Consider the following 143,171-nt stretch of genomic DNA (forward strand, 5'->3'; position numbering starts at 1 on the left):
TGATTGGCTGAGTCTAGGGTGGGGTGATCGTCTTGCTATCTGCAGCTTTTCCAAGAACTGGCCTGTGCTTAAGATGGAGTCTTATACCTAAGATGGAGTCACTTTGGTTGTTCATTTGTAGGCGAGGAGGCTTCCAGGAATTACTGTCAATTCCTGCCCCATAACAAGGCACCTTGCTGAGGACTCAACTACCAGCTATGTGGGATGGGGTAGCTCGAGGCCTTGTGGTTAGATTCAAGGACAACAATGAATGAAGAATAAAAAAAGAGCTGAAAGAAAATTTTGCTATGTCTATGTCTATCTTGTCTTTCTAAGCACAAAGAAAAATACTGTTTTTTTCTACATCAAATTTTATAAGTTCTATATGTGTGTTGCGGGAAGCAACACCCGATGGAGGAAATTGCACTCTCATACAACTTTGTTACAGGAAGGAGAATTTATTAGCCAGCAGAGCATATGGGGCTTAACAGCACTAAAGCAGAGCTCACCTCGATTAGATTTCTTGCAGCTTATATACCTTTGCAGTGTCCATGCAAGGGGTGTGTGTGTGATTCCTTTATCTGAGGTTTTACGTGCACCTCATGACTCAGGATGGGCAGGGGGAGTTTCAGGTGGGGGCTGTAAGGGGGAAGGAATTCCCAGACCACTGGTCCTATCTATTTACAGATTGTTTTATCTTGTAGGTGTTGCAAGAGTTTCCAGAAGGCCATTTAGAGATCTACAGGGTATGGTTCATCTATAACCCACTGAGTCAGTCATTTCTGCAAGTCTTTCCCTTTTGCATTTTTCAGATGCCTCCTCTCCTCTCTTAGTAAAAACATACATAACCAAAGATAAAACAGAGGCATCCGTAGCTTGTACTTAGCAGATAAAAGGCCAACACTCCTTCTATACAAAAACTTCTTTAAAATTATTAGGAGAAAGATGAATACCTCAATAGTGAAAATGAATGAAGACTATGTATGCTGAGTTCTCAGAAGAAACACAGAAGCCTTGTAAATATTTAAAAAGACAATCAATTTTAAACAATGGGATATACCATTTTCATGTAATGTATTGACTAACACTAGAAAGGCCAATGATACCTGGCAATGGTGAATGTATGAGAAACATGCCCTCTAAACCATTCTTGGTGGATGGAGATTTGTATAACTTTCTGGGGGCGCTTTGGCACTACATATCAAAAGTATTTTAAAATGTACAGATGCCTTTTCCCCTTGCTACTCCTTGAAGGTAGACTAGTACCCAAAAATACAGAGTCAAGGATATTTGTAAATCATTTTTTTATAATAAAGAAAATTGAAAATGATCAATGGAGGATCAGATAAATTGTAGTTATAGCAGACAGTGTAATATTGGACAGCTATTGACAGTAATTGTGTAGATATATGTTTTGATGTAGAAAAATGGCCACAATATATCACATAAAAATGTAGCAGAAAAAAAATGTTCTTTAGAATTTGATTGTGTAGGGAAGAGGCAAGAGAATTAAAAATATTAATAAAGCCACAATCAGAGACTGCGAGGTGCTGATCAGCCCTGCAGCCAGGCCAGGAGGACACCTTCAGAAAAGAGGAAGATTTCTGCTGGCATTGCTAACAACCCATGCCCCACACCTGTGCAGGGGAAACAGGAACCAAAAGTCATTGCCTATGGCAAAAAGCATGGGGAACCTCAGGGTCAAAGGCTGGGAACTGCCAGCAGGACTTTCACTCTGCTTTTTCTTACCTTTCCAGGATACATACTCTTTTCCTTCTTCACTGTATGTCCATATCAACGGAAATGAGAATTAAAGAATGACAGAAACTGAATTCTCCTGTTGTAGCTGCCAGCCCCCCGAAAGACACTCGGACCACCAGAACTCAGTGAGTTATAGGAAACACACTCTTTATTCAGCCAGCTGGGTCTGCCAGGGGTACGCAGACCCCAAATTAAGCAGTCCCAAAATGTAGAAGTACAGGATTTTTAAGCCCAAAACTCCATTTTTCATTCTGTCTGAACACAAAGGGCTATCTTTCTTCTATTCACTACCTGTCAGCTCACAGGTCAGGTGCGCGGAGGTACAGAAGCAGAAAGCTTGTTTAGAATGTTATGTTCCTGTAATCAAAGGCCTACGTGCCGATAGTGATAGTCAAACAGTAATTTCCAGTAAGAGTCAATTTTTCAGCCACCACACTCCCGACACACATTGTCTTTCTCTGTGCTTTTACTCTTGTCTCTCATTGCCTCTCTCACTGTCCCTCTCACTCTCTGCCTCTGAAAGACCACACTCTGTGGAGTGTTATCCCTCTTCTAATAAATTTTCTTTTTGACTCTAAATTTGGTGTGTGAGTTGAATTCTTTCTATGCTCTCTGCCAAAGGACTCTCTTCTTCTCTGGGTGCAGGGCTTGGTGTTTCCCCACCACCTTGGGGAAATTTTCCCTGTCCTGCATCATATACATACACACATTCATGTATGTATACGTATATATAGAATAGAAGTGGTTGAAAGAGGTTCTTTAGTGGAGGTAGGTTTGCTGGTATTGAATGTTTTATCATATGTATTTTCTAACTTATTTATTAAAATCAGAGCCAGCTTCTCCCATTACTCAGATGGGAAAACTGAGGCTCAAGGTAGACAAGAGGCTTGCTGCGACCAGGCTTCCTATCCCTGGGCTGAGTTTGCCGTCTTGGGGGGCTGCTTTCAGCTTCTTAGGGCTTCGCTGTGCGGCCTTAGGTAAACCCCTTTTCCTCTTTGGGGTGCTCTGGTAAGGAAGGGGCTGAGTTTTCTAGCCCACTAGGGAGAGCCCAGCCTCTGAGCTCAGCATCCCTGGCCCTCTCAAAGTCCCCCATGACCAAGAAAGTTGAACTAAACAGCAAGGCTGAGCCAAATCTTATCCAGGGTGACCAGACTTTTCAAAAGTGCCAGAAATTTCATCACATCAGGCAGAGGGATGGGCTAGGGGTGAGTCACAAATGTGCTGGGCCATGGAGGTAGGCGCTAACCATTCCCAGATGGGAGAATCGGGCCTGGCAGCTTTCCTGGAATAAGCAGTGTCAATGTAAGAAAGTCAAAACCTGTAGAGAATTTTTTGTAAAACTTTGAGCTCAAAAGAGGATACACCTGGAAGCAAGATCTCAAAGACTAAGATCTCAAAGTTCTCAGAGAATAACAGTTTGTAGTTTCTTTCATGCATTTGAAATTAAGGAATGAACAAAAGGAAGATTACATGGAGGTGGAAGAAAGCAAGATAGGAATTGGATTATAGGATAGTTAACAAGGTTATAAGCTCTCTTGAGGGTGGTTAAGGTTTATTTCATAGGTATGTTAACTTAGATGCACAGAAACAATGGACAGGTCTTACTTAAGGCAAAGATAAACCTTTAACTTAAAGTTATAGGTTTAAGTTAACCAAGACCAGTTAGGAATTTTTGATCAGATCACCTTGTTAAGTTACTTGCATAGAACCCCTTTGTTTCATCCACAGCAGACAGCTTGGGAAAGTGTAGAGGAATAGAGAAATCCCAGCCTGGAAAACAAAACAAAATAAAACAAAACAAAAACCTACTGGGTTCCCCTAACACCTCTCTCTACACACCCCATTCCATGTACTTTAGCCCCTCCAACCATCTGCCAAGGGGTCACCCACTGCCTGCTCATATATCCTGGGGATGGGGAACCCATGGCTCCTATGACGTGCTCTGCTCCTTCCTCTGCAAGGGCAGAGAAAAGCATGCACACCCTGTAGTTGGGCTGCTCTGAGCTGGGGCCCTCACTATGCTACTGAATCTCAGTTTCTTTGTCTGTAAAATGGGGTAATATCTAGCACCTACAGGATTGTTTAGAGGATTAAATTAATTAATTTGAGGTGCCCTGTGTATGGTTAACAGATAGGAGTTTACTCCCCCCCCCCACCCCCCATATCATCTCCTTTATTTAAGGCAAAGCACCCTTTGGGGAGAGTCTGGGCATCACAAAGTACTGATCCCTATTGGCTAACCCCAGTATCCAACAGGGCCTGGGGAGTACAGGCTCCAGACTTAGTAGGTAATGTTGCATCAATGAAAGAAATTCTATTAGCAAAGACTCTTGGGTGTGAGTAATACAACTTCAACTCAAATTGGCTGAAGCCCCAAAGGGAATTTATTGGCTCTTGTAACTGAAAAATCCAAGGGTAGGATGGCTTCTAGCAGAGCCACAGTTGGATGCTTAAATGTTATGTCATCAGAAAGGTCTCCCTCTCTTTTCTTCTTCCTTCCCTCCTTTTAGCCCTGCTTTCCTCTGAGCTGGCTTCATATTCAGCAGGTTTCTTTAAGAGGTGGCCTCCATGCTACAGGCTGAGTAACACAGCAGGGAGAATGAGCTTTAAATAAAGAGGCCCCCTCCCTTGAGTCACAAATCCTTCCCTGGATGAAATACGGCCAGCAGGCCACTTAGGCCAGGTGCATACCCAGGAGGGGAGGATAAACTCTATCTGAATGAACTACATGGACCCAGAATGGAGAGAAGAGGGGGCTCAGGGTCTGGTAGCTGCAGCAGAGGACGGGGGTGGGCGGAAGTCACAGATATCAACTGCATCAGTCTTCTTGAGGGCTATGAACCATGAGCTCCTGTGATAGATGGGCATACACAGTATGCTATGGCTTCTTAGTAGTACATTTGAGCTACTACTGAAGTGGTTGGTGGTTAGTAGGTAGGCATAATTTGGGCTGCTATAACAAAGAGACCCAAAAAAACTGTAGCTTAATGCATCTATTTTTCTTTCATGTGAAGGCCCAGGCCCGGTACGATGGCTCCACAATGCTCAGGGACTCCTTCTGCCCAAGTGTGACATCTACCTGGTATACAAGATGGCTGATCCAGCTCCATTTCCACAACTAGGTCCTCACTTCAGCCAGTGGGAAGGGGAAAGGGAAGGAGGAGACCACATCACTTCTGTTCCCATTCAATGGCCTTAAACTTTCACTGTCATACCTGGCTGCCAGGGAGGCTGGGAATATTTAGCCAGGTAGCCATGGGCTTATGTAAGCTCTCTATAGTTATAGTGCTGATATGAAGACTCAGGTGAGACTAGTAGTTTCTGCTCCAGGTGGAAGAGTATTCATGGTGGGTAGAAAGGCAGGGAAGTGAGATAGTTCCTGGTATATAATCAACTGCTCATTGAATTGAAGGTTAAGGTGCTGGTGGGTAAGGACAGGAGTGTGTGTGGGTGAAGAGGCTGGAGAGGTGGTGGTGTAGTCTACTCCTGGAGGGAGGGATGAGGGTGAAGAGCCCACATAGACCCTGGGACTCAGGGCAGTTTGAGCAGTGTCAATGTTAAGAAATATTCAAAGCTATTAAGAATTTTTAAGAGTTTATTTGAGCCCCAAGATCTCAAATGCTCTCTAGAATGACATTTTGCAGTTTCTTTTATATATCTGCAGTGAAGGAGGGAATGTAAGGAAGATTACATAAGGTTGGGAGAAAGCAAGGCGGGAATTAGATTATAGGATAGTTAAGGTTATGTGCTCCCTTGAGGGTGGTTACACTTCTGAGGGGTCTGAAAAAGGAGGCATTCCAAAGTTTTGTTAACCTAAGTGCACAAACACAATGGGCAGGGTTGGCTTAAGGCAAAGATAAACCTTTTACTAAAGAAGTTATAGGCCTGGAGTATGACTGCTTAGTTAGGAATTTATGATCAGATTACCCTGCAAGGTTGCTTTTGGGCACTGGACTTGCCAGATTTATTATAGAGCCCCCCCCCCCCCCGCCCCTTTTATTTCACTACAGGGAATTTCAGGAACTGGCATGAGGCATCATGGGCTCCAGCTGGTCACATCTCCTTGGTCTCACAAAGGGACACAGCTGGAAGAAGGGCAAAAGGGGAAACTCCAAGCAGGGTTTTCTAAAATTGGCAGCATCTTATAGTCAATTGGGGCTAAAAAAATATTGATGCCTGGTTACACCCTCTGGAGACTCAGATGTAATTGTTCTGGAGTACAGTATAAGCATTGATATTTTTAAAAGAAGTCCCAGGTGATTCCAAAGGATTTCCATGTTTGAAAGCTCAAGTCTGGGCAGTGCTGCCAGGGTCTTTGTTGGGTAGCTGGATGGCAGGTAGTGCCACATCCTGAGTAAGAAGGGCCAATATCTGAAAATCACTGCCCATCATCTTGAAATATCTTTCCCATGTTTGTGAAATATTCCAGATTCTTGCTGGGCCCAGACAGTCACTTTCTTAGCCTCTTTTGCAGCCAAGGACAGACAGCTGCCCCATACTGCCTAGTCATTGTGTCTGCAACAGATGCTGAATGGGAGGCAAGAACTATGATAAAACAGGCCCAGTGCAGAGCCTATTCTTGGAGGAAGGGGTATTAAATCAGTCCTCAAAGGCAGCAGCAGAAGTTCTGGTGGGGAGTCTGGGCCTACCATTCAAGGGGTGGGCAGTCCCCAGGCTATCTGAACCCAGGTGTGCAGGGAGATTTGGGGCACTGTTGCTGGCTCAAGTCATCTTAGTACGTGTTCAGCTAATGACAACAATAAACATTTAATTGAGGGCTTATCACATGTCAGACTCTGCTCTAAGGATCTTTAAAACAATTCTATGAGACAGGAACTATTTTATAGGTGAGGTCAGTGAGGCCAGAGGACTGACACCATCTGCTAAATGTCACTCAGGAGGGATGTGACTTTAAACCAGGCCATCTGGCTACAGAGCCCATGCTTGCGAACCCCACATTATTGTTGTATGGGGTTATTATTATTGTTACTCTAATTTCTCAGATGGCAGGGGGGTACAGTGACCTCCCCGAGGCTACCCAGCGAGGATATAGACCCAGGAAACCCAATGAGCCTTCTTTTCCCTATCCAGGCTGCTAGGTGGTACAAGTGAGCCCTATACCTGCCAATGCCCTGGCGTCACAATGCCCACGGGGCTGGTGAGATTGTCATTGATGTGAATAACTTTGTTGCCCACTTTGAGCATTCTGACTCAGCCTTATCAGCCTGGAACTTCCGGCAAACGGTGTCTCAGCCAGACCTGGGCCCCAAATTCCTGGTGGGTGATGTGTGCTCTGTCTTCAATAACAGCACTGGCAGGGCTCCCGGAGGTTGGCTGCCTTGGCTGCATCTCCAGCTCAGATAACAGAGCACAGGAGAAGTGTCTCCACTTTATCTCCTGGAAAGCTGGCTTGGCTTTGGGCTCTCAGCAGGCTGCAAGGTGAGACCAAATCTCCACCTATTGCTTATGCTCCAGGTTCCAGGAGCCTGCTACAGGGAAAGGATCTATATCAGAGAATGGGAAGTTGCCCAGGTGAGTGAGGCAGGTATCTTCTATCGCCCCATGCTGCCTGCCTACTGATAGAAGGAAGGAGTCAATCTGTCACTCAATTACTCTTCAGATTTTTACTGACACTCCTCTTGGGCCAAGCTCTGTTCAAAGTATTTGAATTCATTTAATTTTCCCGGCAACACCTAAGATAGGCCCAGATGTCATTTTGTTAATTTTACAGCTGAGGAAATCAAGGCCCAGAAATAAGGTGCCCAAGGTCACACAGCTGGTGTGTAGTAGAATTCTTAACCCCAGGCTATCCTACCTATAGTTCATTTACAAATAAATAAAAAAGTCAGCTCATGAAAAACACTTTGAGGAGTAGAGAAGGTAGAGGAGTGGCAAAGGTGGTGACTTTTTGGCCTTATCTCAATGCAAGGAGGAGGCAGCCTTGGAAATCTAGGGGTAGGGCTTTTCAGACAGAGTGAACAGCAAATGCAAAGGTCCTGAGAGAAAACAAGTCCAGTAGGGAAAACAGCCTAGAGAGCAAAGGGCCTGCCCAGGGTTAGACTGAAAGCTGGGCCAACTGGATCCAGTTCTCTGGCCCCCATAACCCCTCCTGGCTCCTCTGTGGTCAGCCCTGTCTGAGCCCCCGGATACTTCCAGGCCGTAGCTCCTTCCAGCTATGTGACCCTGGGAAGGGGGCTTCCCTTCTCTGTGCCTATCCTCTGGACTGCCTCACCCCTGTCCTGGGGCTATAGTGAGGCCCCTGGAATGGAGATGGGGTGGGGGGCACTCTGGGCCCCTGGCTGCGACCCAGATATGAGGTGGCAAAGACTGGGCTATGTGTCATTTAGCAGAGAGGGGAGTTGGTTCTGGAGGTCCTGAAGTCCCATGGGGCTTAGTTCCTAGAGAATGTAGCCCCAGGACTGAGAAACCAAGAGAGAGATTCAGAGGGCGATAGAGACGAAGAAGGACAGAGTAAGATGGAGAGACAGACTGACCTGAAAAATGAAAGAGAGGAATGGAAAGCAAGAGACAGGATGGGTGAAGAGTGAGAAATTCTGAGAGAGAGAGAGAGACAGAGAGAGAGACAGAGAGAGAGACAGAGAGAGAGGCACTAAGAGCAGACATGAGAGAAAATTGTGAATGTTCTAAATGCCACTGAATTATACACTTTAAGATGGTTAAAATGGTGAATTGCATGCTATGTGACTTTTACTACAATAAAAAAAGACAGGGATAGACACAGACAGAAGATGGTCAACAGAGAGAGACGGAGATAGAAGGACAGAATCCCAGGATCCTGACTCTCTTTGTGCCTGACTGGATTCTGGGCCCCTTTAAATTGATGGTAAGGAAGGGATTGGGATCCCTGTTCCAGAGTCCAGGTCTGCAGGGCCCCGTGGGTTTGGGCTAGTCTTCCTTTTACTTGGGCTGCTCAGGTGCCAGAATGTTTGCCCTGGTCTAGCGGTGCTGGATTCTGCTTGTGTGGATTTTGGGGGTGGAGTTTTGAGACCCTGGTCATGGGAAAGGGCCTGAGGTAGTCTCTTGCCAATTGCCTGCTCTTCACAGAGCCTCTTACAGGCCTAGGCTCCTACTCTTTTGAATCTGGTGAGTGGGTACCAGATCATGGGGTGCGTACCCTGCTGGATTATGGAGATCAGAGTCACAGTAATTAATGTTTTGAACTTACAATTTGCAGGGTGTTCATCACTTGTTGGGTCCTGTGCTGAGGGCACAACATGGGGTTCTCTATGTCTCCCCATCAATGTTAACCTTTTCAAGAGATGAGGTGGCTGGGCTCAGAGAGGTCAAGGCATTGGTTGAGGTCACACAGTGGTCACAGGCAGCTGTGTGACCTCAACCAAAATGACAAACTTGGACGGCCCTGAAGTTAGGGGCTGGAAACTATGTGCCCAGAGACCTGTAGTAGCAGTGCCAAATGCCACCTGGCAGGGTGGAGAGTGGGAGCCCCCAGGGTAGGAAGTAAGGCAGATGGAATGCTGGGAACAAGATGAGTCTGCTCTCTGACCCTTTCATACCGGCCTGCCTCTTGTCAGTATTGTACCCAGGGCCCTCAGACCCTCCCAAGTTTCTGGGCCCAATTCTAGGTGGGGACACTGATGCTCAGGGTGGATGAGGTGGCAGGCCGAAGACCCCAACTCAGAGTTTATCCTGAATGGCGGGGGGGAGGAGACAGGGGCGATGAAGAGGCTGGGGGTGTCGGGAAGGGGTCGAGGTGCTCAGCGAACGCGTGGCGCCGCCAACCCCGGGCCGGCTCTGCTCCGAGTGAGTGGCGCCAGGCTGCTCACCCCCACCCCTCACCCAGGCCCTGACGAGACCCCGCCCCGGAGGCGGAGACAGGGGAAGGGGCCCGGAGCTGCCTCGGGCCCGCCCCTCCGCGCCTCGGTTCCGCCCTGCGCCGCGCACAGCCCTGGGCGCACGGGTTCTGGACGCGCCGACGGACCGGCGGACGGACGCAGCACAGGACAGACGTGCGAAGCGCCCCGCGGTGAGTCCTCGCGGCCCCAAGCCCAGGCCCCCCCTCTACCTCACTGCGCCCAGCCGGGCAGGCCCCCGCCTCCGTTCCCGGCTCTGAGCGTTCAGACGCCCCGACGGCTCGGCGGCCCCACGGACGCGCGCCCCGCGTCCCTGTCTCAGCCGCGAGGATGGCGCCCGAGCGCAGCGCTCCGGGCCCATTGGAGAAATGCAGGCGCCGTGTGGAGGGCTAGAGCTCCGCGGGCAGGGACCCCCGCCCTCCAGGTTCCGTCCCCTCTCTTCCTCCGCTGCGTCCCTCGGGTCACCGCCTACCCCTCCCCCGTTGTTCCTCCGCTTCCCTATTGCACCTCAGTCGCGTAGCCGGGTCACCGCCAACCCCACCACCTCCTCCCCTAGAGGGGAAAACTGGCATCCTAGGTCAGGCACCACCCTCGCCTTCACAGATCCTCAGCCTCCCACCCAGTCACACTCACTGCCATACACGCATTCACACCAGCAGAAGTTCCTGCACAATCAGCATGGGCACACCCGCTGCCATCTCTGTCACCCCATTCTCCTCGTCTCTTGGTCCAATGCTTAGAACACGCTTTCCCAAGTCTCTCACACATTTGGGCTTCTCACACTTGTATCTTTTGTTCACACGTGCTTCATACACACGTGTCTTGCACACAGACGTCTCCTAGACATACGTGCCTCTATCAAAAGGTTATGTTTCTGTTAAACGAGTGTGCAGCTTTAACATACATTCATGTCTGACACACATGTCTATCAAGCATGCCCCTCACATGTCACATACCTGGTGTCACAAACAGTCCCATACACCTATGGATCTTGCATGCAGTCACGTACACTAACAACTTGATAGGCTGAGGCATTTCTTCACACGATCCTGCCTCCATGGGCACCGTGCTGGGGCTATCCCAGGTGAGGCAGGTTTCATGGTAGAGGAAGGCTCTTGGATGAGGCTTCCTTAAGTTTGGGTCTGGGTGACTGTAGGGAGCACAGGGAAGGGGCTTAGGCTGCAAGGGTGTGCCTGACTCTGCCAGCCTCCCTACTCCTCATCACCCCCTCACCCTCTCTCCCTCCCCACTCTCCTAAGGAGGGGTGCCTTCCCTCCCTTCTTTACTGTCACTTTACTTGTGACAGCCACTTGGACTAGTCCAAAGCTGGTCTGAGCCAGCAGGTGTGACCATGACAGTCTAGAAAAGAAAAAGATTTGGGTGCTGGTCATCATCTAGACCCCTTGAATAAGCGAGCCTCAGTGGATGGGCCTGGCACTGGCTGGTGCTTGTGGCTGAATAATTGGGTCTCTGGGCCTCATATGCAAATTGAGGGTGAAGATCTCCACCAGAAGGAAGTGAGGGTCTGGGAACTGTTGTCCTCACTGCTCCCTTCCCTCCTGTGTCCAGAGCTGTGTGATCAGGGAGTGGGCAGGGGATAAATGAAGTCAAAATCTTGTTCCTTTGGTGCAAACCTGCCAGCTCTGGTTGTGGCTGGCTTTGCATGTTTTGTTTGGCTCTTACCATGTTATTATTATTTTTGAAAATGTAATTAGTTGCCAGCATTTACAAATTGGCAGCTTTTACATAAAAGTCCGGATTTCCGTCTACTCTTGAAAAATCACAAGGTCTGGCAGATGACCATTAGCTGGTGCTGCCTGTCTGCTGCCACTGGGAGTGGGGCAGGAACACCATTTGACCACATTCCCCACCTGGCCTGCTTGCACATTCTTGGCTCCTGCCTGGCCTGCATAGCCTCTACGTTGGCTATGTCTACTGTATAGACAGGACTGTTTTTGCTGTATTGCCCACCCAAAGCTGGCATAGGCTAGTCCCTTCAAGCCTGGCTGGGAAGCCTTGAATGAGCCTCCTATTGTTTAAGTCCTTAGTCATTAGAGCACTGAGGGGCATGCCAGGGGCCTGAACCACAGGGCATTTTGTGATGGTTGGCAGGTACTTTCTGCTGGATTGTAGGAATCAGTGGCCTGGGGCCCCATAAAGTGGCCTGGAGGCCCCATGGGAGGAAAGCAGTGATCTAGAGTAAGGCCCCATCCATTGCTTTTCTTCCCAGATCTTCTCAACAGTCCTGCAAGGTTGCATTCTTACCCCCACTTGAAAGATGGGAAAACTGAGGCTCAGAAAGGGTCTCCTAACAAGCAAAGGGTAGAGCTTGGATTTCAGCCGAGGTTTTCCTGACCCTAAAGCCAAACTCTTTGCCCCTTCTCAATGCATCCATGAGTTGAAGGACTTGGTCTCATTGACCCTCAGCAAATTTCATGAGTCAGGTCCACACGTGACACACAGTAGGTACTTAATATGTACTTGTGGAACAACTGAGAGAAGTGAAGCTGCATTCTCTGAAGAGGTTAAGGTGGAACTAAATTCAGGGCCTAAGATGAAGATCTCACATGGCCTAAATGACCACTAAGGTTTCTTTGAATTGGCCTAAAAGCCCAGTGCAGTTTCCTGCTCTGGTCTTGATGGTCAAGTTCAGTGTGATCCTGTGTCCTTTAGGGTGGAGATGTCTCTTGAGTCTGCATGACCTCCGGGGCATTGTGGTGTGTCCTGCTGGACATCAGATTCAATGTTTGCCCTATATTTCAGGGCTGTAGGTATGAGCATTTTTCGCTTAAACCCCTGGTAGACCCTGGTGGATGAGATGCCTTACAAGGAGGGACTCAGGCAGAGGAGGGGTGGCTCCCACCTCATGGCTGGCTTGCACTCTGATGGGTGGCATGGAGTAAGGCAGCTGCTGAGTTATTTTAAGTCCTAGTTCCCATGACTCTCTGCTCTCTCTTGTTTGCCATGTGCATGTGGCTGAATTAATGTAAGCTAAGGGCCACCATGATACATGGCCTCCTGGAAGTTCGTTAATTGACTGAGGACCAGTCCTCAGTGGCACATGGAACTTGGAAATGGTGGAAAGTGCCCAGCCTTTTTCTTGTACCTCCCTCCTGAAGATTTAATTTCCTGCTGGGGAGGCAGGTGCTGGACCTGACTGCATAAGGTGGTGCAGAGGGCCTGTCCCTCCCTTTTCTGGGTCTTAGTCTTCCCTCTTGTAAAGTAGGTGATGTCTGATGGTTTATCGATGCTCATGGTTCATTAGTGGAGAGATGGGGATAGAATCCTGGAGTTTGCGGGCCAGAAGACAGTTGGATATAGTCTTCCTTTCTGGCTTTCTGAACTCTCGGGCACCCCCAGCTGAAGGTCTTGCCCCGGGATGTAGTTTCAGCTGGTGACAGGATTCTTAGTGCTGTGGTCTGCCAGCGCACGACCTGAGGGCCATCATGACTAATTGTAACAGGCAGGAGCTGCTGCAGTAGCCTGGGTGTCCTGGACTGAGAGTGGGAGTCATATGAAATTAGACATGGTCTGGGTAGAGAGCTCATGGTGGGCAGTGCAGACACTGTCTTTGCTTTCATGCAGTTTATATTCTAGTTGGAGGGGCAGAGGTGGGGTAAATCGGTCAACAAAGGAATGAATGAAGTTGATTTCCTTCCCACAGGCATAGATGCTGTAAATGAACTTAAGCCAGCAGGGCAACCAAAGACGGGTGGGGAAGGAAGGTCCCTTTGAGAAGGGCATTTCTGAGCTGAGACCAGAGTGCACAGCTAGTGAAAAGGGCCTGAGGCAGGACCCTGCTTGGTATGTGTGAGGGACAAAGTAGGAGGAGGCTAGAGTAGGTGAGGGATGGCGGAGAGGGTCCTGGTGTAGGGAGATAGAAAGCTGCTATAAAGTTTTGAGCCAGGGAATGATGAGAATTGATTTCTGTTTTAAGACACCTTCCCTAGCTGCAAGATCAAGAGGCTTTGTGCCTTCATGGAGGGAATGTTGGCAGAAGTGCTGAGCTGCCTCATAACTGTTCATTAGAGCCAGCCCTGTGTCAGATCGCGTGTGGGGGCAGTTCTCATTCTTAAAAAGCTATGGGCAGGTGGGGGACACAGACCTGCCAACGGACATTTGAGATCCAGGGTGACACACCCTGGGTAAAGAGATGCCGGTGTAGCCTTACAATGAAACATTATGTAGCTATGAAAAATGGGAATGCTTTTTATGTAAAGATCTCTGGGATCTACTAAGAGAGGAAAATAAGGTGCTGAATGGTATGTAAAGCATGCTACCTCTTATGTAAAATGAGAAATAGAAATTCACATTTGCTTGGATGCGCATAAACAAACTGAGAGAAGATACCAGGATTGTATCCTACGGTGGTTACCTATGGTTACCTGTGGTTGCCTAGGGAGGCGGTGGACAAGGGTGTAAGAGTGAGGTGACACTTCTCAGTGTACCTTTTTTATTTTCTGGTTGTTGAACCATGTGACTGTATTGCCTGTTAAAAACATTACACTAAATTCAAAAGCAGCTGGGCAGTTGGTGAGTGACTGTTCCTTTTTGAGTTTTAAGTAGAAGTGTTTAAGGATGGTGTTTTAATTCCCTGCTTTACTGACCTTGTAGTGGAACAGACTGACTTATTTCTGGCTTGGTATACAAAAGTTTCCACTGTGATTAAAATTAGTTGGTTTCAAAGTCACTTTTTTTTTTTTTTAACAAAGTTTGGCAAAATGGACAAAAGAAAACACCATTTCTCTCTCCCCCTTTTCTTGTGCGTGTGTTTTCCCTGGTGATTTGGTTGCTGGCTCTTCCTGGGGTGGGTGCCACAGCACTTACCATTCTGTTTTGGGCCCGTTTCCACAGTTTGCTGACTGGGAGACTAGCGACAGGTCCAGACTCCATGGAGGCTGAAGCAGGGATCAGTGGGTGCAGGGAAGTTCCCATTTTGGCATCCTACAAAGTTCATATCCCAGCTCTGGCACTCATAGATTGTCCTCCCTTTAGGCCAGTGACTCACCCCTCTAAGACTCAGCCTCCCTCATCTGTAAAGTGGGTACCATAACCTGTATCTCTCAAGATTGTTGGAATGAGGAAAGAGACCACTCATTCAGCAGAGATTTTTTGAGCACCTACTGGGTGCTGGTCACTGTTTTGAATGCTGGGAACAAAGCAGTGATACAGGCAACTCCTCTGCCCCCACAGAGCTTGCTCCCTGGTGGGCAGTGCATATGGGAGGCAAATGGTTGCTTGCGGTGGTGGGCTGTGCTGGCTGTGCCTGCAAGGCTGAGCAGACAGCCAAGCCGAACAATCTGAGGCTGGGGGCGGGGGGCTATTTTAGGGAGAGTGTCAGAGAGACCCTGGGTGCAGTGGAGACATTAGGGCAGAGCACACAGCAGGTGTAAATGACGGGGAGCAGCTGGAGGACAGGACACCTATGAGCAAGGAGAGTGGTCAGGGGGCAGGCTGAGTCTGGGGTTTTGATTTTATTCTGGATGTCAGGAGGGTTCAGTTTTGGGTGTGATGAAGGTTCAATGTTGGGAGTGGTGAGGTCTGACTGAAGTTTTAAAGCTTTCCCACAGCACAGCTGGCTTAGGGGATCAGGCTTGGACCTATAGCCAGGTCTTACTGGACAGTGTGGAGTTGTGGCCTTCCTCCAGAAGGGTTGCATCCCTGACCAGGAGTTGTTGGGAGCAACCAGGGAGAGGTTTGTGTAGTTGGAGTTCCTGCTTAGTGGCTCTCTGGACATCCATGCCAGGCATGTGGGACCAAAGCTTTGGGTTCTCTCTCTCACACGCAGCACTAGCCATGGACTCTAGTGTGAGCCAGCCCATGATCCCTCCCATGGCCATCTTGAGGGGCCCAGAGACTCACACAGGCAGTTCTGAAATTCTTTGGTCAGGGCTGCCCTGGAGTAGAGCACAGAGGCTCTGAGAGCCAGGAAGGCATCTAGCCAAAGCTGGGGTGGTCAGCAGGGAGGGCTCCCTGGAGGAGTGCTGCTGTCACTGGGATGTGAAGGTAGAGAGGCGAGGCAGACACAGGGACAGGAGAAAACCCAGCTTTTCTTGGAGAGGTGGGTTGGAGGGGAAGTGGGAAGAGGAAGAGCTGGAGCCAGGTCTGTCCACCTCCAGGTTCTGTCCCTGCGGGCCGCCTCTTGATTACAGGGTACCACTGGCACGCACACACCATTAATTCACCTACTGCAGGCTGGTCTCTTTCCAAGGCTCCTCTCAGGCCAAGCCATGTGTCATTTTGCACCATTGTCCTCACAGTTATTGGAATTTGGAAACATTGCAAAAATGCCTCCATCTTCTCATATATGGAGATTGTTGCAGTGAAAGTACTGGTTTGGGGAAAGGTTATTTCCTTCCTCCAGGGTGGGGAGACTGGCTTTTTGTAGAGGGTTGTATTGTAGGCCAGAGTGACCCCGCCCAAGTTACAGTACTGCTGAGGAAGTGGTGTTGCCTGCCTGCCTGGGGCTGGGGGATGCTGGGAGTCGGCCTGGCCAGCAGCGTAGGGGGCAGTGAACACCCATGTGTCTGGGGAGTGGATGGCTGCTTGTAGACACAGGAGGGGTTTGCCTGGAGGTAGACCCTGTTGGCGTCAGGTCAGCTCATCTCCTGGGCCCTCAGTTTCCTCATCTGTGACTTAGGGATAGCCCAACTCTCTCTGCTATTATTTAGTCCCCAGGAATGGCCAGAAATATGGGGAGAGAGCTCTGAAGTGTGGAGTGACAGTGGAGTTAAGGCCCAACCAGGTGTGCAGGAAGCACAGGGGTACTGGTGCCTGCCTGGCCAGAGTCACGTGACTCTGGATAATAAGCCTTAACTTCTCCATCTGTAAGAGGAGCCTGGTGGTAGTGTGAAGACTGAGGATGTATGGAAAGCCCCAAGTGTGGCTTTGGCAAGTATATGGTACTTAATTAATACATGGTCACACTCTCCTTTCAGTTTTCTCTATTCTGATCACTGAGAGGCCATTGTTTGCATTGGGGCCAGCCCTGGGTTATGTTGTCAGGACACACCAGTTCTTGATAAAGCTTCCAGAGTTCTTCCTTCTTCAGACTGGGTCCCTGATCCTGGCCCTAAATTCCCATTTGCAAATTTGGTCACCAAGTGAGCTTTTGGTGATCCAGAAAATACTCTTTTTAGAGTCTACTCACAATGAAAACACAGCATTAAAAAATATTCCGATAGAGACCTCTTGGGACTCCTGAGAATACTCCCCTAGCCGTCGCCTCCCTCCCACCCCACCATGAGTCTGTGGCCTGTAGTCAGAGTGATAGAGAGCCAGGGAAGGGTCTTGAGCAGGAGAGTGTAGCCCACTGGGGAATATATTAGATGGGCAGAGTGGGGGGACTATGTGGAGGCAGGATAGGGACCCCTGTGGATCAGGGCCAACTCAGAAAATGGTTGGTCTTGACACATTCTGTCCTCTTGAAAACACAACCACACTGTACCCTGTCCCCTTCTTGATCCCTCCTCCTCCCCTCCAGAGCACTGCTCATCACTTCTTCACAGGCTGAGCATCTCAATGTTTCTTATCTGTTCCCCTGCATGTCTTCAGAGCAGATTAAATCTGTCACCTTGTCTGACTAGGGGCATCCCCAGGGTGCTGCTGTTATCTGATTACAGGGTTGATAGAGGCAGGCTCCATGGGGGCCCTGAGCCCTTTCTTGGGAAGAATCCAGTGGGTGTTGACTTCCTCTTCTGATAAAGGGAGTATTAGCATAATTGCATCTATTGTCCTACCTTTCATGCCTTTAGATTATTATACTGAATATATTTTAAAAAATCTCTTCCCTGTTTTGCTTATACTTATTTTAAAAGGAGACTTTTTATAATAACTGTAGATAGAAATAGAAATCAGGATCACTCACCCTGAATCAGCAATAACCATTAATAGCAGGACTAAATCCTTGCCACCTTTTGTTCCCTGCCTCAGCCTTGAGCCAGTTAGTCATGCCCTCTCTTTGTTAAAAAGGAAGATTGGCAAGTTTTAAGGAGATGTTTGCAGCATTGAGAGTTTTTCTATGATCATGATTGGTTAAAAGAGAATATGAAGAGGGTGAAGGGGATCATTACCCTGGGGCTTTGTCCTGAGATCTGACCTCACAGAGCATGGTTATCTCTAGCCCCACTTGGAAAGGTCCCTATGGCTGGTCATCACATACCTCACATCTTCCTGGGACCCTACCTACTTTTTGGGTCCTCCTTAGCATGTTTCTTGCTAGGCGGGGCCATGAGAGGAGGGAGGAACCCTTCTAGCTAGGATGTTTTCTCCAAAACTAAGTCCTTGGCTTTTCTGGTGGTGGCTGGTGCTCATTCTCATGCAGGGGCTGGGGCTGTCCCCTACGTCCCCCAGCTCTGCACCCTTTGTTACGTGTTTGCAGAGCTTTGGAGGTGAATGCAGCTTAGCCTGGGGCGTCCTGCAGCCTGGGGTCCATGTCAGGGGAAAGCAGGCCAGCTGGGACTTAGACTAGGGCCACAGCTCAGAGAGAGAGGGCAGTGTGGACTGACATGGTGAGGCTGGGCCAGGGTTCTTGGAGGAGGTGGGGACCTAAGCCTGACCAAATGGGAAAGTTCCTTGTAAACTGTGAATTGCTGAGCTCAGGTGAGTGGAGGTCATTAATATTACTTTTCATGGGTAATACCAGTGACACCCACAGTATTGGCTGGTTGGCCCTTAATTAGCTACAGGACCTGGTGTGAGGGAAGTTTGCTACAGTCCTCTTGCTACACCTTCCCCTACATGTGTTTTCTTGAACTGAGTACCCAATCTCCTACTTTCAGGAGAGCAGGAAATTGCTGGGGATGGAAACATGGTGACATTAGCTGCCTGTCCCTGAAATGCCCCACCATAACCCCAAGGCCACAAGTGCCTGACCCAGTTATACTCCCTTGGAATGGCTGCAGCTTCTTTTGTGTGGGGTGGGAGGAGTGGTCCCTCAGCATGTGCACTGGGTGGCCTATATGTGGCCCAGGCTCTATTCCTTACAGTGCCGCAGCTAGGGACTCCAGTGCCACCAGGACTGCCTCATACCCATCTGCCTTTGTCTTTGATTTTCTCTGTGAGGCTGGTCGATTCTCTCAAAATGATTTAAATGTGCCCACCCTCAGCTTGGAGGCCTCTTGTCTCATAGTTTTTTCTACTAGAGATGGTCCATGGGTTTTGTTGTGTTTTGTTTTTGTTCTAGGTCAAAGTCCTGGGGAAGAGCTCTGATTGGCCCAGCCTTACCCTGGGCTAATTGGCTGTGGCCAGGGGTGGGGTACCAAGTCATGATATTGACAGGGCTTTAGGGGCATATCTCTAGTCATTCTCTGAGAATGGTCTTTGAGCGAAGCAGGCTGCTGGCCCAAGAGGTGTATACCACAGGGACAAAGTTTCGTAACTCCAGAAACTCAAACATTCTTAGAGTCTAGCAACAGATAGATATAGTACGGTTTCTGTTTTTGCTTTTTTGTTACAGTTTTCAAGATTATTGGTTGCAAGTGATAGAAAGTACAATACAACTTAAGCAAATAAGTCATGGAATTGAAATTCTAGCTTCAGGCTTGGCTGTATCCAGGGACTCCGATGACACACCATTAGGGCTATGTCTCCATTCTCCGTGTTGTGTTTTTCTTAGGCAAGCTCTACCATGTGGCAGTCAGGTGGCCCAGCAGCTCCAGGCTCCCTCCTTTGGGCTCAGGAGCTTTAGCATGGGCTGGTGTGACTGGGTTGTTGACTGTCCCTTGATCAGTCATTGTGGATGGGAGATGGCCGTCCAATGGTCCACATAGCCTGTGGATGGGAGAGGGTGGCTTGCTAGAGGAAAGCTGGAGCTCTCTTCCCAGGAGAAGGGGGCAGAGATCCCCACAGCCTCTCTGGCATGCTCTATATAAATGGCCTGTACATTTCTTTCTCTGTCCCATCTCACATAGTGGACCCATACCAAAGAGAATGTAAGGATGTTATTTGCTTAACAGTAGCTCTTCACCAGCTGGTATAGTTCATGTGAAAATAGAGTTGGAGAGAGAAGGTGAGGGTTGTAGGGTCCAGACCTCTAGCCCAACCATGATTACCTTGAGTAGTAAGAATGTGGGCAGAGTCAATTATTCTCTGAGCATTTGCTTTAAACCTTTATTCTCTGAACTCTGAAGATTCAGGAACTCTGTGTAAAGAGTGCAGAGAGGTCAAAAGAAGCAGCCCTGAAATTTGAGGAAACAATTCCTGAAAGAGAAGATATTGAGCTAGGTCTTTAGGGATGAGCAGGAGTTTGCTAAGGGGCAGAAGGGTGTGCCTGGCAGAGGGAACAAAGGAATGGGCAGACTTGAGCTGTGAAAGATTTTGGGTAGCTGGAGCCAGTAATTTTTTTTTTTTTTTATTGAATATGTATTGAAGGCCTTTTGTTTGCCAGGTATGACGATAGGGTCTTTACATCATCTCTAGTTCTCTCTGTGTTGCCGAGAGGCTGCTGTGCTGGGGCCCATGTGCAGACGAAAGCTTGGCTGCTCTGGGGGTCACATATCTGAGTCACCCAGCCGCCTAGGAGAAAAGCTGGGTTCCAGTTTGAACCTTCCTCTGTGAGCATCCGGATCTTGACCATGCCTGCTGTCTGCCTAGGCGCTGGCAGTGGCGGCTGAGGGCCTCTGGGGGGCCTGAGGTTACACCACAGCCCGGGCCAGAGCCTATTCGCTGCACAATGGCTGCCCCACTGGCAGCCCTGAGAAATTCCTTAATTCCACAGCGGTGCAAATAAGTCGGGGCACCGGCATGGCAAAGGCCTGGGGCAGTTGCAGAGTTTCTCTGGTGGCGCCTCCTTCCAGATGCCTCAGTAGCCGAGGGAGCCAAGGTCTGCTGTCTGTCTCCTTTTTGTCCCTTTCTGTCTGTCTGTCTTTAGGTCTCTGCTTCCCTCTGTCTCTTCTCACCTGTTCCTATTCTGCCCTACCCCACTTCATCTAGAAAAGGGCCTCCACCTGTGAAGGCCCTTTTGGGATGCGTGTTGATGGCACTCGCCTTTCTAAGTCATTGCGTCTTCTGTGTCAGACCTGTGCTGGTGCCACACAAGTTAATTAAGCCACCCGTCTCCAGTTACCAACCACAGGTATTATTGTGTGTCCACATGGACCAGCCCCTGGGTCAGGGCTGAGCAGGAAAGCAGGGCTCATGCCTCAGAGTCACAGTCCAGTCAGGGTGGCCAGCAGGTAGACACATCAGTATAAGGTGTCAACTCCTAGTGTGGGGAAGGAACCTGCCAGCCCTAACCCCTAATGAGCATCCTGTGGCTAGAGGGGAGAAAGCAGGAACTCTGAAATGCAGCCAGTAGCAGCATGTGCCTGTCCAGGGCGGCAGGGCTGTCTGTACTGAGGTTCCACAGAAGTGGTGGTGTAGGAGCAGATGGGCTTCAGGGGAGCTGTGACTGAGGTGGGGGAAGGGATGTGTCCAGAGAGCAGAAAGCAAGTCATGGGAGGACTAAGAGGCAGTGTGGTCCAGGCAGAGGGGAGCGGGCAAAGGAGAGGAGAATGGTCAGGTCAGGGGCATTGGGGATCAGTGACACCTCCTGGGGCTGGAGAAGGGGCGAGGACCCACCAGGTGAGGGCACCCAGTACTTGTGTGTGCATGTACATGCATGCTCACACAGTCTCTCACACTCACACTGCCGATAGACTCAGATAGACACACTTACAGATGCTTAAACACATCTCACATGTACACACCCTCTCACACACCTACAGTTCATGCGCACATATGCTAACACAGTCTTGCACAGTTACACCCACACTTACACCTCATACATACTCATACACTTTGCATGCACACACCCACTCCCCATACCCCCTTACATGCATGCAGATGCAGTCATACACCCAAACTCACTCACTCATTCTCATTCATTCTCTCTCTCTCTCTCTCTCTCTCTCTCTCTCTCTCTCTCTCTCTCTCTCTCTCTCTCACACACACACACACACACACACACACACACTGGGAACCTGGTTTAGGACCCTCTCTGGGACTCTGCTCACAGCCCCAGATCAGTTCAGTTTCTGCTGGTTTCTCAGCATTGATAGACTCTGCACTGTACCCCTGGACTCAACTTAAGGGGCTAGAGAAAGGGTGAAAGGGGGCGAGACAAGATTTGGAAGGCTCTGGAAGATAGGTGGACCCAAAAGTTTTTCTCCCCCAGCCTGCTGCAGACCTAAAATCTCACCTTGGTGTTCCCTTGGGGAGGTGTTAAATCCCTTCAAAGGCCAGTTTATTCTCTCTGGAAGGGGAGATGGGTGAACCCATTTTTGGTGCCTGCTAGGGAGGGGCTATTCCCATAGGAGCCTAGTGGATGGTCCTCTTTGGCAGGAGAAACTTTTTTCTCAGTTTTAAATCACAAAATTCAAATTTTATTGAATACTTTTTTCCCCCAGCATCTAGTGAGATAATCAAGTAAAATTTTTCTTTTAGTGAATTGCAGTGATGTCCTATTAAACTACCCTTGCATTCCTGAGGTAACTACTTGGGCACAGTATATTATTATCTCTGTAATATGCTGCTGGACTCAGTTTTCTGATATTTAGGATTTGGCAGCTAGATTCATAAGTGAAACTGGTCTATCTTTCTCTCGTTGCAGTATCCATGTCTGTTTTTGATATCTGGATTTTCCTAATTATATAAAATAAGGGGAGAAGGCACTTTTTTTTTCCCCTAGGTCCTGGAACAATTTTTAACAATAGAACAGAAATGATCAGTTTTGGCTGTACCATGACTTGGGCTAGTCTCTGTGATTGTTTTAAATTTAATCCCATAGCACCCTATGAGAAGAAGTACCATCTATGTTTCTCATTTAACACATCAGAGAATGAGGCTCAGAGAGCCAGAGTCTCTGGTCTGTGGTCAGACAGTGGGAGGTAGCTCAGCTGGGCTGTGAACGCAGGCCAGGTGCAAGAATTGTCTGAGAGGCTGGCCTGTGGGAGATCCATTGACCTTGTTCTGGGTTTTTCCATGGGGGCTCGGAACAGTACTGACTGAGTGTTGAGAACTTGCCTAGCTCTACTCACCCACCTGCTGGCCCACCTACCTATGCACCCACCTACTGTTCATGCTTCCTCTTATTCCCTGACCCATTACTTGCCCAGTTATCCAGCCATCCCTCAGCCATTTGTTCCCCTATGCTGATGCACCCACCAATTAGCCCACCGTTCCATCCATGCATCCTTCATCTTTTCACCCATCACTCTACTCACCCACCTTCCCATCCTTCTGTCCTCCATCTGCCATCCATTTACTACCCATGATCTAACTACCACTTGCTCACCCATCCATTTATTTATCAACATTTCATCTACATACCACTTCATGTACCCTTCTACTAATCTGCCTCTCATCCGTCTCTCCTCCATATGCTACCTACCACTGAGCATCATCCATTCATCCACCCATCCACCCATCCATCCATCTATCCATCCATCCATCCATCCATCCATCCATCCATCCATCCATCCATCCAATCCATCCACCCCTGGGGCTTAGCCTTAAAATAAGTATGCAGAAATTCAGAATGGAGGGCACCCTGATTTGAAATAACGATACAAGCAAAGATGAAGGGCTGGGAACCAGAGTCTTCCAGTTTAGCAGGAATTGGGTACTTGGAAGGCAACAGAGGGAAGAGGGTTAGTAAAGATAGGTGGGGGCTAGATGGGGAAGGACTTTGAATGTTACTCTTTGGAGTTTTCACTTTTTCCTTGGGCTAGGGGGTCTTCAATCAGGGTCCATGAGTAAGTTCCAGGAAATCCGAGACTCCTAATATGATATACAACTGTATTTGCTGTATGCCCATATATCTTTTAAGACTTTCATTTGCAAGTGATAGAAAACATGGTCCAAGTTAGCTTAAGTAAAATGGGTTTGTGTCGTCGTAAAGTTTAGATTTTCGGTTAGCTCCACCTAGGTGCTCAGCAGCTACTACTATGAATGTTTCTCTGTTGACTGTTTTTTTTTTTTTTTTTTTTTTTTGAGTTTGTTCCAGCCTCAGGTCTGACAAGATGGCTTCAGGGTTCCTCAATGATAAATCATCTCAGATCTAATATAGTGGGAAAGAGAGAGGTTGTTTTACCCAGTGTCTCACTTGAGTTGGTTCTCATGGGCTCAGATTGGCTTGGTGTCCATCCCTGAGTTGGGTGGTGCGAGAAGAATGAGAGGCACTGGAGTGATAATGGAGTGGTGTGGACTCCAGAATGAAATCCAAGGGCTGTTCTTGGAAGCAGGGTGGATACATGCTAGGTGGTCAGAAAGTACCCCATGTTCACTACCATGCTTGGTTTGTATTTTCCCTTTTTCAGTGTAGGGAGTGGATTATTCATAGCTTTTTCTCGGGTTCTCAAATGGACCAGAGGTGATAAGGAACCATTTAGGGTTTAGAGTAGAGGTGGGAGATCAGACAAGAAGTCTCCAGTGGCAGGACCATGGGCAAGCTGACGGAGAATGTCTTGAGATCGCACAGAGGGAGGGAGAGGAGAGGTCAAGGATGCAACGCCTGTCAGTCTGCGGCCGGGTGGAGGCCATGGGGACGCCAGGTGGGGATAGCAGTGAGCTCAGCCTTGGCTTCGGGTAGGGCCATTTCTCATCACTCCACCCTAGCAGTGTTTCCTCTTTCCAGAGTTGTGAATTGAGGGGACGGAAAATATCAGCTCCTTCCTGGTGCCAGAAGCAACATTTTCTTTTCTCAAAGGTTGATTGTAAGTGATGGACATTCATCTTTATAATTTTTCACTTGCTTATGTTGGTAATGAGATTAGTGATTATATATGCAGAGTCAGCTTTTACCCAGGGTTTAAGGAGCTTTTTATTCATCTTTCTTTCTTTTTTTCTTTTAGGGACAAGAGGGAAGGAGAGGGGAAAATAACCTGTCTGTTCCATTTGAAGAGTGACATTTACCAGTATTTTCATGAGCTTACCCATTGAAAGTATACAGGGACTACTGAATGTGTGGGAACATGGGGCTCATGGCATTCCACCTGCTTGTCAGCACTTCGCACCCAGTGTTTGCTCAGAGACTCAGTGGTGGTTGTCCTCTTCGTCTTCGGTCCCCGCCACCCCCCTCCCCGTGCTTTGGACCTAGTTCCTCCCTCCTCCTCTGGGATCTTGGGCCATCCCACCTGTGCCTTCTGCTTTGCCTGTCTCTCCTCAAGCCTGGTTTGCCCAGGCTCTTCCATCTGAAAGGACCCAGGCCCCGTCCCTGATCCTCTGCCCTGTATCCTGACTTTCACAGCCTGACTTGCCTTTTTGGAAGGGATGCCATCAGTTAGTCAGACTTTTGCCCACAAGGAAATGAAGGAAAATGACTTTAAAGACAGAAGCCAAACTTGATCACTTTTCTTTTGATAATTTGTGACTATTTTTCACCTCCCTTCCCTCCTCTCCATTTCTTCTGCCAAAACTTATTTGGCCTTTGTTTCCTTTTTCTGGACTGCTATAATTGGCTTTTTTTTTTTTCCTTTAAAAAGCCTCTTGTGAAAAATCACACATACAAAAATTACATAAAAATGCACAACTGAACAAGCCCTCACATAATCACCACCTGGGTGAATTAAGAGGACACTGCCTGCCCCCACAGTCTCCTGTGGTTCTTCTCGATCTGCCTCCCTTTGCCTTGGTACCCACCACCAGACTTTTATGGTGATCATTTATCTTGGCTTTCTTGTTCTGCCTCCTATGTTTGTGTTCCCTAAATGACGTTTAGGTTTTACTTGGTATTGTACTTTGTTTGACTGGAATCTTCCATAGGCTTTTTAAAAGGGGCATCTTTAGTTCCTTCTTGAATTCCTAGTGTGCTGCGACCTAGTGATCGCCCCCACCACCCTGTTGGAGCATGGCCCACTAAATGTCCTGGATGCTTTGCTGAGTCCCTGGGGCACTGGGTGTGGGTGACTGACCTTTCTTCTATTTCAAGCCTCTTCCTTCCTTGATTTTCATGTGACATCACCCACTTTTTCTCCTCTTGCTACTCTCCTCCCTTGCCCTCTCTTTGTTCCCTGCATGCCAGCTACAGTGTGTCAAGCTGCTTCTTACTTCACGGCTATTGCATATGCTGTGTCCTCTAACTAGGATTCCATTCCCCAGATCTTTGCATGGCTACCACATTTTTGCCAGACAAGTTTCAGCTGAAGTGTTACCTCCTAAGTGAGGCCTGCCCTGACCATTCTTGCCCAAGGAGTGCTCCAGTCCCTCTCCTTCACGATGCCAACATCATCTTCTTATATATTTGTTCCTCCTCTCTTCCTTCCACCAGAATGATGGCCATATGAGGGTAAGACCTTTGTTGGCCTTGTTCACTGCCACATCCTAGTACCAATGATAGGGCCTGGCAGGTAGCAGGTACCCAATGAATATTTACAAACTGATGGACACTGGTCATACTCCCTTGGCCAGAGAGACCTGGGTTCAAATCCTTGTGTTACCTTTTACTGGTAATATGACCTTGGGCAGATCATTTCCCCTGTCTGGGCCTTAGTTTTCTTATCTGTAGAGCATAGTTAAAGAAAATAAACATCCCTGGAAACTCTCAGTCCAGTGTTTGGCATCGCGTCAGCACTGAGGAAGTGGGAGTTATAAATGTGAACTTGATCAGCAGTTAAAATTCCTTCTAACATTTTGTGCCAACAATAAATTTATTTTTCCCAGTGAACTAGATGACTTCTCTTATCAGATGAGCAGCACTAGGTCATCCTCTAATTTCCCTTTGACCTTGGCTGCCAGAAAGCTTACTACTAAGGGGAGGTCTCAGGAGCAGCCCTTATTTCCTGTTGGGTCTTCAGTGCAGTTCTTTTCCTTTTACTGTCCTTTTTATTATTTGCTTTTGGCTTTGTAGTACACATGTTATTGTTTTTTTTTTTATTATGGCAAATATACATAACAAAATTGACTATTTTAACCATTTTCTTAGTGTCCACTTCATTGGCATTAACTACATTCACATTGTTGCGGATCCATCACCACCATCTCTTTCCACAACTTTTTCATCTTGCAAACTGAAAGTCTGTATCCATCAAACACTAACTCCCCATTCCCTTCCCCACTGCCCCCTATGCCCCTGGCAGCCACCATTCTGCTTTCCCGTCTATGAATTTGACTACCCCAGGGACTTCATATAAGTAGAATCACACAGCATTTGTCCTGTTGTATTTAACTAAGTATAATAATAATAACGTCCTCGAGGTTCATCCATGTTCTAGCCTGTGTAGGAATTTCCTTCTTTTTTAAGGCTGAAAAATATTTCACTGTATGTATAGACCACATTTTGTTTATCCATTCATCTGTTGATGGACACTGGTTTACTTCCTCTTGGCTGTTATGAATAATGCTATGAATGTGAGTGTACAAACACTATTTAAGTACATTACTTTTTTACCTTTCTGAGCCTGTCGAGCACAGACTGAATTATAAATTAAAGGTATTTTTCGGATAGTTTCTGGGACCAAGTTGTCTTACTGCCTTCTGCCTGTGTGTATATACTTTTGTGTGTATGGCAACTCTGTGGTCACTGCTGATTTCTTGTCTGGTTCCTCCTCTCTTGAAGATGCACCCTGTCCCCCAGCTGCCCCAGATGTTGGCTCACACCTGCGCCCTTCTTTAGATCCCCTCAGGTGCCTGGGAGATCACTTCCCCTCTTACCCACACCTCGGCCCATGACTGACTGATGTTCCTATGAGTGGGATGAACCCTGGGGTGCCCCGTGGGATAAGGCTGGCACTAGGCTCCAGCTGAGGCCATATCTTTAACCAGTTTTGTCACCTCCTCTATCATGCTTCCCTCTTTCCCTTTTGCTAATTCAAGAACCCATCTTAGGCTTTGCCTCTGGGGGTTCTGGACTAAGATGGTCTGTAACTTTGTATTCCCTCCTATGGTTGTATGTCTTGTATGGCTGCGGGGACGTCACTGGATGCTAATGTGTTTGCCATACTGGTGCCTCCTCGGCAGGAGTGGGCTCCTTGTGATGCAGGGCAGGGCAAATTTCCCTGAGTGTGGGGGACAGACCCAGCCCTGCACTGAGAGAAGAGGGTCCTTTGGTGGAGAGAGTAGAAAGAATCTAATACACATGCCAAAGGTAAAGGAGGAAGGAGAAGGAGGGGGAGAAGAATGTGCAGCCTGAAAGGCCGCTGACAGTTCCCATCCTTTAATCCATAGGTTCCCCATAGTTTTAGCCGTAGTGAATGAATGATTTTATTTTGTGTAGGGCAGTCATTTAAAAAGACTGTTATTTCTGTTTCCCCTTCACAGGTGTGGCGCATGGGTTGTTAGCAATCCCAGCAGAAATCTTCCTTTGTTCTGAAGGATTCCTCCTGGCTTGGCTGCAGCAGAGTTGATCAGCATATTGGAGTCTCTGAATGTAGCTTGATTAATATTTTAATTATCTTGCCTTCTCCCTACATTACTTGGAAGTGGGCAAAATTTCCAGGGTACCACTTAGAAAAGAGGCAGGTCCTAATCCAGGAAACTTGGACATTCTGGAGGTGACCAGGAATGAGCAGGAGGAAGCAGGAACTTTCGCCTCAGTGGCTCTCTCCTTTGGGTGTGGACAAGAGGAGCCCAAGGCCTAGGAGAGTCAGGGGTATAGATAGATAGGAACTAGGGAGCCCAGTGATGGCAGTGGAGAGTGAGTGTTGATCACAATGGGTCAGTGTTCGGCCCTTCTGATTTTCCTAGAGAAGTTGGGAATCCAGCTTCAGTGTAAAATGTCCTGATTTTAAATGTTATAAATCTTTGGTTGGACTTGGAGCAGAGTGCAGCCATTTGGGGCAGGCGTCTGGGTGGAGCTGGGGACATTGCTGCCTTCAGGTGGCCCTGATTACTTGTGTTTGTAACTGGTATGTCAACGAATGTCATATGTTTATTTTCCTTCTGTCATCCCCAGTTGTTTGAGAGTCCGCGTTTTGATGTAACTGCCTCATGTTTAAAAGAGAGATCCCCTGCAAATATTTAAAAAGTTTTCAAGCCATATCAGCACAAACCTGAGACTATTCATATCTAGGGTTGACTGGTAAAAATGTAGGATGTTAAATTGGAATTTCAGATAAACAATAAATAAGTATGTTCCAAATATTGCACAGGACATACATACACTAAATAATTGTGCATTGTTTATCTGAAATTTCACTGTAGCTACATGACTTGTATTTTTATTTGCTAGCTCTGGCAAGCCTATTCCTGTCAGAATCTGAAGGTTCTGAGAACTGGAAAAAGGAAGAATTTCTGTACCTTGTGATTTGAAGTCATGTAAAACAAGATCCCACTTTTAGTAATGACGTTACTGGTGATGAATTTGTGTCTCCCAGGGCTCTCTGAAGGGCTCTGGGGTGGCCTTGCTAGCCCAGAGAGTTTTTTTTTGTTTTTTGTTTGTTTTTTTTTTTTTTATCTAGGGCCTGCTATGACTGGGTATGAGGTTAATTTATCAAAGGAGGTGGTGTTACCTTATGCAGGGATCTGTATTTGTGCTATTATTTTTTTGGAAGTGGGGAGCAGCAGCAAGAATGACAGAGAGGAACTTGCAATGAGGGTGAGTGAAGGCAGCTGAGGTTCAAGTAGCATCCTGAGGACACTCCAGACACTGATATGCCACAGACCTCATCCCTGACCTTGCCTGCCCCCAGATGGCCTGTGGTGGGGGACTGTCTCCACATAGCATACTCAGCCACCTGTCTCTGCATTGCTCCCTGAGAATGGACCATTATTGAGTATCATCTACCCTCCACTGCTCTGTCTTGAACCCATTCCAAGGCTACATCAGAATCCCTACTGCCCCTACCCACAGCAGGGATCTGGTCAACAAAGAACAAAGCTGTGACAGCCCAGGCTGTGACCTCAATCTGCCCTCAGCTCCTTGAGCCCACACTGGATCTTCAGTTTAGTAGTCAAAGACTCACCCCACAGGCTGGATGCATTCCCAGACTGTGTGTTGGTGACTTCCTATCCTTCATTCTCACCTAAATACCAACTGCCGTTGTGACTTTTCATTATGGAGAATGACAATCCAAAAAATATAGATGACTAGAAAGGATACCCAGTCACCTTAGATTTCATAGTTGTTAACATTTTGCCATATTGCCTTTGATTATTTTTTTTTCATGCAGAAGTATGTTAGAGCATATTATAAACATGATGATATTTAAAATATTCTTCTTAAAAAAGTCAGCCATCATGCCTCACAGAATGATTAGCTGTCCCTTGATATCACCTGGTCCTCAGTCTATCCTTGGAGCCCCTCAATTAGGCTCTGTGTTTCTTTCACTGGTTTGTTCATGCAGCATCCCATCAGGGATCCCACATGCATTGGATGATTATAACTCAGGCCTGTTTTAATCTAGAGCAGTTTCTCTCCCTGCTTGTCCTATGGGCTGAGGAGGAGGGCATTTGTCCTATAGAAATGCTCTACTTCTAAATGAATGATTCAGCTTTTCATTGCGGCTTTATATCTCAATGGTCTGGTTACATTTTGCTGCTAACCAACTACTCTGACTACTAGGAGGCTGAAAGCAGCAATAGTCATATAATTTGCACAGGAATTTAGGTAAAGTTGGGTCAAGACCTCCCCCACCTCCCATTATTTTATAGCTCCATCTGGCCATTTACTGGGGATATTGGTGGTATTCACCTGCTTCCCTGCTGAGAGAGCCTCCCACAAGGGCTCATTTACACACCCAGCACTGTGACCTGGAGCAGTGGACTAGCATGTGGTCTCTCAGGTAGGGGGTCCCTGGTGGTTCAGTGCACTTAGAGACCCAGGCGAGGCTACCAGCCTTCATGGAGGGGCTCAGTTTGCCTTCTGCAGGTCCCTGGTGGGAGTGGTCACAGTTCTGAGTCTCATCGGTTAGGCGTGGTCCTAGGCCCATCCCTCAGCCAATGGCAGCACACCGGGGGTGGGGGGAGGGGGTATGAGCTCTGGATTGGCTGGGTGTAGTCCCGCACCACCTCAGCTGGGTGCTGGAAGGCCCTGCTGCTCCTCCTCCTCCCCAGGCTCCTGGTGGGGTTCCTTCTTGGAAAGGGGCCTAGTATGGGATTCTTGTTTTTGTTTGTTTGTTTGTTTGTTTTTTCAGCTAGACCTCAGAAGCTAAGAGTTAAGTACACTCCTTAGCTAATAACACACTATTATCTTGGTGTCTGCATGGTCCTGCTCTTATTTTATTGGCTGGTTTATTCCCCTATCTCTGCTCCCTTGCTACAGGCAGACATCGGTTCTGTTCTGTGTGGATGTTTTCTTTGCCTGTGTTTTAAAACTGGTTTTTTGTTACCTTGAATGTGTGCATTTTTAATTGACGTGGATTGGTGTTTGGCTCTCTATCTTGTTCTGTGTGTGCTTTATTTTATTTTGTTTTATTTTTTACCTTTTCCATTTAGTGCTCTGTTTTTAAGGTCCTTGCTGCTCTGTCAAGGTCCTATGCCAATGATTCATAGAATCCTGTGGGGTCCTCATGGGGATGTGTCTTTCAGAGTCCCAGCAGGAAACAAAGGGGCCCCTCATAGGGCTTATAGAAGGAATAATTAATGAAGAAACCTAGAACAGAGATGTGGGCAGGGTTGGGGGAACTTAACAGGGAGTGGGGCAGCTCTTGGAGTAGCAATGGTGAATGGGTGAGGAGCCCTTAGCACCCTGAGCCTGCAGGGTTGGGGAGAGGCAGCTCTTGGAACTCAGCAGGGACACCCAATAGGAGCTATGGCTGTGGGGTTGGGGAACAGCCACTACCAAACCCCTACCAGGAGGAAAGGAGAGAGGGGTGGGAAATAAAACATCAATCACTCTCCTATCCTCTAATCTTCTGTCAGTGGCTTCCATTGGAGACTGCAGGAACGTGAGGACACAGTCTGAGGAGGTCAGCCTCCTGGGTGCAGAGCAGCAGGGAGAAGGGTCTGGAGTGGATCTGGGGATATGTACCAGCATGGTGACCTACCCCTGCTGTAGCCACCTACCACCACATGAGTACCCAATGACCACTGTGGGCGTGTGGACCTGGTGCAGATGTCTTTGGGTAGCTCATTGGGCACGAGAACTTGGCATCATATACTGCTCATGTGGACTTAATTGCATATGTGCTGCTGTCTAGAGTATCTGCTCCAGTGGTCACTTAGGTCAGCTGGCATTATAATAATCACCATCTTAAAGAATAATCATCTCATTATTGTTGATGTGCATGCATTATCCAGCTTTTCATTCAGTGTGCGTACAGTAAATACTTTGGGGTTTTGCTATGCCTCTCCCTGGCCCCTGTGACTCAGCTTTCAGGCATTAGACAGCCTGAGTGCAGGGTCTTTGGGACCAGTCTAGAGCTTCCCTCTCCAGGGAGGTCAGGTCCCCTTTTCAGCTCCTCCCCTTTTGGCTTTCTTCAGATTGGAGATTGAGGGCCCATCTGCAGAAGCTGGACATTCAGGGGCCATTTGCTGTGGGGGCCATGGGAAAATAGAAATTGGAGACCCCAGGAGGGACATATTCCAATCTGAGAACCAGCAATGTAGTGATTGTGTCTTTCTATGTCTCACTTGTATGAATGCTTCCTAGTCCTGGTTGCTAATTTCCAGGGACAGGTTACTTACTCCTCTATTCTGCAGCCTGGTCTGTCCTTGACCTGCAGAAAACTTTAACCACGCAGAGCTGAGATCTGCCCTCTCCCCCATCCCACTCCCACCAATACACATCTATGGAACCACAACTCATCTAGAAGAGCTGTAGAAATGTGCTCTTCTCCAGGTAAGTCACCCCAAGGGGCCTGGCTCCTTCCCTGCTGGGCTACCTCCTCCAGACATATCCCATCCCTCTCGTGGATGGACACACAACCTTTCGATAGCACAAGGGGCTCTGAGCAGCATGCAGGAGGCCCAGACCTCTGTTCTCCAAGCTGGAGGCCAGAGTGGGAATGACCATGGGCTTTCCAGGTCAGAGGTGAGCCTGGGGAGACTCTGAGTTTAAACATACCCAGCCACATGTGAGTGAGTAGAGAGGCCATGTAGGCCTCATGGGAAAATGAGAGCCTACCTTCCGTGTGACATCTCAGGGTAGCCAGGACTCAATGGTTTTCAAGAGGAGTTGGAAATCTGAATTTTCATGTGACCATTTCAATTTGTAAATGCTGGTAACTAATTTAAAAATCAGCCATATGGGACAAACAAATGCAGTCACGGGCTAGATAGTGCCATGACTGAAAGTGTAGTAGAACCTCTTTACTGTATACAGATGCAGAGCTGAGGCTCAGAGAGGGCAAGGGCTTTGCTTAGGTTTACACAGCAAATAAGGAGAACACAAAGTAAGGGCCTGATGTTCTTTATCATTCCTCTGGGCCTCAGGTGGGGGTGATGGGTGAACCCAAGATCTAGAATCATCTAGATGTGGGCAGAACATGTGGGGTCCAAAAGGGTGAGCAGCACTAGGGGACTGACTTGTAGTAGAATTTAAGGTGGGGTGGGTGGGGTGCAATAGCATGGCTGGGAACGAAGGTTGCCTAGGAGAAGCCTGCCAACCTCTGTGGGAATATTTCTCTCTTAAGATAGATTCATGTGAGTGTGTAATGAGTAGAAACGCAGATGGAGGGCAAGAGAAGGGTTTTGGTTTTGGTCTGCAAAGATTTCCTTTTTTAAATGATACTGTTGAGAGTGGACTCCAGGACTCTGTACCCCACACCCCATCACCATGTAGAGAATCACTGATTTGTCACTGAGTATTGCAGGCCATGGGGCTCTCAGCAACAGACTTCTAATCAGACTGGTTTTATGGAGTCCTGCACCCTTCTGAGGTAGCTTTTCCACTTTGGGCTCTGCCCTCTACTTCCTTTCTCCTCTTCTTTGTAAGAAACTTTTAAGAAGTCGTTATTGTTTTTAGGTTTCAAATTACAAACATTTAAAATACCTGAGGTGTCACTTCATTGTCTTTTTGTCCCTTTAAAAGAAGAATCAGACAGTTTTAGCAAAGTGACTGCAAACAATGGCCCAGGATTGGGAGTTGGTAGTGTGTTGAGAAGGAGCTCTCATCTGTGATTCAAGAGCACACAGCCTCATTCGGGGCAGGGCTGGTCCCCAAGCCTTGGTGGGCAGTGTGAAGCAGGATAGTGGTGGAGGAGAATGATGACTGGTGAGAATTTGAGTGGCGAGGAGGGGCTGGGGAAGTAGAGGGTCCTGTGGGAGTGTCACGTGAGGGCCCACAAGAGAGGAGGGTCAGACATCTCCCACAAGGACTCTGGACCTTTTCTTGCTGGTGACTGGATGCAGGGGCTTTTCAGAGAAAGAGCAGCAGTAGAGTTGAGGAGGGCAGGGAAGTGGGGGCTGTGTCCTACATCTAGAGAGAGGTGGGCAGAGAGTGGAGGGCTGTTCATGGGGGCGAGTGGATAGGACTTGAGAGGCATGCAAATTAAGGGGGGTGAGAGGTTTTAGGGGCAGTGGGTGTTTAGGGTACCACCGTTCCTGGGAATGTTGGTAACCTTTGGTGGGGCAGCTGACAAGGTTGGTAGTCATGTCTTACAGTCCAAAGCATTCTCTTGGACATGTGGGTTGTTTCTGAGTCCTGGGGTCTGCTGAGGGCTGTGGCGGGAGAGTTGGCTGGCTGTGCCAAGGCCTAGAAGGAGGCTTCTTCCTGTACATGTGACCTTATCCTCTGGCCATCAGCCACAGATCTCTGGGCGGATGGCTGGGGATCAAACAGGATTTAGGGGAAGAGGAATTGGTTGATTGTGTGTGCACATGTGTGGGACTTTGTATATGAGACCTCCTGTGGTGTCCTGGCGCATGAGTGAGGCTGTAGGTGAGATGGTGCGTGGAGGATTGGGGCAGACATGTGAATAACTGAGGGTGCCTATAATAGAGGGTGTGAGAGACCCAGAGTGCCCCCAGGTACTCTGTGTCCTGGTGAATGAATATGACTAAGCTAGGGTGCAGGCATGAGTCTGTGCGTGTTTGTGTGTGTGTGTGTGTGAGAGAGAGAGACAGACAGACAGACAGACAGACTGTGGGCAGCAGAGAAAGAGGGCATGCGTCAGAAGGCAACTGAAGGGGGGCAGCTGCTCTGAGTGGGGCCATCTTGTACTCTAGTCAACAGTGCCTGTGATGCCTGAGTGACTCTGCAAGCCCCTGTCTGTGATGCTTTTGTGCGTGTGGCAGAGCCTGTGTGCATCCAAACACATGACAAGGAGTGTGTGCATGGGGACATGGGAAGGAGTATACATGTGTCTGCATTCAGGGGTGCACACGTGTGAGTGAAGGTGGCTGAGGTCGTGTCTAGCCACGTGCATGTGTTGATGTGTGTCCCAGAGTCGGGGGAAATGGCCATGTCTCCATGTGCAGGCCCCATGTGGTGCTGACAGGTGTCCTTTCTGATTCCTCCAGGGCCTCGAAGAGGGGACCTTCCGATTCGTGACTGCCCCTGTGCTGGCTGTGGGACCATGGTGCTTTTTGGGGAGCCTGCAGGAGCTTGGCTGGCCCTGGCCCTAGTGCTGGGAGCGACTGCGGGTACTGCAGCCCCACAGCAGGACTGCACGGGCGTCGAGTGCCCGCCGCTGGAGAACTGCATCGAGGAGGCGCTGGAGCCCGGCTCCTGCTGTGCCATGTGTGTGCAGCGGGGCTGTGCCTGCGAGGGCTACCAGTACTACGACTGCCTGCAAGGTGGCTTTGTGCGCGGCCGTGTGCCTGCCGGCCAGTCCTACTTTGTGGACTTTGGCAGTACCGAGTGCTCCTGCCCGCCAGGCGGCGGGAAGATCAGCTGCCAGTTCATGCTGTGCCCAGAGCTCCCACCCAACTGCATCGAGGCTGTGGTGGCAGCCGACAGCTGCCCACAGTGTGGCCAGGTAGGCTGCCTCCACACAGGCCGGAAGTATGCTGCTGGCCACACGGTCCACTTGCCGCCGTGCCAGGCCTGCCACTGTCCTGACACTGGTGGTGAGCTCATCTGCTACCAGCTCCCTGGCTGCCATGGAGAGGCCGAGGCCATGCCCACTACCACCACTGGGAACTTCTCGGATGCTGAGGAGGGTGACCCTGAGCGGCACTATGAAGACCCCTACAGCTACGACCAGGAGGTGGCCGAAGCAGAAGCAGCGGCAGCCCTGGCGGGCGAGCTCCAGGCAGGCGTGGGTGGCCCAGCTGCTCTGGGAGGCAGGAGGCCGCCGCCGTCTGCCGTCCAGGCCACCCCCTGGCTGGCTGCCCTCCCTAGGCCAACAGTGGCTGCTGCCTTGGGTCCGCCAGCACCTGTGCAGGCCAAAGCGAGGAGAGTGACAGAGGACAGCCAGGAGGAAAAGGAGGAAGAGGGGGAGGAAATTGCTGTCAGGGAGCAGTTGGCATCAGCTGGCCTCGTGGGGCTTGGCGGGCCTCCCACTGTAGGCCCAGCCAGGCCCAGTCTCCCTGTCCAAGAGGAGGGGGCAGATGCCAAGGCAGATGCTGGAACAGGGCCTGAAGAGAACATCATCCCGGAGGTCCAGGCCTCACCCCAAAGCACTGGGCAGGCGAGAGCTGGACCCATGCTGGGGTCAAGCACAGCCAGTGTCCTCCAGTCTCAGGCCGCATCAAGCTCTCCTGGAGACCTAACAAAGCCCAGCACCCACACCATCCTGACCACACCTCCCCATGATGCAGCCCGGGTCCTACCTACCCAGGAAGTGCCCAAGCAGCCACCGGTTCTGCCCCATCGGCCAGAGGAGGACACAGATCCCAACTCTGTCCATTCTGTCCCCAGAGGTAATCCTGAAGGTAAGAGCTTTTCTTAATTCCTTCAGGGACACTCACTCCACGGAAAGGCAGCCTTGGGCCCCAGGCCCCACCCCTGCCTGGGGTCTCTGCACACCTGTCTGGGGTAGGGAAGGCTACATCTGAGATAGAGCTTTCTCCCTGACTCAGCTCCTGGGGGTGAAGTGGGCAGGTGGGGGTAACGTCCCTGTTGCATTCGGTGCTGGGCTACATGTGTGGTGCAGCTGTGGTCAAGAGCCTAGTAGGCATCCCTCATCAGGCTGGGCGTTTCCTGAGGAGAGTTCCTGCTTAAGTGCATGTTGGGCCTGGCAGGGTCCATGGTACCCCAGCAGGAAGTGAGCAGTTTCACAGACCTGGTGTAGCTCCCTTCTCACAGCTCCCCTGATATTAGCTTCCAGTTATGGCTTGATCTTTCTTGGTCTCTGAGGTGGCAGCTGAAGGGATATGGTCTCTCATGGGGGCTCTTTTCAAGAGCCCAGGACCAGTTCTGCCATCTCTTCCAGTCAGTTAACACACAAGTCGTCCTTGTCCCTTCTGTGCTCTGCATCCTGCCTACTCAGAGTAGAAGCCGAAGTTCTCTCAGGGGCTATAGGTTCTGCACAGCCTGTCTCCGTGACCTCTCAGATCTCCTTTCCATTACCTTTGTCTTAGTTCCTTTGGGCTGTTGTGACAAAAATACCATAGACTGAGTGGCTTCAACAACAAACATTTATTTCTCACAGTTCTAGAGGCTGGGAAGCCCCAAGATCAAGGTCCAAGCAGATTGGGTATCTGTTGAAGGGCCTTCCTGATTTGCAGATGGCTGGCTTCTCATTGTGTCCTCACATAGCAAAGCAGATGAGGGTACATCTCATCTGAAATGCAGGAGGAGCATGCTCTTTGGTGTTTCTTCTTAGAAGGGCACTAATTCCGTTATGAGGGTTCTACCTTATCACCTGATCACTTCCTCAAATCTTCAGCTCCAAATACAGGCCACTGAGGATTAGGGTTTCAACATGTGAGTTTGGAGTAGGAAATAAACATTCAGTCCATGGCAACCCTCCCTCTCACCTGCTCTGCTCAGCCCCACTGTCTTCCTGTCTAGGCACCTTGCAGCCCCAGGGCATTTGTACTTGCTACTTCTCTCCCTTCAACTCTATTCAAGGTCACCTTCCCAGAGAGGCTTTCCCTGGATACCCAGCTTACCTTGCTATCACTTCTAGCAATACCTGACATCATTGTATATGGTAACTTGGTTAATGTTGTCTCCCCTAGAATGCTAGTGCTATGGGAGAGTGATCACATCTGTCATCTTCTCTGCTGTGTCCAGGGGCCTCCAACAGGCCCTGACACACAGTTGGTATTCTATAGATATTGGGTGAATGAATGAGTGAATTAATGGGGGCTTTATGGCCACCCCCTCTTTCAGTTGTCCCTCCTCATTTTAGTTCCCCTGCTGTTCCATGGGCACCCTGTAGCACCATCTCCCTTCTGATCTACCCATGTGCTCACACTTTCCAGCTAACACAGGTAGTACCTACTCCAGGAAGCCTTCCCTGAATCTTTGTACCTTGTCTTACTCTCCCTGCCCAGCTCCATTTTCCTCTGAGGTCAGAGTAGCTCTAGGTCACACAATGGGAGGTGATAGGCTGGGACAAGAGCATTGGGCTTCAGGAGGCTCCTCCCACGTAGTCCTGAGCCTATGGGAGGTGGGGAGTATACGTGGGGTTGGGGCTGTAGTGAAGTTCATGTCCCTCCCAGGGAGGGCTTGTGGCCTGACTCCAGAGCATGGCTCATGTAGTGCGTTTGGGCTGCAACCTCCAGGGTTTTCAGAATAGACGCAGGCCGACACTCCTACCCCTCCCTCTTGCTGCCAGAGCCTCCCTTTCTCTGGTTCTGGGCCTTTGGAATCCTGGAGAAGAGCTTTGTTCTCAGGATCCCTATTTTTTGTTTGTTTGTTTTGTTCCTGTTCTGGGCTTTCTTAAGTGGATTTTGGATTGTGTGGCGTTGATGAGGGCTGCTTGGGGGTCAGGGCCCCTGATTGAGTGCCCAATATCTGTCTGAAGACTGTCCTGGCAGAAGGCCTCACACATCCAAGGCCCAGAGATAGGATTTATCAGGGCATGGACAGGTAGCTGCAGCTTCTAGTATGAGAGTAAAGGGAGGTACAGGAAGTTGGGGCGGGGGTGGGGGTAGGGGTATAGGTGGCTTTAAATGAGACCCAGGAGCTTGGCCCTGGGCAGATGAACAGGGGCTGGTCTGCCATCCACCACCTACATACATTTTTGTCCATTTATTCACCCAGTGTTCACCTGTCACCTGTGTGACTAAGGCAAATAAATGGCTTACTGGTTTGTGCCTCAGTTTCTCTATCTTTAAGCAACAAAGAAGTCCCAACTTCATGGGGTTGTTTTGAAGGTTATTTAGCTAATTCATGTCTAGTGTTTGGTGGGAAACTTAGTACTTGCTGAGTAATTAAAATATTAGCCATTATTACTCACTCTCCATTCTTCAGTTCACTCACTTCTGCAACAAATCTGTGCTAGGGGTTGTGCCAGTGAAAAAGGCAGGAACAGCCTCTCCCTTTTTGGGGTCTCATGGGGGAGGATAAGTTCACATAGATTTAGTCATGGTTGCAACTGTGGGACCATGAATACACACTGTGTGAATTGGGGTTGGGGCTGTGAGAGACCTGATGGAGGGGTTCTGGTGCCCAGTTTCTTCCTGGGCAAAGCGGGGGCCTTAGAGGCCTCTGGCTATTGTGGTGGGGATGGCCTGGGGGGTGGTCCCCAGTGATGGAGGGGACCTGGGCGAGGAGAAGCTGGGGAGGTAGCTTTGCCCAGCTCTCCTGTGGGGCCTGCCGAGAGGTGTGTAATGGAGCTGGAAATGACCTCCAGCCATGTTGCCATGGCAGCCCTACAGCCTGGAGAAGAGGGTTTCCAGCCATTGCCTCAGGCCTGGCTGGGGCGGGGGTCCTGTCTTTGAGCCCAAACGTGCCAGGGATCCAGGCTGTGTCTGAGCATGTCCAGATGTGGCCTAATGCAAGCCACATGCCTGGCTCCGCTGGCTAGGGAGAGGGGTCTGACATATGTTGTCACTCAGGGGGCTTTGCGAGGGCGGCTTCTACTGCTGGGCTGGCACCTTGGAGGGGTTTCGGAGTACTCGACCCCTCATCCCCCTCCATCACTGCCTTATGGGGCCGCAGAGAGAGAACCCTGGGACAGGAAGTCAGAGGTTCTTGGAGGAGCTAGAGGCAATTCCCTTCCTGGAAAAGCCTCCAGCACAATAACCTCTTCAGGCCCCAGGAATGTGGCAGGAAAGGGGGACCCTTCTTTGGAGCCTCACTTAACCAGATTCTGCAGGGCAGAGGTCTCTAAGTGCTTTGACATTCAGATAACAGAGAAGCTATTTAAAATCAAACAACTATTAATCGCAGATACCATATAGTGCTTATGACTTGTGCCAGGCACCATTGTAAACCCTGTGTGATTATTAACCTCTTAAATCCTCTCATCAGCCCCTAAATTTATAGCAGGGGAGTCAGGCCACTTGCCTATAGACATGTGCAGAAAGTGATTTCCTTACATGTGTTCATGTTTTCATCCTTTACAGTAATTTCTGACTGCCAATGTGTGCATGGCTGTGACAGATGATGAATATATAATGTTGAACAAAATCCAGGACATTCTCTGTCCTCTAGAAGCTTATGGTTTAGTGGGAGAGAGAAAGAATGGAGTAGTCTTGAAGTGTGGAGTTCCTGTGCTCTGTGAGCTTGTGTGTGTGTGTGGGGGGGGGGTGGGGGCGGGGGGCAGGTGTTGTCGGTTGCGGGAGGGTGCCTGACTCCTGGGGATCAGGGGAGGCTTCCTAGGAGAAGTGATGTTTGAGCATGAGAGTTTGTTGACCTGGTGGTAAGAGGGGAGCAGAGAAGACAGTGCTCCAGACAAAGGACACGGTGTGTGCAAAGGCCCTGTAGCCCGAGGGAATTGGATTGAAAGGAGGCTGTGTGGCTGACATGGGAAGCAGCCGGGAAGGTTAAGGGCCAGGCTCAGGGCACGGTGCTTACCATTGGAATGCAGGTTTGGGTTTTTATGGGAAGCCCTAGGTAAGTCAGGAAGTGGTATGACCTTATTTGTGCTATGCAGTGCTCCCTCTGGGTGCAGGAGGAAAGTGCAGGAACAAGGCTCTCCCCACCTCTCCCTGCAGCCCCAGGAGCCAGCACTCGGCCTTCCCAATATCTCTGATCTGCAAGGCCCCCCAGAACACCAGGCTGTGGTTCCAGGGAATAGGAGCGATGGACCCACCTAGACACTGTTACCAGAGCATCCCTATAAACCCTGCCCTTTCCTTTCCAGCCTTGGCCTGTGGAAGATTTAAACTTGTGTGGGGTTTGAAGAACTCATGAGCCTGGAACCTGCGAGAGCCAGGCTGGGATTCTGGACACCCAAGCCTCTGTGTCCTATACAACAGAATCACCTCCTACAAGAGCTTAAGGCTCCTGGGGCAGGCTGGGGAGGGGGTCAGCAGAGCCTGCTGAGCACAAACTAACCAGCACCTCCCAAAAGAAATACATGCGGCTGATCATCAAAAGACTGAGAACGGGACTGTGGGATTCTTAGCTCTGCTCAGTAGCAGAGCACTGTGAGGTGGGCCCAGCTAACCCATCCTTTCCTCACCCCCAGCCTATGGGGTTTTGAAATGGGAAGTATGACTCTGCTAGGGCTGCATAGGGCCTTCTTGGAGCAACCAGGACCAGGATGGGCAAACAAGAGGCCTGGGCTTCCCACCAGCCCCTGCAGGTTGTTGGCAAGCCTCTAGTGGTTGTGTGACCTGGATCCTGGAACATTACCCTTCTGAGCCCCAGTTTCTTCATTGGTGAAATGGTATGCTTAGTACAAGAGTCTGTAGTGAGAGCCAGCACTTCTTGAGTGGAGTGGGGGATGTGTGGGGGGAGGTTAAGGCCAGCATTGGCCCCACCTCTGCCTGCTGTCTTGCTAAAATGGTGCATACGCCTCTCATCTGTCCACTCATTAGCTTCTTTCTTCAAAGCGTATTTGTAAGCACTAGAATTATTTTGCAGCATTTAGAAACTGGAAAACTTCCCATAAATTTCAGTTTTGTGGCTTTTGTTGAAATGTGGCAATTGTGGGCATAGGCTGGCCATCGGAGAGCTGAGAAGAAGCTGCTGTTCAGATTGGACAGGTGCTCTGTTCTTTGTTAAGCCAACTTTCCTCAATTTTATCACTGGCCCAGCCCTGGCTGGCTCTCAGGTTGGGTGCTCTGCTGGGGGCACCTGTCAGCAACCTTGAGAAATCTGTGTGGTTATTCTATTTTATGGAAGAGAAACTGGCATCATAAGAGGGGAAGGGGCTCTTCCGGAGGTCATAGTAGAGCTAGGCAGAGGTCCCTAGTCACTCAGTAGACAGGGTGGGCTCATGGCCCCTGGGGGACCTGGAAGTAGCAGTGGGTCTGTGTGGCCTATTGCCAAGCCCTCCCTGTGCTTGCCTCCCAGACATGTGACCTCTACCACATACTTGGAGGAAATCGGTGCACTTCACAGCTTTGCCCCACAGTGAGGGTCTGGGGCCAAGGCTAGTTCTCTGGTGGGTTTGACTTTAAAACAATGTTTTACTTATTTCTTTCAAAACAGCTTTATTGAGATATTATTCATATACCTTAAAGTCCCCCTATTTAAGTGTACAATTCAGTAGTTTTCAGCACAGTTGTGCAAATATCACCAGAATCTAATTTTAGAACATTTTCATCACCCCCCAAATAAACCCCACACCCAATTGCAACCACTTCCCATTCCTTCCTTCTCCCAGCAACCTCAACCTACTGTCTGTCTTTATGGATTTGCAGATTCTGGTCATTCCTGGACAGGGAATCATACAGTATGTGGTCTTTTGGGACTGACTGTCTTCTGTCACTTAGCATGCTTTCAAGACCCATTCATCATGTAGTAGCATGTGTCAGTACCTCATTCCTTTTTATGGCTGAATAACATCCCATTGTATGGATAGACCACGTTCCGTTTATCTGCTGATCTACTGATGGATGCTGTGATTCCACCTCTCAGCTATCGTGAATACTGTTGCTATTAATACTCATGTACATATTTTTGTGTGGATGTATGTTTTCATTTCTCTTGGAAATATACTTAGTAAAATTGTTGGGTCATATGTTAACTCCATGTTTAACCATCAGATGAACTGCCAAACTGTTTTCTGCAGTGGATGCACCAGTTTGCTTTCCTACTGATAATGTGTGAGGGTTCCAGTTTTTCCATATCCTTGTCAATACTTGTTATTGTCTGTCTTTTTGAGAATAGCTATTCTAGTGGGTTTGATTTGCATTTCCCTGATGACCAATGATGTTGATCATCTTTTCATGAGCTTGCTTTAGAAAACTCTAGAAAACACAGAATACACTAGCACACATTCCATTAAACATCAAACCGATGACATCATCACAATGTCATGTTGTCTGGAAAACTCTATACTCCTGAGAGAAAGAGCATGAAGAAGGCAACTAATAGTGTTCTTATGAAAATCATGTTGACCTAATGCTTCCTTGAAAAGGTCTGCCCAGGGCCCAGGACCACATTTGAGAACCACTGGTCAGTACTACTACAAGAATGTAGGGGTGTGCACATATTTTTTACAAATACTAGCATATTATGCACACTGTTCTGTCCTTTGCTTTTTTCAGTAAACAACATATCTTGGGACTTTTCCTCGTCAGTATGTGGAGTGTTCCCTTACCAGCCAGGGCTCCACTGTGCATGCACCTTCTTTTGTTTCTTGGTCCCCCCAATGGACATTCAGGTTGTTTCTAGTCTTTTGTCATTAAAAAGCAGTGCTGCGGTGTGGAGTCAGGGAGTCAATGTGCATGTGCATTTCTTTATTTTTATTTTGTAAATCAATAAATGATTTACAAAATAAAAATAAAGAAATGCACATGCACATAGAACCTCGCAAAAGCATAACACTCAGTTATATGTTTTCACAAATGAACATACCTATGTAACCATCACTCAGATTATGAAACATCATGAGACAACAACCCAGGTCACCTCTCAGTACCCATCCCATGGGACCACTGTCCTGACTTCTAACAGTTCTGTTCTCAGTCTTTTATAAATGGAGCCATACAGGCGGTCCTCTTTAATGTTTGGCTTCTTTCACTTGGCACAGCATTTCTGAGGCTCTCTGAGTTGTATGTATTGTAGTTGGCCCTTTTTTTTATTGCTGAGAGGTGCTCCATTGTCTGGATGAGCCCAGGTTGGCTGTTCGTTCTCCTTTTGAGGGACCTTGAGGTTGATTTAAGTTTGGGGCTATTAGGAAGACTGTTGCCATGTACCTGCTAAGACCAGTCTTTTGATGATCAGCTGCATGTATTTCTTTTGAGAGGTGCTGGCTAGTGTGTGCTCAGCTTTAGAAGATGCAGAATGCATACTTATAATACTGATAGATGTTGTCAATTTGTCCTCCCTTATTGGAGTATCCATTTTCACTCATACCTGCAATGTATGAGAATGCATGTTTCCCCAGTTTGTTTATTCAATAAATATTTATTGAGTGCTTACCTGTTCTAGGTGCTTGAGGATATGGTAGTGATCAAAACAGATGAACTTCCCACGTCTCATGGAGACTCTGCTCTCTGTGTGGATGACACACAGTCAATCACATGAAACGTAAAATCTGTGTTAGATGGTGAAATGCACTAAAGAGAGAATTGAGCGGGGCGCTCTGAAATGTTGCTACCTTGGCTAGCCTGGGAGGTGGGAATTGATGTCTTTCCGTGGTTTTAGTTTGCACATGTGCTTTGCCGGCCCCCTGCCTTCATCAAGCGTTCCCCAGCAAGTCTGGCCACGCTTCTGTCAACACTGCATGAAGGTGTGGGGTGGTCTTTCTGCCACTCTTACTGAACTGGTGCCTGTCCTTCCTGCTGGGGACACATATACTATATGTGTCATGATACAAATGATCTGTTGCCACAATAATGCAAGTGGCAGACAACCACAGAACCTCAGTAGCAGGCACAGTAACATTTTTTGTTCTTACCAAGTCCACAGACAGTCAGACTTTGCTGTGCCAGGCCAGACATAGCTGCTGTAAGCTGGGCTCTCACTTGTGAGTGTCCTTGGTCAGCCAGCAGCTCAGCTGAGGCTGGCTGTCTGGGATGCCATTTGTCTGTGCTCCGTGTGCTCTCTCATCCTCCAGTGGGTTAACCCTGGCTTGTTCTTGTTTCAGAAACGGGTGAAACATTAGAGGTGCAAGAGGATAAGTGGGCCTAGGCTTGGAACTAGCAGAACCATTGGTTTCACCATATTCTGTTGCCAGCCAGTCAGGAGGTCAGCCCAGGTTCACGGGCTCCTCCTGATGGGAATTGCTGTGAAGTTGTGTTCCAAATGGTGTGGATAAAGGAAGGGAGGAGAGTTGGGACAGTCAGCATAGTGAATCTACCCTAGACCCTGGGTTGGGTGCTCCATGTACTTCATCTCACTTAGCCTTCAAATGACAATGAGTTCTTTCCTTCCAGGGGGAAAATATGTGCTTGGCCCATGGCCCAGCTGTGAACTCAGGTCCATTGATGCTTAAGGCATCTCTGGATTTCCTTTTTGTCTCCTTGGGTAGGCCTGGTACAAGGCTCTCCAGGTTTGAGGCTGGCTCTGTCCCTCACTAGTTGTCTGACCCTAGGCAAATTGTTTCACTGCCCTCGCCCTCAGTTTTCTCATCTGTAAGATGGGCTTACTGAGGGCTCTCATCTAGGCATGAGTGTGGCATGTAATGCTTGAGAATCAAGTCAGTCCTGCAGCATTCCCAGATCAGTCTGCCAGGGCTACTCATGGTCTTATTCTCGAGGTGTTGGAGCCAGCTGCTGATTGTCACTTGAAGGTACGGTTTCAACAGTGGGAATGCAGTCTGGAGCATAGGGCATGGGTCTGGGCTGGAGGTGGAAACCCAGTAAGAGACCAGTTGGGCTCCACTTGGCAGATGGACAGTGGGTAGGTGGTGGGTGAGTGCCCAAGCAAGGTTTCTTGATTCCTCATCTATCACCTCTTGGTTCCTGAAGCCTGGATGCAAGAACAGAGAAACCAAGGGTATTGCCTGAGGTTGCTCAGCCAATAAGAGACAGAGTTTTGGCAAGGTTTTCTGATGTCCTAGCTCTGTTCCCACCTATGCCCAGCTTATGGCCTTCATTAGGGATTGTTAACTTGCCTCTCCTGGACCCCTTTCATGGTGGTCATTGCTTCACTTTGAATATTCAGTCACCAGTCACTCAGCAAGCTGCAAGAGGAACAGACTAAGCATAAAGGTGTTTGGGGGTGGTGGGATGGGGAAAAGGTCTGGTCAGGGGCCAGATAGTGAAGTGCCAAGTATGTAGATGAAGAAGAATGGAAAATTTCTGGGCAGAGTCACTGGGAATTGGTTCTGGAAGGCCCCCAGCATGGTCCTGTGGCATTCCCATTTGCGAATATTGAGAGCCTGAGGTTACAGACTTGTTTCCCCCAGAATCCTCACAAGTTTAGCTGCTCTGCCCTCACATGCTCCAGCAGAGCCTCATCTGGTGACTACTCCTAGGGTGCTTGGTGCCTCTTCTCCAGGCAGGATTTCTTGTCTCCTTACAAGGGCCAGCATGGCCAGCTGGGACTTGGCAGGAAACCATGCTGGTGCCCTGCTTCCTTGTTAGCCTCTAAGAGGAGAAAAAAGCCCATTTAGTTTTTTATAAGATATTTTAGTATTTGTCTTTTTTTTTAACTAATCATTATTAAGGTAAAAATTATGTTTACATTTTTATTATAATAAATTCTGCCTCGGGAAAACCAAAATTGCCATATAGTTAGTTGTCTTCTGTTATTAAACTAACTGTGTGCATGATGGATTGGTAATTAAATCGAATTTTTTGGAAAGAACAATAGGATACAAGCAAGTCATTTATTAAATTCATCTGTAAAACAAAATGTTATTCCAAGAATTGGAATTTCATCAAACTCTAGTTTGAGTGTAAGTATAGTCTCTTAGGCAGCAGCAGTTTCTTAAACTAATAATGAACAAGACATAATTTACAGTTCTTTCTGAGGAGGAGCAGAACACATCTCATGTGTCTTGATGAAGTTCTGAAAGTCCACACATTTGGTGTGTTTGGAGTTTGAGTTACACTGGAAGGCTGTACTGAGAGGGGGCTGGGAGGGTTCCCAGAGGCCTCCGGGAACATGGGAGGGAGAGGGGTGCTCAACCTCGGACCTGGGGCCACTGTGAGCCTCAAGTGATGAGCATCCTAGTAGTCCGGAGTGAGCTTTCGTAGAGGAAGAACAACTCTCCTTTTAGATGAAGGCCACCAGCTGGTGAGAGACCATACACCTTTGGTCACATGCTCTGTTTTAGAAAGATTCTTGTAGTGTTCTGATTCTGGAGCCATCTTCCAGTGATTGGTTCATTCCTAGGTATGAGATCCACTCCTGTGTCTAAGTTCTGTCTTTGTTCGGGGAAAGCTCTTTCTTCCTCACGGACGGGGCTGGTCCCTCTCAGCTTTTGCCTCCAGCTTCTGTATACCTGGTGACATGAGGGAGGCATCTTCTAAAAACAAAAGCAGTTCCATATACTCCTTTTGAACAATTTTTGCACTGTTTCTGATCAGGGTATCTTGTTTTTGTGCAGCTCTTGGGACTTCATCTGGAAATACTCCATGTATGTCCACACATCCCTTTAAAAAGGCTTATTACATATGCTTTCAGCATTGAGCCTTTTCTTCTTAGTTCTTATAATACATTCAGAAATTGCCCTGTATAAGTGTATAACAATCTAACTCTTTAACACCGGCATGAGATTGGGTGGATATAAAATTAGTTATTCAATCATTGTCCTATTGACAGGATTTTGGTCGTTTCTGAACCTTTGCTCTCACAAATTTGGCTGTGGCAAGCATCTATGACATACATATTTGTGCCCATGAGGCTGTCTGTCTGTCAGCAGATTAGATTTCTAGAAGGGGAAATGCTGGGTCACATTTTTTTTTTTTTAAACTGTAATGCATTGCTTTCTCTTTATTGAGGTAAAATTTAATTATTTTAATTATCTAGTGCAGTGGCATTAAGTATTCTCATATCGTTGTGGATCCCTCACCACCATCCATCCACAGAAAAATTTCATCTGCGCCCATTAAACACTAGCACCCCTTACCCCTACTCCCAGCCCCTGGGAACCACTGTTCTACTTTCTTTCTCTATGAATTTGCCTATTCTGGATACCCGATGGAAGTGGGATCATATTTGTCCCTTTATATCTGGCTCGTGTCACTTTTCGGGTCGTATATTTAAAGATTCTTTTAGTCTTTAGTCTTAGAAATTTCTAATCATGCTACCTTTTTAAGTAATGTTTTAGTTGTGAAGTATTTGTGAATAGAAGAGCTGTGGGTCTTATGTGAATAGTTAACGAAGTGTTTAAAGTGGGCACCCAGGAAGGTACCAGCCAGTAGAAACAGAAGCCATACCTAGCCTGCCCGGAACCCTCCCCACTCCACAGTTACCTCCATCCTGACTCCTGCAAGCATGAGTTCTTTCCTTTTCTTTAGATTTTTACCACCCAAACAGTCATTTGCTTTTTCCTGTTTTCAAACTTCATGTAAAAGGCAGTATGCAGTATTCTTCTCTGACTTCTTTCCTTCCCCTACTGTCAAATCTGTATGATTTACCTGTGTTGAGATGTGTGGTTGGAATGCATTCATTCACACATCATGTGATCGTGCCATAGCTTAGTCACCCTTTCTTCTGTTGATGGGCATGAGGTTATTTCCAGCTTGGGGCTACTGTTTGTGGATCTCAGGTGGAGACCATGGGCACCCGTTCCTATTCAACATGTGCCTAAGAATGTAGTTGCTGCAGTATGGGCTTTGCATATCTTCTACTTTACCTGATGTTGATTGCCCTCTATGCTGGCAGGGCTGTGGAGCCCTGATTCTGTGAGGTGTATCAGAGTGTTGTGAACCCAGGAAGCCAGGGAGAGCCTGCTGGGCCAGGGCTGCAGCTGTGACAGCAGCAGATGGCCTTCACCTCTGTGTGCACACTGCTATGAAGAACTGACAGGTGAAGAACATGGTCCCCCTTGGCCTGAGCTCCCACAAAGTGGCAAAGTGGACAGAAATGGGCGAGTCCTTGAAAACCCAGAGGGAAACAGAAAAGATGTGATAGGATTGTCCTATTTGTGCATTTATTGGTCTTTTCCTTTGTTTTTTTAATTAACTAATTGTAGAGTATTGGGGTATATTGCCAACCCCCTTGTGTGTGCCAGTAGGCAGGGAGGCACTGTTTACTGACCACTTGTTTGCCGGACACTGAATCTTCTCATCTCTCCATTTTGTACACTGTGGGCAGAGAGGTCATTTGCCCATTTTATAGACAGGGAGATGGAAACTCATAGGATGAGAGACTTGGCCACGTTCTCCCATGGGTGAGGGGTGAGGCCTATGCTTACAGGGTGCAGCCCTGCCTGTACTCACCTCAATGGCCCAAGGTAGACACTGCTACATAGAGGTGGTGTGAATGGCTTCATGGGACACCATTTGTATTCTTCCTCCTTATTTTCCTAAGCCTGTGCCCTTGGGCTGCACAGTTTAAAACTCTTAGATCTCTGTTTACCCTCTGGTGTTGTTGATGTCAGTGTTACATGAGATGATATATACCAAGGCCCTGGTTATACCCAATCCAGTCCCAGATTTCATTAAGTACCAGGTCTGACTGGGGGCGATGCAATGACTCAGACCCAGTCTTGGCCCCTGAGACCTTCTGAGTCTGGTGGTTGAGATGAGTGTGACATCATGGTGAAAGTAAGTCCCAAGTGCTAATGTGAATGAAGCCAGAGGAGGGAGCTGTTTGCTTTGCCTGGAATGGAGGTGTATGCTAGATGGAGGCGCAGCGGACAGAGAGGCAACAAGTGATGTGTGGTTTAGCTCATTAAGAACGGATAGTTGGACTTTCGATGGTTGGACAAGTAGAGGAAAGGAGTCCCAACATGGGACAGCATGTGCAAAGACAGTGGCAAGGAAAAGCATGTATGGCCAGGGAAGAGGGGTATGAGCTGGGGTGTAAGTCTGTGCTGTGTTGCGACGACCCTCATAGTCACACTGGGGAGGGGCGCTCTTATCTTGTAGGGTGGTCTGTGGACTACAGGGCTCCCTGAGATGACTTAGGGCTGGTGAATGCCAGGTTGTTAAGAGGAAAACTTCAGTAGGAGGGCTGGGGTGCAAATTGGTTTAGATATATAAGTCAGGGCAATCCTCTCTGAGGAGGTGAGATTCCTGAAGAAGGAAAAGGGACAGTCCTGTAGAGAGTGGAGGTTGAGCAGGGCCCAGGCGAGGGTGAAGGATTCTAGGCAGAACATGTAGTATATGCCTAGGCCCCGGAACAGGAATGAGCCTAAGGAGTTCAAGGAGTGGAGGGAGTGAGTGAGAGAGGGGATCAGAGAAGGGGATGAGGTAGGGAGATTGGCAGGGCCACACCATGTAGGTCTTTGTAAAAAAAAGTGGGGATTCCTGGATCTCAAAGGCCTAGGAGAGAGACAGTCCAATTGATTTTTGTGAATGAGAATTCTGGCAATATCTGGAAGATGGACTGGAGGAGGACACAGGTGGGAGGAAGGAGCCTGGTGGACCAAGAGATGGTCATGGTTTGAGGAGTGAGATGGGTGGATTAAGACTCACCAGTGGGTAATGGGTTGGAGGAGGGAGATGAGGAATGAAGAATTGGCCCAGGAGGGCTCTGAGATTGGCAGGAGCCCTTCACTAACAGAGAGAAGACCTGGGGAGAAGTGGTTTGGGAAAAATTAGTTGCGGAACAGATTCTGGCTAAGGGAACACGAGAGTAATGCCCAGTGGCAGTTCCTTAGCCAGCTGTGGGTGTATGCGGAAGACTAGGGCTGGAGTTGGATGTGCAGGAGGGGGTGAGGTATAGAAGGTATTTAAAGCTCAGAAACTGGGTGGCTGCCTGCTAGTCACCTTATTCATAGTTATGTATTTTTTTGTCATTTTGTTTTAGATGAGCTGTCCCCTTTCATTATTTCCTGTAATGTAGGCCTTTCAGTGAGAGAATTCCCTCAATTTTTATATGTCTTGAAAGGTTCTTATTTCTCCTTCATATCTAAAGGAGAGCTTTGCTAGATACATTATTCTTGGCTGGTAATTCCTTTCATTTAATAGTTTGTATATTTGCTTCCATTCCTTTTTGTCTTGTAAGATTTGTGCTGAGAAATCTGATGATAATCTAATGCGCTTTCCTTTAGAGGTTACTCTTTTCTTTTCCCTGGCTGCCCTGAGAATTCTTTCTTTGTCATTGATTTTTGATCATTTTAATACAATGTGTCTTGGATAATTGGGTGTTATGTTGACTTCTTGAATTTCAAGCTCCAGCTCATTCTTTAGATTTGGGAAATTCTTGTCCACTATTTGTCTGAAAATCCTTTCTAGTCCCTGCTCCTTTTCCTGCGCTTCTAGAATGCCCATTATTCTTATATTTCTTCTCCTGATGGTATCAGCTAGTTCTTTTGTTTCTCTTCATTATTTTTCATTGGTTTCTCTCTTCTTCTGTTTTATTTCTACATTTCTGTCTTTGATATCATTGATCCTTTTCTCTGTTTGGTTGACTCTATTTCCCAAGCTTGCTATTCCATTTTTCATCTCTTTCAGTGTGTTATTCATCTCCAGAAGGTCTATTTGGTTCTTTTTTGAGGATTTCCATCCCTTTGCTAAGGAACTCATTCTGCTCATCTAGTTGTTTTTCCAGTTCCTGAAATTGCTGATATGAATCATTTTGAATTTCATTGAGTTTTCAGAAGTACTATCCTGAATTCTTTGCCATTTAAGTTGCATATATCTATGTCTTTAAGTTTATTTTCTGGAGATTTTTCTCTTTCTTTCTAGATGCCGTGTCACCTTGGTTGTTCATTGTGTTTAATGGACTATTTCCCTTCCTGGGCATTAATGGAAATGTATTCTGTTTTTGTTTTTTTTTCCAGAAAGAAGATTTATTATATAAAGGTCTCTCTTTAACCTCTTTCAATGAAGGCATTTTTTTTTTTTTTTTTGGTTTCTAGTAGGTGGCATCTACGCCTCTTAGGTTCTTGTTTTATATATAGTCTTAATAATGCCTCTTTTTTTCTTATAGATATTCTGTCATGCTTGCTACCCATAGTCTCAGTCCTTGTCAGTGTTAGCAACAGTTTTGGTAGTATTTGCTCAGATTCCTCTGGGGCTCTGCAGTGTTCAGTTTTAGAGGATATGAGAGGAGGGGCCCGCTGGGGGATAGGAGCTGCAGCTCAGTCTCACATTTTGCAACCCCGACTGGCAGTAATCAACTGTTGTTTATCTGCTGCCCACGCTTTTCTACCATCCCCAATTCTCTGGTTTCTGCCCTGATGCATGGGCACTGCCGCCAGCTTAATGGAGGTCACAGCTCTCCCAGGCAGGTCTGTTAGGGAACCCGCTGCACCTTTACCCCTTCCCCTCCTCCAGCAGGGAGCTTCCGCTGTGAGAGTCAGTTTCTTTGTTTCTCCTAGTCTACCACCCAGCACTCAGGGTTCTGAACTGTGGTAGCTCTTATGTGCAGATCCCACACTCAGATGTGTTGGTGTGCAGGTTGGATATTTTGTGTTGAGTTTTAGATGTTCAGCTTTTTGTTGTTTCAAAGGTAGAGATCTAGGGATGTCTCTCACTCTGCTATGTTTCAGCTGGCTCACTCATAGTATAATTTGAAGTTGCAGAGTGTGATACGTCTGGCCTTATTGTTTTTCTCAGGATTGCTTTGGCTATTCATAGTCTTTTGTGGTTCCATACAAATCTGATGATTTTTTATTGTCTTTTAAAAAGATATCATTGAGATTTTGATAGGAAATTGCATTAAATATGTATATTCCTTTGGGTAATATGGCCATTATAACTATGTAGATTCTTCCAATCCATGAACATGGAATATCATTCCATTTCTTTGTGCCTTCTTCAGTTTTTTTTTTTTAATGATGTTTTGTAGTTTTGAGTGTATAGGTCCTTCACTTTGTTTTTAAAGTTTATTCCTAGGTTTATTCCTTTTTTTTCTGAAATTCATTGTTAATATATAGGTAACATAATGGCTTTTTGTACATTGATTTTGTATCTTGCAACTTGTACTGTATTTTATTATTTCTAATAGTTTTTTGGTGGTGTCTTTAGGGTTTTCTATATAAAAGATCATGTCATCTGCAAAAAGTAACAAGTTTACTACTTTTTTCCCAGTTTGGATGTTATTTGTTTTTTTCTCATGCCTGATTGCTCTGGCTAGGACTTCCAACACTATGTTGGATAATAGTGGTGAGAATGGACAGCCTTGTCTTACTCCTGGTCATGGAAGGTTTTTAGTTTTTCACCATTAAATATGATGTTAGCTGAGGGTTTGTCATATGTGGCCTATATTATTTTCAGGTACTTCCTTCTATACCCATTTTTTAAGTGTATTATAAATGGATGCTATATCTTACCAAATACTTTTTTCTGCATCTATTTATATGATCTTATGATTTTTATCTTTTGTTTATGTGGCGTATCATATTAATCGATTTGCGTATGTTAAACCATCTTTGTTATTTGAAATAAAAATGTAGATTAAAAAAAAAATCCCTGTGCCCCTGGGATGAAACACACTTCACTGTGGTGTGTAACATTTTTAATGTCTTGTATTCGATTTGCTAGTATTTTATTTAGGATTTTTGCATCCGTGTTTGTAAGAGATATTGGTCTATTTTTTTCTTTTTTTTGTGTTATCTTTACCAGGTTTTGGTATCAAGGTTATGTTGACTTTATAACATGAGTAAGGAAGTATTTGCTTCTCTTCAAGTTTTTGGAAAAGTTAGAGAGGAGGAGATATTAAATCATGTTTGAATGTGTGGCAGAATTTGCTAGTGTAGCCATCTGGTCCCAGATTTTTACTTTTTGGTAGGTTTTTAATGATTCAATTTCTTTACTCTTTTTTTTTTCTTTTCTTATTTTTAATTTAAATCAATTTCCATACTCTTGATTGGTCCTTTTAGATTTTCCAGTTTTTCATTATTCAGTCTAGGGAAGGTCATATAGTTCTAAGAACTTGTGCATTTCTTCTAGGTTATTAAATTTGCTGGTATATAATTTTTCATAGTATTCTTCTATGAGTTTTTTGTATTTGGTATCTGTAGTAACTTCCCTTTCATATCTGATTTTGTTTCTTTAAGCCTTTTTACCCCCTTTGGTTAGCTAGGGTTTTATCAATTCTATTAATCTTTTCAAAGAACTGGCTCTTTGTTGCATTAATTTTTTCTATTGTCTTTTGTTTTTTCTTTTATTTCTGCTCTAATTTTATTATTTCCTTCTTCTGACTTTGGCCTTCATTTGTTGTTCTTTTTGTAGTTCTTTAAGATGCAATGTTAGATTTTTTTATTGGGGATTTTTCTTGTTTCTTGAAATAGGCCTGTAATGGTATAAACTTTCCTCTTATTACTGCTTTGCTGTATCCTAAAAGGTTTAATATGCTGTATTTTCATTCTCATTTTTTTCTATGTATCTTTTGATCTCCCCTTTTATATCTTCTTTGATCCAGTTGTTGTTTAGTTGCATGTTGTTTAACCTCCACATGTTTGTGGTTGGTTTTTCCTGCTTTCTTTTTGCAATTGATCTCCAGTTTCAAAGCATTGTGTTCGGAGTATGTGCTTGGTATGATTTCAGTCTTTTTAAATTTGTCAAGGCTAGTTCTGTGTCACAAAATGTTGTATATTTTTGAGAATGTTCTCTGTGCACTAGAGTAGAATGTATAATCTGATGAAAGGCTTTGAAAATGTCAATTATGTCCATTTGGTCTAATGTGACATTTAAGGCCAGTATTTCCTTATTGATTTTCTGCTTGGATGATCTATCTATAGCTGCCAATGGGATATTTAGGTTCCCTAATATAATTGTGTTTTTTTGTTAGTTTCTCTCTTTAGTTCTGTTAGTAGTTACTTTACATATTTTAGTGCTCCCTGATTGGATGCATATATACCAGTAAGTGTTATGTCTTCTTGATGTATTGTTCCTTTTATCATTATAAAATGTCCATCTTTGTCTTTTGTTATTCTTTTTATCTTGAACTCTAATCATCAATAAATACAACTACACCCACTTTCCTCTGGATGCCAATTGCTTGGGGTATCACTTTCTACCCTTTCACTTTGAGTTTATATTTGTTCTTGCAGCTGAGATGTGTCTCCTTAAATCAGCATATAGTTGAGTTTTGTTTTTTGATCCAGGCTGCTACTCTGTGCCTTTTTATTTGGTGAGTTCAGTCCATTTACTATTTAAGATGATTATTGATGTATAGAGATTTCCTATAGCTATTTTATCATTTCTTTTCTGGTAGCTTTGTGTTGTCTTTATTTCTTTGCCCTTGTGTTTCTGTTATTTTAGTTTGGTGGTATTCTATGACTTTTCCTCTCTCTGTTCCGTCTTGTTTTATGTTATATATCTCAGTTCTGGATTATTTTTTTGGTGTGGTTATCATTAAGCTTATGCACAAGGAAGTTTCATATATGCAGTAGTTCTTTTTATTCTGAATTATCTTATCTCCATTCCTCTTGGCTAATTCAGACCTTTACCCCCCTCCCCTTTTATATTTTTGTTGTGATAATTTATTCCTGTTTATACTGCGAGTTAATTTCCAAGTTGTAGTAGCTATTGTCTTTTCTCTTTTTAAAAATGTTTTTATGTCCTTTAACCTTTATGTTATATTAAAATGTATAATGCCCTATTGTGAGTAAGGGTTTCAATTTCCTGCTTCTGTCTGTCAGTCATCTTCCTCATAGTTTTGTATTTCAGGTAGAGTAATCCCTTTCAGCATTTCCTGTAGTGCAGGTCTCATGGTGGTAAATTCCTCGGTTTCTATATGTCTTTTAAAAAAAAAGTCTATTTCTCTTTCATATGTAAAGGGTAACATTGTTGGATATATTCTTGGCTGGTAATTTCTCTCTTTCAGTGATTTGAATATTTGATTCCACTCTCTCCTAGCTTGTAGAATTTCTGCTTTAAAATTCGATGATAATCTAATGGGATTTCCTTTATAGATTATCATCTTTTTTTCCCCTGGGTTGCTTTGATAATTATTTCTTTGTCATTAATTTTTGACAGTTTTAATATAATGTGTCTTGGAGAAGGCCTTTATGGATTGAGATAATTAGATGTTCTGTTTGCTTCTTGGATTTGAGGATCTAGTTTTTCCCATGGGTTTGGGAAGTTCTCATGGGTTTGGAATAGCTCTCTGTTCTCTTGTCCCTCTCTTCTTCCTCTGGTATATCCATTATTTTTATATTGGTCTTTTTGATAGAGTCAGAAAGTTCTCATAGAATTCTTAACTTTTTAATTTTTTTACCTCTCATCTTTCCTTCCATCTGCATTGTTTCTAGATTTTATCTTTGATATCATTAATTTTTTCTCCATCTGGTCAGCTCTATTTCCTAAGCTTGCTAATTTATTCTTCACCTTTTTTATTGAGTTCTTCAGCTCCAGAATTTCTGTTTGGTGTTTTTTTTTAAAGTTTCAGTCTCTTATATAAAGTCCTTTTTTTTTGTTCATGGTTTTTATTTCTGAGTTCATTAAACTACCTGTCTAAGCTTTCTTGCATCTTGTTGAATGTTTCCAGAACTGCAGCCTTGAATTCGCTGTCATTTAAATTACATATTTCCATGTCTTTAAGTTTATTTTCTGGAGATTTTTCATTTTCTTTCTGAGCTATCTTGTTACCTTGGTTATTCATGATATTTAGTGGATAATTTCTCTGCCTAGGCATTTATGGGAATGAACCGGTGTTTTTAGATTGCTACCTCTTTAGCAGATTCATAAGAAGAGGTCTTTCTCTTATTTTCCAGTAGGTGGCGCTGCATTCATTGCAAATGTTTGATTTTCTCTTGCACTGCTCCAGCCTCTTGGATCTCAGCGGGGTGTAGAAAATGCCTGTAGTTCCTGGGGCGTCTCCTTTGACCAGGTTGCACCACTCCTATGGCAGAATGTTGTCAGTGATGGGCTTCCAAGGAAGCCTGTGAAATCCCAGAGCTGCCCCTGCAACCAGTGCAGTGCTGCAGTGCAGGGGGTGTCCCAGGTGCCCCCACAGGGGTCTGCCATGATGGGTGGGGGCAGGGTGCCTGGTAGAAGCAACTTATGGGTGTGTGGCTTTGTTCTCCTTCCAGTAATGACAGCAACCTCAGCTGCCTCTCTTCTGTATCTCTACTCCTGTCACTGGGATTAACCACAGCAAGCGTCTGCCTCTCAGAAACTGTCTCTTAATTTCTCAGGGCTATAGATACTTTGCTAGAACACAGCTGCCACACTTCTGTATTCAGTGTCTGCTCCATCACTCTGTTCACCCATATTATATACCAATCACTCAGGCAGCAATGCTTGAGGCTACAGAGCGGTGCTTGCCCCCTGATTCCTACCCTCTCTTGAGACCTGCAGTGAGCTCCAGGCTGCTGTCTCTGCTCTTCTCCCTTCCATCCTCTCCTGTTAAGTCAGATTCACCGACCTTCAGGTGTTCTATGTGCTCATCTCTCAGCTCTGTTTGTGTGTCGAGCAGGGAATTCTTTGTTGAGTCATAGCTGTTCAACTCTAACTGCAAAGGGAAAGATTAGGGGACCTCTCACACTGCCATGCCTCTGGCATCACTCTTCTTGGGTATTCTTAAACATTTCCTTTTTTGGATGAATTTTTGAATCAGCCTGACAAATTTCATGTTAGGACTTTGGGGTTGTATTGAAATTATAGATTAAGTAGAGGAGAATTGACATTGTTAAGTTATTGAATCTTCTCATCCAGATACATACTATATAGTCATTTTAATTTCAATAAAGTATACTGTTATATCTATTAGATAATTTTTTATTCATGTAGATTTAGCATGTTTACTTTAGATTTATTTCTAGCATTGTTTCTGTTTTGAATGGGATTTTTTTTCCCTACACCTTTTCTATTTAATTGTTGCTGGCGTATAGGAAAGACACTAATTTGAATATATTGATTTTGGTTTTGACTACTTAATTATAATAATAATTAGTAATTAGTATTCATTTTAATATTGTGTTAGTTTTGATCCACTTGGATTTTCTAGGAAGATGAATCCATAACATTACAAATACAGACTGTTGTCTCTTTCTAATATTTCTTCTGCCTCTTTTTGTCTTGCTTTATTGCATTTGCTAGCACCTCTGGGAAACCACTAAGTAGTGGCAGCATCAGGAGGCATTTTTGTCATATTTTCGACTTTAGTGGGGCATGTGTCTAATGTTTCATCATTGAGTGTGATGTTTTGTGACTTGTTTCTGATAGATACGAGTTATTAAGAATTCTTTTCATTCCTTCTGGTGCCTTAGAATAGCCCTCAGGTTGTTACTGAAGCTTATTTTTCCTGTTTTACAGAAGGTAGTGGAAACTTTGAAATGGACTTGACATGTCCATTTAGTAGATAAAGATGATTCTAGCAAGCTCTTAATCTGTTCCTAGAACCTTTCAGGATGCTGACAGCCCCTTGGTGCATTTGCTCCCCTACATTGCAAGGTGATGTGAATTTCTCCAGGATATTTAGAGGTCCTTGTAGGCTTTAGCAGCTGTGCAGTCATTAGGTCCTCGTATCAGAGAAGGACACTGAGTCTTTAGGGAGGAGAAACACCTACTCATGGTAGTACCTGAGATTTGGCCTCCAGCTCAAAGTTATTCCAATACACCCTGCTGCTCCTCAGCATGGATGTAGATGTACATGTTCTAGAAGAGCTTTATTTTTGAATGTCATTTATTTTCAGACCTCAGAAGGAAATGGTTGGGTCGATTGTACTTCTCATTTTTTTGGCACCTTACACCTTATCATAACCTTAGAAAGGCTTTCTCTTGTTTTATTTATGTATTTTATTCCCTTTTCCTATTGCTATCTTTCTGCCCCACCATAGGCAACAGTTCTCTTATGTTTAATATGTGGATTCTTTTCTTTTTATGTGTTCTTAAAAAGCATGTATTGTTATTTTGTATGCAATGTTTTAGATTTGTATGATGGATCTCACTCGGTTTCTTCCTATTCCCCCTCAGCATCCTGTTCCATGTTGCTGGGCATACATACGTTCAGCTTTGTGTTCTCGTGTGGACATCTTGTCTTTTGTTTCTGACACCTGTGGAGTCCCACATGGAAGATTTCTCCAAATTCTCATCTACTCCTCCAGTGTGAATTTCCAGATTGCCTCTAATCCCCTCAGAATAATGCTCAGGTGCACATCCTTGAGCCTGTCGCATTATGGGCCTGGCTGGGGACCTCTCTGGAATGTACTCCCAGGAGTGGAACCACCAGGTCTTTGTTGATGTGCATGCTTACCTGCACAGGTGGTGGCAGATCGCCCTCCAAAATGGCTGCCAGTCCCCTCTGCCACCCCAGAGCAGATTTATTCCTCTTTCTAATTTTCTCAGTTTAATGGATATGTTCTGTTGGTTTTTTTTTCCTTGTTAATTTTCAGGAGGTTGTTATATTTTCTCAATAGCAATTCTTTGTCAGTTTTAGACATTCCAAAAATGTCACCCGACCTGACAGCAGTCTATTATATGTGTCCATGGAGCTCTTTGTTATACAGAGATTTTTAATTTTGAGGCAGTCAGATTCATCCATTTCTTAGTGTACGGTTTGTGCCTTTGAGTTTTAAGGTGTTCTCCCTGGTCCTGATTCCTTCCACCCTTCCCGGTCACAGAGACTTTTTTCCCATTAACTTTCTTCTGTGGATTTTCCTGAGTTTTAAGCTTCCCTTGCTGCTGCTGTTGCTTTTTAATGTCTTGTCCTGTCTTGGTGTCTTAAGTTGGGCTCCTTAGAAGCAAAACCTGAGTTGGGGTCCTTGTGCATGTGGTGGTTGGGGGAGGTGCAGGGAAGGAGCTGGACAATGCTCCTGATCCCACAGGGAACTCTGGAGTATGAGTGGCCCCACAGAGCTGTCACCTTTGTACTCCCATGCTGCTCACTGACTGGCTGTGCTTTTCCCAGGCCCCTCCCCCATGGGGCCCCCTTAACCTCTCAGGAAGTTCTCCAAAAGGGCTTAAAGCTGTGAGCTGCTGGCAGCCAGTGTGCAGAGCAGCCGGAGTGAGTGAGTTACCTGCCTAGTAACGGGGATCTGGGTAGTCACCAGTAGCACCCACTGTACTTGTTGACCCTAGACACCTTGGACTTGCATGCCTCCTCTCGGGTGGTGACTCTGCCCATGTTGTTCCTCACAGTCTCCACAAAGGACCTGATCGAGACATGCTGCGCAGCCGGACAGCAGTGGGCCATTGACAATGACGAATGCCTGGAAATCCCTGAAAGTGGTGCTGAGGGCGACATCTGCAGGTAGGGTGGGTACTCTGAAGCAGGCAGAGCTGCCCATTCCCCTTCTCCAGATCCCTGCTTGCCTCAGCGCCCAGGCCCTGGCAAGGCAAGGCGAGCACATGCTTCACCTGCCTCCAGGTGTACAAGGGTGATTAGGTGTGGCAGCTTGGGCCAGCTGGTGAGGCTTTCTGCAGGTGAGGAAAGCTCGAGTGGCCTCCAAAGTAAACTAGCCGCATAAATTTATAGCTGGCCTAATGCGCATCGTAAGAGGAGTGTACAGATTAATTGGGTGCTTTTCTTACCACACATCGGAGTTGCTGCTAGGCAGTGCTCAGCCCATATAGGGTTTCCTCTCTCAGCTTTGAGCTGAGGTCCTCAGCCCTCTTTCTTTCCCCACTTTGCTACCCTGGGGTCTCCAAAAGGCTAGCCTCTCATTGTCCTCTTCTGCTGCCTATGCTGGTTGTTTCTTCTGACTTTGGTGTCTCAGCAAATGATTTATAGTCATGTCCTCCGTGTGTCAGGCCCAGAAGACATCTTGGTCAGCCATTAATCACTTCTTTTTTCCAATGATACCATCTTTTCCAACCTACTCATTTTTCCAGACGAGGAAAATGAAGTTCAGAGAGGTGATGTGATTCACCCAGAGCTACACAGCCCATTGGGATTATGGCCAGATTAGACTCCATGTTTCCTAATGTCCAGCCCACCATGCCTCCTTTAGAAACATTTAAATTTTAACCTCGTTTTTTTCCTTTCCTTTTTTGTTGTCCCATCAGTTTGGGGCTATTTAGGAGTTAGAGCGTGCACCATTCAGATTCTTGGAGTTTTGAGCGAAGTGGCCCAAGTGTGGGCTTACATCCCTCTCATGATGGGAAGCTCACTACTTCACAGACAGCCAATTCTATCACTGGATGGCTCTTGCTGGGACATGTTTTTCCTCAAGTGGGGCTGAACCCTGCTTCCCGGTGACTCCTGACCCTGTGTCTTGGCTCTGCCACCGTGCTGCAAACTCAGCAGCTGCCACAGCCTTACAGAGACTGGGAGGTGTGACCAGAGACCCTGCCGGCTGCTCTCCTCTAGGCCAACCCACCCAGCCCTTCCTAGGATTGAGTTTCCTTATCTTGGCCCTACAGGGGATTCGGAGTGCCAGTCACTCCACCTTACTTGCCAGGGACACAACACTGAGTCCAGCAGGGCCCAGGCCTAAATCTTCTTGGTTAAACCAAGGAACGGACTCCTGTGACTCAGTGGGGACTTGCTGGCTTTGCCAATTTCCTGCCACCAACACCGGCCCCACTCGCAGTAGACATTGGGCAAGGGCCTCCCTTCTCTGACCTCAGTTTCTTTCTCTGTGAAATCGGGGCCACGGTCCCTCCTACAAAAGGTCATTGGGAGGTTGGGGCTGGGCACTCAGGTGGGGCTGAGGTGCACCTCTGTTGCAGGACAGCCCAGAAGCACTGCTGCGTGTCCTACTTGAAGGAGAAGAGCTGCATGGCTGGTGTTATGGGGGCCAAGGAAGGCGAGGCCTGTGGAGTTGAGGACAGTGACACCTGTGGCATTTCCCTGTACAAGGCAAGCCTGACCTGTGGCCTTTGTTGCCTGGGTTTGAGGGTCCTTGAGGGCTGAGGGTTGAACTCCTATGCAGGGCTCCTCGTGGGGGTGACCCTCACACCTGGGGGTGGAGGGGGGTGTCTTTTCATCTGCACAGAAAACATCATCAGTTATTATGTTGACCTCTTCATGAAATAGTTACTGAATACCACTGTATACTGGGCCCTATTTTAGTCATTAGGGATGTGGAAATGAGTAACACATGAAAATCCCTGTCCCCTCAGGGCTTTCATTCTCTTCAGAGAGACAGATGGAGATTGAGATGAATATATTAATGTATGGTATATTAGATATCGATGATGTTGAGGAAGAAAAACTAAAGAGAGGAGGGGGATAAACTGTGTCAGGATGGGGAAGAGCTCGAGTTTCAGCTAACAATAGCTGGAGATGGCTTCACCAAGAAGGGCACATTTGGAGTAAAACCCTAGAGGAAGACAGTGGTGAGCCATATGAATGTCTGTGGGAAGTATCTTCCAGGTAGAAGGAACACAAGTACAAAGGTTCTGAGGCAGGCAAATGCTCGGCATGTGTGAGAAGCATCAGGGAAACCTGTGTGGTTGGAGTGCAGTGAGTGAGGGGGGAGTAGCAGGAACTGAGGCCAGAGAGGTGATGGGGAAGACTCTGTTCATCATTATAAGGATGGTGGTTTACTCTGAGTAGGGCAAGAAACTTGAATTTGAGGGACATTGCCTGGGTCACTTCTGGCAGTTGTGGAGACCATTTATTGAGGAGGCTCTTCTGTGTGGATAATGCAGTCAAGACGGAGTAAAACTTCACCAGGCAGCCATGGGACAGAAAGAAGAGGAGGGCTGCTTCATGCTCTAAAGTGGTCACTTGAGCTCCAGGCAGCAGGGGAAGGAGGAAGGAGCCCCCCACCTTTTAAGTTATCTTTAATTGTGGCAAGTACATATAATGTAAAATGGTCATCTTATTATATTTATTATTTTTTTAAATTTTATTTTATTATTAGTTTTAAGTACACAGTACATTGGTTAGGCATTTATATAGTTTATAAGATGATCCCCCTAATTGTTCCTTCTTTTTTCTGGTTCTCCACCTAGCCATTACATTAATGCTAACTGCATTCTCTGTGCCATACTCCCCATCCCCATGACCATCTATCCACTACTAATTTGTACTTCTTTAACCCTTCACCCCATTCTCCCAGCCCGCAACCCTCCTCCTCTCTGGCCATCACCCATCACCAGACTGTTCTCTATATTCGTGAGTCTGTTTTTGATTAGTTTGTTCTTTTTGTTCCTTAGATTCAGCATATAAGTGAAATCATTTGGTAATTATCTTTCTCTGTCTGACTTATTTCACTCAGCATAATAACCTCTAGGTCCATCCTTGTCATTGCAAATGGTAGGATTTCATTTTTTTTTTTAATGGCTGGATAATATTCCATTGTATATATGAATCATAACTCCTTTATCCACTTCTGTTGATGGGCACTTAGATTGCTTCCGTATCTTGGCTATTGTAAATTGTGCTGCCATGAACATAGGGTGCATAGATCTTTACAGATTATTATTTTGATTTTCTTTGGATAAATACCAAGAAGTGCAATTGCTAGGTCAAAAGGTATATCCATTTTTAATTTTTTGAGAAATCTCCAGATTGTTTTCCATAGCGGTTGTAACAGTTTGTATACCCACGAACAGTATATGAGAGTTTAATTATTTTTTAGTGTACAGCTCAGTGGCATTAAATATACTCACATTATTGTGCAACCATCACCACCATTCATCTCCAAAACTCTTTTTTCAGCTTCTCAAACTTCTCAAAGTTTTCCCATCAGACACTTACTTCCTATTCCCTCTTTCCCCCAGCCCCTGGCAACCACTATTCTACTTTATCTCTATGAATTTGACTACTCCAGGGCCTCATATAAGTGGAATCACACAGTATTTGTATTTTTGTGACTGGCTTATTTTACTGAGCATAATGTCTTCATAGTTCATTCATACTGTAGCAAGTGCCAAGATTTCCTTCCTTTTCAAAGCTGAATAATATTCCATTACATGTATAGAGCACATTTTGTTCATCCATTCATCTGTTGATGGACACTCAGGTTGCTTCTACGTCTTGGCTGTCATGACTAATGCTTCTGTGAACACACGTGTGAGAAGAAACCCTCTTTTGAAGATAGACAGTACTTCCACTCATGTCACTTTCACCAGAGCTTAGTTCAGTGGCCACACCTAGCTGCAAGGGAGGCTGGGAAATGTAGTCTTTATTCTGGAGAGGTTATGTGCGCCACTGAAAATTGGGAGGAAAGGAAAATAGACACTGGGGATTGACATCTGGCTAGCTATGTGGCAGAAGACAGGGGCAAACTAGAGCAGTGGAAGTTTTAGGAAACATCACAAAAGAAGATGTTTGGAGGAGAAGAAGGGATGGATATGAAGAAAACAGTGTCACAAGCCTGGATAACTGTGACAGAGACCTCTGGAGGAGGGTGGCATTTGGGAGATGATTTTGACTTCAATTTTTGTCATGTTGAGGTGGATTTTTTTTCCTAAAAATAACCGAATTTAGGGAAAGGACTTAGGTAATGGGCAGGTTTAGAATCCTATTTTTATCTGTATGTTTGACCCTGAACCAGTCTTCTTTTTTGAGCCTCAGCTTCTCCATCTATAAAATGAGGATAATATGTTTCATATGGGGCGGTTGTGAAGATCAGAGGTAATGCAAACTAAGTATTAATTACATGACGGGTCTTCAACAAGTGGAAGCGTTCACCATTGGGTGTTGCAGGCCTGGAGTATCAGTTAGCTATTGCTGTGTAACAAACAATCCCCAAATGTGCTGACTTATGACTGGCTTATCATGAGTCAAGGTAGTTTTGCTGACTTGAGCCATGCTGATCTTGGCTACATTCACTTATGTGTCTGCTCCCAGCTGATGGCTCTGCTGGCACTAGATGATTTAGGATGACTGTAGCTGGGACGACTTTTCTCTGTGTAATCTCTCAACCTCTAGCAGGCTAGCCTGGGCTTTTTCAGGTAGTAGCTGAGCAAGTTTCCAACACCAGGTAGAAGTATGCAAGGCATTTTGAGACCTTTGCTCAAAAGTGGTACACTGTCACTTCTCTTTCATCCTGTTGTCCAGTTCAAGTCATGAGGTGCAACCAAGAGGTTGAGAAATAGTCTCTCTTTTGATAGGAGAAACTGCACTATCACATTGCAAAGCCAATAGACACAAGGAAGAGGAAGCAGTTGGGGCTATTATTATAATCAATCTAATACAATAGTTTAAACAAATTAAAGATTTTCTTTTTATAATTAAGTGGTCTAGGACAAGGGTGTATCTACCCAGTATCTTCAGGCACCTTGGCTCCTAATTTTCTGCTCTGTCATCTTTAGCCAGAGTTTTCATCTTGAAGGTTACCTCATGTCCTAAGATTGTTGCTAGAGGTCCAGCCATCATACCTGTTCCAAAAAGGAGGAAGAGGTATGCAAAAAGAATGTACTTCCAGGTTGAGTCAGCCCCAGTTAAAAGTTCTCCTGAAAGCTTCACCCAGTGACTTCTATCTCTAACTATAAGGAACCCTGGAAAATGCTGTCTTTTAGCTGGCCTAAGTAGAATTAGTCTGCTAGTAAAGAAGTGGTTAGTGGATATGGCTAGGGGTTCATCTGTAGTTCTTTTCACAAGGGGCTATTTATTAATTATTTCAAAAAACTTTCATTAGTCCTACCTGAGCCAGACATTGGAAATGGACACAGATAACTCCTCTATCCTTAGAGAGCACAGGCCGGACAAAAGAAACAAGACAAGATTAATACGCTCTCATTTCTCAGCTTCTCTACTAAACCTGACTCAGGTTGCCTCCTGGGGACCCTCAGTCTCATGGGAAGGCAGATGGGTTCTGAGGAACAGGGTGTGGCAGTGACCACATGTCTCTCTCCAGCAATGCTGTGACTGCTGTGGCCTGGGGCTCCGTGTGCGGTCCGAGGGCCAGTTGTGTGAATCCAACCCCAACCTGGGCTACCCTTGCAACCACGTCATGCTCTCCTGCTGTGAGGGCGAAGACCCCCTCATTGTGCCTGAGATCCGCCAGCCTCCAGAGCCTGAAACCAAACCACAGAAAGGTGGGTACTGCCTCACCCTGGGACAGAGTTTATGGGATAGTTGGGTGAGAGACAGAGAGCTGCTGGGGTTTCTAGCCAAAGCTAGGTGCTCTCTTACCTTTTGTAAGGACCCTGGGTCCACAGCCATTTGTGGCCTGAGACACAACTTCTGCTTAGACAGAGTTCTTCGGTGGCCTCTGACAGTGGACTCTGTCATATTATTTCTAAGATGGTGATCTCATTCACTTTTTCAAGTACCATCCATTTCACCCACCAAGCCACCAACTGCTTACTACCTATTACCCTGTTTACTACCTGTTATACCTACACATCCATCCATCTTCCTCTTACCCATTCTTGTGTCCGTCTGTCCATCCATCCATCCATCCATCCATCCATCCTTCCATCCTTCATCTGTCCATCTGCTCATGTATTCACCCACCATCCTTGTCAGCAAAACCTTTCACTCACCTTTCCTTGTGTTCATTAATCCTTTATCCTTCTCACCTATGCCATTCCTGTGTTTTCCGGGAACAGGGTATAACTACTACAGAGAATGCATTTATAAATGTTGCCTCACCTGCCTGATCAACCCCTTCAGGCTCGCACCGACTATTTTCTCAGTCCTTGGCCCTATGCTTGGCCCAGAAGAGTTACTAGCAAATGAATGAGTGAATGATAGGTGTGTGTGGTGGCCCCCTTCACCACCAGGCCATGAGTTCTTTGAGGGCTGACCAGGCCTCTACCCTTTTCCTCTCCATCTCTGTCCCCAGCAGCCATAGGCAGTGTGTGTGTGTGTGTGTGTGTGTGTGTGGTGGGGGGCTCCAGTTGTATGTGGGGCTTCCAGTGCCAGCGTGGAGCCTGGAGCCTGTGTTTGCTCTTGCCTGAGGGTCAGGAGCCATATCCTGCAGCTTTCATCCCAGACAGGATCGTGCATGTTCAGGGCAGCATGGCCATAGACTATTGCCGTGTTTTAATAGGCCCAGAGGGGCAGGTGCACAGCACGCCTTTGGCATTATTGGTACTAGACTTTTGGCTCTGATAACTCCTATTTTTAACCCAGGCTTACTGGTATCCTGAACTTGACCAGACCCAACCATCCCTGGGTCTTTGTCTTAGTAATACAGGACAGTGGATCTATACATGGGAATTAGAATGCCCACTTCCACAGGTTACAGGGCCAGGAGCTACTAGGAGAAGAGCTCACACCCTGTGAGTACAGGTTTCCTGGACATGAGGGTGGGCCCAACAGATACCTGTCTCTCTAGTAGTATCAGGCAGCAGTAAGTATATGGAGGATGGACCAGGCCAGACCAGGGGAAGCTGACCAGGCCAGCTTGGGCAGAGAGGCTGTCCAGGCCAAGGAAATACCACTTGCTGAGCTTGGCTCTAGGAGGCTGGTTGCGCACTGGCGTGAAGGCCAGATTAGTACCCATAACTGTGGTTTAAGATACAATTGGGGAGGAAGTCCGGCTTTAGGGATCAGAGGGTAGGCATAGAGCTGAGAAGGGTCCAGAGGTGTATGTGTTCTCTTTTGGTGAGAAACTGGCTGGGCCTCTTGGACACAGGTGGCAAGTTCAGAGCAACCTGTGTTTCAGTCCTGCTAAGGTGACCTTAGGCAAATCACTAGGTTTCTCTAAATCTCAGAGTCTCCTCTGCTGGGAAAATCATTGGGAGAAATGTGCTGATGAGAGTGTGCTGAGCATGATCCCTAGAGATGCTGCCCAGCCTGCAGCATGCCGAACAGAGCCCAGGTCCATCTGCTGCCATCATGTAGTGCTGGGTATCCATAGGGCTGGATCACCAGGCATCATGGCCCTGCCTGTAGGCACGATGCCAGGGCAAACTGGGCTAGAGGTTAATGTAAAAACCCTCAATATGAAACATGTTCCTCAGACGTGACCTCATGCAGCTGTTCCTTTGTGGGGCTTGGCTGCCTGGTGCTGGTAGGCACAGCTGAGGCCCCAGGCTAACGTGGAGCATGGTGAGGGTGCAAGCCCCTCCCTGTCCCATTACTGTTAGATGAAGAACCTTCTGAGTCAGCTCAACCCTACAAGCCTTTCCTACTCTCATTTGCTCCCCAGGAGGCACGGAGAGACCTAGTACTATCTAGGGTGACACCGCTATAGAAGGCCCACTTAAGGGTTCAGGTCTTGATCTGATTGAACTCAGGTCTGGGACACTTTCTGTTCCTAGAGGTGGTCCTCCCTGACGTTACTGAGGTCAGGGGTCTGAATCCAATTCAGCACTATAATCAAAGCTTCCTGAGGGCTGTTGTGGACCTGGCTGCGAGGGGTTCACTCTTATTGCTGAGGGTCTGCCCATCTACTCCCCTATTCACTCAGTCACCCATCCATCCATCCATCCATCCATCCATTCATCCGTCCGTCCGTCCATCCAGATTTGTCCACCCACCCATTTATGCTATCTCAACTGGCACTGACTTTCTGGGGGCCTGAGGTCTCAGCCACTTGCTGGGGCCATCCCAGCTCCCATTGTGAGCACCGACCCCTGCTGCAGTTTCAGAAACACAGCTGGGGAGCCGGGAGGCCCTATCGCTGGGCATGGAAGCTGAGCTGCCCAACAGCCTGCCTGGCGATGACCAAGATGAGTGCCTGCTCCTCCCAGGGGAGCTGTGCCAGCACCTCTGCATCAACACTGTGGGCTCCTATCGCTGTGCCTGCTTCCCTGGCTTCTCACTGCAGGATGATGGCCGCACGTGCCAACCAGGTAAAGGTCTAGACAGTTGGCGCAGGTGCCAGGGCAGACCTTGCTGGGGTGTGTGACATTCATGCAGTGGGGACTATGGGGTACTTCTCCTACCACCCCACACACTGGAACCCGCAGGACCCAGAGGCCCCTGGTGATGGACTTTGTGAGGCCAGGCAGGTGGGCTCCCTCTTAGAACTCCATCTGCAGGGGTAGCCCCAGTGCCCTGACCTGGATTTCCATGAAGGAGCAGGACTCAAGCCACAGAGGCTCCCGTCAATCCAAGCTGCACCCCTTGGGCTCATGGTGGTTAGGTCCCAATAACTGACCTGGGAGGCCACTACAGCCCCTGGTTTGGGAGGGCTTTCTCTCTGCCAGCTTCTAGGGAGATTTATTGTCAGTACAGAAACTCACTCCCTTCGTTCCTCGCTTCCCTGCCTTGAATATGTGTGAGATCACTCTTGCCCAAGGTACGTTACTTCCTGAGCCTCAGTTTTCTCTCCTGTGAAATGGCTGGGGGAGGATTAAATGAAGCAGGCTCTGTCAAGTGTTGGCATGGTGCCCGCTAGGGCCCGCAGCCTTGCTGAAGATGTGAGGCAGACTTCCCCCTCCTTTCTGCTCTGCCTGGGACAGATGGTGGCTCCCCACAGCCGGAGGCTGCAGGGGAATCTGCACTGAAGCCAGAATCCTCTCAAGTGGCCCCCAACACCATCCTGCTACCACTGCCGCAACCCAACACCTGCAAAGGTAACCTGGGCCGTGGGGTAGGTCTGGGGTGCTTGTAGGTGGTGAGCTCTCCAGTGCTGGGTGTGCACAAGATGGCCCTTGCCAAAGGGAAGCTTCCGCTTGAGGGAGTAGGTTGGTCTTGCCTGTCTGAACTGAATGTAGCTAAGGAGGTGAGATTGAGGTAGGGAAGAGGGTCAGCCTGGGAGATGAGAGGGAAGGGGAGATAAGAATAGAGGACAGCCTGTGGTGATTGTATGTGACCTCAAGTAAGCCAGTTAGCTACTTTTTTTGTCTCAGTTCCTATAAAATTAAGAGACTTAAGCCTTTATTTGTAGAACTGTCATGGAGACTTCATTCAGTAACATGTAGAAAATTATTTGTTTTTCTGCTACTCCTTTCTTGTTCTTTCTCCTCATCCTGTCTTCTCTTTCTCCTTCTCACTTCCATCACTCAGGGGAGGGGTTCAGTATTCAGGTGGTGGTGGTGGCAAGAGATCTAGAACATTATCCCAGGTACCAGTCCAGGTATAAGCTAATTTAACTAGTGAACTTGTAAAAAGGTCCAGGAGTAGAGTTCCTTAGCTCCCATGCTCTCCATTTATATATAAGTTAGAGCTGCCAGTGATGAGTCTGGTGGTCTCTGATTTCTGTGGTTTCCTTCCAGATAATGGGCCCTGCAAGCAGGTGTGCAGAGTAATTGGGGACACAGCCATGTGCTCCTGCTTTCCTGGCTATGCCATCATGGCAGACGGTGTGTCCTGTGAAGGTGAGTACCACAGGGGCTGCCCTCATACTGGTGCAAACAAAGAGGGCGGGACAAACAGAGTGAGGGAGGTGGTCTGAATCTAAAACTCATTGCATTGGTGAGAGAACAGGTTTGGCTGTTGTGTTGAAGAGCCCCAGATCGCTTAAGCAGGTATTCTCTGTCATGTCACTATGCACATGTGTGCACACAGCCCAGGGTGGCCACAGAAGTTGGTCAGGGCCCAGGCCCCTTCTGTCGTGTTGTCTGCCATTCCTTAGAGCAGCGCTTCCCAAACTCCAGTGTGCAGCAGTGATGCTGGGCAGCCTGGTGACAGCTCACATCCACAGAATCCCCAGAGGTCCCGACCCAGTGGATCTGGGGTGGGGCCTGAGAATTTGTATTTCTCACCAAGTCCCTAGACCACACTCCAAAGATCCTGTCCTTGAGGGTCACCCTTGCCGGTGTGGCTGAAACTGTTTCTTACCACACTGACCCTGTTCCAGCCATGGGAGGAGAAAGGGAAAGAGGGAAGTGCATGCCCAATTATTGTAAGGCAGGACCTGGGAGTGGCATTTGTTTCTCTGCTTGCCTCCAATGGGGAGCAAGACTGAGGATTAGGAGCCCCCAATTGGACAGCACTAAAATCAGTTCTGTTACTGAAACCAAGGAGGGGATAGTGGATGTTGGTGACAATTAGCTACTTCTGCCATTCACAAAGGGGGCGAAGAGGTTGTAAAAGCATGTCCTTTTCATGCCAGCACCCCTGCTAGGGTCCAGGTCCTATCTTGCTGGGGCCTGTGGTCTGGGACCTCCTTCTGTGAGATGGGGGCATTGGATCTGACACCTGCTGGGGTGGTTTCCACAGAGAACGAAGCCTTGAGAACAGCCCAAGAGGCCTTGAGACTGCACCTCCTCATGTCTGGAAGCAGCACAGACATAGAGCATGCAGATGGTCTCGTGCACACCAGTGCAGCTTCTGCTTTAGGAGATGTGGCCCTGGAGGGTGTCTGAGAGTATCAGAATTAAGTGTCCAGAAAAATTCCCACATCCCGGCCAGAAGCTGAAACCCCTTGGCTGAGACTGTTCTCTGATGTGGGACAAACAGAATGATGGAGGTGGTTTGGATTCAGAAGGCCTTGGGCAATGACTTTCCTTCTCTAAATTTCAGTTTTGTCCTTTAGTTCCCAGAGAAGTCAGGAGACTTGCCCAGGGCACACATCATAGTGGTGACTGGCAGGCCTTTGTTCTGGGTGGTGGGTGCAAATCTCAGGTGCCCTCTGGGCTTTGCTCCTTATCTTTCATTGACCTGAAGACTTGAGGATGTATCCCTCCTGGGTTGTGGCTCCTTTGGGCCCAGCCAGGCTGTAGGCTAATGTCTCTCCAGGCCTCCTTTCCTCCTCTGCAGGGCCCCTGGTGGTAACAGTTATGGGGCTTAGGCCAGAGGTTGCAGACAAGTATTCTGAGGGTACAGTCTACCCTGCAAAGGAATTTTGCTAAGCTCTGCCCTGTTTAAAATAATCAAATGAATAACCAACCATGAAAAACTCAAGAACTAAAAAAAAAATTCAGATTTCAGTTTTTTTTTTGAAAATTTGTAAAATCTGCCCACTGGGAGTCCTCCCTCTGAACAGAGCATAGGCCTCGAAGCACCTGTAGAGCACTCTCCCCCTTAGCCCCTTCTCCCATTTATGTTACAAACCTGGCCCCCTAAGCACTTGAGTTTGCACCCTGCTTTGTGTGGCTCCTTTGGCTGCCTGTGGAGGTGGAGCATCTCTAGGATGTGGGTGGGAGGCAGCCTCTGGTTCTGCCCTGATATTTGACCGTGGGTAGGCTGCTTACCCTCTCTGAGCCTCACTTGCTGTCTGTCCTTTCTGAGGTTCCATCTCTGACATCTTTTGACCATATAAACTCAGACTTGGGTCCAAAGCCCAGAGGTACCACTGTTTGGCTGGGAGGCCCTGGACAGATCCCTGCCCCTCTTCGAGTCTCAGTTTCCCCATCTGTCACTAGATGCTTCATGACAGACCACATCCCTCTAACAGCCCTTCTGTTTTTCCTTCTGTGGCTGTCACTAGACCGAGACGAGTGCCTGCTGGGTGCTCACGATTGTAGCCGGCGACAGTTCTGTGTGAACACCCTGGGATCCTTCTACTGTGTCAACCACACAGTGTTCTGTGCCCAGGGCTTTATCCTCAACGTGCACAGGAAGTGCGTGGGTAAGCGAGAGCCCCTGCTGCCGCCACCATCATGGCGCTCTGCTCTGCTCCACACCAAGCCTGCCACACTGCAGCCACATGCTAAAGGGCCTGCCTGCCCTTTGCATGTGAACTCTCACTACAGCCGGCATCCCATGCTCTGTGTCACATCCTACATGTCCTGGTGTCCTGTCCTGCTTCTCCACTGATACCGCTGGGAGGCCGCTTTCCCCAGAGATGTGCCTGAGAGTCAGAAAAGTAACTGATGTGTGACCTGGCTGGGTCACTGAAGCGAAGAGGTCAGACCTGTGGGCAGCAGGATAGGGTGTGTGTCTGGAGGCAGTGAGCCTGGGTTTGAAGCAGGACCCTCTAGTAGTTCTATGACCTTGAACAAATGACTCTCCTTTTCCAAGCCTCAGTTCTGTCATCTATAAAAAGAGGGTACTGAGGTCATTGATCCTCCTTTGGGATATATGTGTACCATGTAGCATAGAGGCTAGGGCATAGTGAGCATGTGATGTCAGCTGCTGAGACTGTCTTTAGATGTTTCCAGAGTCCCTTCCAGATGGGATGGATGGAGCTGGGGTGCAGCAGACCCGGTTTTGTACCCAGCTTAGTATTCATTAGCTGTGTGACCCTGAGCAGTGAAGCTCTCCTCTCTGAGCCCACTTCTTCACCTCTAACCTTAGGGTTTGGAGGACTGGGCAAGAGCTGCCCAGTGATTGATAACAACTTGTACCCCTGCTTCTCAGTTCCCAGGTGGGCTGAGCACTGGGGCTTCAGGCTTGCTCTATGGGCAGTAAGGAGGGTAGACTTGATGCTCTCCCATGGCTGGGGGGAATCATCATTGTCCTGAACAGAAATAGACTCAAAGTAGCAGGAACTTGGGGCAGACTGGAAAATACTGTAACAGGGACACAGACAGAGAGGTCATTCTAGCTGGTAACATCTGTACACACTTCCTGGACAAGGTGGCATTTGCACTGGTCTCCATTGATGGCCAGGACTTGGAAATCAGAAAGGGCATGCAGGGTGGAAGGAACAGCTCAAACAAAGGTGTGGAGGTAGGAACAGTGCAGAGTGCATTCAGGGCATGTGACCAGAGCCTGGTCCTTCTTTGTGCTTGGGAACCATGTCTAGCCTTACTGTGTCCTCTTCTTCACCTCCACTGGTGGGCAAACAGGTTCCTGATACTGGGCCGAGCAGCCGCTGCAGACATGTTTGACCCTGGCCTCCAACTTCGGCACAACATGTGCCCTCCTAAACCTGCTTGTTAACAGCTAGGCAGCTCTTCCTGCCTGGGTTGTGTCTGTGTATGTGTGTCGGGGATGGCAGATCCCACCAGGGTCTGCAAGCACCTCTCCCAGAATGCCCTGCCTGCCTGCCTGCCTGCCTGCTGTGGCCAGATGGGCAGGCTCCCCTGGTGACCTGGAAAGACAACCTTGTGCTAAAAGGGTTCCCTGGGCAGCCAGAAAACAGGTTCTGATATTAAAAGAGCAAAAGTACATTCCATTCAGTAAGATTTATGAGCTCACATTTTCATTCTTTCCTTAATTTCCCTTCTCATTCATCCTGCATAGACTTATCAGGTTCTCTTCTTTGCCCTTCTATTCTACTTGCATGTTCATTTTGTCATGTTAGCATTCATTCTTTCCATTCCTTATTCATTCTCAACTGTATACTGGTATTTTCTGTGATTTGCTTGTTAGCTCCAGGCATGTTTATCCACCCCAGCTGGTGAGATGTGAGACTGGTGCCTGGATGAAGAGTGTGGCTTCTGTAGCCAGACTACCTGGGTTCAAATCCTGGCTCTGCTACTTTCTAGTTGTATGACCTTAGCCAAGACATTTAACCTCTCTGAGCCTCAGTTTCCTTAAGTGTCGAATAAGATAGTAATAGCACTTACATCAAAGAATCTCTGTGTAGAGATTAAATGAGTTAGTCTGTGTATAGAACTTGCAAGTGTTTGTCACTACTGCAATTCAGTAAATGTACTATACTGAGGCAGTCTGCATGGGTAGTGATAAATCTGGTACTCTTGATATCCCTGTTGAATGAATGGCTGCATAGAAAGAGGTAAGCTGAAGTGGGGGAAGTGTTGAGTGGTGCCAGGTCCAGAGGACATCTAATGGACAAGTGACCTCTGTGGGGATTCTCCTGTGCGTTTTTGCTGTTTACCTTTTTTGCCCTGCCTTTGAGGACTGTCTTGGCCCCTGGAGAAATTGTCCTCAGTGGGCTGGGCTTAGAGATCACTGCCCTCATGAGGAAAGACTCTGACAATCCAGGGCCCAGAGAAGACAGTGCTATGGCCTGCCTAGGCCCCAGGAACGCATAGCTTTTCTCCCCAGAGTCGCCACCTGCTTGTCCTGTCTCTGCTGTGAGGTTGGCAGTTCCTTGAGGGCAGGGATTGTGGCTGACGCTCCTGCTTGGCTGCCTGGACCTACCACAAAATAGGTGCTAGCTAATGTGTGTCCAGGAATGAATGAAGCAGCGAATTATTGCTGCACCTTCCCTGCCAACTGGAGCGTGTTGGCAGGCACTGGTCATGCATTCCCGCATCCTTAGCTGCCTGGAGCAATGTCTGAGTTGCTGAACTCTCTGAGGGTTTTCCTCCTTCCTCCCTGCTGCTCCTTTTCTCTCTCTCTTTCTGACTTCTCACCTTCCTGACTGCTCATGTTAGGAGCCAATATTTGGCCTCTTCTCTGTGCGCCTGACCCTCAGATGACCTCAGCAGCTAACCACTCTCAAATTAGTACCTCCACTCAGACCCCTCCCACGAACTCAGAGCTGTGTCTCTGGCTGTTTCTCTACTCTCAAATTCAGTGTGACCACAAGGGCTCCTAACTTCCCCTGCAGGCCTGCTTCTCCCAGCTGTCCCTGTTCCCGGGGCTGATGCCCCCATCTGTCCAACTGCTTGGCCAAAAAAGCTTTACAGACCTCTTGGCTTCTCTTTTTCTCACACTTTCCTCTCATTCACTGGTAGATCCTGTTAGTTCCACGTTCACAGTATTTTCCATAATGTGACTGGTTTCCTCGCCTCCATGGATGGCAGTCCATCATTTCCTATTCTAAGAGCCTCCACCCTCATCCCTGGAGTATTCATACCCAAGAGACCATGTTACATATAAGTCAGACCATTTTCTATCTCTGCAGGAACCCTTTATGGCTCCCAGCTCCCTCCACTTCTCCTAACGCTCTTCTCTCTCTTGTAGACATACTTCTTCCCGGCTGGCCCTAGAACCTGTCTGGCAGACCCCCTGCTCATGGCCCTGTTATTGGCTGTCCCCTCTACCTGGAATATGCTGGGCTCATTCTGTCACCTCTTCAAATGTCCTTCGCTCTGAGGATCTTCCCCTGACCTACTTAAAATGGCATCCCCCCCCACTCGCTGCCCCTCAGCGTTCCTTTTCTTCACCCACCTCTGTTTTCTCTACTACACTCATGGCCACCTTCCTATTATGTTTGCTTATTCATCTGTTGGACCTCCTTCACTTAGTGTCCTCATGTCAAGGATTTCTGTCTGCCTTGTTCACCATGTACCCCTGGTGCCAAGTACAGTGCTTGTTGGCACATGGCAGGCACTTGATCAATCATTGTTAAGTGAATGGATGCATAGACAGGTGGACATCAACTACATACTATTCTCTGGGTAGCGAGCACCTTGAGGGCAGTGCTGGCTGCACTCAGCCACCATCTCAGGAGTACACTTTAGCCTCTGATGGCCTTACTTTCCCCACAGACATCAATGAATGTGTGACAGACCTACACACATGCAGCCGCGGCGAGCACTGTGTGAACACGGTGGGCTCCTTTCGTTGCTACAAGGCTCTCACCTGCCAACCAGGCTACATCCTCGAGGATGGCGAGTGCACAGGTGAGCACAGTGGTCTGCAAGTCCCACCCCTGATCTGCCCTGCTCCGCCCCCTACCCTGTCCCACCTCCCGATGTATCCCTGGCTTGCCCAGAGCCAAGAGCTCTCAGCCTTTGGGTTTCTTGTCTGTGGGAGGACCCCAAAGATGATGGTATTTGGGGCAGAGGGGGTTTTTGAGGCTACTAGGGAAGGCTAGGGTATGCTCCTGGCTTTGCTACCATTTCTGGTATTTGGGTGCTACTTACTCCCCTCACCATGCCTCAGTTCCTCTGTTTGTATGTTGGGATGGAGCCCCATGGATCACTTCTGTCCCTTTCACTGGAAAGTTCTAGCCTCCTAGGAAGAGGGAGAATTTTCATAGAATCGTTTTAACAGATATTTCTGAGCTTGGTGTCCTAGTCTCTGACCTCCTGACGAGGGACATGAGGCCACACAGGCAAGCAGGAAGGTGGGAGAATGGCTTTGGCCTGGGTGTTACATTGGGGGTCCAAAGGGACCCTCTGTGGAGATGATGCTGGTGTGGATACCTACATAATGAGAAGCTCCTGGGAAGGGTGTTCCAAGGGGAGGGGACAGCAAGTATGCGGCCTTTTGAGAGGGGAGAGATTTTGGTGTGTTCAGATAACAGAAAGAGAGTCTCTGATTGGAGCAAACATGCCTACAGCTTGGAAGAAGGGTATAGGCTTGGTAGGCCCAATTAAGGAAGGAGTTTATAGTTAATTTCACATGTGATAGGATAACTAAAAATGACCAGAAGAATGTCACCAAGGACAGAAGACCTATTGAAGTGTTCATGTGTTACAAACCCTGGAGAATGCTGACGAGAAGTAGCCCTGAGGTTGGCTAGAGCTCAGGGAAGTGGATTAACACACTCACTCCCTGGGCATGGAGTTGGGGGTGGGATGAGCCAGGAGGAGAGATGAGCCCAGCCCCCTTTTCACAAGCGTGTGCACATCCACAAACAAAGGCACACACAGATCCATGGCCAGTCCTCCTCCAAGACCCCAGACATCTGGTGTGGAGTGCCACCTCCCTGGACATGCCCTAGCACCCCCTGATCCTCTCTGTCAGGGTACCTGGCTCCTTAGGGTGGATGCGGAGAGGCTGCCTGTTCAAGCATTGGGCGGTCATCAGATGGGCTGTGCTGCTTCATGTCTAGCTCCCAGAGGGTTGGCTACTGTGGGAAACTGGTGGAAGCTTTGGAAACCAGAGAGGGGATGGGTGGAGGGAAGGACAGTAGACAGACTACAGACAGACACAGAGGTGTTGGTCTGTCTCTTAGCAAAGCCAAGTGAGTTTTGGCCTGCCAGCCTGTTTCCTGGTCTGTTCAAAAGACCAGATGTACCTGCTATGCAAGAAGTATGGGGGGAAGCGGAGAGCCAGTGCTTTGTAAGCTGTGAAATACTGCACAGACGTGAATGCCACACAGTAGGTGGGGGCAGCAGTTCTATCCAGGTCTGGCACTCCATCCTTGGAAGCTCCAAGCCTTGCTGCTGCCAACCGCACATTCAGAGAAACCTGGAGACATGACTGTAGGGATTTGAGCACGTGTCCTCATTTCTGCCTGCCCAAGGAAGCTCGGGGCAATGGTTAAGAGAACAGATTCCCCTAGGTTCTGGTCCCAGCTCAGCTCCCCTTAGCTGTCGAACTGTGCCTGTGCTTTGGTTTCCCCTGTGTAACATGGGCTTGTCATAGTCCCTGCTTTGTAGGGTTGTTTGTCGTGAGCATCGAGTGGATAAACAGCTCTCAGAGTGCTGACTCAGTAAATGTGGTGATGTCATTATTTTATTATTGGATGTGGACAGTATGTTGCTCCACCTGCTTTCTATGTTGCAGAAAACCTTTGTAACCATCAAGGTCATGGCAGGGATGTGCGGGCAAGGGCCTGCTAGCCTGCCAGTCCCTGACTCCATGCCTCTGTGTGCCAGATGTGGACGAGTGTGAGCTGGGCACACATAACTGCCAGGCAGGCTTCACATGCCAGAACACCAAGGGCTCCTTCTACTGCCAGGCACGGCAGCGCTGCATGGAGGGTTTCCTGCAAGACCCTGAGGGCAACTGTGTAGGTGAGTGGTGGGGGCGCCTTCCCCAGATGCCTCTGGAAGGGGTCATGGCTGGGGGCCTTTGGGGGGCTAGAGATTAGGGAGTCCTGGCTCACTGCTTTCACTCTCTCCCAGCCTAAGTGTCCTTACCTGTGAATGAACATGTCAGTGCCTGGTGCCAAGGAGCACTTGCAAAACAGAAGCTCTTATTATCCTGAGATGTCTGCCCTTGGTTGAGTTACTTCTCTTGTGGTCCTAGTTTACCCATCTTTGGGGTTGGACTGGATGAATATGTACCAAGTTTCTTTTAACCTAGTTAATAGGAAGAAATATATGTTATGTTACACACACACACACAGACACACATAAACACACGCGCACACACAGCTGGACCACAGGTTTCACAGAACATTACCCTACTGCATGTGATACTCACTGAAATTTCTATTTGCAGGGAATGCTAGTGAGACCTTCAAGGCTGATTTTATGCTGTACTCATGGGTCGAGACCACAGTTTGATAGATGCTTGCCTTCTTGCCCCTGCATGGTTCTGAGGAGATCTTGTACTCTTTCCACCACTCTTGAGCCACTTCCAAAAAGCACCTGGCCCACAGCCAGGAGGCCCCACCTTCCCCGAGGCTGTGACCCGGCAGGCCCAGGGCGTAGCACCAGCACCCCTTCAGTACCAACAGCATCCTGAGGATAGGCCTTATTTAGGCCACACTCAACCCTGGGAGGGATGAAAGACACAGGGAGAGGGGGAAAGGCGAGCACTGCATAAGGCCAGCCACTGGGTGCAGACAGAAACAAGGGATGTGTTAGGACACAATTTTTGTCACATACCCTTTCCTAAGAAGAACAGCTTGTGGGATGGGCATCCCTCTCTTACCGGGAGGACACAGGGACAGAATGGGGCCTTAAATTCATCTGAAGGCTTTCACAAGACTTTGGGGTTCCTCTAGCCAGTCTTAGATCTGAAGCTCTCCCTGAGGCACCCCCTTAACAACTACACTCCAACAGTGGCAGGACATGGGTAGCCTCTCGGGACACCACAGGGCTATGGGCACAAGAAGATCCCTGTGCTCTGCCCCGGGATACCCAGTGGTATCTGCCCGATGGAGGGATCTGCCCGATGACAAACAGTTCCTCAGTGGTTCATTCACGGACAGCACTTCCTGTGCCATGGTTGTAGAGTCAGTGGGCTGCAGCAGTTTAATGAGACATCTTGGAGGGGAGAGAGTAAATAAGCAAACCTTTATACAAGTAGCAGTTATTCAAGGGTGCTTTGATAAATAATGAGGATGAAATACGGATGAAAGCTTAAAGGGTAGGTGGCATCTCTACCTAGAATGGTCAGGGGGTCACGGAGGGCTTCCCTGAGGAGGTGAGATTGGCTCAGGGACCTGAGGAAGTAAAAGAGCCAACCATGAGAATATGAGGGGTAGCATGTCGCAGAGAAGGGAGGACAGCATATGCACAGGCCCTGCATGGGGCTGTGCCCAGGTGTGGTGGGTTAATGGAACAGGCCAGTAGGGCTGGTGCGTGGTGTGTGAGAGAGTGATAGGAGGTGAGGCTGACAGGCTAGCAGGTTTGGAGAAGCCAGAATAAGGGCATGACTTTCTGTAGCTATCCTAGTTGTCAGCCTTGATTTCTCCTCTGCCTCTAGCTGCTCTGTTAGGGAGTAGCTGGTAGGCACTTGAGTTTTGGGAATTGAAGCCCCTCATGCCATGGGACACGGGTGGAACAATATGACCCACAGCCTTAACCTGCATTGGTCTGGAGTCCAGGACTTGCTGCCTCCCAGTTCGGCCCTGGACCCAGATTCCAGGGCCTGGGGAGGGGCTGTGTCAGGCTCCCTGCCACCCACACCCACCTCTGTAGATATCAATGAGTGTACGTCGCTGTCTGAGCCATGTCGGCCCGGCTTCAGCTGCATCAACACAGTGGGCTCCTACACGTGCCAGAGGAATACACTGCTCTGCGGGCGAGGCTACCATGCCAACCAGGATGGGACTAAGTGTGTGGGTAAGGCCAGCTGCTCCCCATCCCCTGGCCAGCCTTGGCCTTCCTGGGTTTCTGGCCTGTTGGATGCTCATGCAGAGGGAGAGCTCAGGCCTCAGGTTGCCCTGCTCACCTTCCCCTGGCAGATGTGAATGAGTGTGAGGCAGGCATGCACCGCTGTAAGGAGGGCCAAGTGTGCCACAACCTCCCTGGCTCCTACCGCTGTGACTGTAAAGCCGGCTTTCAGCAGGATGCCTTTAGCCAGGCCTGCGTAGGTAGGTGGGGCCTGGTTGCCATTACCTCTCTCTGGTTTCTCTGAGCAGTGCCTACCTGCCTCAGGCCAGCCTCCTCCCAACCCCACCCCCACTTCCTACCCTCCCCCACCCCGCCTTGCTCTGACCCAAGTCTACCTTTTCCGGGTTTGACTGCCTTCTTGCCTTCTTGTCTAGTTGTGGCTCCATTCCCTCTGCTCTGGTCTCTGTTCCTTTCGGCCTTGGGCCCCTCTTCTCTTGCCCTTTGCTGTGACTGTGTCCCTCTGTCTCTAGCTCCCCTCCAGAAAGTCTTACTGACTTTCTCTCCTGCCTCTAGTCTTCTTGCTTCCTTTCCCTGTCTGGGTCCCTCCCTGTCTCTCCTGGGTTCCTGGATCCCTCTTCCCACCCAGGCCCCTCTTATACCTGGGGTGGAGGGAGCTGGCTTCCAGGTCACCTCCACCCTTTCTGTGGGCTGCCCACCCTGCCCTCTGCTGTCTGCCCACAGACGTGAATGAATGCTGGACGTCCCCGGGCCGCCTTTGCCAGCACACATGCGAGAACACAGTTGGCTCCTACCGCTGTTCCTGTGCCTCTGGCTTCCATCTGGCTGCTGATGGCAAGCGCTGCGAAGGTACTACTGACCCTGATCTCAGACCTTGGCCTCTGACCCCATACAGATGTACCCACCATGCAAAACCCGTCTCACGCTCAGCCCCTCCCCTTATACCTCTCCCTCACACTTCTCCACTTCTCTGTCTGTGGAAACCCTGCTTGGCCTCAGCTGGTCTAGCTGTTTCCTGCCATGAGCCCTCCTTGAGGGCACAGGGACCCAATTATCTTAGACTGGAGGGGTAGGTGCCTGTGTTATCTATAACCCCAAAGGGAGCTCCTTGCAGGCAAGGGTGGCAGCTCAACCTCTGCTCTTGGTAGCTTCTGATACTAGTCGTGATTACAGGGAACAGAAGTCAATAAAACATGAGATAGGGACTGTAGCCACCTGCAGAGCCCAGGATCTGCTGGCAAAAGTGGACAGTAGCCACAGAACACCTGTGGATGGCTGCCATCCAACTGTACCAGTCCAGGGTGATGTGCCCAGGCCCAGGAAAGGCCTGGCACTCATAAGAGTTCAGCAGCTCTTGGTTGGATGAATGAAAGACAAATCTTTTCCTGTGAAGAGCTCAGAGTCCAGTAGATACTCCATCTAAGGAGTGAAGTGGTCCTGTGTTCAGTCACCCACACACCGTTCAGTCCACACTGCCATGGAAGCCAGCACTTGCCCTCCTCCCCCACCATCATGCAGGGCTTGGGGAGGTGCTTATTAACACCTAGGTGACACTTTCCAGAGTCATCTGGGCCAAGTGCTGTGGACCCTCAGAGTAGCACCTAAGGATTTGAACCTGACCTGTGGCTGCTTCCTCCAGGCAGCAGGCTAGGCCAAGACTAGCAAGCCTAGCCTCCGCCTCAGCTGCCTGGCCTAGGTGGGCCCCTTGTACTTATCTGGGCCTCAGATTCCTCAAATTGCCCCAAGGGGAGGCTGGAACTAATGTTCTCTCAAGAGGAGGCTCCAGATGAGCCCGGACCCCAACCCTCATCTCTGGGCTAGGAGGATTTCGCCATGACCACTGACTGGTCTCCCCGCAGATGTGAATGAGTGTGAGACCCAGCGCTGCAGCCAGGAATGTGCCAACATCTACGGCTCCTACCAGTGCTACTGCCGCCAAGGCTACCAGCTGACTGAAGACGGGCATACCTGCATAGGTACCTCTCCTCTGCCCAGACCCGCATCCTGAGAGGCACCCCTTTCCAGTGTGCCAGGTTCCCAGATGCACAGAAACTTTATCGTCACATCAGACTTGGAATCTCATCCCTGTGACCTCCTGGCTTTGTGACTTTAGGCAAACACTTCCTGGTCTGACCTTAGGCTCCTACTCCGCCAAAGTGAAGATGATGGTCCTGACCTCAGTGGGCTGAAGTATTAAGTTGAATATTGACTGCCTCCAGGCTGTGTCTGGTACTTGATCGACCCTCTCTGATGATAGTAGTAATTGTGGAGCAGCCCTAGGGAACGAGCAGTGGGATGGGAGTCCTGTTTTGTAGTCTGGCCTTGGGCAACTCTCTTTCTCTGAGCCCCGTTGCCCTCATCTATCAAATGGACCCCTGAGCTCCATGGCTGTGGCAGGGACAGCAAGAGTGTCAGCGGCTAGGTAGGGTTCATGAGGGCTGAACCTCTCTCTCTGGCAGACATCGACGAGTGCGCTCAGGGTGCCGGCATCCTCTGCACCTTCCGCTGTGTCAACGTGCCGGGGAGTTACCAGTGTGCATGCCCAGAGCGAGGCTACACCATGACGGCCAATGGAAGGTCCTGCAAGGGTAAGCAAAGGGTCACTGCCCACCAGAGCCTCGGGCAGGTTCTGAGCAGGCATAACCACACATAGCTTGCTATGTATTTGGAACTCTGACACCAAGTGTATAAGCACAAAATGGCCAGTGCCTCTGGTGGTCTGTGCTCGGAATGAGGAAGGTGACAGTCTTTTTGCGGCTTCACCTAGCTTAGGATCTTCCATGCTTGGACTCAGCTCTGGGCCTTGCCCTGGGAACAGAGCAGGGATCCTGTGGGGCGGTTCTAAAAGATGTCAGAGACCTGTCCAGTGAGGAACTTGCAGAGGAGCAGCCTCAGGGGTCCCAGTCTCTGTCCCCAAGTGTCTGCTGTGCTATTCAGGGTTGGGGTCAGGCAGGCCTTTGGACTGAGAGGGTAAGGTGGTGCTCCAAGTGTAGAGAAGAGGCTCAGAGAGGCTTATTCCAGAACCATGTGCAGAAAGTCACTCTCCCAGTTGGAGATGTGCAGAGCTGGGAAGGGCTGCATGGAAGGAATGAGGCTTCCCATCCCTGGAGACATGCAAAGAGGGGGTTGGTAATTTCCTGTTATATTTTCCCTGAGGGGACTACTTCCTTAGAGGGAAAACAGGGTTCTCCAGCATCTAAAATTCCTTCTAAGTGAGAGACTCATGATCTTAAGTTCAATTTTACTGAGATATACTGAGGCCACAAATTTCTAGGCCTGGCATGCCACCAGGGCAAGGTGGCATGGAGGGCCCTGGAATCCAACTGGGGCAGGTACAGGAGGGGTACCAGCATCCCCCTTGGAGAACCAACTACTCAGCACCCAGCCCATCTACACTTCTCCTGGCTTACGTGACTGAGTCTTCCTAGGTGGTGGGGCTAAGAGCCCCGAGGTCCCTGGCTTGCAGTTTTGGTCCACTAAGGCAGGCCCTGGTGTTCCTGGGGCACCAGGGGTCAGGGTTGGCACCTGGAAGGGTAGACCAATGTTGTTTGGGCTGGCAGTTCCTACCCATAAATGGATCCCAAGATTAAATTGGTGGACCTCAGCCAGCCTTTTTTTTTTTTTAATATAGAACAGAATATAGGGTAGGGTAGATTGGACATGATGTTGGTCAGTACACCGTGCCCATAAGGATTGTTTCAGTTTACATGTACATATTTAGTCTCAAATGCAAAAGGATTCCTTACTGTAGGTTGATGTAAACATAATAGTAAATTAAAAGGCTTCAAATGAGAACAGTTAAATGAGGGACGTTGGAGCCTTGCTGGGCTCACAGAAACTGACCCGGGTCTCCCTGGCTGCAAAGCACTCTTTAATTTAAAAAATAATCAGTATGGACCCTGTAAAAGGTAGGGATTTTACCCACCATAAACTGGGTTGTGTGGGAAATACCTTATGTTTCTAGAATGTGATTTCATTTTGGAGACTGAGGCCTTGTTCTCTTTGATAGCAGAACACAAAGTGTGGTCACTTCTAGGGAGATCCATCAGCACAGCAGTGATTTTTGCTATTGAAGGCACTTCAGGTTGGAAACCCGGTCATGTTCAGGAAGGTCTCTCCCTGACCCCTCCTCCCTGGCCTATGCTAGCCAGGGTTAGAGGAGTGCCCGGAGTGTGCTTGTGCTGCTCCCTGAGGGCTCCCTGCACCCGATGTGCACTTGCCATTGGTGCATTTGACTACCAGTGCTGATCTCTGGCCGTGAGACCCCGCAGCTGCTGATGCTGAGCCCCCACCCAGTTCTCTGCATCTTTCTGGGGATGGCTGTCCTTTTGCCGCCTCATAGCCTACCCAGTGGCCTGCCTCCATGAGATGAAGAAGAACTGGCAAGGCACAAGTCCCCTCTCTCCAGTCTGCGTGCGCCACCAGCCACCAACAGGGAGTTGTGAGGGAGTCATGCTTTTATTTTCTCTAAACTGGAAGAGTCTCTGTGCTGTCACAGGGTAGATGAGGGCAGAGCTCGAGATGCTGGTTCAGTCTGGTCATATCCACTTCCAGAGTCACACTGTGGTGCTCCGGACTACGGCTGCTGACCTTCAGAGCTAAGCAGTTGCCCTCTGTGTTCCCTGGCCTTGTAGGACCAAACACTGAGGTCTCACTGCTCCAACAGTAGGGTGGCCATGGGGGAAAGGAATGTGCTGGTTAATAATCTCATATTAGCATCTGACTCTGTTTAATAGTTAAAAAAAAAAAAATGGAACAGAAAAATATTAAGGAATTAAGGCTTGGCCACATCTCGTAGAACATACATTCCATAGAGGAAGGGCAGTGACTTTGTTCACTAGCATGTAGAGCATTGCCCAGCACTTGATAGATGCTCATTGAACGTTTGACCACGTGACTGACCTGAGAGGCAACTATTGCTTATATTTGGATGTTTTTCTTCCAGTCTCTGTTTATGCCAATATATACATACATAGATACACACACACACACACACACACACACACACACACACACACACACACACGCACAATATAATATTAGCCAAGATCATGCTGAAAATAACCCTAAATCCTATTTTTGTGTTTTTGTGTTTTTGTGTGTGTGTTTAAGTGTATGTAAGGCCCTTATCAGCATTCCCCCTTAGGGCTAGCTTTTAGCAATGCTGTTAGTCTTACCACTGATTTTGGCCCCCATTTCTGCACAGCTGAGCTGTGGCTGGTACCTTGCCACCCCAGATGAGGCTGTGATGACACCCCCTGGGTATGTGGCCTTGTTGAACTCTCGCTTTGATTTGAACTTTCCAGGAGAAGCTGCAAGGTCAAGGCCCCACAGATACCAAGGGCCTGGCAGCACCAAGTGGCAAGGACCCTGAGGTCCTAGGGAAATCCTACAACAGTTTGCTGCTGACCCTTGGGGTTCTTCTTGCCATTCCTGGACATTGCTGTCAACACCGGCACAGGGCAGACAGTAAGAAACTGTTCCCACCTCATTCCTGCCCCACCCCCACCAAGGCTCCAGGGCCAGGACTTCCTGCTCCTAATGTGGGTGGCCCCAGAGTAGAGTGAGGAACAGATGGAGGTCCTTCCTTTGTATGGATTCAATTAACGAATCATCAGGACAACAACCATGCTTATTTTGGCCCCACCACCTCTGGCCTCCTGCCATGTTTTTTCCCACTTGCTTTTGTCCCACTCTGGGAAATTGGGATCATGACCCATTTTATAGAGGAGGAAAGTGAGGCTTTGAGAGGTAAATGAATGTGAGCTTCTCTGCCATTGTAGAGCATGGTAGTTGGGGATGCAGGTTGGCTGCTGCTGTCAATATTATTTTGTTGTAGCCGCTGTTGTTAGGAGTCAGATTGGCATCATGATTGGATCCCAGATTTTGGCATCAGGTAGACCTGGCTTCCAGCCCCACCTGCCCTGCTGAGTGCTGCATGACTTTGAGCAATGCTGTGCCCAATTGGAGCCTCAGTTCCCTCCTGTGGGGAGGCCTGTGACCCTCACCTCATTGGTCTAAGGTGAGGATTGAGTAAGGAGAAATTCCTAAATTGAGTCAGTGTGAAGGACTGGAGAACAAAATGTGAAGCCCTCCAGGAGAGTACCTGACAGACCTGTGTTTCCCCCACCCCTCGTACAGACCCTGTTACCTCCTAAGGCTGCCCTCTCTGAGCTGAACAGCTGGTTTTCACAGGAAAGGTCTCTCGAACTCACTCATTTGATCCACAGGTTGTCTGTGGAACACACACACACACTTGTACCACATGCTTCTCTGATCTTTTGTCAGTGTTATCCGTGTTATCAATGTAAGAAACATCCAAATCTGTAGATTTTTTTACTCGTTTATTTGTGCCCAACTGGTGAAAATTACTCCAGAAAGCAAAATCTTAATGGATTGAGAAAATGCTCTGGGAGAATAGTAGTTTTACAGCTTATTTTGTGCCTTAGAATAAAAGGAGGAAATGTAAGGAGAGTTACACGAAATCCATTGGTGGTAGGGGAATAAGACAACAATTTAGGGTTCTGTGCTCTGGTGGGAGGTTGTGCCCCAAGAGGTCTGAAAAGGTGAGTACTCTGACATTTCAAAGATATGTTATCTTAGGTGCAGAAAGACAATAGACAGGCCCACTAAGGTGAAGATTGACCTTTGTCAAGGAAGCCACATGCCTAGGTTGTGACTCGCTTTTAGTTAGAATTTTTCTGTTCAGACTATCCTACATGGTTCCCTTTGGTGTCTTTGTTTGTAAGGCCCATGACACAGGCTTTCCCTGAGCTTCTCAGGTTTAGTATGTGGCCTCCCTTTTCATCCACAGTGTGTGTTTCAGTGTCTTGAATGGGCCCTCCATGTGTGTGTGTGTGTGTGTCTGTTTCTGTGTGTCTGTGTGGGTGTGCTTGAGCATATGCAAATGCTCAACCATATTTCTCTGAGTGTACAGGAAGCATGAGCATGCTTGTGCAGTTTATGGGGATGGGGGCATTTAGAGCCGAAGGGTAGAAATTGAACAGACATACAAAACAGCTTAGGTGTGTTTGAGGACAGGACAAGCTCTCTTTATGAGGAGAATTTTATGAGGAGAATAAATAGGATGGGATGCAAGGTGATGGAGGTAGTCAGGGAAGACTACCCCTGTAGGGAGCGACCTTGAGCTGAGACCTGAAAGATGAGAAGGAGCCAGCTGTGCGAAGATGCAGGGAAAGTGTTCCCGCAGCAGGGCCACCAGGTGCAAAGGCCTTGCGGTGGGATAAGGGTCAGGGCATTGGAGCAGCCCAGAGGAATCCCACAGGACTTCAGCCTGAGTGAAAGCATAGGGGCGTAGGAAAGAGCCAGAGGCTCTGTACTGTAGGCCTTGGGTCCTTGAGAGGGACTTGGGTTTTTATCTGGGGAGCATGGGAAGCCCTCAGAGAACATGATGAATGATGATTTATATTTTAAAGCAAGGCCTTCTTGTCCCCTCTTGTGGAGGGGACAAGATGGCACAGGGTAGAATTGTGAGCTGTGTTCCTGTAGCCTGGGTGGTTTGGACTAGGGTCCCCAGCCATGGGAGATCCTCCCATTACCCTCCTCTCCTCCCCTCAGACCTGGATGAGTGCACACTAGGCACGCACAACTGTTCCGAGGCTGAGACCTGCCATAACATCCAGGGCAGCTTCCGCTGCCTGCGCTTTGAGTGCCCTCCTAACTACATCCGCGTCTCTGAAACGTGAGTATTCCACCCCCATTCCCACCTCCCACCCTGCCCCCACTTAGGGCCCAGGGACCCTGCACAGATCGTGTGCTGCCCAGGGGAGAGGCCAAGTGACCAGTGGCCCCTGTCTCAATCACCTCCTGCTCTTAACCCACCCCCACAGCTGGGTTTGTGGTCTGTTTGACCACAAATGGTACAAATAAAAGCACCTTGCAGAAAGCTCAGGTTATATAGAAGAAGACTCAGAGAAAATCTCAATCAATTTCAATCTCTCTCCCTCTCTCCCTCCCTCCCTCTTTCCTTCTCTCCTTTTCTCCCTCTTTCCCTCTCTCCTTTTCTCTCTCTCCCTCTCTTCCTCTCCCCCTCCTCCCTCTCTTTCTCTCTCTCTCTTTCACACACACACACACACACACACACACACACACACACTATTATCTGTAGTCGTGTAACACATTAGCACCTTAAGATGACAATTATTATCTCACAGTCTTGGAAGGTCATGAACCTGGGAGCAGCTAAGCTGGGTGGTTCTAGCTCTGGGTCTTATGAAGTGGCAGGATCCTGCTGTCTACTCACATGGCTCTGGGCAGCAGGTCTCAGCTCCTCAGCACATGGGCTTCTCCAGGGGGCTGCTTTTGATGGGACTTCTCCCAGCACAGGTCGTGATCATGGAGAGAGCTAGCAAGTCTTTTGCAAAAGTAACACATACTTATCAAAGTAATCCATACTTATAAAAACATTTAAACAATAAAAGTGTGTAAAGCAAAGGTTCTTGCCCCTCCCCCCAAACAAATCATATGACTTCTGACCAGCTGGAGTGTGGCCATTTTCTCTCTCATTTGAGCATAAAGCGCACATGGTTATGCTGTCGCATAGATGCACTCAGTTGTTCGAAGCTTGCTTTCTCTACCTTGCAGCTATCTTTCATGTCTGTGGATGCAGCCTGCCTCAAATAGTGTTTTCCTAGCATAGATATGGCTGCCCTGCTGGCAGCTTGCCATTTTTCACTGTTGCACACTGCCCGGGGAATGTCCATGTGCATACATATTGGGGTATTGAAGGAGTATGTCTGGGTTACCCTGGGCAGGCGACCTGTCTTTTTGGGTGTTACCTGACAACATCTACAACTGGGAATGATGGTAGTACTACCACTGGGGGTGAGCATCACTTGAGTAAAGATGGATGTGTTTAGCACAGTGCATCGCATGGCATAAATGCTGTCCGTGCTACTTCTTGGCGATATCGTTCCTACTGTGGCACTGTGTGGCCTTGTGCTGTGGCACGCCAGTCAGGGAACACCGCTCAGAAGATCTCTAGATTTGCTGAGTCTTGGTGCTTATTAAACAGTGTCCCTTTTGGAACACAGTGAGCTTTGATACTGATTTAATGATGGAAATGCCCGTGGCTCAGAGATCCAAGAAGAGATCAGATTGTTGCAGTGCTTAAAAATTGAGGCCTGGGCCCCTATGGGCTTTGGCAGAGGTTTCCTCACCATCATCCTCATCTAGTATGGCCGAGTCTCCAGGCTTCCACTTGGAAAAGAGCAGGGCATCCCAAGTCAGAGGAGAAAATGGCTTAGAAGCAGTCAATTAATGGAAGAAAAAGAATTCGAAAATGATTAAAACAGTAAAAACATCCTGGCCAGGAAATCTATACAAATGGGCAGTGCTCAAGTAAAAAAAAAAAAAGAATGGAGGAAGGAAGGAACTTATGGGTGCATAAGAGCTTCTAACAAACTGCCAGGCACTGTGCTAAGTGCTGCATGTTTATAAACTCACCGCATCCTCCAATGAAACCACAAAGCTATCAACCCATCTTACAGATGAGACTGAGGCCCACAGAGGTAAGGTGACATAACAGATGCTGCAAGGCTACTAAGGGTAGGGGTGGCGCTAGCTGGCCTTCGAGGCCAGGATGGTGGACATCAGGGATGGGAGAGCCTTGGATGTCTGTACACAAGGTCCTGGGCCTGCTGACCAAGCCCCATGCATCCCACAGGAAGTGTGAGCGCACCACGTGCCACGACTTCTTGGAGTGCCAGAATTCACCAGCGCGCATCACTTACTACCAGCTCAGCTTTCAGACTGGCCTCCTGGTGCCAGCGCACATCTTCCGCATCAGCCCAGTGCCTGCCTTTGCGGGGGACACTATTGCCCTGACCATCACCAAGGGCAATGAGGAGGGCTACTTTGGCACACGCCGGCTTAACGCCTACACGGGCGTCGTCTACCTGCAGCGGCTGGTGCGTGAGCCCCGGGACTTCGCCCTGGATGTGGAGATGAAGCTCTTGCGGCAGGGCTCCGTCACCACCTTCCTAGTCAAGATGCACATCTTCTTTACCACCTTTGCCCTGTGAGGCATCCACTCAAGTGTCTTGCAGGGGCCTCAGGACCCAGGGTCCTTGGGCTGGCCTCTGCACCCCCCTCTGCATCCCCTACTAGTGCACCACTCTCTGTAAGCACTCAGCACCGCGTGAGTGGAGCCAGGTTATCGTAATTGTTTTTACTGTAACTCTGTAAATTAACTTAATTTTGCTGACTTGACTTCTCTCTGGTTCCTGGGCCTCTCCTGTGCCCCACCCCATGGGAGGGAGCTTGGCCGCAGGAGGGGTGTGGAAGCTTGGAGAGCAGTTCAGGGTCACTGCCAGTGCCTTGTAGGTAGAGTTCGAGGAACAAAGGCTGGATGATGACCAAAGACTGGAAGCACAGCGACCATGTTGGGGCTTTTGGGCTCAACTGGATGACCTGTCCCCAAAATTGGTATTCCATTTCATGTGCCACTGGGATTAGTTCTTTACTTAAAAAAAAATCATTTTAAATGTTGTTTAATTATAAAAGTAGTACATGTACGTTGCAAAAAAAAAATCAAATAGTACAGAAGGGTTATAAATGGAAAAAGGAAGAAAAGAAAAACTCCCTTACTTTTGTTAAGTGTTTGCATTTGGTGATGGTACCTGAATGCTTCGAGTTCCCCAGCCTAGAGTTTGGTTCATTTTGTTGATTTTGACCTTCCTTGATATCTTACTCAAGGAATTCGCCCCAAACCAGGAGTTTCCCTTGGCAGTGAAAGGATCACAGTATAAACAGATGCTGACCTGTGATCTCTTCTTTCATTGCTGCTGCTTCTCCCCTCTTTCCCTTCTTCCCTTCTCCTTCCCCCAATGTGGACCTTGGCTTGTACGTCACATTCTCCAGGAACTCTACTACTGGTCCCTGTCACTGAGTCCTGACCACATTAGGTTAGACACTGGACTTGGGCAGAAACGTGAAGGATGAGAGAATTCACCTTCTGTCTCTATTTTAGGTTTCTGGGGCTTTGAGGCTGGGATAAAGGAGGAGCGGGGAAACTGAGGCCTGAAAGAAAGCACATGCCAAGGTCCACATGGACATTTGGACCCAGGTCTGAGGCTCACTTTTGCCATTGCCCTTGCTTCTTTCTTCAAGCCAGTGGATTTCGGACTGTAAGCAGTGTGTCACTCCACGGGTCTTGTATGTAGTGGACATAGTGGATGGTAGACAGCATTTAAAAAATGAAGTAGGATGGATAGTCTCAGAGTCTTTCACACCTGGTGAAGGGAAGACTTGGGTCACGAAACAGCAGTGCATGTGTATGTGTGTTTGCACATTCACAGTGCCACTTGCTCCAGCTTGTGATATGAAAACTATTAAAGTGTGTGGTGGTCAAAACTGGAGAAAAGTGGGCCTCTTGGGGACTGTGGCAAACTGGGAGCACATACCCTGTGTAGAGGGTCGGTGATTCACAGCTCCAGCAACTGTTGCCTTCTGGGGACCTGGACTCAGATGGCCAGATGTTCTCACTCTTCAAGGCAAGTTCCCGAAGTACATTTAGATGCAAAATCTCCTAGTTTTAAGATGTGATTAATTAAAACTTTTTAACCACAGGTGTGAGCCAGCCTCAAAGCCTGTGGCCTTAAGCCTGCCGTGGATGGCCCACATCTCATGCCCTTTTATCCATCCCTGCTCCTTACTGGCTCTGGCCCCAAGGACACGTGGCAGAAGCCAGGACTTCTTTCTCACTGGCCCAGCTGCTTCTGTTCCTTCTGTTTCTCTGGTGTTTAGGAAAACCAGAGCTAGCAAATCTGTCAGACATGTCACTTATGGGCAGAGATCAGTAGGGAATGGAATTTCACTTAAGAGGTAGGTTGGGGACACCAGCAAGGGATGATGGGTAGCACCTGGCTGGCTGGCAGAGGCCCCAACAGGCCTACAACAGACTTCCACCTAGTCCCGGGTCCTTCCCTTTGGTCTTCAGGTACTTCTGGCGAGACCTTGGGTAAGTGACATCACCTCCCTGGATTTCATCTCCCTCAGCAGATCCTCACACTTCTTCCATCACAGGGCTGCCATGCCAAAAGAATCAGGACACATAAAGCTTCCAGCTTAGTGCCAGCTCACCCAAGGCTCTCAGAAAACAATTTTCCTTCTGATCTCATATCTTACAAAGTTCAGTGCTTCTAGAATTCTAGCCCTGCAAGGAGTTTGGCAAGGTATAGTTTGGGAAACTAGTCCTTAGGAAACCATCACTTCAGTTGCTAGACACAAAATTGGGGTCACCATAACCACACTTACTTTGAAATGCCAGGCTCCCATGTCCTCAGGATGCATCCCTCTTCTGGAATGAAGGTAGCAGTCAGCACAGAGTGTTGCCAACCAGAGAGTCTTTGATGTCCAGCATTTTTAGTGGAGCTCAGTCACATACTGTCAGTGTGGCTGACCTTTACTGTCCAGTACTTTCTGGAGGTCTGAAATGATAATGATAATGACATGTTCCATGGTGAGTGGGAGCAGACACTTGTGATCACATGTCAGCCTGCATATCTTCCACCCTTAGTTGACCAGGATTTCAATTGCTGGTTCTAATTTTCTATCTAGCTATTATACCAAGGAAGATCTCTTTGCCCATTATTGGACGCTGTGGGCTGTAAAGGATGTTCCTTAGTCTGAAGAAATGTGAGTTGGCAATCCAAATTGGCACACTATCTCCTGTACCAGTAACTCTTAACAATATTATGGGTATTGCCACTAACTACTGGGCTAGGCATACAAAACTCAGTCCAGACCCATTCGCAGTCTCCTGGGGCATTCATAAGGCCATTCACCAGCAGTGGGTAGGAACTTTCCCCTGGGGAATCTATTTACTCATGGCTATCTATAGTTTCTGTCTCTAACTGACAAGACACTTGTTGACACTTTGTGCCTCAGAGCAGGCAAGAGGAGTATGTCTAGCTTCAACCAGTTCCTGCATTGCTGCTGCCCCCAAATTTCCACTTGTTTCATGGACCTGGGTGACCACCTCAAAGGAGCATACCAATATGCCTGCTTGTTAATTCCAATCACTTTCCAATCCTAGAAGGGAGTTCTTTTGATGGGCATCAACATGTCCTATTTTAATGCACCCCTCAAATCCCCATAGTAATTCCATAGAGCTGGGTCCATCCACATAGACGTCCCTTTAGTAGACCGGGTTTTCATTGCCCTTCTTCCAGACCACATCATTAGCTATCACCCACGAGTCAATGGAAAACCAAACATGGGGCAAATCACATGCAAGACAGCCTACTGTGCCAACTTGTTTTTACCTTCTTCCATCAGAGGTAGCCTTCCAACAGGATGCCATCCATATACCTTGAAACTGCGATTCATAAACCAAACAGCTCTTTTTTAGTTAAGAGCTTTCATGGGGTACCACCCAAAAGACTATAGGATCTTGCAGCTCCTCAGGTAGATTCCAAAGTCAGCCATAGAGGAGAAATCTACTTGCCTGTGATTGATTGTACTTTATAGCATTCCCCTGGTAGCATCTTCCTGCAAAAACTTCTTTCATTTTATTACAGAACTCTTCTGGACACTGCCCTCCCCATTAGTATATTTCCTTAACATCACCCAAGACATGGGTATTTCAGATTATTTTATGGCTTTCAGTCAGAAGAGCAGTTCCAAGTCAAGGTCCATGTCTAACATGTAATTGTCTCTCAAATGGAAAATTTCTGGACCCAAATTGTGTGGTCACTCCTGGGTGGCACAGACTTTTTCATAAGCCCCAGTCTGTAGGAGGACTTCAGGCCTTCTTTTGATCAGTTTCATGAATAAGAGCTAGCAGTGATCCCAGATGTGGAATATGTATCCTCCAAAACCCAAATAAACTGACTAGTTGCTAGTGTTCTAACATGTTTTGTCCACCAGTGTTCAGTATTGCCTGAAGGATAGATTTACGTGTCTTCTGTTTTGCAGGTAAGTAGGGGAAGCATTCCCTAGTCAGACATGGTGTCTGTCCTCATAATAGATTCAAGTCAAGGAGATGTAGCCACTTCACAGAGAGTCTGTTCAAACATGCTAGTGTTCATCTAAGTGTTCACCTTAATCCCATCAGCTATTAGATTTCTGTATCCTCCCAAACTAACTGTAGCCCCGCTAGGACTTTACCAGTAGGTTTTGGAATCACAATGCATTGAGATCCCATTAAGCGAGTCCCAGGGTGACACATGGGCCCGAGAGCGTGGATTCCCACTTACCAAAGCAGGTCTGGCTACTGATGCCTCTGAATGCAACAAGGATGAACACTGAACCTAAGTACATCACTGGATACTTGGAAGCAAGGCGACAACTTTGCCTCTTTTTCACCTTGGAGTAGATGACCTGTTCACCAAGAAGCACTCTGGGGTCTTGCAGAGTATCTGACTCCCCAGCAGAGCATAGGGTTTGATCAGGGTCCTGCTCCACAGCCAAGGAGCTGAGAGACTGGCTCAGGACCACTGGACCCACTGGTACTTCACACACCCATACCACATGACCCAGAGGCAACCAGCCTCATAGAGTGGGGGAATGGCCTAAAGGTGAATGGAGCACTGGCTTGAGTGAAACACTACAGAACAGTGGGGTGCCACCCTGTTTAATGCAGTACGTTAAACCTGATACCCCATGTGGAACTATCCCAAAGGAAGAATACGCCGTCTGGAATCCAAGGAATGGAAGCAGCAATGGCCCTGCTTGTCACTTTAGTGGCCACTGAGTGGGCATCGATTCTCACTTCCAAACGTGCCAGGCTGCGGGGCATGTGACACCGTTGGTCTGTGTGCAGGTGGGGGTGTCTGAGCACCACACAGGCACGAAAGCTTGCTGCATCCAAATCACTGAGCCACACAAACTAGGGCCCCATCTGGCAAGCGAAGGTCCACAGGCTCCATTGCTTGCAAGGCTGGCACAATATTTAGAAGAGTTTTGAGACAACATGTAAACAGAGTTTTCATATAAATTTTTAAGTTTTGAGTTTTTCTGGAAACACCAGGCTTTCTCTCTCTCTCTCTTTTTTCCCCCCAAAGTAAAGTTGTTTTCTTAAAATATTTGGATTTGGTAGGGTCTATGGCCTCTTAAAATCTTATGATTTCTGCAAAACAGATCACTGTAAAGCCTTTTCTTACAGGAAAAGCTGTCCTGTGATGGGCTGGGAGGCTGAAGGTGAGCAACCTGGCACTGGAGGTGTGTGAGCTGAGCCTAGAAGGTGCCAACGTGGGGTGGGGTCCTTGAAGTTCTGTCTTGTCCAGGTTCCATGATTTCGTGAGACAAGCATTCTCCCCTTCCTGTTGCTCTACAAGCCTGCAGGATGGAGGCTGCTCCTATCATTCTGGATGAGTTAGGATACATCTTCAGGGCAATGGTGCCCCCTTGTGGCTTTCAGCCCTAGCTCAGCAGCTCTGCCCACTACCGACAGGGAAGGATGGATTTGGACAGCTGGGCCATGGGGGAAAGATTATTTCTTGTAGCAGAGAGGGCCATGATACCTCATGGGATGCACTAGAGACCGTGCCCATGGCCCAATGTGGTTGGAGGGAAGGGTGTACTGAGAACAGGGGCAGGAGGGCTGAGGGAAGCCAGATGGGGAGGGCACTGGATGCTAAGTGAGGAGTGGTCCTTAAGGGACGAGGCCTAGGTGGTGCCCTGACTTTGGCAGAGTGGCCAGCCATCCCTTGAACAGCAAGTGTGTCCCTGGCCCCAAGGCTGTATTCTCCCTGGGGTTGGCTCTGCTCCACTTGTGGGACCAAGAATTCCCACCCAATCTTAGCAAATGGACTTACTAACCTGGGCTGGCCTCTGCCATGGATGGGACCATCATTAATGGCCAAGTGCTTTAATGGTGGGACTGTGGGCAAAGGGACCATCCAGAGAGCAGAGATGACTCAGTTCCACCAATGTCTGCCCAGCAGCCTCTGTGCCTGGGGGCTCTGCATTACTAAGATACCATTTCATCATACTAACACTTGGGAGGGAGGCCTCTCTTCCTCTCCACAGAGGTGGAAATTGAGGCTCAGAGAAAGCATGTGACTTGCTTAACAATGCAGATTTGAGTAGATTTTCTTGACTCCAAAAGTTCATTGCTCAAGAAAATGAGCAGACAAGGGACAAACTGGGAGAAAATGTTTGTGAAAGACATAGCTGAAAAAATACAGTTGTCCAAAAAATAGAAAAACTCCTAAAAGTCAACAATCAGTAAATAAATAACCTGGTTTGAAAATGGGCCAGCAACCTTGACATCAAAGATCTACAGATGGTAAATCAGCGCATGAAAAGATGCTCCACATCATACATCATCAGGGACATGCAAATTAAAATAAGGAGATACATCTATTAGAATGGCCAAAATCTCAAACACCGACAACTTCAAATGCTGGTGAGGATATGAAACAACAGCAACTCTCATTGTTGGTGGGAATGCAACATGGTATAGCCACTTTGGAGGACAGTTTGGCAGTTTCTTACAAAACTAAACATACTCAACTTAAAATCTTGCAATCACACTCTTTGGTATTTTACCCATTACTTATATGAGTAGAAAACTTACATCCACACAAAAACCACACAGATGTTTATAGCGGTGTTATTCATAATGGCCAAAACTTGGAAGCAACCAGGATGACCTTCAGTAGGTGAATGGATAAATAGTCTGGTACATCCGGAAAATGAGATTTTATTCAGTGCTAAAAAGAAATGAGCTACCAAGCCATGAAAAAACATGGAAGAAACTTAAACTCATGTTGCTAAGTGAAAGAAGCCAATCAGAAAAGGCTACATATTGTTTGATTGATTCCAACTGTATGACATTCTGGAAAAGGCAAAACTATGGAGACAATAAACAGATTGGTGGTTGCCAGGAGTTGGGGGGAGGGAAGGATAAATAGGTGGAGCACAGAGGAATTTTAGAGCAGTGAGACTATAAACAAAAATATGGACACATGTCGTTATGCATTTTTTAATACCCATCTAATGTACAGCAAGAGTGAGCCCTCATGTAAACTATGGACTTTGGGTAATGATGGTGTGTCAATGTAGGTTCATCGATGGTAAAAAATGTGCCACTCTGCTGGGGGATATTGATGCTAGGGGACACTGTGGACATGTGGAGGGAAGAGGTATAGGGGAACTCTGTACTTTCCATGCAATATGGCTGGGAACCTAAAACTACTCTGAAAGATAGTCTATTAAGAAAAATAGCTCATTGAATTGTCTTACCCAGCCTCTGGACACTTGCAGTCTGGTGGGAATTGGACAGTCACTGCAATGGTGAGGAAGGTGCAGGGGCTGTGGACACTTTGAGGAGCTATTACCTTGGCACCAGAGAAGTCTTCCTGGAGGATGTGGTGCCTCCAGTGGTCTTTGAAAGTCCAGGGAGAGTTACCCAAGTGGAAAAGCAGGATGGGCATTCCACGTTGAGAAACCAGCATGCACAAGGCCACTGAGTTGTGAGGTGTTGACAGCAGTGGAAGGTCCAAGGTGCAGAGTAGGGGTGCATGTACAAAAGTGAGTTGCAGGAGGTGGGCAAGAAGACTCTGGGTGCTGTCTCTAGAGCTTTGTGGAACCGACCCAGGGTCGAAGTGAAGTCTGGATTTGCAGAGGCTCCTCTAAGCCATGAGTGTATTCTATGACACTTGACTGTAGCTCACAGAACTGTGGGTTGCTGTGTAGGTGCGGATAGGGGAGTGGTGTGCGCAGGGCAGAGCTAGGGCTGGGTCCTAGAGTCACTCCCAGTCCTGAAAAGAAATCGGGATTAGGAGTATAGATGTGCAAAAATGACATCTTTTGTTTGTCACTAACTCAATAGAAATGTAGCATTTCCTTTAATTATGCAGACAACAAACCACAGTAGCATTAACTGTGTTCACATCACATTTCATATATCTCAAAATACCTCTTATGCTCATCAGTACATTCCACCCCCCTTTAATTCCCATCCCCACTTCCACCCCTAACCTATGGATGTTACCGTCTCTCCTTAAGAACTAGCTCTCTGAAGGCAGGGCAGCTCCTCCCAGGCACACCTGGGACCAGGAGCCAGTGCATCTGGGGTATGGTCCGTGGTTCTATCTGGGCTGTGAGCCCAGGACTTTCTGTGTGTAAAGCAGATGTGCTATGAAGGCACCCTCATCAATACGTTTAAATTACCATGGGTGTTAGATCTGCTGCTAGACCACATTGTTCATTGTATTAAGAAAGAAGCTCACATATTAGACATTTTAGGATTCTTGATAACTACATAATTTCAATGTAATTGGCATTTAAAAACCTACAGATTCCTCTAGACTGCCAAAGGCACCTCTGGCACATGCACACATACACAAATATGTGCATAGGTTCACATAAATGCACACGTACACACACAAGTGCATGCACATGCAAACATGCATGCATGCACACATAGTGGTTGAGAAACCCTCTCAAGAGGAAAGGGGACACTAACAAGTGCCTAGTATGAGGCAGCAGACCACATAATTTGTCTAGATCTGCACACTTGAGTGAGAAGTGGAGCACTGCAGATCGTCTGAGACAGTGGGTGTACACGGACTCTCCCGAGCACATTCTTAAGTGCTGCCCTGTGTCTGGGGCCCACAGGGCATCAGTGGTTCTTCCTCTACTTTTGTTTCTGTGGCAGAGTGAACCTGAGTGGGAGCGCATCTCAGATGGGGGTAGGTGGCAACTGTTCTGGGTGTGCGTGTGTGTGTGTGTGTGTGTGTGTGTGTGTGTAGGGGCATTCTGATCTCTAATGCCTGGGTTCTAGCAGCCACCTGACCTATAACCTCATGTTCAGACTGGCCCTCGGAGATCTTGTCTGGATATTCCTAGAAATGGCAAGCGATCTGGGAGTGGAGTCTGTCTTGCCTCCTCTGAGAGAGATGGGCTACATGTGTAGTCTTTTTGATTCACCAGACTCATCCTTCTTTCCATGATCATATTCATTTTACGAATGCAGAAATGGAGGTCCAGAGAGGTTGAGTATTTTGCCCAGGCCACACAGGAGTCTAGCCATGGATAATGAAAGGCAGGATACCTGGTTTTCTGAGTGTCCTTGCTTGCCATGTCCAGAGGTGAGAGGAAGGTGTCTGAGGCTGAACTAGCAGAGGAGGCAGCTTTAGTCCCTTCTCCTGTGTAAATCCCGCTGTGACTAACTTTCCTTCTCCTCAGCAGCAAGTTCATGTTCCACAGATGGGCATCACTTCGTGTCCATTCCCTGTACTCCAGCCACCCCAATCACTAGCCCTTCCTAGCTCTCTTCAAGCATCCTCACACCTCCATGCCTCTGCTCATTCTGTCCCCTGTGCTTGGAGTGCCTGGCAAACTCCTCCTTATCCTACGATGCCCGACTCTGATCATTGCACACAGACTTGGCACATCCCTGCTCTGTACCCCCACTGCCTCACACATCCCTGTGGGGTAGCCCTTTTCAGAATTCACACACATACACATTATCTGTGCTTCTCTAGCACTTAGCACCAGGTACAGCATTACGTCAGAACTAATAAATGTTCATTGAATGAGTAAACAAGCCTGTCTGTGTACTCCCCCCATCTGCCCATGAGCTGCTTGAGAGAAAGGCTAGGGCCTTTCCAGCTATTCAGGTGATCAGAGTTTGTCTAACTCTGCAGGCTGGAACCAGAGCTGAAAGAAGGATTGTGGCTGGGTGGTAGTGATGGCAGCAGCTGGGGCGGGGGCTGGGGTCCCAAGCTAGGGCTCATCTGTGACCTGTTCTGCACCCCCATGCCTGAAGTACCTGCTCCAGGTTCCTCTCTGTATGCTCCTTGGTGTGTAGGGAGTTTTGCTATTGCTTCCACACAGGCCCCTGAGGGTCCCCAGTGCAGTTCAGTGCTCTGTGGCTCTCTCCAGCCCCAAAAGGTCAGTGCTGGGCTAGGCCTTGTCCTCCTCTCAGTCCATTTATCAGGTCAGAAGCTCAAGGTTGATCCAGCCTGGAGGGGCCAAGGTTTATGTACTTGTCCTCCCCACCCCAGCTACTCTGACCCTGTGAAACATACCAGGAAGGGTGGAGACAGGAAAGGGGCAGAGGGCCTCTGCGCCTGCCCCTGGGCGTTGTCAGATGTGTCAGGATTTATGTCTTGAAGCATCCACCCCTAGTACTGGTCACTAGACCAACACCCTTGGCCTGACATTGAGCCTGCCCTGCAGGGGGCCTAGCAAGGCCAGAGGACCAGGTGGAGCTGGCCAGGAGGAGGGCAGGAGGAGTAGAGGTAGTCTAAGACACCAGTGCCCATCAGATTGGTCCCAGAGTGAACACAAGTCACCTTGTCACTCTGTAGGATGGGAACTACCTGGGAAGCCCACCTACCACCTGTCCACAGATGAGGGACCAGGTAAGGCCAGCCTAGTCTAGCTGAGAAACATTGGCTAGGACATCTACTTCCCTGGTCCTCAGTTTCTTCAACCATGAATGAGCATAATCTTATTAGCTACCACTTAGCCCTCTCCCCACAGACAGTGTGTATTCATTGGTCATCAGTTAATGTGTGCACCTGCTGTTTGTGTCTGCCCAGCAGGCTCTCCCCTACTTGTTGTACTAGCCACACCCATCCAGTTTTCTTTTGGGGAGTGCCCCTCCCCCATCCACATGATCTTAGCTGGACCGTCCCCTGCACACCTTCCTGCCCATTCCTCCAGGAACAGGGGTTGAAGAAGGAGCTTCCTCAGTGGGATCCTTTGGAGCAGCTTACATGGGCAAAAAGTAAGGGGAGAGATAGTTTTAGGGGTCTTGCTGGCTACAAACTGAGTTCCAAGGGTCACGATAAGAGGTGGGGGATGGGGGTGTCTGAGCCTGAGTTGGATCAGGGGATGCACGCAATGGTGCCATGGGCATTCAGTTGCTCAGTTAGAAGCCTGGAGTACCCAGACTCCTCTCTCTCACCCCCCATAGCCAAACCATTAGTGAGTCCTGCTTTCTGGACCCTCAGAACATCTAGAACCCGGCCTCTTCCCTGGCTTCTACTCCTTCCTAGCCCCCATATTCAACCATAGGCAAGTTCTTCATATCAGAACATGTCAGAACCCAACTACCTCCTCTGCCTCTATCGCCAGCAAGCAGCCTGGCTCTAGCCACTGCCATCTCATCTGGATCATTCTAATTGCCTCTGTCTCCTCCCTTATCCATACCCCTCCTGTCTTCATAACCCTTTTTCCTCACGGCTGTCTGAGCAATTATTTTAAATAATTTGCCTGTTCTCAATCCCCTCCATTGTTTCCCATCATAGCCAAGATAGCTTAAAATTCCTTTCTGTGGTCTCTCAGACTGCCAGTTCTGGCCCCTGCCTGCCTCCCTAACCTCATCTCTTTCACTGCTTTTCCATATCCACTATGGTGTTCCTTACTATTTCTAATCTCACCTAGGATACTGCCACCTCAGGGTCTTTGTACTTGCTGTTTCCTCTGCCTGTACATTTGATTCCCAGGCATTCATAAGATTCCTTCCCTCCCTTCATTTATGTCTTTTCTCAAGTGTCACTTCCTCATAAAGGTTTTATTTGATCCCACATCTGCAGTAAGCCCTACTCCCTCAACACCCATCATCCCTTCTTTTTATCCTTTATATTTTTCTTCAAAGCATGTTCACCGATATTATTTTATATATTTAGTGTTATTACTGTCAGTCAGACCCTGTGGCATGATGAGTGCTGCGATGGGGGAAATGTGGGGTCTGCAGAGGAGTCAGAACAAGGCCTCAGTTTCCCCATCTGTACCCTTAGGCCTGGGCTCTCCCTCTTCCAGGGCCTGCTCACATGATGGTAATTCTCAGTCGCTTAGTCGGGGAAGACCGGTTGCTGTCGAAGCCCAGGTGCCAGGCTCCAGCAGAGGGAGCATCCACCTCCCTTCTTCAGATACAGGGAAGGTTATACCATCTGGGGCTCTTGCTGTCCAGGATCTGTTCTTGCCTAAGGCCCCAGTCTGGGCATCCTCTTTACATTGGGGGCTAAAATTTGTCTCCAGTTCATGAGGCAGATGATGAAAGGGCAGAGTTCACCAGGTGGCGGTGGGGGATCGGGCACATTGGGACCCAGGGCATCCGGACTAGTGATCTGTCCCCAACTTAGTGTTTTTAGGCAGATTCTGTTCCTCCCCGCTCCTGCCCTTCTCTACACCCTTAGCCCTGGCCTTTCCATCTGTACACTGTTCTGCTTTTTAAAAAATCGATGCTGAAGCCATCTCCCTGCTCCCATGCCCACTGGGGCAGAATGTGGGCTCCATTGGGTGATGGGCAAGCTGAACCATTGTCTATGCCTCTCTAGGGCAGAGCTGCAGGGGGAAGGTCTGTCACCTTGGGCTTGGAGGTGTGGTCGTTCTCATCCGTCCTCCGGGCTGCTGCTCTGGCTTGGAGCAGGCGACAGGAAGCCCAGGCCTCTCTAGAAGGGCCAGTCTCCTCTAGGAGGTGGTGAGGGTCAGCCCGCCTGGGAGCTGCTCCCTCCACTGACTGCCAGACGCCCGCCGACTTCCTCGCGGTCATCGCGCCAGCCCTGAGCCGCTCCCCCACCCAGCCTTGGGCGCCTCTTTCTTCCCCCGGAGCGCCCCTGCCGGATTGCCTGGGGCATTCCAGCTCCGGCTCCTGCAGGAAGGGCCAACCCGCGCTCAAGGCCAGAGCCGGCCTCTGCTGGATGCCGCCAGGGGGCGCTGCTGCGCCGTGGGAGCGCTTGGCCCGCGCCGACGCCAGTGCCATACGGGGGAGAGCCTGGCGCTGAGGGTCTACCAGTCTCTCTCCAAGGCCTGGGTCATGGAGGCCGCCCACCTCATCCTGGGGCTGGCCACTCACTACTGTCCCAGGCGAGGCCGATAGGGCTCTTTCAGTTCCCCTCAGACGTGGCCTCAGCTTCTCCTAGTGCCCGTGTGAGCAGTACGAAGCTGGAGGAGCCAGAGCAGGGGATCCAAACCAACTCAGGTGTGGGGAGGGCGGGGAGCGGGAAGGGGAGGAGATCTCAAGGAAGCTGTCTCCCGCGTGCACTTTTCAGGAGCAGCAACTGCCCTTGAGCCACTTCTCTGAAGGGGATGGGTGTCCCAAGATCTCTGCGCTTGATCGTTTTCCCAGACAGGAGGTGGAGGTTATGAGAACATCCTTTTCAGGAGATTACACTCTTGGGTGTCTGTATTATTGCAGTTTTCACATCTCAGCACCTGAATTCTGGACTAGGTGCTCCCTAAATTGTAGTACAGTGTAGGGTGGTGAAGAGCACAGACCCTGCAGCCAGACTTCTTAGGTTCAAATCCTGGCTCTGCCGCTTACCTGGGCAAGTCTCCTAACTTCTCTGTGCCCCAGTTTTTCCACCTGTGACATGAGGTTTATAACAGAACCAGCTTTGCATGGTTGTGCTGAGGGCTGACCTAGGCAGTGCACATGATGCCTCTCTGAGGTGGTAATTATCATCATTCATGACCGTGTATTTGACTCATGGGCTCAGAAACCCAGAGACTTACAACAGGAGGTGCAGATAATCCGAAGTTGAGAAATGTAGATATGTGAACCCTAATGGCTGGGATCATCAAGCAGGTATTTGGCCCAAACTTTTCTCTTTCTGGGGAGAAAAGAAAAATGAGAGGCCCCAACAGATTGAACTGTAGAAGGTGAAGTCTGTGCCAGTCTTGGTTTTGGAGACACTGACTAAGTGGACAGTGTGGGCAACTTGCTGAACGCTCCAAGCCCCAGTCTCCCCATCTCAAAAATGGGATGCAGATAGATGCCTCTCATGTAGCGCTAAGGGGGCACATCCAAGACAAGGTGTGGCATACGGTAGATGCTCAAGAGACATGGTGGCTGCTTCCCCTAACTTTGTCACACAGCACGAGAGAAGCTTGTGTGGGGAAGCGTTGGCCAGGCCATCCCCTTTACCCATAAGAGGACAATAACAGCCACTGTCAGGCCATCTTGGAAGGGTGCTGGGCAGGTGGACAGTAGCCCTTTATGCCACTGGCTGTCCTTCTGGGCCTCTCCTAATGATACATTCCTTTTCCCTGCCATCCCTTGAGCAGCAAGGGGAGGATGGGCAGTAGTTGGTAAAGCAAGAAGGCACACCAGGAGGGAGTGCTCGTGAAAGGCACAGGTTCAGAGTGGGGACAGGCTCAATGCAATGACATGGGGGCTTCTAGGGTCCCAAGAAATTTTGTGACCATTCTCACTGGACCCACACTACACCTAAGAGCAACTGAAACCAAGGAGGCTAAGGAACTTGCCCAAGGTCTCACACGGCCAGACAGGAGTGGTGGGATAAAGGGGCCTGAGCCTGTATGTCTCTCACGAGCAGTGTATACAGGCCAGATTCATTTCTACAGACCTCTCTGTACCATCATGGGACAGCATGAAGATATGTTTGTTGAGCTAATGGCTGTGTTCGTCAGTCCACGTTACTGAAGGTCTATGTTTGCAATGAGGGAGGGGATTCCAGCTCTGCTTTGCTTTTCTTTGAGGTCTCTGGTTTTTGTGCTCTACTCCAGACTTTTCAATGGAGTCCGAGATGGACAGTGACCCCTGGAGACGCCATCCTGTGAGGAGATGGAGTGGCTCAGCCAAGAGAAGCACAACCTTAGTGGCTCCAGTTGCTGTCCCTAATTCTCTGCAAGGGGCGGGAGGGGTAGGAGGAAAGGGCTGGGACCCTTGGGAAGACGGGACCCAAACTTGTGAGGAAATGCTCCTGTCTTAGTCATGGCTGCCCCTTAGTGGGGGTGAACAAGTTGGGATGGCTATTGATGGGAATAGTCATGCAGTCATTTGTCCAAAAGTTACTTTTGAGCACCTACTGTGTGCCAGACACTGGAGCTGACTTTGCTGGGGAAATAGTGAATGAACAAATTCAGAATGTGATGTTAGGTGGTGACAAGTATAAAGATGAACAACAGAGCAGAACTGATGGCAGAGACAACAATGGGAGCCTTGGTTAAATAGAGGAGGCATCATAGCATCAGGGAGCTGGAGGATGAGAAGGTGGCCGCCATGTGGAAAGGCAGGGAAGAGCGTCCCAGGCAGAGACCTGCAAAAATGACCTGCAAGGGCAAAAGTCAGGAAGTAAGAATGCTGGAGTGGCTGGAGTGGAGTGAATAAGACAAGAGGGAAGGGCTGTGTCTCCACGCTCCCTTCTTTATTCAAGCACAGAGGCCCCCAAACTGCACAGCTTTGAAAGGCTGTGTTTACTTCATTGGCCACACGAGGGCAGCAGAGAACACAATTGGGAAGCAGTGAGGCGGTTGGGGGCTGAATCAGCTCTGTGGGGACTCTCATGCAGCCAGGGCTGGATAGGAACCCCTCCCGCTCTTCTCAGTACCTAACTTTGCTACTCTCTTCTCTGGCTCTTTCCTCCTAACCATCAAAGGCACCTGCTAAAAATCGCAGCTTCACCCTTCTGGTAAAACCAGTTTCACTTGAGCCTTGATGCCTATGTCCTTGAAATGAGAACGATCAGAGTTCCGTCTCTAGAGGACACTTCTTAGGTCTCAGTAACGTCATCTATCTGCAGTCTTGTGTACCTCGATCAATGAGCTGTATGGTTTTGGGCAACTTGCTTACACTCTGAGCTTTTGTTTCCTTATGTGTAAAATGGGGATGATGGTAGGACTATGGTGTGGCAATCCTGTGCAAGAAAACTGATATAATAATACATAGAGCATGCCGGGTACTCAGCATAGTGCCTGGCACTCAGTAAATGTTCAATGATCATAATTGAAAATGACAATAGCATTAATAACTTGGGGGCATAGAGCCAGGAGAGACCTGCTGTTCGGATGAGAACACTAAAGATTGTGAAGAGATATTTGCCCAACTTGTACTCCCCAGGAATGAGGCCAACAGGCTCCTCCAAGACTGCCTGTCTATTTGATGCGAGGACTGGCAGCCCAGCCAAGGCCACCCAGTGGCAAACACAGGACTAGAATCTGGGATGCTCACTTCCTGGCCATCGCTTATGCTGGTCATAGGGCCTCCCCTCCAAGACCTCTGCCCTCAGCCTCTTACCCAGAGTGGACACCCCTTCCCATAGTGACCATTCAGGCCCAGCTTGCACAGCCTCAGGGAGGTCACTCTGTAACAAGCTCACTCTGACTGAGAGGAAGGGAATGCTCTGTTTCCTTATAGCTCCATAAGGAAGGAGCTTGCCAGGGTGAGCAGTTTTCAGGCTATAGCTCCTGATGTTCCTTTTCCCCCAGCTTTCCCTGTGCCTGACTGTGTGAGACTAGAGACTTGCAAATCTTGGAATGCTGCATTCTTGGAAACTTGGTCCCTTCTAATCTTTGAATACTTAGCGCTTCCTATTGGAGCTGGGGCCCTTCATTTCCGATGGAGCCTGGAGGGAGTCCCTTGATTTTAACATTCTTCGAGGTGAGCAAGATGTTTCCAGAGGGTGGGAAGCCCAGGGAAGGCAGCTGGAATTGATAGTGGGGGTGAGAATTGGGAGCAGAGAGGAGAAAGGAGTTTTGGGGAGAACCATGTGAACGCCCTAGTCAGAGTAAAAACCTCCTTCAGCTGGAGCACTTCTCTTGGAGTGCATGGAGAGGAAGCACTCTTTCATGCCCCTTTCAGTCCATGTCCTTGTGAAACACTCACAGCCCTCATGAAATAATTCCTCCAAAACCTCGAATACCTCCAGCGTCTCCCAGAGTATTTTTCTTGTGGTTAAGGTGGTATTTACAGTGAAAACAGCTATTGAAGCGAATTGCAAAAATAATGTCAGTGTTTCCACTTTTGACAAAAATGGGAAGGCAGGTGGTTTCTTGTCTGCGATAAGTGCATCTGCTCCTGCAATAATTACTATTTGAGATAATTATGAAAAAGAATTTAAATACTTAAGGCAAGCACAGGAGCCAGGACTACTTTCCTTTTCCGTATTTGTAATTTCTCCTGCAAGCTGGAGTCTTGTTCTGACGTGGGCTGGAGGACTGCAGGAGGGGCGGTGGGAGAGTGCTCACACTCACCACTGGGGCCTACTCCCAGGCATCAGAGGCAGGCTTGGGTCCCAAAAAGAGTGAGGGTCTTAGAGAAGGCTGAACCTGGGTCGAATCTGGGTTTGTTGGGACAGCTACCAGGGACAACTTTCTCTACACCTCAGGTTCCTTATTTGTGAGTTGGGAGTCATAATTGAGAGTACTTTAGAGGATTGTTATGGAAATTAAATAAGATAATGCATGAAGATCACTCAGCACTCTGCATGGTGTACAGCCAGGGTTCAGCATGGGCCAGGTCCCTTCCTGTGCCGCCGAGGCCTGGACCATCTTCTGCAGCTCCATTATCCATGGAGATAAAAGCCCAGCCCTTCCCAGTGAGTCTGCATTCCCTTTCCTCCACTCTCCCACCTGAACTTCTTCCCAGGGTGCAGAAGTCAGAAAACAGCAGTGCAGCAAATGCCTATGAATGTGGAGAGGAGCAGCCTCTGTGAGCCCTGATTCCTGTCCCGGGTGGGGCCAGAGGACAGGGCTGGAACTCAGCAGAGGCTGATTCCAGCTCCATGTGTATGTAGCCCAGGTGTCCCAGTTGGAGCTCAGAGGGACTAGGCTGGACTATCAAAAAGGAAGTGTCCTCTCTGTCACTTCCGGTATCCAAGCAGCGCCTGGGTGATCATAAGGCAAGATGTTGTGGAAGGGACAGGGCTTGGGCTGAGGGACCCCTGCGGACCTCGAGTCTTAAGATGAGGTTGAATCAGAACCCAGGAATCCTGGATTCTGAGGGAGGCTGAGGAAGGGAGACGCGGAGGCTGGCGATTGGGGCTGATGAAGCACATATGCAGCCAGAGAGGAGAAGGGCTTGCCCAGGCTCACACGCAGGCCTGTGGTAGAGCCCAGGCCTCATGATGCCTCTACCTAGGTCTGCTTCTGGGGGCCTTGGGGCCCCCATGGGTGGGAATGAGACAGGGAGCTAGCCTGTATAACCTTGGGGGAAGAGGGTCCTGGAGCCTATTAAAGCAATCAGAGGAGCCAGCCCAGGCCCCCACAAGAAGGCAAGGCAAGTGCTTCAGTTCTGTACTGGCCCTGCCCTGACTCACTGTCTTGCCCTTGCAAAGGTCCATGGTTCACTTTCCCCATCTATACAATAAGAGGGTTGGGCTGTAAATGAAAAGCCCAAAGAACAGTGACTTAAGAAACAGAGAAATTTTTATTCTTTTTGTATTTAAGTCTAGAGGTAGGTAGTACAGATCTGGTGTGGAGACCAGCCTCCTTCTAGTCCCTGGCTTCACCAAACCAAGGAAAAAATCTGTTCTTTGTGGTCCAATATGGCTGCCAGAGTTCCAGCCATCAAATCTTAGTTCTAAGCAGTGAGACAGAGGAGGGAAGAAGAAAAAGGGTCAAAGTGTGGGTATCAGATGGCTTTTAAGAAAGGCTCCTGTAAGTTGTTGCTGGACACTATTTCTTACATCCCACTGGTCACATAATCACTTCTAGATGCAAGAGAGGCTGTGAATGAGGTTTTTATTCTGGGATCCCAGTTGAAAATCAGAGAAAGCAGAGAAGGATGGCGCTGGTGGCTACCAGCTGAGTCTGCCACAGAATGATCTCCTGAGGCTTTTTCTTCTCTGACTCTTGAAGGGTCTGAGGGTCTGGAAATACACAACTTGTCATGGTCCAGACTTTCAAGAAAAGAACTGGGCTAAATTGAAATAAATAAGTTTTCAAAATTCTAAGGTTCTGGGATTCTGGAACTTTCAAAATGAGTATGCATGCATGCATATGTAGGTGCGTGTTCGTTGAGAAGCAGGGCCCGCTCAGGTAGCTGATTTGGGGCTCTCCCTGGGCAGGGCTGAAGCTGGTGGTGCTCCACTGTCGGCAGCCTCTCTGGGCCCGGCGGGCTGCTCTCTCTGCTCCTGGAATCCACTTATGCTGGCCTGTCTGCACACGTGCCTGTGAGCGCCAGAGGGAGCGGGGCGGCGGGAGGGGGTGCCCAGGAATGCCTACTCTTTTTAAGACGAAGTTTTCTGTGTGGACTCCAGAGGTCTGGCTCCATGGGCCAGCTTGGGCGATGGGGGGCGCCCGAGAGCAAGCCCCAGTCCCCGGGGCAGTGGGAGCGCGAGGGCGTGTGTCAGCTTTCACCTGGATGTCTCCTGGTTCTGATTCAGGTATGTATTTTGCAGCTACTCTGTAAGACGCTGCTCTAGGCACTGGGAATACAGCAGAGAGGGACCCTGCCTTCCAGGATCTACAGTCAATTAACACAAGATATAAGTCAATAAATAGTATGTGATAAGCACTAGGGACCAAAACTAAGCAGGAAATGGGATGGGGAGAGGTGGCATGGTTTGCAGTTTTAAGTGAGAGGTCCAGGAAGGACTTGCTGAAAGGGTGACTTTGGACAAAGACTCGAAATGGGGGAGTGAGCCAAGTGAGCCTCTGAGAGGGCGTGCCAGGCACAGGGCTCAGCCCAGGCAAAGGCCCCAAGGCAGACATATGCCTGGCATATTTGAGTTACAGAGCAGGGCCAAGGCAAAACAGGCTGAGTAAAGGGGAAGGGGATGTGAGCGAGGTAAGTTCAGGGAGGTCATGGGGCCAGCCAGTGCAGGGCCTTGTAGCCACAGAAAGGACTTTGGTTCTTATTCAGGGTGAGGAACAGCCACTGGAAGTGTGAGCAGTGGAGGGTCATGGTCTGGCTTCAGTTTTCATGGGGTGCCTCTGGCTGCCATCGGGGGAGAAGGTAGATGGGATGCTGGTGGCTCAGTTTTTCCCCATAGGCTGTTCTTCCTCCGCCAGGAACACGGAGCTCCAGATTCCCCTACTGTCTCTGAGTTTTCCTCATTCTGGCACAGTCTGTCTTCTCCACAGAGGTTGTTTAGGCTGAGGCCTCAGCTTCTCCCACTGGTGATTCTCTTGCTCCTGCTTTCTCTAGTTTTTAACCACCTCAGAATGGCAAAGTGGGTCCCATGGTTCCAGGCCTCACGTACAAGATTTCTCTCAGAGCCAGCAGAGGTTCTGACCTTTGCATGGATTAGGCTATTTCTGTGGGGGAGGAGCGTGCCATAATCTCGTTGGCCTGGCCCTGGGTTATCCGAACCAACCTTTAAGGCAAGAGAGGTGGAATGGCATAGATCAGCTAGGGTGAAGCCAGGCCACCCCCGTGTTCACAGCTGCATCCAAGATAGGCATACTCCAGGGCTCCCTCCCCCTCCAGCATCCAGCTACTCCCATTCCAGGCCCTCTCCAGACCAACATGGCATCTGTATTATTTACTATTGTTGCTGTAACAAACTACGATAAACACAATAGTTTAACATTTATTCTCTTAACAGTTCTGGGAGTCATAAGTCCAAAATGGGTCTTATAGGGATAAAATCAAGGTGTTGGCAGGGCTGCATTCCTTTTGGAGGCTCTAGGGGAGAATTATTTCCTTGCCTTTTCTAGTTTCTCAAGGCTGCCTACACTCCTTGGCTCGTGGCCCCTTCTTTCATCTTCAAAGCCAGTAGTGTAGCCAGTAGTCTCTCTGTGACCTGACCTCTGCCTCCCTCTTCTACCTGTTAAGAACCCTTAAGATTACCTTGAACACACCTGGATAATCTGGATAATCTCCCCATTTCAACATCTTTTAATTTAACCACATCTGCAAAGTCTCTTTCACCATGTAAGGTAACACATGCAAAGGGTCCAGGGATTAGGATGTGGACATCTTGGGCGGAGGGCATCTTTTGCCTACTGCAGGGTCCATGCCCTCTGAAGTCCAAAATGGCAGCTCCTGCCCATTGCCATACATGGCCCTGTGGTGGGATTGTCTGGGTTGGTGTAAAGTGCAGGGAGTGGGTTTGCCTTGAATAAAAGGCACAAGACCAAAGGTTCTAGGTTTACTTTCACTACCCCCTCTATAGCAGAACATATTATAGGTTAGCCCTGTTGTTATTGCCCATCCTGACTTTTTTCTCAGCTCTCTGGGTTGGCAGAGAAAGAGAGGCATGAACAAAGACACCAGGAATTGCCCCAAACCTGCAGCCACTGCTGTAAACTCAGGGCTGCTCATGTGAGTCTTACTAATCTCAGGGTGCCAGGGTGAGGGTCCCTGCCTCACAGTGTTGCTTCTTGATCCAAACACCATCCTGCAGAGAGCAGGCGTGGTCTCCATGGGGACCCCTCCACACCCAGAAGTGGAGAAAGCCAATGGTGAAACCAGCCTGCGGGGTTCCGGAGAATCCGAGAGGTGCTTGTACAATCACCCTGCGAGGCTGGGACTGAAGTTTCAGGTGTAGGCTTGAGTAGCATGCATCACCCCTCAACTTCCACTATTCCCTACTGAGTCAATGAGGAGATTTTATATAAAAATCTGGATTTATCGTTTTTGTTTTTTGAAAATAATATTATCAAGGACAACAACCCAGAAGCCCCTACAACCCATATTTCCACTTGGCAAAAAATGAGTTGTCCACCCCTCTTTTGATGGGGCATGTGTTCTCCCATCACCTCAGTCCCTGCCACTCCCTATGACTTGCCCCGAGGAGGGACTTTTCTCGTTTTCTTTTGTTGTTTGCCTTGATTTTACAGCCCCAGCCTAGGCGAGTCCTCGCCTCTCTTAGCCCCTCTCAGGACACCCTGTTTCAATGCCTTGAAGCTCGTGGGCTGGTGGGCTGGGGCAGCAGGAACCTGCCCCAGAGATGCCATGGTACTCTGTTAAAAGCATGACACAAGGCAACCAATCCCCTACGGGCCCCATGAGCGTAAGGGCACTCCCTAAAGCTAGGTATGACTGCAGCGGAGGGGCCTGCCCTGTCGCTGCACCCTCCAGTCTCAGGTGTTGAAGACCATCTGTTCCCATTGGCCTGGGAGAGTGGACACCAAGCTGCAGCCTGCCTCTGTCTTTGACTCCCTCTATGATCCTCTTTGACCTTCCTTAAGCCTTGACCTGAGAATCAGGAGTGGGCTGGGTGACAAGTCCGCTAAAAGGCTTTTTAGCTCAGGCACCAGTTGAGATGCAGCCTCAAGCTGCATTTTGATGTTGTAAAGTGCTGGATCTAAACTTGTTTCCATATTACCATCCCCAAACCTCTACTTTCCCATCTATAGTTTGAGTCATTTGTCCTCACCAAGCTTCCTTGACATGGTTGTTGCTAAGTTGATAATGATCCTGAACATGCTTTTTTAAGCACCTGGACTAAAGAGAGAAGAACCTTAGCATTTATTAAGTGCCTACCGTTTGGGAGGCACTGTATTTGACAGTGGAACCTCATGGTCACTGTGTAAGCTGGATTCATCACTCACCTTGAAGCATGAAGAAACTAGCTCATGGAGTTTTCTGAGCTGCCCCTGGGAAGTGTGGGAAGGTTTCTGGATTTGAGAGGAGACCGTATGCTTTCACCTGCAGTGAGCTCAGCCCAGCTAAATTGCTGGAGGAAAATTGGTTTGAGTTCCTTGAAGATTTAGGCACTCACTTCCAGCCTGTGGTGAGCAATAGTGGTTCCAACTGGACTCCCTGTCTTTGGTGGATCGATGTGCTGTTGGGGGGTGGGGTGTGGGACAGGAAGACATGAGAGCCTTGGGCCCTGTCAAGAGGTATTGATTCCAGGCACCACGTGCTGCCCTGGGGCTCAGCCAAGAGATGAGGTCATGGAGGACAGAGACAGTGGCTCCTGTGCCAGGGCGTCCTGGCCCAATGACGTGATCTTTAAACATGAGAAATCTCTCTCAGCCTGGAAGAGGCAGGCTCTCTCCTTCCTTCTCCTTGACAACTCCCTTACTCCAGCCTATAGTTCCTGGGGAAGAGTGGCCTGTGAGCCCTGCCTTGCTGTTGTGCTGTGTGACCTTGGGCAAGTCACTGCCCTTCTCTGGGTCTCTTCATGGAACTCCATGGCTCTGAGAGGACCTTTAGTGGATACTTTTATCAGTCCACACCCAAGATCCTCAGTCTTTGGGGAGGATCAGTCAGGGAAGCTGAGGTGTCTGGGAGGGGTGGATCATTAGCAGCCTCTAGCAACTTCCCACAACTGCCTTAGTTTCCCCACCAAGTCCTTAGGAACAAGGAGTTGCTCTCTTTTCAGCTCCTTCTGGACTACGCCATTGTGGAAGCTGAAGTGTGCAGTGAAGAGTCGGAGTTCCAAGCTCTGCTGCCTGTAGGCTATTTGTCCTCGGGTAAGTAGCATAAACTTCCTATGTCTAATTTCCCATTATTAGGCTGTGGTAGGAGTTGAGAGATGTCGAGTGGGCAGGTGAAAACCTGGCTGTAAGTTGGTGCTTTTATCCAATCACAAGTCTTCTGGGGTCTTCCTGGCTTCAGATTGGGTCCTGGCTTTGGTGCTGCTTAGCTGTGCGACCTTAAGGGGGTTGGTGTCCTTCTCTGAGCCTCGGTTTCCCCATCTGTAGACTGGGTTGCAGGAGATATGAAGGGATGCTGTGTGGGGCATGCTCTGCCACAGGACTTGGCACCGGGGGCCCTGCGGCATGGATGCTAACTGCTGATGTTCAGTCTGGCTGGTGGACCCAGCCCTGATCCCTCCTTCCCTCCCCTCAGCTCAGCCCCCAGGCTCCTGAGAGTATCCTGTTACAGAGAACTCAGCTATGGTCAGCACATCGTCACAAGGCTGTGGATGGTGTGCTAACCTATGGTAGTGACCGTCATAGCTATCACCTTTTCCAGAGCTGTGGCCTAGCACCTGCCATCTTGGTTGTGAATCTCTTCAAAGTTTCCATTTTAATTTAACTCAGGGGGGATTAAAGTAACTTTAGGGGGGAAAACTCCAGGTAAACAAAAGACAAGAAAATTCACCTGGAATTCCCTCTAATAGAGATGATTTTTATCATTTCTATCTTGTTTGCTATGCCTATGCATACAGACTTATGCTTAGACAGAAGAGACTGTGCCAGTTTTCATTTTAACTTAAACATTTCTCTACAGCCTCATTTTATACAGCCACATCATGTCCTTGACTTGGTATAATAATACACAGAACCAAACCCTCTGTTGATACTTAGGTGTTTGCTAGATTTTCTCTGTGTAATTAAATGCTCCTAACCACCCTTGCAGCTAAAATTACCTAGTCAAAGAATGTGCATTTTTAATGTTTGATTCTTAATATCAGTTCATATTCCCAGGAGCTATGTGTTAGTTTTGATGCAAAATATTCTGGAATCAAAAGAGACCGGTGCTTTGCTCCTTCAGACACAGTCCCCCATGCTTTGGAGGAGCTGATACCACCTGGAGAGGCCGACTTCTTTCTTGGGAATCATCTCCTCATACTTTCTACCTCTTCCCATTTAGTCTAGCCATGCTGGTCACCTCATTATTCCTTGAAGTAGCCAAACATGTTCCTGCTTTAGGGCCTTTTCACCTGCATTTTCCTCTTTCTGGACTTTTTCCTCAGATAACCATGATGTTTTTCTCAACAACCCGAATTGTATTTCTTGAGCGGTCTTCCCTGGCTATCCTAGTTAATATATCCCTGCTAATACTCAACTCTTTATGATCCTGTTTCTCTTCATCATAGTACTAGTACTTATGGAAATTGTCTTTTCTATTTATTTGTTTACATGTGTAAGGTCCAGCTCTTTCAGGGGTATAGTGGGGCAACAAGTGAAGGAAGCAATGAGCACTAGCTAAAGGTCAGCCTTGATCTCTCCATGACAGAAAAAGCAGTAGCCTTCTCTGTGCCATTCAGTCTCCTTAGAGCTTAGGCCAGTGCCTAGAAATAAGAATTAGAATAACCATGAACTTGGAAGCTGGTGAACAGGGATCCAAGAGTGGATGCTCTTGTCCTCTTGTTCAAAAGAACACATAGCAGACAGGGGCAGGGAGCACACCAGACCTGGTTTCTGTCTCTGAGTTTCAGCTTTTCTTAGCTGGAAAATGGAAATAATGCTTCCTGACTACCATGTGTGCCCTGAGGAAAAAAGATGATGATGCATGTAAAATGCCCCATCCTATATCTAGCATGTGATCATGAAAAAATTCAGAGTTCTTGTCCATTGCTCTGTCTGGGGTGCTGTTCTTTGCACTCAACACAGGTGACCTTATTGAATCCTCATCACACCTGTGTGGGAGGATAAATCCTATGCTATCACCAGTTTCCACCCAGGTGAAATGAGCCCAGAAAGGACATGGCCAAGTTTACCTGGCTTGTGGGGCCTGGAGCTGGGATTCCCCGGAAACCTGGCCCTTTGTTTAACCACTGTGGGGCCCTGCCTGTGAAGGGGTGGGGATGCACTCATAGAGGAAAAATCCCATCTGGCTTTGATATTCAGGGAAGCCTTGGCAATGTGTACCTTCTCTACAACCTCAGTTTCCCCATCTATAAAGCATAAACACATTTGTGTCGCTTGCATTTGTTAGTGATTCTTTGGTGGATAGTAGTAGGGTTGCGTCTTTGGGAAGCTTTTGGCAGGAAGGGACTGCAGCCCAAGTTCAGGGTAAGGAGGAAGCAAGTGATGGAAAAGAAAACACAGGATTGTTGAGAGTAAGGGTCTGAATCAGGCACTAACCACGAGGGTTCTGTGCTACCCTCCCCTCTCCATTAAAGATGAAGTGAGAGCCCACCTCCCCCTCTGCCATGGCCTACCCATGGTTGCTCAAAGAACTGCAAGGGTAGGGTGGGTGTGGGGGTGGCTGAGCCAAGGTGGAGATGGCCCTAAGCCATGGACAGGCCACAAAATAACCCGGGAATCAGAATGGTCTTGTCACACTGACAGGAGTCATGCAAAGTGAATTTGACTAGTAGTAAATGTCAATTCCAGCATTTGGGTCCAAAGAGCAAGTTGCCTTGTGGCCAGAATCAGAAAGTATGGCTTAGCACCATCCACAATGGTCAGGAGCTCAGTCCTTATGTGGTACTCACAGATAAATGTGCCCCAGACCATACAACTTAAGACATTGAGCCTAGAATGGGAAGGTGATTGCTACCTCTACCCTTGTACTCTGTAGATTCACCTCAATGCTGCAGCTGACATCTTTGAGAAAAGGACAGGTATAGCTTGAGATGTATCTAGAGGAAGCAGACAGATGGTAGAGACTTCACTTTATGGGGAGTAATTGAAGAAGTTGGGTCACTCATCTTAGAGAGGCAGCTCCAGGGGTCCTGGTCACTACCATCCCCAGTGTCTGCAGAATGGTCCTGAAATGGAATGGGTGAGGCATAGGGAAGTCTGTGGATTGGAGGGCAAGGTCAGGACCATATATGTATATTTGTATGACACTGTGGGAGGCTGGTAGCTATCTCTGAGTAAGTGTTTTTACCTAGTCTCAGTTCTGGGAAAGAGATGGGCTATATTGGGAGATATATTTTTCATCCATCTGTTTGTCCATCTGTCCATCTGTCTGTTCATCCATCCATCCATTCTTCTGTTCATCTATCCATTTATTTGTTCACAACCTACCCACCCATCCATCCAATATTTATTTGGCCTTCATTAACTGGCCTTGGGACATACCAATGAAAAAAGGCACCATTTCTGCTCTTGCAAAGCTCACAGTCACAGCCAGACTGGAGTAAAGACTAAACAGACTGTAATACCTGGTGGGGTGAGTGCCAGGAGAGTGAACTCTCTGACCATAGTAGAGAGACTGCTTACTGGAAAGGAATCTAGCTGTCATATGGGAGGTTGGCAAGATGAGCTCTGGCTCTGTTGGTAGGAAGGAGCAGGTTGTCATGGTGTCCCTAATCTCAGGCTGTTGTTAGTGGTACAGACCCGGAGGTCTAGCCTTCAATGGCCATCAAAACATTGCTTCTAGGGAGCTGAATAAGGTTCTTAAATATCCCAGTTTGGATCCACAGAGAAAGGAAAGACAGTGTATGAATGGGGATCCTAGACTGCCCAATTCCCTCAACCAAAGCAACTTGAACTTTCTTTTACAGCAGGTGTTGGGTGCCTGTGTGAGTTGTAGTTTGAGGACAGGTTTCCATGCTTAAACAAGCTGGAGACCCTAGTTTTCTCTAGTGATCCTCTGTGGATTTGGCCTTCATAGGAACCACTTTGCTTTCTAATGGAAGGTTTATTGTCTTTGGGGATAATGAGAGTTGGGGGAGGACTGACACTCCAGGCTTCAGACATGAGCATATGAGTCAGGCCAATCAGAGAAGAGCATTCCCAGACCACGGTGATTGGTGTGGGTCGTCAGGGGGTGGTTATATGACATAAGACAGGCCAATTAACACCAGTCCTGAGGTTCTGCTTGGTGTCATCAAGGAGCTGCTTCTTGCTTTCTAGGTGATGGAAGTCACTGAACTCCAAGTTGGGAGCAGCTGGTGGACATTTTGCCACTACAGGGGAAACTCTGTGCAAGGATGAAGCCACACAGACTGAAGCAGTGCTAAAAGAAGAAAAGAGTTGGTCCCAATGACAGCTTTTAGAAGATGTTCAGCCCTGTCTGAATCTGGATCTATCACCCAGCTCTTCATTTACATATGCCAGTATTATCTACTTCTCCATTTTCTTAATTTATTTTTCCCTAACTTTATCGAGGTATAATTGACAATTAAAATTGTAAGATACTTAAAGTGTACATTGTGGTAATTTGATATAGGTATATATTCTGAAAGGATATTTCTATTTAAATTAACACACCCATTGCCTCATATATTTATCATTTTTTTCTCTGTATGAGAACATGTAAGTTCTACTCTCTTAGTAAATTTTAATTATCCAACACAAAATGTTGTCATTTGTAGTCACCATGTAACACATTAAATCCTCAGACCTTATTCATCTTATAGCTGAAAGTTTCTACCTTTTATCAACTTCCCCCAAACTCTTCCTATTTCCCCCATATCCTAGCCCCTGGCAACTATTTTTCTACTCTTTATGGGTCAGATTTTTTTTTTTTTTTTTTTAGATTGCACATATAAGTGAACCATACAGCATTTGTCTTTTCCTGTCTAGTTGATTTCACTTAGCATGATGCCCTTAAAGTCCATCCTCATCACAAATGACAGGATTTTCTTTTTTATCATGGCTGAATAATATTCCTGTGTGTGTTTGTTTGTGTACCTCACATCCTTTCTATTAATCCATCCATTGGTCGTTCCCAGGTATTGGCTCTTGTGAATAATGCAGCTTTGAATATGGAGATGCAGATATCTTTTCAATATCCTGTTTTAATTTCTTTTGGATGTATCCCCGGAAGTGGGATTGCTGGGTCCTAAAGCTCTGTTTTTAATTTTTTGAGGAACCTTCATACTATTTTCCATAGTGGCTGCACCAATTTATAATCCCACCAACAGTTCTATTTCTCCATTTTTCGAAGCCAGGTTGAGTTGACTGTCCTTCGTACCTAAAATAATCCTGACCACTACATCCTCTGGCACTGTACCTATAGAGAAAACAGACCCAGAGTCACCCAGCAAGCTGGTAACAGACATAGGATCTAACCCAAGCCTTTTGTCTTCCAGCAATCATTCTTTTCCTTCCAGCTTCCCATGTTTTATCCTTCTTAGAATGATCTCTGAGAAGGGTAAGATAACAGGAGGCCAGGATCATCCAGCATCAGGCAAGGCAGGGGTCCCTTGACCAGCAGGGGCCCCTCGGGGCAGTGGATAGAGCTGGAGCGAGAGGAGGATTACCCTGCTGTTGTTGAGGGCCAACTCAGTCATAATTCAGCTTGGAGGTGAAGCAATGGCTTTTCACAATTGTAGAACCCCAAATTGAACATTTGAAATGCCTCAATACTCAGCTTGTGCCTGAAGTTCAGACAATGCTTTGTGGATCCCAGAGTTCTTAGGGTCCCTTGGTATCCATGGTAGATGGGCCAAGGGGAAAACAACTGCAGTTTTCGCCTTTTTAAGTTTGGAGGATTCCTTGAATGGTTTGCTTGAAAAATAAAAATAAAAATTCAACCACTAAAAAAAGTTTGAAATGCACTAGGTTCATGTCGGCAGCCATTTTATAGATAGGAAAACACACTCCAGGAAGACTTAGAACTCTGCCAAGGACCTTCAGGAGGTGGCACTAGCCCTGGAACTTTGGCTTCCTGACACTTCCCACAGCCTTGGTACACAGGCTTGCAGTGTGACAACAGCCAGACTTGTGCTACCTTTGAGCCTCCAAGGGATGAGGTGGTCTCTGGGAGCTCTTCAGCTTCATGCTTTGTGTTCCTGGCCACCTCCTGGGTTCTTCTATCTTGGGACCACTTACATTGAAATGAGAAGTCATTCCTATCTTTACAGAAAGAATGGATGAATCAGAGGATTGATCAGTGAAGGGATTAATGCAGTTTCCCAGCCATTCCTTTGTGCCTTGAATGAAATTCCTCTTCCGTAGGTGCTTTTCAGGTTAAAAAAAAAATGGGGTAAAGAATCCAGAGAGATGGATTGACCCTGATAATATCAAAGTGTTAATTCCTGAGCTCATTCCTGAGCTGTTAGGGCCTGGAAGACTTTCTATAAGCCATTAATAATGCATTTTAATAAAAGGGACTTTGATTTCTTTCTAGGGGCTGAAACTATATTGTAATTTTGGTGGCAATTTGTCAGGGCGCCAATGTAGGGTTTCTCTGACACTTAGTAAGGGATTACATATTTTGGGCATGTTCAGGTCTTCATGGTCTACTGGGAAACCATCCTGCCAAAAATGCTTTTGACCCAAGGAAATGGACTTTCAGTAGAAAACAATTTTTCCACCTCTCAAGTTCATTGTTTACCAGTTTCACCTTGAATTTGGTCGAAAGTAATTATTAGTTATTTTCTTCATTCCCCTGACTTTATAGTGGCTTACAGGACGCAAAGATGATTCTAGTCTCCCATTCCACTGGGACCCATGTTTAAAACTACTATGGATAATGGAATTTGAGTATCTTGGAGAATGAGAAACATTGCCTTAGACAAGTTTCAGGGTTGGGTTCTGTCCAGACAAGGTTCAATCTGAAATATATCTTCAAGGACCTGGGCTCTATTTTTTTGCCATGAATTTACTGTGTGATCTTGGGTAAGAAATTGAACATCTCTGGGCTATGTCTCCTCCTCTGTAGAATAATAACCTTAGGCTCAGTGACTGGGTGGTCTGATATTCTTTGAATTCTACAGAAAAATCTGTTTCCACTTCCATAAAATGGGGATAATGCCACTCATCTTCCTGCAAAATGCACTTCATTTCTTTTCAAGGAAATGAAGACAAAGTCACAGACAAGACAAAAACAGAGCTTATAGCTACTCTGAAAACTATGGGGGCTTTTATGTGTCATTCCAACATTTGTAAGTTTCTTTATCCCATAAAGTACAAAAGAGAAAAATATAGATAACCATGGCAGATACTGCTATTTACCTAACCAGTTCCATCTACATTTTTCTCAGTGGTAGGATTCCAGTTTTGTCCAGAGCTGCATAATATCCAGGTAAAGAACTCCATTGCTCAGCTTCCCTTGCAGATAGGCCTGATCATGGGATACAGTCCTAGCCAATGAGTTCTAGCAGAAGTTGCTGGCTGGGAAGCGCTTCTGGGAAGTTCATCTCGCTACTCTTCCTCTAGCAATTCTTTTTTTTTTTTTTTTCTGCCTGGAATGTGGATGTGATGCTGGAACTCTGAGGCTACCTCGTGAGCATGAGGACAAGGGGTGTACACGTAGGAAAGTAGAGCAGGGTGCGGTAGAACCCAAGTCCCTGAGCATAGTGTAGTATAGCTGCCTAGCCTCAGTCTGTATACCTCCTGGCTTCCAGTTATAAGAGGAGCTCTGTTATTCCTGGTATTTAGTTGTGGCTACATCGTAAACAGAGAGTTTTATTCAGTCCCTGGACCCAGGGCCTGGCTAGAGTAGGCACTTGATAAATGTTTGTCAGATGCTATTATTAACTCACCTGCTTCTGTAGAATATAAGCAATCTCTTAAACTCTCCTTGGATGAACAAAATTAATTTGAAGTCAGTTTTGTCATTGTGCATCCTTTATATGCTTTACCATTACGGATATCACTTTCAGAAGTATGTTAACAAAAGGGACCTCCCTTCTACACCTCACCCCTACTTCCTCCTCTGAAGGCTCTGCAGGTATAGCTCTCCAAGGCTCTGTATCCCTATCCCTCTCACCTCCTCTAGCCAGTCTGTGTTGGTACCCTCTTCTCTTGTGTTTTGAATGCCTTTCTCTCTGCTGGCTCCTTCCATCAGCATCTAAACATGCTTAAACTACATACATCTGAAAAGTAATGCCCTTACCCCTGTCTCCTGATTCTGTTCTTCCTTCAAATTCAGACTTCCTAAATCAATTGTCTACAGTTGCTGCCTCCACTTCCTCACCCTCTACTTTCTGAATTCATTGTCTAACTCAGAGAAGACTATTTGCAGTCTATATATGGCACACTTGATCCTTATTAATTCATTCTATAAATTTTCATTGGCCACTTACTATAGTCCAGGCACTCATCTAAGCATTGGGGATATAACAGTGAACAGAACAGACACAAATCTTTTCCCCGTGGAGCTGATTCAAGCAGATAAACATATCAGTATTTACAGTGCATGCACATGTAATGTACTGCATATACAGCTGGCGGGAACAATAACTCAGGGTATAGCAGATGGAGGGTGTTGTGGATGGGAACAGTATTATATAAGGTAGCCAGAGAAGACCTCACAGCAGAAGGTGAGGGAATAAACCTTGCAAAGGTTTTGAGGAAGCATGTTCCAGGCAGTGGGCACAGTAAGTGCAAAAGTTAAGGAAGTGGAAATATGCTTGGCTTGTTCAAGGAACAGGAAGGAGGCCAGACTGCCTGAAATGCAGTAGGAAGAGTGTAGTTGAAGAGGAGCTTGAAGAGGCGGGGAAGGGTTGGGGGTCTTTAGGCCATCAAAGCTGGCTATGAGAACATTGGCTTTATATTCCTTTAAGGAATTTGGGAGCCATGAATGAGTGTGCAGCCGAGGAGGAGAGTGACCTGGCTTAGGTTTTATCAAGAACCCTCTGGTGGCTGTGGGGAGAATGGGCTGTAGGGAGCTAAGGAGGTAGCTGGCAGGAGGATGCAGCAATAAAACAGTGGAGAGGGGCTAGCACAGGTGGAAAGCGATGGTGAGGTTGGGGGAGGGGATGGTCTGGATGTATTATGAAGGTAGGACTGTTGGTTTGGCTATCTGAGAAACATGCAATGCAGTTGCCCACCCCTCCTCCTGGAAATCCTGTCTGCATTTATCTCCTGCCTTTTCTCTGACCTCACTCTGTTTCCTCTCCCTTTCTTTTGTTCATATCTCAGGTGTTGGCATCCCCAGGGCCCTGTCCTCAATTCTCTTCTGCCTGTGGCCTGCTCAGTTCCTCCTTCCCACATCACCTCAGTTTTTCAGGCACAAATACCGGCTCCTACTCTGCCCCTCTCCTCAAACCTCTCTCCTCCTTGCCAGCCTGTCACTCTTCCACTCCTCGGCTCTCATACTCTCAACTCCACTGTCCCCCCACCCCACCGGCCACCATGCAGGCCAAACTCCAAACTCCACCATGTGGCACTGTTCTCTATGTTTGGAATGTATGTGTACATCTCGCCAACCTAGAAAACTCTGACTCACCCTTGAGTGAGTATCACTCAGGATGCTTTTGGCCACAAGAAACCCACCCCTCAAGGATATTTATTTTCACTTTACAAAAGTCTGGAGAGGAAGGGGCAGTGTATGTTCAAGGGCTCAACAAAGACATCAGGGACCCAATTTTCCCCATTCTCCCACATGGCCTCCTCAGGATGTTCACTTCCTTTTAGAGTTGTGCTATTAAAAAGAACTTGAACTACAAATGTGAACATGGATAAATATGATGTGGAGATGTGAAACAAGGTACAAAAATGACATTTACAACTGATACAGTTGTATAAAATGCAAAAACAATGTTCATACAAAAAAAGGAGGGCAATCTAGAGGGCTCTCTAGACCACATATCGGTTATTCATGGTCCCAAAATGGCTGCCAAAGCACCAGAACTACAGAGTTGCAGCGAGAAGTAGGAGAATGGGGTACTAAGGAATTTTATCCTCATGTGCTTGTCTCTTATCAGGGAGAAAATGTTTTTCCAGAAGCCTCCAGGAGACTTCCTGGGCCGATGATTGGTCATGGTTACCCCTTGACCAATTGCAGGCAAATGGTTATGAAAATGTCATGATTAACATGGGACAACTATCATTCGCTCTCTGGAAATCTGCATTTTAGTTCCAGTGAACTGTGAGGGTATTGTTAATAATCATAAAGAAAAAATGACTGTGGTGTAGATGCCCAACCAAGTCTGTGTGTGAAGTAGGCTGTAATGCCCTCAGCTCTGTGACATCTTCACTCCCATCCTCCCTGAATGGACGGAGCCTGAACCCTAGACCATGTTCCAGTCACTACTGGCTCTGAGTTCAGCATTTCCCAGCCCTTACCTCATGTATTTATCCTTCCAAGATTATCCCTATCATCCCCATTTCACAAAGTAAGAAACTGAGGCTCAGAGCTGAAAAGAACAGGTAGACACTGAGGATCAGAGGGGAGAATGGACTGACCTGAGCTCTCAGTGAATTTCTATTTGAGATAAGCTGGCCAGTAAAATTTTCTGTGATGATGGAGATGTTATATGTCTGCACTGTCCAATATGGTAGCCACTAGCCATATGGCTACTGAACACTTAGAATGTGGCTAGTGGGACTGAGAACTGAATTTTTAATTTAAATAACCACACATGGTTAACAACTGCTGTATGGGATGATGAAGTGATAAAACCAGAACTGGAACTTTCAGTTCTGCTGATGATAGGAGGTGGATGGGCAGTGGACAGATAGATGGCCTCCAATGTGTGAACTGGAGTTTGCCACATTCTGGCCCTTGCTGAGGTGCTATAATTGAGAATTTATCAAATGCAATTATAGTCTTGGAAAGGACTTGGCAGAGTGAGGAAATCATTCACTTGCCCCAATAAACTCCTGGAAATTATTCACCCTAAGAAGAATAAGAAACGATGCCCTAGCAATTTGTTCTGCTCAGAAGCATTTGCCCGTGGAGTCCACTTCAACTCACAGGTGACAGAAGGTGGGCTCCAACCTTTTACCTAAGACCCAAATTGATCCATCAAGGCCTGGGCTCTGGGATTTGGAGTGGGGTCTAGAGACACTATCGAGGTAGTCCTTCATATTACTGCAAGGGAAACTGAAGCTCAAACAAGGATAAGCCAGTGGTAGAGAAGGTGGCACCTGATGCAATGTGTCTTTCATAGGGCTGGGCACTTGCCAGTGTTTTCACTGTGGCCACCTCAGCATCTATTTCTCCCTCTTCCCCACTAAGCAGTGATTATGAGGAGCTGGAGATGATTGTCTCCATCTTAGCTCCAGCATGAATACTGACTGGCTCTAGCAGATCGGCACACTCTCACCCCTTTCATCATAGTGACAGATCCATTACTACCTGAGCCAACTAGTGCATGAAGACAAGTCACCCTGAGGGCAAAGCCAACATCCAAAGAACTATAGAGCAGAAAAAGTCACAGAGAAACAAAGCTGGAGCCTTGATTAAACCATGCCTGAAGTTATCATGTATTTTTTGGAATTCTTGAAAATTCTGAAATTTTCTGTTATGTGATCTAATCTAGTCCTTAATCTAGTTTAAGTTTGGTATTCTATTGCTTACCACCAAAAGCACCCTTCCTGATGCAAAATCTGATGTCCATTCTATCATCTACTCTACAAATTCTCCTGCAGTAGTGGTGATTACTCCCAAACTACAGGTGAAGAGATTTAGAAAGTGACAGGGGCTTCTCCCAGGTCACTCAATTTATCACGGGTAGAGGAACTGTGCTAGATCTCATAATTTCACCTAATTTTCACAATGTGTTTCTGAGTTAGAAGTTGCTGCTCTATTTTACAAACAGAAAAACCAAGACTCAGAAATGGAAAGGGACCTGCCCTATTTCTCATGATAATGCTGTAGAACTGGGACCACGTGCCAGTTATTGGGAGCCCCAGTTTAGAGATATTATTTGGAGACTTCCGACAGCCACTTTTTTTCCTCATGAGAATGCTCTAACAAACCTGTTTGAGTATATTATTGTTTTGTTATTCTGTGTTCCTTCTCTTATATTAAAGGACTTGTAAATAAAGAGCTGGATGAGTATTTTTCAGTTGGTGGCTACATTGAAATAACCTTCTGTATCAGTGATTGCCACGTAACAAACTACCCCAAAGTTTAGCAACTTAAAACAACAACCATATATTATTGCTCATGAGTCTATGGTCAGCTGGGTGATTCTCACATAGGTCAGACTCAATGCTCGATGACATCAATGAACAGGAATTTTTCGAAGAGATAGCGAGAGCTCACAGAACCACTGGAGTCAGGAAGACTCAGTTTGGAAAGTTGGCCAGAATATCCAGGCAAGCTGATGATGCACAAACTCTATTCTACACTGACACTACCTCTAAGAAAACTTCTTACAATTGTTTATATCCATGGGCTTCAAGAGACACATAAGACTGGTTTCTGCTATACCATCTGTAATAGTGAAATCCTGAAGACTCCTACACATGTATCGGTGAGCTATTACTGCATAAACACCCCAAAAATTAGTTGCTAAAAACATAAACTTGCATTATTGCTCTTGGATCCGTGGCTCAGCTGGAAAGTTCTGAGGCATTCACATTTTGGAGTAATCATATAGCTGTTAAAATGAATGAACTTTAGCTACAAGTGTCAACATGGATAAATATGATATTGAAACTTGGAAGTAAGGTACGAAAATGATACAACTAATACACTTGTATAAAATGCAAAAACAGTTTTTACATAAAAGGGAGGAGGTGATCTAGAGGGCTCTCTGGAGGACTGACAGAGACCAGGTGGTCTCCTGCCTGACTATTTGCCTCCCACATTCTCCTTCTTCAGACTTCTTCAGACTGTGGGTAGTTCAAGACACAGTCTTCTACTAGAGCAACCGACCAGTTTATTTGGGCTCCATGCTCATTGGGCCATCCTAGGGCAGAGAGAAGGAAAAGATGGTTCCTTACATTTCTATAGTGGGAGATGGGCACCCCCTTTTACCAAAAGGGACCCCAGAATAAGAAAGGAGAGGTTTTGCAAGACATATGGGGGAATTAGGAGAGAGTCTGAATGCTGCAAGTAAAAATAATAGTTCTCTTCTCCCTCACATACAGATTCCCCTCCACCTATCACCTCCTCTTGCCTCAGGGCACAGAATTGAGGTCTCTTTCCTAAAGTCTTCTCTGGCTTGCAGTCTGATTCCATACTTCCCTTGTCCAGGTTATTCCAGAGCTATTTGTCTTCTATTCTTCTCTCAGAGTCCCAAGAACTTTTAGTTGTTCTGTATGTATCCAATCTACTGAACAGGATCTAGATTAGAGATATTATCTAGATTAGAGATATTAGAGGTCTTCAGAATAACTGGTCCCAGTTCTACAGCATTACCATGAGAAGTAGGGCGGGTCTCTTTCCATTTCTGAGTCTTGGTTTTTCTGTTTGTAAAATAGAGCAGCAACTTCTAACTCAGAAACACATTGTGAAAATTAGGTGAAATTATGAGATCTAGCACAGTTCCTCTACCCGTGATAAATTGAGTGACCTGGGAGAAGCCCCTGTCACTTTCTAAATCTCTTCATCTGTAGTTTGGGAGTAATCACCACTACTGCAGGAGAATTTGTAGAGTAGATGATAGAATGGACATCAGATTTTGCATCAGGAAGGGTGTTTTTGGTGGCAAGTAATAGGGTCAGATCTGCTGAACAGGGCCGAAAGATGATCTGGAAGGAAAAGATCGATGGAAGAAAAGAGAGAGGGAAGGAGAAAGGGAAAGAGGAAAGGGGAAGGAAGGAGGAAGGAGGAAGAAGAGAAGGAGGGAAAACAGGAGGGAGAGAAGGTGGGTGGAAGGGAAGGAGGAAAGGAGGGAGAGAAGGCAGTTAGGTTAGGCCGAAGGGGCTGTACATTCCAGTGTGTGTGTGTGTGTGTGTGTGTGTGTGTGTGTGTGTGTGTGTGTGTGTCCCCATACCCAGAGTGGTCCTGGTATGCAGCAGGCCCTTGATTAATTTTGTTGACTGGCTATAGAGTTTCCTAGGGGTGATGGTGATGATGACTGTCTCCTGATTTTTCTCCAATTTGACACTGAATATCCTTTGACTTGGTGTCTTGTTACACTCACCACAGAGAGTGAAGAACATGGCTCCACTGGGGAGTCATCTTTCCAGCAGCTCCTTCTCTGCATACCCGTCTCCATCCTTTTGCCTTCAGATGTGCTCATACCTCTGCCATCAGTGGCCAAAGGGTCACTTTGTCCTTGTCTTCACCAAGCCTCCCCACTGCCACCATCACTGCTTACGCTGCTTCCTATAAGCAGAGCCTGAGGCAGGTTTATTGAGGGAGCTCTTGGGGGAAACCTGGAAGGGAGGAAGGGAGGGCAGCAGGAGGAGGCAGGGGAAGAAAACGAGTGAGTTTCAGGAGAAGTCTGGCCTCAGCCTGAACCCATGGGCACTCTGGAGAGTGAAGGGCACTATGGAACTACCCCTTATTGGGGTAATGGGAGTAGACTTTGTAACAGTCAATTATTGGTCAATCATTGCTCCTGGGGAGTATGTTAAGGATAAGGCATAAACCTTCCTGGCATTTATTTCCAAATGCTTGAGGGTAGTTCTTCAGTCAAGGAGTGGTTGTGAGCAATTAGCTGGCACCCTCACAGTAAGCTGAGGGGTAGGTGCCCTGCCCTGTAAGGGGGATCTGGGCTTGGCACTAACAGCACCTGCTGCCCTCACCAATCTGGCCACACCCGTGCTCTGAGCAATGCAGGTAGGTGGGGAGCTCCTTGGCCTTCTGCCCCAGAGCTGTGCAGAATTGGGCCCCTAAGTTTTCTGGAGCCTCAATTTGTTTTTAGTAGAAAGAGTGCCTCGGACTAGAAGAGAGGCTATTGAGTACATTTTAAAGATTGGGAAGTGTCAAACACTGCTCTGGATTTCTGCTCCCTTAAAACTAGGATGGTTCTGAAACTCAGGTCCATAATATTGCAGCGCCATAGGTCAGCTCATAGGTCCCCTCATTTATGGCAGCTGCAGGGCCCCTCTGACCCTTAGTCATGGACTAAGTGACCCTGGCTTCTGAGCTCAGACATTCTGTCTCTGTATTTTGAGTGACTTTTTTTTTTTTACTGAGTACTTACTATGTTTGGCACTGCAGCCAGCTACTTTAATGCCCAAAGATGATAAGTAATTCTCAACCTCTTGCCAGAAAAAAAAAGAAACTGAACTTTCAGTCTTCTGGGAATGGGTACAATGAGAGAGACCCACAAATTTTGGTGGCCACATCAAGGAGCTGTTTCTAGATTCTCCCATATCCAGGGGACCCTCAAAGCTCTGCCTGCTGTCCAGACCTCTGTCCTGAACTCTAGATCCCTATGTCTTCTCTCATTCTCACTGGGATGTGTCACCAGTGCCCCAGACCCAGCACATCTAGTCTGAACCCACCTCTCTCTGTGGGAGGGAGGAAAGACGGGGCTTTGGGGCTTTCAGCACTTAATGCCACTTCTGGTGGTTTGTGAGCTTCTGGGATGTTGGTTCCTCCTGGACTCCAGGGGATAGACATTCTGCAGGCTGAGGCCACATCATGTAGTCTTTCAGCCTGGGGTTGGTTGATGATAGACACAGAACCTGGTTTGACCAAGGCCAGAGCAGGGCTGGCCTGGGAAGTAGTCTGTGCTTGTGACTTGCGGAAGGCCTGCTGAGCATGCTTGTATGTGTGTCTATGGGAATGTGTCAGTGGGACAAGACAAGGGTAGGAGATCAGAGAGAAGACTGCTGTTTGATGCAAGTAGGAGGTAATGGTGGCTTGAACCTGGGTGGTTTCCATGGGAACTGAGAGCCAGGGATTGCAGAGAGATGGAGGGGAGAGAACCAAGAGGTCTTGGCAGTGGTAACGCTGGGAGGGTGGGCTGGTCTGGATGGCTTCCAGGAATCGGCTGGTGTCTGTGGTTGACTTACAGCTGAGCAGACAAGGGTCCTAGAGGGAACAGAGCTTCACCCACAGTTTTTTCTTGGTTGGTCAGCTGTGCCTAGTCCCACGGTGGGAAAGCATTCACTGATCCACAGTGGAGCAGCCAGCCAGCCAGCTCCCAGTGCAGCCTTGTAGGAGGGTGTGAACACGTTACTGCAGGGCTGTGTGCAGGTGCTGTGGCCTGTCCAAGGTTGTGCAGTTGGGCTCAAAGTCTGAGCCATAACTGCTATTCTCTTTGCTGCCTCCCCTCTCAATCTGATCCAGGGTCCCTGGGACGCCTGGGAAGTCAGGAGCCAGGCCCCTTCCCTCTGCCTTAGGGGTCGCACCCTCCCCGTAGTCTAGACTTTGCTTCTCCTGAGTGACCTTCTTCTGGGATCCACATCCAGGAGATGAGCTCAAGTGCTATTCCTACCCAGTGATGTCACCGGCCTAGGACTGTCCCCTAAGGCTGGAGGACATAGCCCACTTGTCATCTCAGAGGCTCCTTCCCTCGCTTTATTACACACATCCATGCCCTCTCTCACACATACACTTATATCCACTCATACATACACCACATACTCTCACACTCACATTCTCACAGATATGCCAGAACATACAACCTCCCATACCTATGCTTTCTCCCCTGCCATACCCTATACTAATCCTCTTGCCCTGCTCAGCCCTAGTACACACACTACTCAGCCACATACTCATACACACCCACCCACTGATCTGCATTCGCACATGTGCACACTCATTACTGCACACTCTCACATCCACGTTCTGACTGATGGCCACCTTAGGATTATGCACACCACACATTCACTATGATCCTGCCAACACACACACTCTCTTGTTCCTGACCCATTCATCCATCCACAAGTCCACAGCCCAGAGTGCAAATCACCCATGTGCACTGTCATCCTTGAGTTCACACCTGCAAACCTGTATGTTTCTTATGACTGCCCCAGGTAGCTCTGAGAAAGCGCAGGTCACCCAAGGAGGCTATGTTGCCCCCATCTCTGCAGGGCTATCCTGGAGTTGGGGAGGAGGAGGCCCGTGACCCAGAGTGCGGGGGCACCCACAGGAACAAATATGGGAGAACCCTGGAAAGCCAACCCTAAACCTGGGAAAGGGAGAGTTTTGCCCAGGTCAAAGCTGGCTGGATGTTGGAGTGAGCTACCCATCAAAGGAGCTGTACAAGCATAAGCTAAACTACTCCTTGTTGGAAAAGGTATAGAAGGTCCTCAGCCCAGAGACCCTGGGAGCTGAGTGAGGGGTGGGAAGGAGGAGCTGGGCCAGGTGAGGAGCTCAGGGGTGATGAAGGGGCCGGCTGGGGCGGGGAAAGGGGCAGGAGGGGGGATGGAGGGACAGGTAAGTTTGGGGCCAGTGGTTCCAGAGGGTGAGGGCTGTCTCGCCGTGGCTGCCATAACTCAGTCAGCGTGGACAGTTTCCTTTCTCCTGCCTGATTTACTGCCTGCTTTGGAGGGGTGAGGCCCATTCTTTGAACTTCAAAGGGAGCAGTCAGGGAAGCCCTGAAGCCTGCCGAGCCCAGGGGCCTGTCCTCATCAGCTGAGAGAGGTTCCTGGTCCTGTGTCTGCTAGCCACTCCCTGAGGCTTGCCAAGCCTCAGCCTCCTGGTCTGCAAAGTGTCGTTACAGCCACCAGGCCCCTGAGAGGAGGGCAAAAGACTGAGCTGATGCACTTGGTTTAAATGTGGAGGCCTGTGACACTTAGGGGTTTATTCTAACTTCTTGGTCCTATAAACTCTATTTAAGATGGAGAGGGGACTTGTCATTTCTTATATTTTTAGGAACTTAAAAAAATTCATCACATGTTTATCATCTTCACAAAGATAGAGCCAGGGGAGGCATTTCTATTCCTCTCTTACCCCCACTTTGCAGGTAGGTTAATTGAGGCCCAGAGACATTAGGTCTGCCTCCTACCCACACAGAGAAGTCTCTGGCCCTAGTGCCTACTCTCTCCCTAGAACTGCCCCATGGCTTGTGCACCTGGGGTGAAGAGTCAGGCAGTGTATTTGCTGGATTCTTCATCCCTTTCACTGAAGGACTTACCGGCCTGGGCTCTGCCACTGTACCCCATATAACTGCCCTCCCATGACAGGGTGGTTATGGGGATATAAGTGGATTACATGTGGGGAAGTGCCTGGCATAAACTTGGGCTTAGCGAGTACCAGGGAACTTAGGGGCAAAGAGAGGCACCACTGAGGGAGGGCTGGGCACCGAGAGGGCCTTCTGGGAGACCAGAAAGTTGAGGAGGGTTTTGACAGGAGGGTCTAAAGATGAGGGTGGAGGGAAGTATGGGAATGAGGCTAGTCTGGGGAGGACTGTGGGAGTTGCTGGGAGAAGCAGGGCTGGCAGAAGGCCAAGGAAGTGGTCTGAGGTGTTCAGGTCAAATCTGGCAATGAGGAGCCGAGGAGGGACATTGAGCAAGGGGGACATTTGTTTGTCTTTGAAGTGAGTTGTGGTGTAAAAAGATGCACTTAATACCCCTTTTTTGGGGGATGATATTACTTTGGAGCCCTGAGGATAGCAGTGCCATTGCAGGTTGGGTTTGGAATTTTTAACTCAAATACTCACCTGCTCCCCTGGTCCATCCTAGACATCAAGCACTTCCTGAAGACCTGACAAGGTGAAATGAGCCAGAGCTTTGGGTTTAAATTGACTAGGGGTCAGATCCCAATTCTACACCTGTGTGCTTGTGGCAGAGTTCACTGCATCCCTTGAGACTCTGTTCCCTCATCCATTAAATTCAGAGATGAACCATCTAGACACTTGTATGTTTCTTTTTGGTGTAGGCATGTTCTGATTTTTCATCTTCAAGGGTGAAAGTGTTTTTGTAGAGGAGGGGAATGGGAGCAATTGCCTCAACCCTTGTGGAGTAGGTTTGAAGTGAGATTTGCATGGCTGGTTGGGGGACAGTAGAAGAGGGGGACCCTCCCAAGCTGTCTTTTGGTGCTGCCATGGTGAAGAAATATATGAGGGTAGAATGTTCAGCTTTTACTATGTCCTGGGCCTCATCTGAGCCCCAGAGAGTGACACCTCAGGCAGAAATGTGTGACCTGCATCCCAAATGCAGCCAAGTGGCAGCAGTGGCCTCCTCTGCTGACTTAAAAAGAGGAGCTGGTTGTACCAGAGGGAAAGTCTCAGTTGGGAATGTGTGCTGTCTCTTAGGAATGATTTGGGGGCCATAAATTTTCAGTAGCGAAGCCATCCTCAGAGTTTTCATAATGCTGAAAAGTTTAGACTTGTCTTGAGGGGTAACAATTTCACCCAAGTAACGAACTAGCTCCAACTATTTGTTGTTGCAGAGATGGATTTTTTTCCCCCCTTAAGGTGGAATCCTCCTCAAATTTCATGCTCTGCTTTAACTTGTTTTATTTCACCTGGAACACGAATAAAAATAGCCCATGAGATGTATGGATGATGGAGGGAGGAAGGAGAGCAGAACATTCGCAGAGTGCTTACTAGTGCTGGGCCTGGCTCTGGGCCAACAGGGCAGACCCCCTCAGGGCAGGCCCTGCACTGGGCTGGGCGGTGCTGACCTCACCTGCTCCAGGAATCCTCACGACAGAAATCTCAGAGGCATCTGGCAGCCTGCCCAAGGTCTCACGGGTGGACATTTGGGAGCCGAGATTCAAATTCAGGGCTATATGACTTGAAAGTTCATTTTTGGGGGGAAATCCATTCAGGGCAAATCTCTTGAATCCCTACTCATAACTCACAGTCTGAAGCTTATCTGCAGCGGCCAAGATAATACTCTCTCCAGTTGAAGTACCCACTTTGAGTGAGAACAAGATTGCAGGGAGGGGATGTTTAACATAGTTGATTCCAGGCTGCTTTGAGTCTCCTCAAGCCCCTTAGAAGCCCTGTTTCCATGCCAACCATTGCTGTGCCACTCACAGGCATTTTTATCCACTCATTAAACCAGGTTTTGAAAGGATGCCAAAGGGAACAGTTTCTGAGTAGAAGCGGTCATTTGCATGTCATTTGCATATCCAGCAATTTTTCTGGGCTCTCCCAAAATGGGCCAACTGACACAGTGAATGCATTATCTCTAGAGCCCTACTTGGGTCTCAAAATTGTGCTGTATGTCGATGAAGAGGCTGAGGACACTGAGGCCAGAGAGGGGGCAGATTCAGGGGACTCATTGCTGTGCCCCAGTCCCTGCAGGCTGTTCCCAGGCAAGGGCAGCAGGTGGGTCTGAAGGTCCAGACACAAAACTAAGTTAAATGAGGAGGGGAGATTCCAAGGACAGAGTCCTACCCAGAGTTAGCCAGAATGTTCTATGAGCAGAACTGTTGAGACAGAGTCTTTTGTTTTTGAGAACAGTCTGCCTTTATTAGCACCATTAGGAGCATTATATATGTTATCTCACATTGTCCTGTGAGTGAGGCATGGTTTTGCTATTCTACAGATGAGGAAAGGGGAAGTCACTTCCTCCATGCCAGATAAGAGGTTCAACTGGAGAGAGGAGTGTGTGAATGCTGGGAGAGAGGCAGGATCCAGTGAGCTCAGGAAGCACACAGAGGGCATTCCAGGGTGGGACAAAGATGTGGAAGGAGGTGTATTAGTCAGCTAGGGCTGCATAACAGAGTACCATAGGATGGGTAGCTTAAATTACAGACATTTATTTTCTCACACTTCCAGAGGCTGGAAGTCTGAGATAAAAGTTTTAGCAGGGTTGGTTGCTTTGAGGAATCTCTTGGCATGTAGATATCTGTCTTCTTCCTGTGTCTTCACAAGATCTTCCCTCTGCGTGTGTCTGTGTCTTAATCTCCTCTTCTTATAAGGACACCAGTTAGACTGGATTAGGGCTCACTCATATGACCTCATTTTTAGCTAAATCACCTCTTTGAAGACCCTGTCTCCAAATACATTCACCTTCTGTGGTATGTGTGTGTATGTGGGGTGGGGTAGGGGGGAGGTTAGACATCAACATTTGAATTTGGGAGGAACACGACTCATTCCAAAACAGTGAATATTGTCATGTGGGTGTCAGTAGGAACAAGGAGGAGAAAATGAAGAAGGGGGTGTGCGAGGGAACCTATTTCTGGAAGCCTTGAATGCCATTACCATGTGATGGACATATGCCGCAATCTCCAAAACAAGGAGCATATGAGACAAGGGACAAGGGGTGTCTGATACATTTTTAAGCTAGTGAGTATAACTAATGGAATCACTGCTTTAGGGAGCCAGAGTCCCTGCTGACATTCATTTTTTTGACAGACACTTACCAGGCTCTCTGCTGTGCCAGGCTGGACACATGGAGATGATGGGAGTTCTGGGAAATAATTCAAGGGATAATTGGCATCTTTAGTGAGGGATGTTGAGGAGAGGACTGCATAGACTTTGGGGCAGGCACAGAGCAGGAAGTTGCCATTTCTGCCCGGGAAGAGGAAAGTATCGTGAAGGTGGCATGGATCAGAACCCTGGAGGATACATAAGAGTGTTCTATGCAGAATACAGGAATCCAGGCTTAGGGAGCATGGACAGAGGCACCCAAGGGCACCCTCAAAATTCCAAATCTGAAATCTGGCATGCTTCCATTCTTTTTGGGTATACCAATGGGCACATCTCTCAGGCTGGCTTGCACTTAGAGACTGAGTTCTTGTCACTGGGCTGTGTGCAGAAGTGACTCATACCACTGAGTGGGCAAATCTCCTAGGAGGAAAGACTCCAGGTGGGCATACCTTGACTGTTCAGCTGCTATTTGTGCTATGGCCTTATTCCCAAGATCACCCTGGGGTCTGCCAACCCAGACCCCAACAGCCCCACAGACTTGTCCAACCTCCACACTGAGGTCTGCAGGGAGCACTGGATTTGAGACAGCTTTGCAGAAACTTCTCATTTCTCAGATGGTGAAGTGGTGGAGCTGAGAACCACAGTGAGTACAACAGAGAGATGAATGGTCAAGGCGTCCACTGTGGCTTTAATTCTCAGTTTGAGTCCTGGCCCTGCTGTGTGTCCTCCATACAAGTCAGTGTTCATCCTGAGAGCTTGCCCACCTGACCCACCTTGCTCCAGAACTGTCGTCCCCGGGTCCCTGCAATGCTTGCATTAAATGATCCCACCAAGGGTGCCCCTTCTTCCTGTTACTCATCCCCAAACATTTGCTGAGGCATCGCTGTGTGCCGGGCTGTGTCTCATGTGTTGGAGATACCCTCCAGAGCTGACAACCTCTGAGGAACATGCACAAAAGGACACATAGGTATAACCTATAGGGAGGTGAGGAGGATTAAAAGATGAGTAGGTTCCTCAGTGAAATGGGAGCCATAGGAAGCTTGAAAGCAGGGGCACACATTCTGATGATGCTTTTAAAAGATCACTCTTATTGCTGAATGGAGGAGAGATGATAGGACGTAAGAGTGGCCGTAGGGAGACCAATGAGTCCTAAAAGAGGATGGCAGCCAGGACTAGGGCACTTAGCAATGGACCTGGAAGGAAGCCATGGCTTGGGAAGAAATTTAGAGAGAAATTAAGTCAGTAAGACTTGGAAATGATTTGGGGAGGGTAAGAGGAGATAAAGGAGTTACAGTGATCTAGGATTCTGGCCTGGACTCCTTTGTGACTAGAGGTGCCATTTACTGAAAAGGGGAAGAACGAAGCATAACAAATTTGTAGTTCACCCTGGTACACGGAAGATTATAGATGCCTTAAGGGACAAGGAAAACAGGCATTTGGATATGCAGGTCTGAGGCAGAGAAGAAATCTCCTATCCCTCTTTTCCTTATTTCTTCCACAGACACCTCTTTGATGCCTTCCTATGCCTATTTCTGAGCTGGAGATGGAGAGTTTCTTCTTGGAGTTCTAGAGCTTGTGGTCCACTGGAATCCCTGTTTGCCTCATCGGCAGTATCACGTAGGGTGTGTGTTTAGCTGCTGGGATAAAGAACTCCTAAAACACAGTGGCTTAAACAAAACAGAGTGAGCGAGGTGGAAGACATTGGGAGGGTTGGGAGCAGGTTGATTACTTCTTTCACTTTGTGCTCCAGTAAGGTGTTCCGGGCCTAGGAGGGGATTTTGGCATCCTCAAGGTGATTGCTCCCATGCTCATTTTCTCTCATCCAGCTGAGGAGGAAAAGAGCAAGGGGAAAGCATGCCCAGTCCTTTCATGGGTACCGTTACAAGTGGACACATTTCTTTAGCTGACTTCCCACTGACTAGGACCAATTTAATGCCCACAGATCTATGCTACAATCTAATGCTATAAGGGAGGCTAGAAGATGCAGTTTCCAGGGAGATAACAGAGTGGCCATGTTCTAGATAACCTTTAGAGGGTTCTTATTACTGGGAAGAAGAAAGTGTGGAGACTTTTGTACAGTCCATGGTCTCTGCCTTATAATCTGGATGTTGAAAGCCATGCAATACCTCTGTGGTGATATCCCTCACATGGTGCCCTAGATGGTGTGTAGCAGAATGTTTCAAGGTATGGAGGGCCCTCTGGAAACCACCGGTGGTTGATTTTAGCATGCTGGAAATCAACGGTCTTGCCAACCTGATTATGAGGCCTTGTTGGAAATTCTGCTGTGTACCTTTATGAGGCAGAGTCCCTGAATCCCCTCAGCAGTAGCCCTACCAGGTGTTCCTCTAACTTGACTTGCACATCTACCCTGATTGAATGCTCTCTCCCTTATGAGATTCTCACTCCCTTATGGATACCCTTTCGTTTCTTAGACTTCCTGACTGAGAGAAAGCTCTCGTCCTAAGGAACTCTAATATCCTCCTGTGGCCATCTACCCAATCTCCTCCCTCCCCAGTTGTCAATTCCAGCTCTACTATCTATAATCTTTTCCCTGGGACAATCCTGCAGAAATTTGGCAGTGAACAATGGAGGCCTCTAAAATTGCTTTTCCATAAGTAAAAGAGCCATGAATTGCTGTCCAAGATTCCTGGGGCATTCAAACCCTCACGGGCAAGGTCTCCTCCCAAATACCTATGTGCTGTGATGCTGAAAGAAGCATTGTGGGTGGGCTATGTCCAGTCATGTGAACTTGAACAAGTTGCCTCATCTCAATGGGCCTCACCCTCCCTGTTTTAAGGTGGGAACTAGCAGTTCGAAGATTAGGTCTGGTTCCCATCTCTGGCATTTATTAGCTCTGGACTTGAGGCGAGGCGTGCCACCTGTCTAGGCCTCAGTTTCCCCATCTTTAAACTGGAGTTAACGATGAATAGTGCTAACCTCACAGAAATGTCAGGAGGCTTGAGAGGCTTGAGATGCTCAGGCTTGTAGAGAAGTCAATATGGGGCTGGGCATAGGCAGAGCCTCTGGAGCTATGCTATTTCCAAGTGGTAACTAGATTTTTTCCCCCAGATCTTTGTGCTACCCATTGGCTCTTTTCTACCTTTTCCTCCCTGCCCTCAATTCAGTGAACCAACATCATTCTGGTTTTTGAGCTTCAAAAGCCTAGATCCATTGGGAATGGAGAGTCTCATGGGAGGCCTTTCAAAACGTAGCGAAAATTTACTGTGTGCTGAGCACCATTCTGATTATTCTGCACACATCATCTCCTGTAATCCTAGTGCCAATCTATGAGGCAGGTACCCTTATTATTTTATTTCACAGATGAAAGAACCGAGACACAAAGTGGTTATGTGTGATGCCCAGGGCTACCTAGCTAGTGATGGCAGAGGCAGTGTGACTTTCGGGCTCCTGGATTTTCCCCACTGTACTGTTCTGCTGTGTGATTCAGTATGAGTTAGAGTCCCCAGCAGTCTCTCCCAACACTGAGGGAGGCTTCCCAGGTTCCAGAGCATGGCGAAGCCTCTCCAGGCACTCAGGTGGTTCAGTGGACCTTGATAGTAGATGGACTTGGTCTGTCGCCCTTAGTCTCAGCGGCTGGTGGAATGGCAGGGGACCAAGAGAAGGTACACAGGAGCCGTGGGAGAGAGCGGGAGAGATGCTGGCCTAATGGGTCTAGAGGTGGGCTGGGGAGGTCTTCCCCAAAACAGAACCAGATTGAAGGGTTCACACCTCCAGGGTTCCTGGGGGAAAGATGGGCACACCCAAATGGACTGATATTCAATCTCTGTCAGAGTAGAACTCAAAAAATAAATTAGAGATATAAAAAATTCTTTTAAAAAATTTCTTGAACATCAGGATTTATGCTTAATATATGTCCACTATTATTGTCTTATTGCTGTTATTGTACAACTGTAGAGGCAAGATGAAATTATGTACATGTTGCATGCGTGTGTATGATTATATATGTGTACATGCATATATATGCCTTTCTGGTGTGTGCAAGTGCAAGCGTGCCTTCTGTGGTGTGTGTGTTGCCTGCACCTAGACTGGCTGTACATGAAAACTCTCTCTTTATGACCCCAGCCCCCAAAAGGCTGTTTTGTTTCTCGCCCTTTCATATTCAAATGTCAGTGTGGCTCCCAGCATGCCCTGGAGATTTATGGGTTGATTGTGTATTGTTGGAGAGGGGTGAGTGGATGAGCTCATCACTGGGTTTGTGATGGTAATTCCTGCCTGAGCCTGGACTACTGGCTACATCCGCCTGCTTCAGAGGGCTCCCCCCACTCCATGCCTGTCATTGTCTGGGTGCCCAAGCCATTCATTGAATCCAGAAATATGAAAGAATGTCAATGACACCAACAACCGGCATCTATTTATTGGGAGTGACTGTAGTAGACACAGTTCTAAGCTCTCTTTTTGTTTCACCTCTTTGTAGCTCTATTTTAATAAAGGAGGAAACCGAGGTGAAGGAAGATGTCCAAAGGCAGACAGCTACTAAGTGGAAGGATTAGAACCCAAGCATGCGGTCCACAGAGACCTCACCTCATCTACCACACTGGCTGCCATCCTCCTAGCTAGTGCCTGGCTGGTAGTGGGCTAGTGGTGCAGTGGGCTAGTATTGGGTGGAAAGGGCTGAGCCCCTCTGAGAGGCTGAGTGCCTTCCTTCCCCTCCCTATCAACCCGAATTTCTGTGTAGGCTCTCTCTCCCTCATCTGTGCCATTCTTTACCACATTATTGCTTGCTTTAGTCCCGTCTAGTCCCCTGTGTCTCGGACTCTGCTCTAGTCTCTTGGCCTCCTGGAGGCTCTCCCATCCTCAGTATAGCTGCTGGTGTATCCTTCCTAAAACCTCCACTACTCCTTGGCTTATGCTTTCCATGTCTCCCGTTGTGCTTGACTCAAAGCTCAAACTTCTCCTGGCATTTAGAGCCCCTTTAGAATCTGGTCTTGTCCCCCAGCCTCAGCAGCACTGTTCTGGGGCAAGTGGAGCAGGCAAAGGACAGAGCCAGGACTAGGACTGAGCTCCTCCATGGGAGAAACATGTAGGTGGGACTAGATTTGGATTTGAGCTAAATGGTGGGCGGTGGTCATTCAGGCAGGAGCAGCTGGGAACAGCGGCTCCCACCCTCAGCTGCAGAATGGCTCAGCTGGAGGCTGCTTAGGTACTGACCCCTAACATCCTGGGCCTCTCAGATGTCCCTACTCCACCCCTGCTTGTAGAGGGGAGGAGAGGGGCTTTCCATAGGTCCAGGTTGTGGGCACACGGAGGAAGCCAGAGATTCATGAACCCAAAGGGCTGGGTGGCATCTTGCCGTGGGGTGGACAGAAAGGTGGGGTGGGGTGGAGCTCTGGAGTCAGATACTCTTGGGTTCTTCTTCTCCCTTCTCTACCAACTGTAAAGTCAGCAAACCTTTTGGTGCTTCAGTTTCCTCATATGAGAAATTAGAAACACCATCATATCGCAGAGTTGCTGCTAATATCAAGAGGTTCCACTGGAGAAGGGCCTAAATTGAGAAGGGCTAATTCTATTTCTTTTAAATAAAAAATGGCATTTCTGTAAGAGGTTTTTCTCAGTGAAATCCTGGGATGCCATCTCCTTTTACCTGTTTGATCTCCCTGAGCCTCAATTTCCTTATCCGTAAAAAGGGCGTAGTAAGAATCCTTGTTTGATATGGTGATCTGAGGATCAAATGAGGTAAAGCTGTGAGCACGTAGCAGGTGCTTGACCTCCTTGAGCATGCTTTCCCAACAGCCAGCCTGTCTGCCTTCACCGGTGCTGTTCTGGGGTTTGGATGTCAAACAGGTACCTTCACTGCTCTGCTAGTGTAGAGGGAAGAGGGCTTAGGGATCCTGTAACTGCTGAATGGGTCCAGCTTCTTCACAGCAGGAATCGCATTCATCTCACTGGCTGACCAAACAGTAGGGAATGGTGGCTTGCTGTTGGGCTTCAGAAAAATCACACAACATCACAGGCTCCCTCTCAAATATTTACCAACAAACTTGCCTGGCTAGTATGGCCCTCTCTAGCCTCAGTCTTCCCAACTATACAGGATCCCGGCTTGTCTTCTCCAGGTCACAAGACTGTGATCTAAGGTCTAGGTGGGACCAGGTGGACTGCCCACACTCTAGCAACCCTGCTCACTTTAGATATTGAGAAACTGAGGCGTGGTGAGGGAAGATAAGTCATCCAAGGTGACTCAGAGAGCCAGTAGCAGGGCTGGGACTTAGATCCAGATATTTGAGCTCAGTGAGAAGCCCAGGTGCTGGTGGATGCAGTGAGGGAAGGTTAGAACCATGGGCACAAAGGACAGGGGCCCAGAAACCAGGGGGCATCAACCAGGAGAGGAGGAGCCTCGTGAGGAGGGCAGTTCAGCTGAAGGAGGACCTTGGCATACCCTTGCTTGGACACCATCCCTTGCTCCCCCTGCCTATGGGGCCAGCCAGGCTTCCCAAGCAGCATCTGAGGTTGTAAACAGTTGGCCTCACTCACCTCTCCACTGCCGTCTCTGGGTGTGCCTGAAGCTCCAGTCTCACTGAAGTAGGCATCCTGCCTGAAGAAAATCCTGTATTTCTCTATTTCCAGGCCACCACTCATGCTATTCCCTGGTGTGAAAGCCCCTTACCTCTAACAACCTAACATACCTTTTCCAATCTCATTTCCTACCCTTCTCTCTCCCTCACTTCACTCTGGCTTCCTCCCTACTATTCCTTAAAACTGCCCAACACAGTCTGCCTCAGGACCTTTGCATTTGCCATTCCCTCTCCTTGGAGTATTCATTGAAGGTATCCTCAAGGCTTGCTCCCTCTTGTCACACAGAACTCCACTCAAATGTCCCTGTTGCAGGAAGGACTTCCCTGACTGCCAAACGCACAGTAGTCCTCATGGTCACTCTCTGTCCTTTACCCTGCTTTTTTCTTTTTTTCCCTCTAGCCACATTTGCATCTGGTATATACTTGTTGCCTGCCGTCATGCTGGAGTGTGAGGTCCAGGAGGGCAGGTATTGCTTCTTGTTCACCACTGTGGTCCCCAGTGCAGGAGCACAGTAGCCCCTCTTGGAAAACAGCTGTTGAATGAATGAGTAACCTTTGAATGTGGCCCTCATCAAAATGCCTTGTTGCCATCTTTTTATCTATTTCTCTCACCAAATAAACTGGGAGCTCCTTTAGGGTAGGGGAAATGCTGTTCTTCTGTATCCCTGGCTCCTGTCCTCAGGTCTGGGTCAGACACATGCTTGAGGATCACCAATAAATAAAGTAAATGTAGCAGCTTGTTCAAGGACAGCAACCACAATTCTCTCCATCCTGGTACCTAGGCCCCTCTATAGTGGTACTTGTCTCCTCCTTCACAGGTGGCATTCATTTTCCCTCCCTTTGGCCATGTGACTTTCTTTGCACAATAGAATGCAACAAAAGTACTGGTTGAGCCAGTTCTGAGGCTATGCCTTAAGAGGCCTTGCAGCTCCATCTTCGTGCTCTTGGAATACTGCTCTCAGACTGGCATGGATGGAAGCTGACCTGTCCATTGTGGTGAGGGGAACAGATGCTTCAGACAACAGCCAGCACCAATTGCCCTTGGAACCTTCTAGCACAGCTGAATGGAGCTGCGTGAGTGAGCCTAGGCAAGACCAGACGAGGACATGCCTAGATTTGCCAATCCATAGAACAGAAAAAAATAATAAATAATTGTTGTTTTAAGCCACTATGTTTTGAAATGGAGTATGTTACACAGTAACTGATAACAAGTAACATTCCTGATTAGAAATCCAAGACATTCTGAGATGCTGTGGGATGAACCTGGATTTGAAAGTGTCTGGAATCTCACAGCAGGCTGGCCTGCTAGTGATGCTCCTCCCAAAGGGAGGAACAGGAAATCTGATTGTTCATTAATTAATTCATTTGGGACTATTTTCTGCTCATTCCAATTCTGTAGGCTGAGGATCCAGGGATGGATCCCCAGCTTCTGTCTTTAAAGTGCTTCCTATCTTATGAGGCAGAGGGACAGAAAGATCATCAACAACAATATGAGGTGGTGAGGGCTATGATAATAATAGTGAGGGTGGTTATGCCAATAATAACTTATGCAATAATATTAACAAGTTAATTGTGAACTATGTCTCAGGAACATTTCTAAGCACTTTACATGTACTCCCTCATGTAATTCTCACAACAGGCCACAGCGCTAGGAAGAAAGTCTTGTTATTTTCATTCCCAGTTTATAGATGAGGAAACTGAGGCACTGAGTGGTTAGAAAGCCAGTAAGTGGTGGACCTCGGTGCAATGAGGGAGCCCAGAGAAAGGAGCGATTATATCTACCAGAGGACAAGCGAAGGTTTTTCTAAGAATGAGCCATTCGATCTGGTCTTTGAAAGATACATAGTGGTCCAACAGGCGGAGAAGCAGCAGGAACAGTGTGTGCAGACCTGAGGCAAGAGGAAGAAGTTAGAGGTGGCCCAGCCAGGGGCATCGCACTGGAAATCATGGGCCTGCCTTGTCCCCTGGCACAGGAACCAGGAAAGAGAGGAAACCTCAGCCTGAGAGACAGTAACAGGACCCAGAGGGCTCTGTGCATGGGCTAAAAAACCATCTCTACAAATGAACTTCAGTCTAAACAGAAGAGTGAGGCTGCTGAGACAGACCCTTTCCCAGCCATCCCAGGATCGTGGTCCTCTATGAGGGATAGGGGTGGAGGCTGAGTCCCGTGCAGAAGAACAGCACGGAGGGATGCAGCTTTGGGTGACCGCAGTCTCCTATGTATTCACTATTTATTCATTGACCACTTTGTCATAGGGCAACATAGGTTTCTCTCAAAACTGGGATATTTTGAAAACAAATGGAGTACTAGTAATAGTTGCCCTAGGATGAAAGGCAGGGTGTATGATCATACAACATACACAGCACCTTCTGTGAGCTTTACAATTATTAACTCATTTAGTTCTCCTGACAATCATCATAAAGGTGGTTGCTGTTACCCCCATTTTCCAGATAAGGAAATTGAAGCACAGGAAAAAGAAAGTCTCATATACCACTACCTACTTTGTGTTAGGTGCTAAGCTAGCTGGGCTATTTCACATAAATCTATCTAACCCTGGAAACAGATATAGGATATTTGGGGAACTTCAGTTATAAATGGAGAAACTGAGGCTCCCAGAACCAACCCAAGTCCAAATGATCCCCTATCAGCCTTTCTCACTGCCTGACTGGGTCTCCTTGCTATATACATTCAAAGCCAAATTTCCTGCCTGCCGGTTTTTCTCTTTTCTTTTCCATCTATCCAATGGATTGTTGCAAGAAGAGAGCTATGTCTCCAGTAGGAAAATGTATGTATTCTTTTAGGTGAGATAAGAACAATAGGGGAGGAGGAGGGGCCTGACTAGTGGGTGGGGTGAGAGGAGTGGACAGTTGACAGTGGAACTGCTGAGTTGGACCTCTTGGCTGAGACACACACATTCTCTCTCTGTCTCTGTCTTTCTGTCTGTCTGCCTCTCTCTTTCTTCTCTCTCTCTCTCTCTCTCTCTCTCTCTCTCTCTCTCTCTCTCTTTCTCTCTCTCTCTCTTTCTCTC

The 143,171-nt window shown here is 47.9% G+C and overlaps 1 protein-coding gene across 2 annotated transcripts; it reads left to right on the plus strand.

The window, feature by feature from the left end:
• The first annotated feature begins 9,661 nt into the window (after nt 1-9,661).
• Nucleotides 9,662-94,523, plus strand: FBLN2 (fibulin 2). 2 transcript variants are annotated; one of them, XM_016129581.2, is made up of 18 exons: nt 9,662-9,745; nt 34,887-36,242; nt 59,475-59,586; nt 61,008-61,137; nt 65,090-65,270; nt 67,770-67,979; nt 68,592-68,705; nt 69,348-69,449; nt 71,504-71,644; nt 75,363-75,497; nt 77,424-77,561; nt 79,419-79,562; nt 79,685-79,813; nt 80,295-80,420; nt 81,431-81,547; nt 82,031-82,159; nt 87,150-87,273; nt 89,257-94,523. In XM_016129581.2, exons 2-18 carry the CDS (start codon nt 34,943-34,945, stop codon nt 89,612-89,614), a joined length of 3,690 nt encoding a protein of 1,229 aa, XP_015985067.2. In that variant the 5' UTR covers nt 9,662-9,745; nt 34,887-34,942; the 3' UTR covers nt 89,615-94,523. The 2 variants fall into 2 exon arrangements, with proteins under 2 accessions (XP_015985067.2, XP_036075377.1); XM_036219484.1 differs by lacking the exons at nt 9,662-9,745; nt 71,504-71,644.
• The last annotated feature ends 48,648 nt before the right edge of the window (nt 94,524-143,171 follow it).

This window comes from Rousettus aegyptiacus, unplaced genomic scaffold, assembly GCF_014176215.1.
Source record: "Rousettus aegyptiacus isolate mRouAeg1 unplaced genomic scaffold, mRouAeg1.p scaffold_m13_p_4, whole genome shotgun sequence".
NCBI lineage: Eukaryota > Metazoa > Chordata > Mammalia > Chiroptera > Pteropodidae > Rousettus > Rousettus aegyptiacus.

What these genes read in the sequence shown, in the direction of transcription:
- FBLN2 (XM_016129581.2), top strand. Translation starts at nt 34,943, where the DNA reads ATGGTGCTTTTTGGGGAGCCTGCAGGAGCTTGGCTGGCCCTGGCCCTA. An exon ending in TGGCCGCACGTGCCAACCAG is followed by an intron (nt 67,980 to 68,591) that starts GTAAAGGTCTAG and finishes TGCCTGGGACAG; the next exon opens with ATGGTGGCTCCCCACAGCCG. An exon ending in GGATGGGACTAAGTGTGTGG is followed by an intron (nt 79,563 to 79,684) that starts GTAAGGCCAGCT and finishes TTCCCCTGGCAG; the next exon opens with ATGTGAATGAGTGTGAGGCA.